The 144,179-nt window shown below is 43.8% G+C and overlaps 3 protein-coding genes across 32 annotated transcripts in view; all 3 read left to right on the top strand.

The window, feature by feature from the left end:
* The window catches only part of cacnb4a (calcium channel, voltage-dependent, beta 4a subunit), a 23,933-nt gene extending 3,794 nt beyond the window's left edge, over positions 1–20,139 (top strand). The window contains exons 3-15 of one of the 13 annotated variants that reach the window (XR_008572521.1): positions 10,202–10,321; positions 10,410–10,532; positions 12,088–12,218; positions 12,290–12,369; positions 12,444–12,463; positions 13,158–13,238; positions 14,700–14,758; positions 14,841–14,950; positions 15,038–15,189; positions 16,411–16,506; positions 16,585–16,761; positions 16,876–18,504; positions 18,602–20,139. Coding sequence is in view for 12 of the 13 variants with exons in the window: in XM_054788136.1 (XP_054644111.1) it covers positions 4,021–4,065; positions 10,202–10,321; positions 10,410–10,532; positions 12,088–12,218; positions 12,290–12,369; positions 12,444–12,463; positions 13,158–13,238; positions 14,700–14,758; positions 14,841–14,950; positions 15,038–15,189; positions 16,411–16,506; positions 16,585–16,761; positions 16,876–17,115 (1,434 nt within the window). In the remaining variant the exon portion in view is untranslated. Of the gene's footprint in view, positions 1–3,283; positions 4,066–10,201; positions 10,322–10,409; positions 10,533–12,087; positions 12,219–12,289; positions 12,370–12,443; positions 12,464–13,157; positions 13,239–14,699; positions 14,759–14,840; positions 14,951–15,037; positions 15,190–16,410; positions 16,507–16,584; positions 16,762–16,875 lie in introns of those variants that run through there. The other 12 variants (XM_054788136.1, XM_054788138.1, XM_054788137.1 and 9 more) reach the window with 12 other exon arrangements.
* A 3,232-nt stretch (positions 20,140–23,371) lies between these two features.
* arl5a (ADP-ribosylation factor-like 5A) lies at positions 23,372–27,245 on the top strand. The gene is made up of 6 exons (XM_054788149.1): positions 23,372–23,740; positions 25,875–25,935; positions 26,038–26,185; positions 26,272–26,355; positions 26,437–26,588; positions 26,664–27,245. Exons 1-6 carry the CDS (start codon positions 23,695–23,697, stop codon positions 26,710–26,712), a joined length of 540 nt encoding a protein of 179 aa, XP_054644124.1. The 5' UTR covers positions 23,372–23,694; the 3' UTR covers positions 26,713–27,245.
* A 4,936-nt stretch (positions 27,246–32,181) lies between these two features.
* neb (nebulin) lies at positions 32,182–138,182 on the top strand. Of its 18 annotated transcripts, XM_054788120.1 has the most exons (143): positions 32,182–33,159; positions 33,248–33,480; positions 33,557–33,682; positions 36,005–36,122; positions 36,939–37,029; positions 37,097–37,228; positions 47,633–47,680; positions 48,102–48,209; positions 48,444–48,551; positions 49,874–49,978; positions 50,053–50,157; positions 50,242–50,346; positions 50,429–50,533; positions 53,418–53,522; positions 53,599–53,706; positions 53,850–53,966; positions 55,496–55,597; positions 55,672–55,779; positions 55,856–55,960; positions 56,037–56,135; positions 61,379–61,483; positions 61,560–61,667; positions 61,759–61,872; positions 62,341–62,538; positions 64,115–64,222; positions 64,302–64,400; positions 64,467–64,571; positions 65,852–65,959; positions 66,050–66,361; positions 66,435–66,641; positions 66,731–66,835; positions 66,899–67,006; positions 67,727–68,038; positions 69,818–70,024; positions 70,097–70,201; positions 70,296–70,403; positions 70,481–70,792; positions 70,867–71,073; positions 71,151–71,255; positions 73,104–73,211; positions 73,295–73,606; positions 73,681–73,887; positions 73,965–74,069; positions 74,144–74,251; positions 74,338–74,649; positions 74,755–74,961; positions 75,035–75,139; positions 75,242–75,349; positions 75,434–75,745; positions 75,819–76,022; positions 76,097–76,201; positions 76,286–76,393; positions 76,484–76,795; positions 76,870–77,073; positions 77,171–77,275; positions 77,352–77,459; positions 77,546–77,857; positions 80,207–80,410; positions 80,507–80,611; positions 80,686–80,793; positions 82,121–82,432; positions 82,509–82,712; positions 82,789–82,893; positions 83,005–83,112; positions 83,205–83,516; positions 83,595–83,798; positions 83,868–83,972; positions 84,089–84,196; positions 84,273–84,584; positions 84,661–84,864; positions 84,940–85,044; positions 85,169–85,276; positions 85,395–85,706; positions 86,502–86,705; positions 86,949–87,053; positions 87,135–87,242; positions 87,319–87,630; positions 87,700–87,804; positions 87,887–87,985; positions 88,086–88,187; positions 88,274–88,381; positions 88,467–88,778; positions 88,851–88,955; positions 89,032–89,136; positions 89,208–89,312; positions 89,398–89,505; positions 89,580–89,690; positions 91,502–91,699; positions 92,349–92,453; positions 92,542–92,646; positions 92,722–92,826; positions 92,898–93,005; positions 93,089–93,202; positions 93,287–93,484; positions 94,545–94,649; positions 94,739–94,843; positions 94,919–95,026; positions 98,705–98,812; positions 98,897–99,004; positions 99,083–99,187; positions 99,262–99,366; positions 99,435–99,533; positions 101,031–101,135; positions 101,226–101,330; positions 101,409–101,513; positions 101,587–101,691; positions 101,763–101,867; positions 101,968–102,072; positions 102,141–102,245; positions 105,243–105,347; positions 105,606–105,707; positions 106,074–106,178; positions 107,954–108,055; positions 108,134–108,241; positions 108,312–108,416; positions 108,501–108,605; positions 108,680–108,784; positions 110,706–110,810; positions 110,885–110,995; positions 111,073–111,183; positions 111,254–111,355; positions 111,551–111,655; positions 117,511–117,624; positions 117,721–117,825; positions 118,213–118,317; positions 118,496–118,600; positions 120,234–120,344; positions 122,606–122,716; positions 124,108–124,221; positions 125,961–126,065; positions 126,145–126,249; positions 126,424–126,528; positions 127,380–127,472; positions 127,863–127,955; positions 128,821–128,913; positions 129,225–129,317; positions 129,919–130,011; positions 131,081–131,188; positions 131,284–131,470; positions 136,163–136,255; positions 136,432–136,572; positions 136,678–136,781; positions 137,513–138,182. In XM_054788120.1, the coding sequence occupies exons 6-143, from the start codon at positions 37,118–37,120 to the stop codon at positions 137,684–137,686; spliced, it is 19,053 nt and encodes a 6,350-aa protein (XP_054644095.1). In that variant the 5' UTR covers positions 32,182–33,159; positions 33,248–33,480; positions 33,557–33,682; positions 36,005–36,122; positions 36,939–37,029; positions 37,097–37,117; the 3' UTR covers positions 137,687–138,182. The 18 variants fall into 18 exon arrangements, with proteins under 18 accessions (XP_054644095.1, XP_054644079.1, XP_054644077.1 ...); XM_054788104.1 differs by lacking the exons at positions 32,182–33,159; positions 33,248–33,480; positions 33,557–33,682; positions 36,005–36,122; positions 105,606–105,707 and adding an exon at positions 36,269–36,371 and having other exon boundaries at positions 47,636–47,680; XM_054788102.1 differs by lacking the exons at positions 32,182–33,159; positions 33,248–33,480; positions 33,557–33,682; positions 36,005–36,122; positions 105,606–105,707 and adding an exon at positions 36,269–36,371.
* The last annotated feature ends 5,997 nt before the right edge of the window (positions 138,183–144,179 follow it).

Genomic DNA, 144,179 nt, shown 5'->3' with positions numbered 1-144,179 from the left:
ATAGAAGATGGATGGATGGAAGTTGTAGAAGGCATAGAATTTTGCGAGTTGCAGTACAGTACAAGAATAAGGTCGTAATTTTCCAAGGGAAAAGTTGACATATACGAGTAATAAAAATGTAATTTTACTATCAAGCAACGTCATTAGAAGGCAATGCATTCATAGATTTGTGAGACTAAAGTTGTACTTTGACTAGAAAAGATAGAATATTGCAACAATAAATTTGTAATTGTACGTGAAAAAAGGCATCATTTTACGACAAAGAGGTTTTGTCAAGAGAATGACGTCATAAATTATGAAGGCAACGTTATCATTTTGTTAGTTGCACTACAGCGCGAATAAAGTCATAATTTTACGAAGAAAAAGTCTAACTGTTACGAGAAATACTGTTTTAATTCAGCGAACGAGCCTTGTTATTTTAGGGGAATGAAACCGTAAATGTTTGTGAGACTAAACTTGTAATTTGACAGGAAAAATTTGCCACATTGCGAGAATAAAGTAGTCATTTTCTGTGAAAAAAGTTGGAATTTTACAATTAAAAAGCTGTGTTGCAAAATTTCAGCTGTAATTTTACGAGAAAAGGTTATAATTTTGCAAGTTGCACTATAGTACAAGAATAAGGTCGTAATTTTACGAGGGAAAAGTTGAAATATTAGGAGTAATAAAAATGAAATTTTACTCTAAGAGTTGTCGTTTGAGGGCAATGCAGTCGTAGATTTGTGAGACTAAAGTCGTACTTTGATGGGAAAAAACATAATATTGCGAGAATAAAGTTGTAATTGTACGTGAAAAAAGGCATAATTTTACAAGAAAAACGTTTTTATCACCAGAATTAAAACAACGTTAGAATTTAGCAAGTTGCAGCACAGTTCAAGAATTAGGTCGTAATTTTCCAAGGGAAAACTTGAAATATACGAGTAATAAAAAATACAATTTTACTTTCAAGCAGCGTCATTTGGGGGCAATGTCTCCGTCGATTTGCAAGACTAAAGTTGAGAGAAAAAATAGAATTTTACGAATAAATTCGTAATTGTACGTGAAAAAAGGCATCATTTTACGAGAAAGAGGTTTTGTCAAGAGAATGGTGTCGTAAATTTAGAAGACAACGTAAAAATTTGTGAGTTGCACTGCATCACAAATAGTCGTAATTTTACGAGGAAAAGGTTGAAAAGGTTATAATTTTGCGAGTTGCAGTACGGCAAGAACAAAGTCATACTTTTTACGAGGCAAAAAGTTGAAATATTACAAGTAATAAAAATGGAATTTTGCTACCAAGTGTTGTCATTTGAGGGCAATGTAGTCATAGAATTGTGATGCTAAAGTTGTCATTTTGACGGGGAAAAAAACGAATATTGCGAGAATAGGGTTGTGGTTGTACGTGAAAAAAGGCATCATTTTATGAGAAAAAGGTTTTGTCACGAGAATTAAGTCGGAAATTTTGGTCGAAAATTACGAATATTTTAATTTTTTTTAACTCATTCGATCCCAGCCACTTTTCAAAATTCATCCCCATCAGTAGCTGCCATTTAAACCATTTTGACTGATCTTTCAAGGCACACAGAATATTGTGTTCTATGGTTATATACACATGGAAGCTACCAAAAGAAACATTCGACCCCCATCTTTCATCTGGGGAAAAAAGTTTGTTTCTACCTTTTTCCGTTCTTTACTAATCAGCAGTAGAACATAGGTAAGTTTCAGGAAAATAGCAGTTCCCAACTAAAAAAGGGAGAAAACCAGCGATACATGTCAAGCATCACTTTCACTTTGACACAATTTCTTTGCTTTTGTGACAGCTCAGATATCTAAACAACTACACCACAACATAAACAAGACCAAAAAGGGGTTGTTTTACCTGAAAATAACCATTTATTTACAAATATAACACCAACTATTCACGATTTTCACATTTGGAGCTCAACTGCATGCGTTCGTGCGTGCGTGCGTGCGTGCGCGTGCGTGTGTGCATGCGTGCGTTAAAATGTCCCTCCAATGCGTAACCTTCTGCACGCTCTCTCACTTCCTCCTTCCTGTCACGTGACACCATCAAAGACGTATAAATACGTTGTTGGGAGCGGGTTTATAAAAAGGCGTAACCGAGTCTTTGAACTTGAATTGAGTTAATTAGCGTGTGGTTGTTGGATGGTTGCTCATCATCATCATCATCATCATAGTCCTCATAGTCATCGTGGTCTGCATCAGGTGAAGCTTTGATGCTGTGGTGTAACCATGACGACCAGCTGAGCCCACAAGGCTGATGAGCAGCAAGCCACATTGAGCTTTTCATGCTCTTTTAAGCTTTATCCTTTGTATTCATAGAAATAGAACAACAAAGAAGTGTAACCCCATCTTTTTCCTGGTACAGACTAACAAAGATGACTTTCACCAAGTGAAGTGTCCACTTGTTTGTCCTTTATTCGTCCTTAAGGCGTCTTAGTTCTTATGTGCTTCTCGTGGCTCCAAGCGGCTCCACCCCTCCAGTCGTAGCCCTGCCCCCTCGGTGCATCGTACAAGGGTGGGGAAAAATTGCAGTTATTGCAGCAGCGGATGAAGCGCTTATCTGTACTGTGGAGGTCATGGAAGCATTAAGAACCTCCACAAGAGGGCGGCAGGTGTAACTGCAGTTGACGTGTACGGCAACAGAGGGCGCCGTTGCTCCACTCGCTCTTGTTTTCTGCTCATCATTTGAAGCAGGACGTCAGACGAGGTCATCAAATTCACGAAATATGAAAAACATGCATAAATATATATTCTTTTTCTTGATGTTTATCTGCATTCCTGCCGATTTTTTTTATGAAAGAATACATGTGTAAATCTATTAGAGTCAAGTTGTAACTTGGCAAAATAAATGTCCATCTCTAATCTTTATTTGTTGAGCAAATACATCGACTGACGTCTCCGGTCACGTCTTCAGCGACGTTCCTGGAATCATTGGGTGTTTCGGGTCTTTCGGCATCATACACCCTCAACCGGGTGACCCAGCCAGGCCGGATCAGACCCTGATATGTTTCTTATGGCATAAAATGGAATTATTATAAGATGGCATTGTGGAATAAAGTTGTAATATTACAAGAATAAATGTTTTAATCTTTTACAATAAAGTGCTAATATTACAAGAATTAATATTTTAATTTATTAGAATCAACTCCTAATAAAACAAGAATTATTGTTGAAATTTATTAGAATAAATTCTTAGTAATGCAAAAATGTCTGAATTTACCAGAATAAAGTTGTAATATTACAAGAATAAAGAATTACAAGAATAAAGTGCTAATATTACAAGAACGAATGTTTAAATATATCAGAATAAAACCTAATAGTACATGATTAAATGTCTGAATTTATTCGAATAAAGTACTAATAAAACTAATGTACACATTTACTTGAATAAAGTCCTTTGTAGTGCAAGATGAAATGTTTAAATCTATTTGAATAAAGTGCTAATATTACAAGAGTTAACGGTTTAATTTATTACAATAAAGTCTCAATACAATAATACAAGAACCATTTTTAAACTATTAGAATAAAATGCTATTTTTGCAAGTTTTTATGTTTAATTTTATTAGAATGTAATGTCCTAAAATGACAAGATCAAATGTCTGAATTGATTAGAATAAAGTCCTAATAATACAAGAATAAATGTTAGGTCCTAATATGACAGGACTAAATGTGTAAATGAATTAAATTTGTACATTTATTCCAATGCTCACCATGAATCCACACCACACACACACACACACACACACACACACACACACACACACACACACACACAAACTGGCTGGCTGCAGTAGCCCCGCCTCCTCCTCCACCTTTTCCTGCTCCCTTCTCTTCCTGACTGTCAGCCAATGATCACGCAGGATGGCGCCCGTGTCACAGTCTGCTCAGGCTGAGCGTGCAGTCAGCCTGTTTGCTGCGACGCTGCTGAGAAGGGAAAAAAAACCCAACACACCCTCGTGTGGCGGTCTTCATGAGCAGGACGCTCCTTGAGCTCCGCAGAAGGCTCCTTCTAGAACCTCCATGTACGACGACTTGTACCTGCATGGCTTTGAAGACTCGGAGGCGGTGAGCGGTCATTGTGGTTGTGTGTGTGTGTGTGTGGGGGGGGGGGGGGGGGGGGGGGGGGACCATAGAGTTGCTCTCCCATCAGGACCACTGACGCCTTCTAGTCGAAGTCTAGATGATTGGTCGCCTCTTGAGATGTTTGTGTAGAAGACAAGAACGTGTCAGATTCATACAAGAAGCAAGAAAATAGGCACAGCGTTGTAGGATTCAAGATTCAAGATTCAAGATTCAAGAGAGTTTTATTGTCATGTGCATGGTAAAACAGCAGTTATACCATGCAATGAAAATCTTATTCTGTTCATTCTCCCAAGGAAAAGAAAGAAAAACACAAGAAAGAATAAGAACATAAGAAACATAAACACATATACATAAATACCAAGAAATTAAGCAACAACAACAGAAGAGACATTAATGCAAGTAAATAATACAAATAAATAAATAAATAAGTGCAATGAGTGTGTGTTGCGTGTGGCGTGTCTGAGTGCTTCATTGAGAAGCCTGATGGCCTGTGGGTAAAAGCTGTTCAGCAAGAATAGCTGTCAGTTTGGGAGGTAAACATGCTAGCAAACTGCAAGAATGAATGAACACCAAAGGTGCGAAGTGGTGAGAATAAAATCAGAAGTTTTCTTGAGAAAAAGGCTGTGAAAATGTCAGCGTAATGTCGCAATATTCGGGGAATTAGATCATAATTTTATGAGAAATAAAGTTTTAAAATTCTCAGAATTAAGTCATACTTTTGCCTAGACAAAAAAGTGATTTTATGAGAAAAAGATTGTAATAAAGTGCCTAAAATCCTGAGAATGAAATCATAATTTTACTTGAAAAAAGTTGTAAAAATGTCACAATAAAGTTGTAAAATTCTAAGAATTAAAGAATAATTTTTCGAGAACAAAAGTTGTCATTTTATGAGAGAAATGTTGTAATAAAGTACTAATATTCTGAGAATTAGTTCATGATTTTGCAGAAAAAAAGTTGTAAAAATGTGAGAATAAAGTCGAATTTTTCCTGAGAGAAAGGCTGTAAAAATGTGAGCATAAGGTGGCAATATTCTGAGAATTGAATCATAATTTGCAGAGAAAAAAAGTTGTAATTTAATGAGAAAAATGTTGTACTAATATTCTGAGAATTAAAGTTATTTTACGGGAAAAATATTGTAATAAAGTCCCTCATATTCTGAGAATTCAATTAGAATTTTGTTACAAAAAAAGTTGTAACAATGTGAGAGTAAAGTCGGAATATTCTGAGACTGAAATCATAACCGAAAAGGTGTAATTTATGAGAAAAAAATTACAAAAAAGTCCTGATATTCTGAGAATTAAATCATAAATTTGCTCTTAAAAAAAAAGTAGTAACTTTGAAAATAAAGTAGTAATATTCTGAGAATTAGATCATAATTTTACTAGAAAAGAAGTTGTCAAAATGTGGGAATAAAGGCGTACATTTCTCAGAATTAAATCATTAATTGCAGAGAAAAAAAAGTTATTTTATGAGAAAAACGTTGTAATAAAATCCCTAATATTCTGGGAATGAGATCACAATTTTACTAGAGAAAAAAGTTATTTTTTGAGAAGAAGGTTCTAATCTTCTTCTTTTCCTTTGGCTCTTCCCTTCAGGGGTCGCCACAGCCAATCAGTTGCCTCCATCTAACCCTGTCTTCTGCATCCTCTTCTCTCCCACCAACTACCTTCATGTCCTCTTTCACTACATCCATAAACCTCCTCTTTGGTCTTCCTCTAGGCCTCCTGCCTGGCAGTTCCAAACTCAGCATCCTTCTACCTATATATTCCCTATCTCTCCTCTGGACATGTCCAAACCATCTCAGTCTGGCCTCTCTGACTTTATCTCCAAAACCTCTAACATGTGCTGTCCCTCTGATGTACTCATTCCTGATCCTATCCTTCCTGGTCACTCCCAGAGAGAACCTCAGCATCTTCATCTCTGCTACCTCCAGCTCTGTCTCCTGTCTTTTCCTCATGGACACTGTCTCGAGACCAAACACCACCACAGTTTTCTACACCTTTCCTTTCATTTTAGCTGAAACTCTTCTATCACACATCACACCTGACACGTTTCTCCACCTGTACCATCCTGCCTGTACACGCTTCTTCACCTCTTTTCCACACTCTCCATCGCTCTGGACTGTTGACCCTAAGTACTTCAAATCCTTCACATTCTGGATCTCTTCTCCCTGTAAGCTCAGTCTTCCACTTGGGTGCCTCTCACTCACACACATGTACTCATATGTACTCATATCATCAGGACCAACAGCCTTTCCACTCTTCATCCTCTTCAATGCCCTCCTCACTTCATCCTGACTAATCTTTGCTACTTCCTGCTCCACAAAAGTCACCTCTTCTAGTCTTTGTTCTCTCTCATTCTCCACGTTCATCAGCTCTTCAAAGTACTCTTTCCATCTTCCCATCACACTACTGGCACTTGTCAATAGACTTCCATCCCTGTCCTTAATCACCCTCACCTGCTGCACGTCCTTCCCATGACTGTGTCTCTGTCTTGCCAACCTGTATAGATCAGTCTCTCCCTCCTTACTATCCAACCTAGCATACAAGTCATCATAAGCGCCTTGTTTGGCCTTTGCTACCTCTACTTTCACCTTACGCTGCATCTCCCTGTACTCCTGTCTACTCTCCTCAGTCCTCTCAGTGTCCCACTTCTTCTTAGCTAACCTCTTTCTCTGTATACACTCCTGTACCTCCTCATTCCACCACCAAGTCTCCTTGTCTACTTTCCTTCCAGATGCCACACCAAGTACTCTCCTGCCTGTCTCCCTGATCACATTAGCTGTAGTTGTCCAGTCATCTGGAAGCACCTCCTGACCACTCAGAGCCTGTCTTAACGCCTTCCTAAAAGTCATGCAACACTCTCCTTTTTCAGCTTCCACCATTTGGTCCTCTGCTCTGTCTTTGTCCTCTTCATCTTCCTCCCCACCAGAGTCATCCTCCCCACCACCATCCTGTGCTGTTTGGCTACACTATGGCCTACCACTACTTTACAGTCACTGATCTCCTTCAGATGACAGCGTCTACACAAGATGTAGTCTAGCTGTGTGCTCCTACCTCCACTCTTATAGGTCACCCTATGTTCCTGCCTCTTCTGGAAGCAAGTATTCACTATAGCCATTTCCATCCTTTTTGCAAAGTCAACCACCATCTGTCCTTCTGCATTCCTCTCCTGGATACCAAACCTGCCCATGGCCTCCTCATCCCCTCTGTTTCCTGCACCAACATGTCCATTGAAGTCTGCACCAATGACAGCTCTCTCTCTTCTAGGTTTGCTCTGCATCACTTCATCCAAGTCCAACCAGCATTTCTCCTTCTCCTCCAGCTCACATCCTACCTGTGGAGCATACCCACTAACAACATTGACCATCACACCTTCAGTTTCTAGCTTCAGACTCATCACTCTATCTGACACTCTTTTTACCTCCAGGACGTTCCTAACAAACTCCTCCTTCAAGATAACTCCTACTCCCTTTCTCTTCCTATCTACACCATGATAGAACAACTTGAACCCTGCTCCTAAACTTCTAGCCTTGCTACCTTTCCACCGTGTCTCCTGGACACACAGTATGTCTACCTTCCTTCTCTGCATCATGTCAACCTACTACTACCTTTTCCTGTCATAGTTCCAACATTAACGTCCCGACTCTCAGTCCTTTACTCTTGGTGTTCCTCTTCTCTCTCTTCCTACGGACACACTTTCCTCCTCTCCTTCCTCAACGAGAAGGTTCTAATGAAGTCTCTAATAATCTGATCATGAAATCATCATTTACCAATGCCTTTTGTTGAACTGAAAGTCAGTAGTGTTCCATTGTTATACAAGTACTACAAGAATAAAGTCTTGGCTTTGTTACAAAAATGCTAAATTTCATGAGGGAAAAAAAAATCACGCTTTTGAGATGCAAATGAACCGCTGACCCTGCGTCTGGAGAAACTGCCCTCCTGCTTGGTCTCTCCAACATAGGGGTCACTACACTACCCTACACTGTATAAGCAGCATTGCTGAATGTGCTTGTCTGGCTTTTGTCTTTCTTCTATAACATTCTCTGATCCATCAAACTGGAATTCATCCATGAGGTCATCAAAAAGTACCCAAGATGGTTTCCAGTCAGAGCTGAGCAAAGAAGCGTAGAAACAAAACACAGGAAGTCTCACGCGGTACTTTGGATGTCATTTGCACACAGACGTGGTGAAACCTAGCGACGTCAGCGAGCAGGAACGCTTTTAACTTTTCGACCCGGGCGTGATGAAAGTCACAAGGGGCAGACGAAGAAGGAGAAGTTTGGCGTGTGAGGAGATAAAAAGTGGAGCGTGAGATGACGCTCGCCACTTAATCGCTATCGTGTGGAGATAGCACAGCCTCATTGGTCGTGTGTGTGTGTGTGTGTGTGTGGGTCAAATGGATTTACCTCATTGTTGCTACACAATATGATGCATTCATGGGCGCCACAGTGCAGCATTGAGCGTCATTTTGCTAGAAATGTTGCTTCATAGTTTGACAACTAAATATAAATTTTACTTGAAAAAGTTGCAACTTTATATGACGGCGTATTAGGGCCACGTTGGAAAAAACCTGAGATTTCGATAATAAAGTCATACATTTACAACACAATGACACAATTAGATGATGGGTGCTGCCAGACCGTAAGGTATACGTGATTTCGGCAGCGGAGAGCGTAGGCAGGGCCGACCCAATCCAAGAAGAGATTTGTACTGTCAATCAACATCATCCAATGATCACCGTAATCAATCCAAGACAGAAAAGTTGTGGAGACGAGATATTTCCCAGCTCTGAGAGAGGAACAGGATTTCTTCCTATAATACAAATACTGCTTCTGTTTGTTTGACGCCTGTCTTGAGACGCCAACCTTGAGCACCGCAACAATTAAAAGTTTGTGATCAAGCGTATCAATTTGTATAATTTGTCTATCAAAGCGTATTTTCTTGGGAGAATGACCAGAATAAGAATGTCATTGCATAGTAGAACTGCTGTTTTACGGTGCACATGGCAATAAAACTCTTCAATCTTCAATCAAATGGCAGCGATAAATCAATAAATAGTGCAACACGGTATTTCTTACCATGGAAAACCTGGAAAAAATCATGTAAAACTTTGAAGGCAGCGGTAACAGCGCTGCGCTGCTTTCTATGAAACCAGATTGAAAATGGGTTCAAATGCTGCTAGCATCTAAGAACACTCTTACTTGCTCGCTGGCAATTTATTCCAGCATTTTAGCCAGGACGCAATGTTTGCAAATTCACCTCGGAAGGATCACCACCCTTCAGAAGCAGAAGCGTTCAGGCCAATTTCCAGACCCTGCAATTAAAAATGGAAGAAAGCGGCTTTGCGATATATTTGGCAGCCAGTTGGATTTCAAAAGATGGGTCCAGATGATCAGAACCAGCTGCCTTGCTTGTGTCAAATTTTCTCAAAGCCCGGAGAATATCAGCAACAGACGGGGGCCAAACTGAAGGGAGTGCGTACTCATATTCTGACAAGAACATCATAAAATGGCAACTCTATGACAAAAATGTGAGAATAAAATGGGAATATTCTGAGAATGAAACAATTTTAGAAGAAAAAAGTTGTAGTTGCGTGACAAATACATATATACATATATTCTGAGAATTAAATTGTTTTATGAGAAAAAAAAATCATAATTTAATCACAATTTTATGAGAAAAAGAAAGTGTTTTTTTTAGAAAAAGGTTGTAATAATGTGAGAATAAAGTTGTAATATTCTAATAATTAAATCATTTTATGAGAACAAAATTCAGAATTAAATCACAATTTTACTCAAAAAAAAAGTGTTTTTTTAGAAAAAGGTTGTAATAATGTGAGAATAAAGTGGTCATATTCTGAGAAGGAAAAGAAGATTTTTGTAATTTGATGAGAAAACGCTTGCAGCAAGGTGAGAATGAAATCCTAGTTCACTAGAAGAATGTTGTCAATTCACGAGGGCAAAGGTCAAATCAAATCAAATAATGCGAGTCAAGTTTCACATTTTCTGGCTTGATTCTTGTTGTTTTGTCTCCCACTGCTGAAGCGTGCATTGATTGTGCGACGTGAAAGTCCCACAGAGCACAACAGATAGCCGTGTGTCGTTCCTGCTCCTCAGGGGTCTGCCGACTCTTACACCAGCCGACCCTCAGACTCAGATGTCTCCCTGGAGGAGGACAAGGAGGGCGGGCGGCAGGAGCGTGAGCAGCAGGCCGCCGTCCAACTGGAGAGAGCAAAGGTCAGCTGGGAAACCCGTTTTGACCACGGCCGCTTGATTGGCTACGCCGTGTCCTTATGCCTAATAAAGCGGCCGTGTCGTCATGCAGACCAAAGCGGTGGCGTTCGCCGTGAGGACCAACGTGAGCTACTGTGGCGCTCTGGACGAGGACGTCCCCGTGGGCGGGACCGCCGTCTCCTTTGATGCCAAGGACTTCCTCCACATCAAAGAGGTGTGTGTTACTGAGCCATCAAGATACCTGTAACCACGACGACAGTCACGAGGTTTACTTGCAGTGTCATCAAGCGCTCACGGACACCCCGATTGACGCGTGTGCAGTACGTGTGGGCTAAATCAGGGGTGTCCAAAGTGTTTTGTTTTTGGCCCACTTTCTAAAAATATTATTTAACAAGAAAACTATTGTGATAGTGAAGTCTAGAAAGAAAGATGTCATTTTAGGAAAAAAAAGAAGTAATAATAAATCATAATTTTACGGGAAAAAAGTTGTCATTTTTAAAACATAAAGTCAAAATATTATGACAAAAAAGTAAACAAGAAAAAATTGTACTTTGATCAGAATAATGTCAAGCAAAAATAATTCCATTTTAGTAGTTTGAGAAACAAACAAAACAGTGAATAAAGGTGCAATTTTTGGAAAATCGGGTTGCGGAAAAAGTTCTAATATTGTTAGAATAAAGTCAAAATATTACGAAAAGAAAAAAAGTTGAAATTACTGGAAAAAAAACAACAGCGGAAATGGAAAAACAGGCGTAATGTTACGAGAATAAAGTCAAAATATTAAGGTAAAAAAAGTTGTAATCTAACGAGAAAAAGAGGTAATTTTATGAGAATAACGTAGAGGAAAAGTAACGTTATTTTAGTAGCATAAAGTTGAAATATTAAACAAAAAGAAGGCTTTTAAGACGTAGTAGTATGAGAAACAAAACAATGAATAAAAGGTGTCATTTTTGGAAAATCGAGATGCGGAAAAAGTTCTAATATTATTAGAATAAAGTCAAATATCATGAGAAGAAAATTAGCAAGAAGAAAGTTGAATTAGTTAGAAAAATGTTAAAAAAAACAAACAAAAAAAACAGTGGAAATGGAAAAAACAACATAAAGTCAAAATATTCAGAGAAAAAAGGTGGAATCAATTTTACGAGAATAACGGAGGAAAAATAGTGTCATTGTAGTAGCATAAAGTTGAGATATTAAAGAAAAAGAAAGTTTTAAAAAGTTGTAACAGTATGAGCAACAAACAAAACAACGAAGAAAGTTGTCATTTTTGGAAAATCAGGTTGCGGAAAAAGTTCTAATATTATGAGAATAAAGTCAAAATATTATGAGAAGAAAATGAACAAGAAGAACTAGTTGGAAAAATAAAAAAAAAAAAACAGCGGCAGCAGAAACGGAAAAAGTCAAAATATTAACGAGAGAAAAAGTTGTAATCTAACGAGAAAAAGTCATCATTTTGAGAGAATAACGTTGAGGAAAACTATTGCCATTTTAGTAGCATAAAGTAAAAATAGTAAAGAAAAACACATCATATTTATTGTGGGAGAAACAAACACAACAATGAATGAAGTTGTCATCTTATGCTGCAGAAAATGTGAGAATATTATGAGATGAAGTCAAAATATTACGGGACTGAAGTCATCATATGACGGGTTGAAAGAGTTGGAAAATAACATTTAAAAAACCCCAGCAAAAATGGAAAAAATAGCTGTCATTTGTTGAGAATATCATGAAAATATGAAGCCCCCGCGTTATCCGTGTGACGTTTACAGAAGTACAACAACGACTGGTGGATCGGGCGTCTGGTCAAAGAAGGATGCGACGTGGGCTTCATTCCCAGTCCTCTCAGGCTGGAGAACATCCGAGTGCAGCAGGAGCACAAGAGAGGACGCTTCCATGGGGGGTGAGGAGGAGGGGGCGGGGCCAATGAACGCGACGTGATGACACACCAGTTGTCTCCTTAACGTTCACCAGCAGCAAGTCCAGCGGGAACTTGTCCTCCAGTCTGGGAGACATGGTCTCAGGGACCTTCAAGCCCAATCCTAACAATGCAGGTGAGTCCGACCCGCGCTTCAGGAGCGTGTTTGTGATGTCACACTTCCTCATCCAGTCTTCCTGTCGTCTGCAGGGAAACACAAACAAAAAGTGGTGAGTGCGCTTTTTGGTTTTGTTTTCAAGTTTGGGATTTGTACTCATGATGAAACATCAACAACACCACATGGACAAAAGTGCTGGGCCACCTGCACGACCTACAAAGAGTCATTTTACCAGAATAAAGTCAAAACGTTAAGAAAAAAAGGTTTGATCCAAGAAGAAAAAGTCATCATTTTACGTCGTTTTACGAGCACAGCGTTGAAGAAATTGAAGACGCTGATATTTTGTGAAGCGGCACACGTGGACATGCTAGGACCTTATTTCTATTTCAAGAAAAAACTGCATCTCATCTTTATTGGCACCAACTTCTGCAAAATGATGACTTTATTCCCATAAAATGTTGACTTTATTCTCCAAACACAGTGGTTTATTTTGCCAAGCACTAAAAGGACGTTATATTTCCTCATAATATTATGACGTATTCTCGTAAAATTACCGCTTTTTCTCGTTAGAGTACAACTTATTTCTCTTCATACTTTGACTTTATTCTTGTAAAATTACTGCTGATTTTTCTGTTGTTTGTTGGGTTTTTTTTTTTTAGTTTTCTTACATATTTTTTTTACATTCTTACATTATTTTTTTTTTTTGCGGGCCAATTGGAAACCACACAAATGTTGCACTTTGGGACACCCCTGGATGAGTGGGTACATCGGTGGATGAAAGACTAAAGTCTCCCTCCTGTGTCCAGGCTGAGCACATCCCCCCGTATGACGTGGTGCCCTCCATGAGGCCCGTGGTCCTGGTGGGGCCGTCCCTGAAGGGTTACGAGGTAGGACGAGTGCTGAAGAGTCCAAACATCCGAAATTCAAAGTGATGATCAGAGGTGCGGACAATGAGGGAGGCGGCGGGGGCGGTGGGAGGTGTGAGCCAAAGTCAGTTGTCATGGAGTCACCAGTCCTCGCCTCCCCCTGCTGTTGTTGCCGTGGAAACAGCCGTCTGGGTGAAGTGCATCCCGGTGGGGAGGGGGAAACAAAAAAAGTCCAGAATGGAAATAGACACGTACATTGGCAAAGATAAAAGTAGGCAACGCAGCAGAACGTGGGGTTAAAAAGTTGGCAGTAAAAAGCAGAGAAATGCCTTGAATGCTCGTGCAGGCATGTTTTTAACAACAAGCACAGCAGACATTTAAAATAGGCAGTAAAAATGATTAAAATGCTGTGTTTGTCAAGGACGGCGTGTAGACGATAATTAGGATCCCAAGATGCAGAGACACACATGTCCGTAAAACAAAAATATTATTTACAAGTCCAGCAAAGGATGACAAGAACAAAAATGCCAACAGGGAAAAAGTACAAGAGAAACTCCAGGCCTCGCTGCGGGAAAAAAGGAAACAAAAGAATAACTAATAACACTGCATCCACGGAAACAGCAGGAGAAAACACTGCTGAAAACACTAGCAGCGAAAAAAATGAGAAAAAACGAAACCCAAGCAGACTCCCAAAATGCAAAGTGCAAACGAAATACCACTGCTGCAATCCAGCAAGCAGGGAATACAAGTACTTACAGGGGCAAGGAAGGCTAGACCAGAAAGCAGGAGAGCAGGAATCAGGCGTGCATGGGAAGACAATCTGGCAACAGCTTGGTGACAGAGCGGGGTATGACCATCAAGATGTTTTCCGGCAAAACTGAGAGCAGCCTTAATGTTGTTTTTGTTCAGCAGTGGTTTTGGTCTTGGAACTCTGCCACGCAGGCCGTTTTTGCCCAGTGTCTTTCTTATGGTGGAGTCATGAACACTGACCTGAACTGAGGCAAGTGAGGCCTGCAGTTCTTTGGATGTTGTTGTGGGGTCTTTTGTGACCTCTCAGATGAGTCTTCGCTGCCCTCTTGGGGTCATTTTGGTTGGCTGGCCTCTCTTGGGAAGGTTCACCACTGTTCCATGTTTTGGCCATTTGTGGATAAAGGCTCTCACTGTGGTTGGCTGGAGTCCCAAGGCTTTAGAAATGACTTTATAACATTTTCCAGACTGATAGATCTCAAGTCATCTCAGTTAAGTTGTGTTAACGGGGGGGTCATCACGTTTTCACACAGGGCCATGTAGTGTTGGATTTTTTTCTCCCTTAAAACTAAAAAGTTTCATTTGAAAACTGCATGTTGTGTTGTCATTGACTAATATTTACATTTGTTTGATGAGCACAAACATGAGGTGATGCATGATGATGACTAAACATTGCCATTTTTGTCACATGGTGGCCTCTCCTCCAACATGGCGTCTCCTGCTTGCTCCCACCAGGTGACGGACATGATGCAGAAGGCACTGTTTGACTTCCTCAAGCACCGGTTTGATGGCAGGTGAGCACCACATGGCCGCAAAGGTCACACGGTGCCTGGCTGGCTGTGAGCTGTCATGTGACGCGTCCTCTGGTGCTTGCAGGATCTCCATCACCAGGGTAACGGCAGACATATCGTTGGCCAAGAGGTCAGTACTGAACAACCCCAGTAAGCGGGCCATCATTGAGAGGTCCAACGCCCGTTCCAGCCTTGGTAACAGTCGCTCAATGATGCGCATGTGGTCACCTTGCACGCATGCAGGTCTTTTGTACGTACGTATGTGTGTGTGTGTTCTTATAGCGGAGGTGCAGAGTGAAATAGAGCGCATCTTTGAGCTGGCCCGCTCCTTACAGCTGGTGGTTCTGGACGCCGACACCATCAACCACCCGGCGCAGCTCCTGAAGACGTCCTTAGCGCCCATCATCATCCACGTCAAAGTGTCCTCGCCCAAGGTAAGTGTAAGGGTGACTATAGGGGTGCTAGTTCATGTCTGGAGGGCTCTAATAATGTTAAAAAGTGTATTTGCAAGGTCTTGAACACGTTTTCTATGCTCTAACTACAAAAATATTCCATTTCTATAGAAGGAATCCAACTTTGTGGAAATCCCATTCAGATGTAATGATGCTGTCCTTTCTTCCCTTCCTCAAAGATTCAATCATTTAGCCTCTAGCAAATGAACGAGGCGCAGCCACCTTGGTTTCAGGTGGCTCCATGACCATCATTACATGGGAATGGGATGCCACCGAAGGTGATACCACCCAAATGACCACTCCATTGTATCCTAAGCAACCTGGTGCAGCTGTGTGACAGCCCTACGAGTAGCGCTGAACATCGATAGTTGACAGCTTTTTAACTCCATGGCTAGCGCTCTCGACTCTAATTCGGTGGACCCGGGTTTGAGCCGGGTTACGTACTGTATGTGGTTGCTGCGTTTTTGTGTTGCTTGTGTTTTATGGAGTGTGTGTGTTTTTGGTTTTGGATCACTTCTGCGTTTGGAGTTTTGGGTTCCACTGTACATGAAAACATGAAAGAGCCTGTGCTGTAAGGCGCACTGGTGTTTTGCTTGTACGGTGGAACCCTGGTTGGCGTCGTTAATTTGTTCCAGAAGGTCCGACTCTAACCGGAACGGATGCTAACCAAATCAATTTTTCCCATAAGTAAGGATGTAAATCCAATTAATCCGTTCTAGAAAACCCAAAATACGTTCGTGTAGTTTGACAATATCGTCTGACATGCGGAAAACAATTGTAAATGCTTATAAAAACATTTAAATGATGTATGAAAGGGATAAATGAACATTTTAGGTTACTTTTACCTTCATTGGTGGCATGATTCTTGACGTGACTGTTCCCAAAGACACGCTGTGGCAGCAAGATCAACACCTTCCTGTTTTGCCATGAATGATTTCTTACTATTGAATAGAAAATAACTCATGGCAAAACAGGAAGCTGCTGTTGAAGCTGCTTGGTAATGCCCATCGGGCCAGCCAGCTGTGGACATAGTCTGCGTCTTTCTTTGAGATGTAACCCATCAGTAAGTTCTGACTAAAACAGCAACGCATGCGGGCATTGAACCCACAACCTTGGCATTATTAGCACCACGATCTAACCAGCTGAGCTAACTGGCCTGCAAGTGTCGCACATGCTGTTCTTGTCCTGTGGAAATCTGTGCAGGTCCTCCAGCGTCTAATCAAGTCTCGAGGCAAATCTCAAAGCAAACATCTGAACGTTCAGCTCGTGGCGGCCGAGAAGCTTTCCCAGTGTGCGTCTGTGAGTAGCCTTCCCGTGTCAGTCATTTTCCTGCGACAAGCAGCTGCTGTGACGCTGCTCTCGCTCCCGCCTCCACAGGAGATGTTTGACATCATCCTGGACGAGAACCAGCTGGAGGACGCCTGCGAGCACCTGGCCGAGTACTTGGAGGCGTACTGGCGGGCCACGCACGCCTCGCTGGGGGCGCCGGTCAACCCCCTGCTGGGACGCAATCTGGGCTCCACCGCGCTCTCGCCGTATCCCGCTGCCATTCAGGTGATGATGTCCAAGCAAGCTTCGCCATGATCTGATGGAGAACTGGGATGATACAGCTGACAGAGACTCTTTGTCCTCAGACATCTTCAGAGTAAACGTGTCCCTTGTCTCCAGCAGGGTCAAAGGAACCGGAACAGCAACCACTCCACTCTAGAACTTTCCCCCATGGAGCGTCGCAGCCTGATGCCAGCGGACGAGAACTTCCACAACGAGCGGACGAGAAAGAATCTCAACCGCCTGTCATCCGGCTCGCAGCACAGCCGGGACCGGGACCACTCGCCTCTGATGGAGGAAGACCCCTACCAGGACTCTTACAAGCCTCACCGGAAGCGAGACTCTAGACGCAGACTCTGATTGGCGGTCTGGTTCTCCCTGCTGCTACGCTGACTTGGATTTGATCAACTACGATCAATAAGGCTCTTGTCCATGTGCAGCGGGCTCATGTTCCCTCCAGGACCGTAAAAGAGGAGACTGGACTGAACATGACCTGCACACACTCCAAAAAACCCCCATAGTGTGTGTGAAAAGGCAGGACATGGCAGCACCGTGTTGGTGTTGTTGGGAGCCAGCACGTTGGAGGAGATCTGCATGTTGCCATCCGGTGGCGGGAATGAGACCAGAACCAGATTGCATTTTAAAGTACGTGCAGAACAGGAACTAAAAAAAGGAACCAGGAACTCCCCCAATGCTAAGATGTGTGAGTTGATACACTCCTGATCCAAATCTTAAGACCAGTTGCTAGAATGATCATGTTGCACATTTGGATCTTAATGAGGTTCTAAGTAGAGCTACAATATGAAAAACAAGAAGGGGGGTGAGACAACAAGTATTTTGAAAAAGTCATTGATTGAAAACAACAAATAAACTGAAATAGGCTGTTTATCAGCTGATCAAAAGTTTAAGACCATCGCTCAAAAAAGAACCAAAAACTCTCCAAACCAGAACAACAAATGTTGTCAGTAGGACTCAGTAATGAGGAGCTCCACCGTTCTTGTTCATCACTTCCAAAATGGCTTTGGGCATGCTTGATGCCAGTGTTTCCAGGAGGCTAGTGGGAACATTGCTCCAAGTGGTGAAGATGGCTTCACCAAGGGCATCAACTGTCTGGAACTGATGGCCATTTTTATAAACTTCCCTTGCCATCCATCCCCAAATGTTCTCTATGGGATTTAACATGCAGGATGGTCCAAAAGAGTGATGCTATTCTCCCTGAAGAAGTCCTTGGTCAAGCCAGCATTGTGACCTGCAGCGTTGTCCTGTTGAAGAACCCAGCTGGTACCACACAGACGAGGGCCCTCGGTCATGAGGGATGCCCGCTGCACCATCTGCACGTAAGTCCCCGCCGTTTGACGACCCCGCACCACCTGAAGCTCCTTTGTTCCACTGAATGAACCCAGACCATGATGGACCCCCCTCCACTGTGCAGGTAGAAAACATCTCAGGTGGGATCTCCTTGTCATGCCAGTAACGCTGGAAGCCATCTGGACCGTCAAGGTTCCATTTTATCTCATCAGAGAATAAAACTTTGTTCCACCTTTCAATGTCCCGTGTTTGATGCTCCCTGGCAAAGTCTAAAAAGGAGACGAGGTCTTTGAATTTGTCTTTTGTTTTTTAAAGCCTTTTCCCACAGATGGCGTCTGATGGTTATTGCGCTGCAGTCGGCACCAGTGAGGACCTTCATGTGGGTGGAAGACCGCCCTGTGTCTTGATGGACAACCAATCGGATCCTCCGGCTCAGCGCAGGTGTGATGTTTTTGGGTCTACCACTTGATTTTTTTGTTCCATGAGCTCAGGATCCTTCAAAAATGTAGAATGACTGATTTCCTGCTCCCAACCTCAGCAGCCATGGCACGCTGCGAGAGGCCTTGCTTATGCAGCTCCACAATCCCACCACGTTGGAAAAGAGAAAGCTTCTTAGCTTCAGCATCAGGAGGGCATGACAGTGGGGACATTTGGAGCACATTTGGCCTTTTATAGCCTGTGGTCTTAAACTTTTGATCAGCTGATAAACAGCCTATTTCAGTTTATTTGTTGTTTTCAATAAATGACTTTTTCAAAGTGCTTGTTGTCTCACCCCCCCTTCTTGTTTTTGCATATTGTAGCTCTACTTCAAACCTCATTAAGATCCAAATGAGCAAAATGATCATTCTAGCCATTTTTCACTGATCTTGATCAGGAGTGTATTTATGTCTTAAATGTCATATTTTCTCTTATTACGTCTACTATATTGGGTAATAGGAGTGTAAATAGGCGTGTTATCCCATGCCTAGAGAGCTCAAATAACGTTAAAAACTGTATTTAGAAGGTGATAAACAGGTTTTCTATTCTCTGACTATGAAAGTGTTCCATTTATAAAGAAGGAATCCTCCTTTGCGGAAATTCACTTATCATGGTCAGGCCTGGAGCCAATCAACTAGGACAAACAAGGGATTACGGTATTGCCTGTTGGGCCAGCCGGCTGCAAACATAGCCTGTGTCTTTCTTTGGGTTAAGTTACGACTAAGTAGGTGGCCCGTATGGGGATCAAACCCACCACCTTGGCATTTTTAGCACCACACGCTAACCAACTGAGCTAAGTGGCCTCCTGGTGCTTTAGAAGACACTCCTGAATGCGTGTGAAAAGGTCGGACATGGCGACACCGTGTCAGTGTTCTTGGAACCCAGCACGTCGTCGGAACACACCCTATTCTGTTTTTGTCCAACGTTCCAACATTCATCCTCTCCGGACTCCACTTTTGTCTGCATCATGAACACCAGCAGGACCAGCAGAACCTCATCCAGATGTTTGAGCTGCGTGGAACTAACACTGCACCCTAAAACCTAAGAATGCTCATGTAAGCACGTTTTAATAGCAAGCGCAGCAGCAGTTCACATTCACATATTATTCACTCACATATCAACAAATATTAGCGTACCCTATTTTACTAGGATTACCAATATTTTGAGAAAAAGGTTGAAATATCAGAAATATGGATTTTTATGAGAATACGTTTTTAATATGATCAGGATGACGTAAAAGAACATACGGTAGTTGTACTGTTAAGGGACTGGAGTTGGCATTTTACCCTCGACCATACAGTCCTAATTTCAGTCATAAAAGTTGTAATCCTATCAGAATAAACTTTAAAACGTTGTCATTTTGTGAGAATAAAATGGTAATTTACGTGAATAAAGTTGTAGTAATATGACCAAAAAAAATGCAACAACTTGTCATTTTTCTGAGAAACAAATACATCATTTTAGGAAACTAAAGTTGGAATATTTATATATTCCTTATACTGTACATATATTCCAAGAATAAAGTGGGAGTACTCTATGAGGGGGAACATGCATTCATGTTGTCAACTTGTTGAGAAAACAATCCAGGAGAATAAAGTTGTGATGTTACAAGAGTAAAAGCTTCATTTTGATGATGACAACACATTCAAGATTGAAGAGTTTTATTGTCATGTGCACAGTAAAACAGCAGTTCTACTATGCAATGAAATTCTTATTCTGTTCATTCTCCCAAGAAAAGAAAGAAAACACAAGAAAGAATAAGAACATAAGAAACATAAATACCAATAAATTAAGCAACAACAACAGAAGAGACATTAATACAGATAAATAATACAAATAAATAAATAAATAAAGTGCTATGAGTGTGTGTGTGTGTTGCGTGCGGCGTGTGTGAGTGCTTCGTTGAGAAGCCTGATGGCCTGTGGGTAAAAGCTGTTTGCCAGCCTTGTGGTCCTGGACTTCAAACTCCTGTAGCGTCTGCCTGACGGTAGGAGTGTGAATAATGAGTGTTGTGGATGTGTGCTGTCCTTGATGAGGTTGTGTGTTCTTCGTAGGACTCTAGTTTTATAAATGTCTTGCAGTGAGGGGAGGGCTGCCCCAACAATGTTCTGTGAGGTCTTGATCACCCGCTGGAGTGCCTTCCTATCACGTGTTGTACAGTTACCGTACCAAACAGTGATGGAGGCGGTAAGGACACTTTCCATAGTGCATCTGTAGAAGCAACTCAGGATTGTGGTGGACATGCCAAATTTCCTCAGTCTTCTCAGGAAGTACAGTCTCCTTTGGGACTTCTTCAGAATTTGTTGGGTGTTGTGAGACCAGGTGAGGTCCTCGCTGATGTGTGTGCCAAGGAACTTGAAGGTTTTCACCCTCTCCACCTCAGTCTCATCAATAAACAGGGGTCTATGCGGCTCCTTTTCCCTTGTTCTTGGGTCGATGATCATCTCTTTAGTCTTATCTGTATTGAGAAGGCCTTTCCAAAGTGGGGTCTTGGAACAGCCTTCAAAGCACCTTTCATGTTGCAGTAGACTTGGTCCAGGATGTTATTTTCCCTTGTGGGAAAGCTCACATGCTGGTAATATTTGGGGAGGACAGTCCTGAGGTTACAGTGGTTGAAATCGCCAGATATAATGAATACAGCGTCTGGGTGTTTGGTCTCGTGTTTATCAATGATGTCATGCAGGAGGCCTAGTGCGTTAGCAGTGTTAGCTCGTGGTGGGATGTAAACAGCAGTTAAATACACAGCGCTAAACTCACGAGGCAAATAAAAAGGTCTGCATTTCACCATCAGCAGCTCAATGTCCTGCGAGCAGTGCTTTTCCATCGTCTGTACGTCTGTGCACCACCGTTTGTTTACGTAAACACAGACGCCGCCACCTCTGTGTTTACCAGACGCTAAAGTCCGATCTCCCCGGTAAGCAGCAAATGTTTCCAACTGGATCGCCGAGTCCGGTATATCCTCCGTCAGCCAGGTTTCTGTGAAGGTGAGGACACAGCATTCCCTGATCTCACGTTGAGCTGTAATCCTTGCTCGTAGTTCATCCATCTTGTTTTCAAGAGAGCGGACGTTGGCTAGCAGCAGGCTTGGTAGCGGTGGCCTCGTCGCTCGAGCTTTTAGCCTAGCATGCAGGCCGGCCCGCTTGCCTCGTTTACGCCTCGGATGCTTTGCTCGCCGGGTATTCAGCTCACCAGGTCCGCAGGCTGCTGCGTTCTCCCGGCGCAGAAGAAAGGCAAAGTCTGAGAGGCTAAATGAAAGTTCATGGTGAACCCTGCCGATGTTCAAAAGTGTCTCTCTGTTGTAATGTAGTGTGTGAGTGTGTTGAATGTCCAAAATGAACAATAAAATAGCAAAAAATAGAAAAAAACGGGAGAGTGAGACAGAGACGTCTGCCACGGAGGGCGCCATCTTGCATCAAAACAATTTTAGCACATTTAGCTGTACAAGAATTTAATTGGACTTTTTTTTTTATCAGAAAAAACTTCTTTTGGGCTAATTAAGCTGTAACATTACAAGAGAATGAAGTTGTAGTCAATGTTTTGACAGCAATTAGGTTGTAATTTTGCACCATTTCATAGGTGAATCAAGCTTGAATATTCCAAGAAAGGAGTCATAATATACTGGGGGGGGATGGTCAACTGTATTGTATTGTACTGTATTGTATTGTATTGTATTGTATTTGTATTTGTATTTGTACTTTATTTATCCCACAGCAGGGAAATTCACTTGTTACAGCAGCAACAAGATACGCAAGTAAAGAATACATAGTGACTACAACATGGTTCAGGTGGTGCAGGTGTTGTAGAGCCTGACAGCGGTCGGTATGAAGGACCTGCGGAACCTCTCCTTCTTACACCGTGGGTGTAACAGTCTGCTGCTGAAGGAGCTGCTAAGGGAACCCACAGTGTCATGTAGCGGGTGAGAGGTGTTGTCCATGATGGATGTCAGCTTAGCCAACATCCTTCTCTCCCCCACTTCCTCCACGGAGTCCAGAGGACCGTCCAGGACAGAGCTGGCTCTCCTGATCAGCCTATTGATCCTGCTCCTGTCCCTGTCCGTGCTGCCCCCTCTCCAGCAGCCCACAGCATAGAAGATGGCTGAGGCCACCACAGAGTCATAGAAGGTCCGTAAAAGAGTCCTGCACACACCAAAGGACCTCAGTCTCCTCAGCAGGTGGAGGCGACTCTGGCCCTTCTTGTAGAGGGCGTGGGTGTTGACGGACCAGTCCAGTTTGTTGTTAAGGTGAACACCCAGGAATTTGTAGCTGTCTACCAACTCTATGTCCGCTCCCTGGATGTTCACCGGTGTGAAGTGTAATGTAAGCATTAATTTGTTAAAATGATGCCTTTTCACAGCTTTATTTTTGTAACATTTAAAATAAACGTTCCTTGGATTTGTCAGCTTTGCGCGGTTTGAGGAGTTTGGTCGACACGAATGCTGCCCGTGAGGGAATGATGCGTTGATTTCAAAGCCGAACCTCATTTGCTTGTACGGACGACCCATCCAGACTTCCGTTATGTGCACCGCTTGCCCTTATTCGGGTCACAGGTGAAGTGGAGCCGATCTCAGCTGACACACAAAAATGCTCAAACAGAGATTGAAACTTGGAGCTCCTGACCGTGAGGCGCTATTCACCACATTGCTGCTCCTTAGTTAAAATAGAAATGGCAAATAACAAATGTCTAATTAACTCGGGTTATTATCTACTTTACCGTATTGTGTCAGATAAACATGCCTCAACGTTCTGTAAAGGACATTTACAGCATCACGAGTGAACGTAACACAATACACAATGCAGGCTGGAATGTGCGACGAGCGCATGCGCAGAGAGTGACAGCTAAAGCGTTCTAGCGCAGTGCTGCTCAGCTGACACCTGCTAACGTTAGCCACACGGTGCTAGCATCACAGCGACAGTCTCTAACCGATTAAAACACACCGCCGTACTTAATTTGGTCTCCAACATCACGGGCGCAGCCGGTGGCGGTTTGTAAATACACACATAGCCGGGCATGGCGGGTACGTTTACCAGTGTTGGCAGCTCCTCGCTTTTTGTAGCTAGCTAGCCAGCTAGCTAGCTAGCTGGCTAGCTACAGCTGGTTAGCCCCCAGGCTCGCCCAGGGACGTTCCACCGGCTCCTCAACGCCTCACATCCAGCCATGGGAATACTTTTCACCAAGCTATGGAGGCTTTTCAATCACCAAGGTGAGAATAATGTGGTGTTAATCTCCATTGAAAGAACGTAGTGAACGTGTGAGAGGCGAGCTAACGGGCTCGTGCTAGCTCCCCAGTCACAACACACGCTTTTACACATAATGTTAGCACACATGTTCATATTATTCGGTCATGTTTGTCACTGTGGTCAGATACGACCCCTGAATATGTGAGTTATTCACGCACTCACCGGTCACATCATTAGGTACTCCGACTCCAAAACTCGGCCTTTAGAATGAAAACAACACTGCCAGTGTGGTATTCTTTTAACAATATCTTTACTATTGTGCTACTCTTTCTAATATTCTGTCTTTCCTGCTGCGAAATAAGCTAACCGAAGTAATCGCTCTTGTATTGGGTGTGATTAGACAGTCTACCTAATGTTGGGACGGTGAGTGTAGATAACAGTGGAGCTGATTGATTATTCATGAGTCCAGTGATCCTGAATCATGTAACAGGTCGCAAGTAAACCTCTGCAAGAGTCAACGCGTCAAGATAACATCCAGTTTTGTCATGCAAGGAACCTCTTTCATCCATTCTGGGATTCTCACAACTGTCGTTTAAGTGTAAAAAGAAGTGGTGCTGTCTGAATAGTATGGTATGGGCCACATGGCCCAAAGTCTTTATTGCAATACAGTAATCCCTCATTTAGCGCAGTTAATTGGGTCGTTTCCGGTTTTTGGACTAGTCCTTGTCCTCTTTTAGTGATGATGATATTTGCGAGAAATGCGGCTTATTTGCCGCCATGGAGGAAAGGATTGGTAATGTAGCAGAATGGCTCCGCACGTGCTTTAGCCGCGCTTGCTACAGCGCTACATTACGTTGAGTCGTTGCAGCTTGTCACTCCATTTTGCAGGACACGGCTAGGTTGCATCATCAACACGCATGGTCGCGATCGTAGGCCAAATTTATAAACGGTTTCAACCTTTTATTGTTTGTATCGTCCATTCCTAATGCTAGGAAGTCAGTCTTTCAGACTATCTAGTAAGTGGAGGGGGTGACGTCATCATCTAAGCGGCCATGAAGCCAAACTCCAGCCAGAGTGATGATTTTCAAAAACTGATGATTTACACTGTGTGTGTTTGTGTGTGTGTGTGTGTGTGTGTGTGTGTGTGTGCGGACAGTTAAAACGGAGCTTTTTGGTTTGTGTGCTAAGAAATATGTGCTATTATTAGAGCTGCAACAGTTAATAATGGATTATCCAATTAATAGACAAAGATTTTGGTATTTGATAATCGTTTTTGATTTTAAAACGTAAATATCCTCTTACTTCAGCCTCTCAAATGTGAATGTGTTTTCATTTGCTGAGTCATCCGTGAGAAGAGACCTGTTATCTTTGTGTTTTAGGCAAAACGAGACATTCTCGCGCATCAGCTTTGACTTTGGAAAACGCTGATCGCTATTTTTGCCTCTTTTCTGATACGCTGCAGACCAAACCACGAACTGTTTGCGTTTGGTTTGCATTGATTAGGTCCGTCCCCCGCCTGAGCGATTACTCGATTGATTGGAACAACAAGCTTCAGATGAATCCACTAAGAAAATAATAGTTAGTTGCAGCCCAAGACATTATCTCATGTTTTGAAACAACAGAACATGAAGTTATTGACTTTTGACATTTCGTGCAAAGAGGTGCCTGATGACCAGTGTCACCCCCCGCCCCCTCAAAAAAACCCCATCATAATGTTTCATGAGCTGGAGGTAAGTGTGCACTGATTTGAAACATTCTGCACACGCCATTGTCCATCTAATATGGTACCATATTGACGAACAGATGCGTTATAATGCACAACCAAGCCAGTTGTGGTACTGTATGTGCGTATGAGGCACGATGCCATCTACTCTAGCGCATTGTAACAACAAGCTAGACAGAGCCTCATTAGAACGTGTTTGTACGCCAGGGGGAACAAGTAGTGCCAGATCTTTCAAAAATAAAATAAAGTCTATGCTGAATCTATCTGTGGCGGTCCAGATGTATTCGTGGCGGGTCGCCATATATAAGTCATTGCGTGGGCAACGCTGGCACTTGGTTGATGGTGTCGTGCACAAGAAGGACGCAAGATGAAAGACTCACTTGGCTTTCACTGTGAGGTCTGGGTAATGGTCTTCCTTCTTTCTTGCCTTCCAGAGCACAAAGTCATCATTGTGGGTCTGGACAATGCAGGCAAGACCACAATTCTTTACCAGTTGTGAGTATTGTCACTTTGTGTGTTTTATTTTTTAACACACTCGCAGTCCCCAAAAACTGCCTGTAGGACGTCTGTTCTTCTCTGTGTCCCCGTGACGTGTAGTTCAATGAACGAGGTGGTCCACACCTCGCCCACCATCGGGAGCAACGTGGAGGAGATTGTGGTCAACAACACGCACTTCCTGATGTGGGACATCGGGGGCCAGGAGTCGCTGCGGTCCTCATGGAACACGTACTACACCAACACAGAGGTGCTAGAATGTTGCCGCTGTCGCATTTTAGTCGGTCAATTCGAAGTCCACACGCTAAGATGTCTTCTCTTGTTCCTGTCATGTAGTTTGTCATCGTGGTGGTGGACAGCACAGACAGAGAGAGAATCTCCGTCACCAAAGAGGAGCTCTACAGGATGCTGGCACATGAAGTGAGAACATCTCCCACCAGGTTCATGGGTGACACGCTGTTTGACATGACATGTGCTGTAACCAACGTTTGGGCCATGCAGGACCTGAGGAAGGCGGGCCTTCTCATTTTCGCCAACAAGCAGGACGTGAAAGGCTGTATGTCGGTGGCCGAGATCTCCCAGAGCCTGCAGCTGACCTCCGTCAAAGACCACCAGTGGCACATCCAGGCCTGCTGCGCCCTCACCGGCGAGGGGTGAGCGCCGTTACACTCTAACAACACGCCAACAACACAAGCCCTAAAGCCGACCCTTCATGTCCCTTCCCTCAGTTTGTGTCAGGGTCTGGAGTGGATGATGTCACGGCTGCGTGTCAGATGATGACCTGCGTGGTCCTTGCTCCCGGTGCCCCTTCAGAGACATGATGATGATGATGATGATGATGAGGAGGACTTGCAGTTAGGTGGTGGTGGTTGTTGTTGTTTTTTTTTTAAAAGGACGACCCCTCTATCCTGTGAGGCCAGGACCCCAGGACCCTTCTTTGTCTCCTGTGATAATTTATTGGACAAAGAACTTGAACCACAACTGTGACCTTCATGACGATGTCACATTATTTAACAAGAACATTTTGCACGCTTTTCCTTTCAACAAGAAGACGTAGGTCCTGATGTGCCCTTCAACCCCCTCCCCCCCGTGGCCTTGCAGTATTACCGCAGCGGCTGCAGATGATGATGATGATGATGATGTGCGTGCGGTCCAGTATTGTTTGAACTTGGTGCCTGCAGCAGCGTGGCGTCAAGACGCTTGGTGGAGGCTGAAACCTAAGACAGGGGGCTGTGGTGTTTGGGTGGAATCACTGTGTGCCCCCTTTGTTTCAGCCCCTGTACATAACCAATTAAACACTTTTTATCTGACCATCAAGTTTGTGTTTACTCTCCACATCACTTAGCATGTCCACAATCGCTTCCTCTTCAAAAGTGTTCAGGTCTTGGCTCCGTAGTGGTCAATTTGTGAAATCCAAGTCCTCTTACCAGCTGGAGTGACCGAAAGAGCAAGATCACGGATACAAGCAAATGGGTGTCTGCCTTGTGGAGTGGCTGGACTCATCCCAAGAGATAAGTTCAGTGCTGCTCCTTCACATTCAGAGGAGCTGGTTGGATGCCCCCTGAACGCCCCACCAGGTGGTGCCCAAGATGGGGGGATTATGCCTCAAAGCTGGCCTGGGAACGCCACAGGTGTCCCCGGTGGAGTTGGACGAGGTGGCCGGAGACCGGATAAGATGAAAATGTCTACTGCTCATTGGAGCGCATTTTGGCCAAAAAAATGCGATTCATGTGTGTAATGTCACTATGATGCGTCCGGGAAACGACGCGCATGCGGAAAAACGATCGTTTGATTGAAAAAGGTAAACATGGCCGCTCGGAATAGTCCTGTCGCATTTCTGGCAATTTCAAGGACTTTGTGCAACCGGAATCAACATTTTCTTCACCAAATTAATATGAGGAAGGAAGACGGCAACAATTTTGGCTGTGGCGTCTGTTTCGAGGAGTGTGTGGGTGAGGCTTATTTGGTTAATTGGTTCTCCGCGAAGTAGGATTCCTTATTTAAACATGGAATATTTTCGTAGCGAGGGCGTAGAAAACCTATTCACGATCTTGCTAGTACTGTTTTTAATACCATTAGAGCCCTCCACGCATGTAAGAACCCCCCCTACAGTCACCTTTAAACTTGTATGTATCACCCAGTATAGACATAATAGCTCACATTGGGAGAGTTGGCTAATGTAGCGTTCTTATAGAGTCACACAGTCGGCGGTCTTTTCAAGTTTTATGGCCAAGCTTAACGCCAATTGCTCAACACAGAACACAGATCAGCTCTCTCTCCCACATTTCCTCGTTATTCGCCATTAACGTTCACAGCGAGGTGCGTTCACTAAATCAGATTTTACAATATCAACATTACAACCCAACAGGTCGTTTTTGTAACGTTACAGACACCTAGTGGCCAGTGTAGAATACTACATATCATTGTGTCTTTCAGTGCGTTTTCTGGATGTCATATTTGCATTTCACTTAATCATTTTATGCTTGAAAATGCTTAATAAAAAATGTCAAACAAATGTAACATTTGCTTAACAAATCATTTTTTAAAACTAATAACAGGCCGCAGTCAACCACGATGCAGCAATAATTTCTTAATATATATATTTTGGAAAACCGTGATAGAGGGAAGCTGACAAATTTGAAGCACGATGTGGCGAGGAACGACTGCAATCAGTCTTTTCGCCACGGACTGTTTTCGGCTCTTTCGGCCGCCATTTATAGGTACAGTTGTCCCTCGCTACATGACTATATTGCCGGTTAAAAATAAATAAATAAATAAGTGATGGGTGTTTCGTGGTTGACTGACCTATTATGAGTCAAATAATATTGCAAGACAAGTTCTATGTAGTATTGTGGTCGCTAGGCATCAGTAATGTTACGAGACAGGACGTTAGATTACCTTACCTTTCACGCTGCATGGAGACTGGCTACTGAGCCAGCAGAGCCGAGCCGACATGCCATGGTTGAGATCGAGTGGAAAAAAAGGTTCTCCTTTCACTCTGTGTGGAAGTGGTACGTTTTTGGCTTCTTTGTCCTCCTTCCCCACTCTGTTTGAAACACTTAAGTTTAGAGTAAGTAAATTGGAGAGGCTAACTGGTTAGCTCAATAGCTTGCTATGGTAGGGGCAGCCATCTTTTGTCCCCCAGTGATCCCATAGCCTGTGCAATGTGATGTACACAAAGAATAAAGATGGCGATAGGGTGTTATTTCATGCCTAGAGGGCTCTGATAATGTTAAAACCCGTATTTAGAAAGCCACAAACAGGTTTTCTATGCTATAAGTACGAAAATATTCTGTTTATTAATATTGAATCCTACTCTGCAGAAATTCACTTATCACCGTTGGGTGTGGAACCAATTAACTGTGGTAAATGAGGGATTAGATTCAAGATTCAAGAGTTTTATTGTCATATGCACAGTAAAACAGGCAGTTCTAGTATGCAATGAAATTCTTATTCTGTTCATTCTCCCAAGAAAAGAAAGAAAACACAAGGAAGAATAAGAACATAAGAAACATAAATACCAATAAATTAAGCAACAACAACAGAAGAGACATTAATACAGATAAATAATACAAATAAATAAATAAATAAATGAATAAATAAAGTGCTATGAGTGTGTGCGTGTTGCGTGTGGCGTGTGTGAGTGCTTCGTTGAGAAGCCTGATGGCCTGTGGGTAAAAGCTGTTTGCCAGCCTTGTGGTCCTGGACTTCAAACTCCTGTAGCGTCTGCCTGACGGTAGGAGTGTGAATAATGAGTGTTGTGGATGTGTGCTGTCCTTGATGAGGTTGTGTGTTCTTCGTAGGACTCTAGTTTTATAAATGTCTTGCAGTGAGGGGAGGGCTGCCCCAACAATGTTCTGTGAGGTCTTGATCACCCGCTGGAGTGCCTTCCTATCACGTGTTGTACAGTTACCGTACCAAACAGTGATGGAGGCGGTAAGGACACTTTCCATAGTGCATCTGTAGAAGCAACTCAGGATTGTGGTGGACATGCCAAATTTCCTCAGTCTTCTCAGGAAGTACAGTCTCCTTTGGGACTTCTTCATAATTTGTTGGGTGTTGTGAGACCAGGTGAGGTCCTCGCTGATGTGTGTGCCAAGGAACTTGAAGGTTTTCACCCTCTCCACCTCAGTCTCATCAATAAACAGGGGTCTATGCGGCTCCTTTTCCCTTGTTCTTGGGTCGATGATCATCTCTTTAGTCTTATCTGTATTGAGAAGGAGATTGTTATCACGACACCAAGCTATGAGGTCCGCCACCTCTCTTCTGTATGATGTTTCAACACCACCAGTGATCAGGCCGATGACTGTAGTGTCATCCGCAAATTTAATGATGCTGGTGTTGTTCTGGGAGGCCACGCAATCGTAGGTGAAGAGCGTGTAGAGGAGCGGACTCAGCACACACCCCTGTGGGGTCCCAGTGCTCACAATTCTTGAGCTGGATGTGCGATTGTGGACTCTGACTGACTGGGGCCTGCCTGTTAGAAAGTTAAACACCCAGTTACAGAGGGAGGGAGACAGGCCAAGTGGGAGGAGCTTATTTGTGCACTTCATAACAATAGGAGTGAGTGCTATAGGGCGATAGTCATTCAAGCAGGTCACGTTGCTCTTCTTGGGTACGGGCACTATGGTGGTGGACTTAAAGCAGGTCGGTACAGATGCTTGTGTAAGCGACAGGTTAAATATGTCAGCAAGCACATCAGCTAGCTCTGATGAGCAAACCCAAAGTGCACGTCTTGAGATGTTGTCTGGGCCTGCTGCTTTTCGTGGGTTTGTTTTGTTCAGAACCCTGCGCACATCAGCTGATGTCACCATGAGAGGTGAGTCCTGTGTGTTCCCCAAGTCCAGCCACCCTCTCTGCTCATCAGGAGTTTGGGTGTCAAAGCGGGCGTAGAACTCGTTCAGGGGGGGCGGGGGCGGGAATTGGCGCTTCCGGCGCGGGCGGGCTTCTTTCCGGTTGTGGAGGCGTCTCTGGGCCTGCCGGTTTGTGGCCCCCGGTACCCGTCTGCCTTTGTGGGGTGTGATCTCTCGCTGGTCTCAGGGGTTGGCAGTCCGCCGGCCCGCTGGCGCCCTGTCCTTGGCTGGGATTACCTCTCTTCGGCCCCTTGCTGGTCTTCCCGGGGGGGGGGGCTCTGGGCTGGCTCTTGGGGCACTGATCTTTGTGCTGCCTGCCCCTATGGGCCTGGTGACCTTCTGGCGGCCGGGGCCCGGCCTGGCTATTTGGAGCGGGGCTCTCTGGGAGGTGAAGGCGGCCCCTTTCCTTTCATGCATTCTCAGTGACAATTACACGCCCACACATTCCTGCACCTTTACATATATATGAAGTCTTCCCCACATACAGAGATACCTGTACATATGCACACTCACAGTACATACGTACTTCCCCACATTACTCACTGAGTTAACCAGGGTGTTATTATGTTGTTGGTTTTATTACAGCGACGGTGATATCAGCAGTATGACAATATATATATATACAGTATATATATTTGTTTTTTTTTTACAATGATGTGCATTACAGTACTTTTCATTCTGTTCACTATCATGGATAATCATTTCATTACTACAATTATGTGTAACCGTTTCAATGCAGTATTATCATTGTGATCACTATCATAGTTCATCATTTCATTACTACTATTATGTGTGACTGTTTCAATGCAGTATTATCATTGTGATCACTATCATAGTTCATCATTTCATTACTACTATTATGTGTGACTGTTTCAATGCAGTATTATCATTGTGATCACTATCATAGTTCATCATTTCATTACTACTATTATGTGTGACTGTTTCAATGCAGTATTATCATTGTGATCACTATCATAGTTCATCATTTCATTACTACTATTATGTGTGACTGTTTCAATGCAGTATTATCATTGTGATCACTATCATAGTTCATCATTTCATTACTACAATTATGTGTGACTGCTTCAATGCAGTATTGTCATTGTGATCACTATCATAGTTCATCATTTCATGACTGCTATTATGTGTGATTGTCATTGACAGCTTTGTCATTGTGGTTGTTGATATTGTTTTGTCCTTATGTCCTTGTTCGTCTTTATAGTTGTCACAGACATTTATTTGCTGATGTCGTTCTGCATGTTTCTGTTGTTCTGTCACTATTGTTGTTGCTGCTGCTGTTGTCCTTGTCTCTTGTCTCTATTTTTTTGTTTTTGTCCCCCTCTCGCCCCCCCCCCCCCGTTTCCTTTTCTCTTCTTCTCTGTCCCCTCCTGCTCCGGTCCGGTCGCTCCAAATGTGCTTTATAACAAGCATCAAGGTCGAATAAATTTTGTATGACAGGGGACGTGTATATCACACTTCTCCCTGGCAGAGTAAATCTGTTGAGCACTTGACGGCATTTAGATCTACAATTCTATCTGCTTTAAAGGCTGGACAGGACAGGGGTAAAAAAAAAAAAAAAAAAAAAAAAAGAACTCGTTCAGCTCGTCTGGAAGTGTGGTTTGGCTGGACGTGGCTACGCTACTCCGCTGTCGATACTCTGTGATGTGCTGGAGCCCCGCCCACATGCGCCGAGGGTCTGAGGTGGAATAGTAGCCCTCCAGCTTCTGTCTGTACTGTCTTTTGGCCTCTCGTATGGACCTCCTCAGGTCATATCTGGCCTTTTTGTAGTCCTCAGCGGTGCCCATGACAAATGCAGTCGAACGAGCACGTAGCTTAGCCCTTACATCACAGTTCATCCACTGTTTTTGGTTAGGGTATTTTCTGTAATACTTGATGGTGGTAATCTCTATACATGTGCTAATGTAGCCAGTAACAGCAGAAGCATATTCATCCAAATCAACAGTACAATCTTCCCTCCCCGCTGCAGTTTTAAACACGTCCCAGTTTGTTTCCGATTACTGTATAGGTTGGCTCTACGAGACAGGAACATTCAGACTGCAGGAGCATGAGATACATATTGGATTCATATCTACGTATAACAGAGGCCTGAGGGTGGGAATTGAACCGTAGCCATGTGAAGCAAGTGCAGATGCAACAGCGCCCCTCACAGGCCTGTATGCTAGATGCAAGACATACTGTATCATCCTTTTCTTCTTCTCCATCATTTTGGAACTGTGTCAGTATGGATTCATCCCACCAGGCTTTACCAGTTGCTCCCAATTCCAACCTCGACGCTCTCCTGCTCAGATCGGGACATTTGAAGAGAGCCACAACAAGTCATCGAAGCCCTAAGCAGGTCATTTTAGTTCATGTGAGTTAAAAGGTCACTTATGTGCCACACGCTGCTTGGTATGTCGCTCTTAGTTTCCCACCCAGGAAGATGTCACTTTCTCCTCCAGGAGGATGATTGTGTTGCTATGGAAACACACCTGATGTAACACAACAGCCATCCCTCCTGTCGTCACCCTCCTAATCCTCGACTGGCACATCTGCTTCATTCTGGTTCTCTGACATCACCTACGAAGAAAAGAGGATGAACACTCGGCTCTGTTTTTGTTTTTGTCCATCAGCTGCTGTCTTTTCTCCTCACAGTTTCCACTGACGCCCACCAAAGACACTCCCACTAACTTTAGTAAGTAACATCAACATATTGAGCAGTGAACAGTGTGGCTACCTGCCTACAGGATGAATCTTCATCTCGGTTTTAGCTGACCTCTCATGTGGCAGCGAGCTGGAAAAGGTGCTGAGGAGCAAGTAGAGGCTTAGACCTTCCTTCTAGGACCCCCTGTGAAGCACACACAACCCTGAAGGAAGACACAGCGGCCCCCAAACAGGTTGAGCATCCATCCATTCCATCACTTTAGCTCAGGCGTGTCCAATGTGCGGCCCGTGGGCCATCTGTGGCACATTGTAAAAATAAAATTTAACAAGAAAACTGAAAAACAGCAGCAAAAATTGAAAAATCAGCAGTAAATTTACAAGCATTAAGTCAGAATATTAAGGGAAAATAGTTGTCATCTAAGGAGAAAAAGTCTTAATTTTGTGAGAATAACATCGTAATATGAGGGAAAAGAATACTCCTCATTTTAGTGGTGCTGAACTACATTAACAATTAAATTAATTTTTTTTTTTTTTTTTTGTAACATGAAAAACTAAACTAAACAATGAATCAAGCTGTAATTTTTGAAATATTAGGTTGCGGGAAAAAGTTCTTATGTTACCAGAATAAAGTCGCAATTTTCTGGGAATAAACTCATAATATCATAATAGCTGAAGACAATGTCATTTTAGTAGCACAGAATTTACATTTTAAAGGAAAAAATGCTTTTAATAGTATGAGAAACACACAAAACAAAATAAAGTTGTAATTTTTTGGAAAATTAGCTTTGGGGGAGTAATAATATGGGAAAGAAGTACAAATATTATGGGAATAGTCGTAATATTACAAAAAGGAAATTTACAAAGATTATTTAAGAAGAAATTTGAAATATTTGGAAAATTAAAAAAAAAAGGGAAGAGTGAAGTTGATACTAATAATAGGCTTTATCACCTACACCACAAAGCTGACATGCAGTTTAGCTTCTTAGCATATCTTCTCAAAATATCAAAGTTTCATTTTCCAGTATGTGGCCCTCGGTGGAAACACTTTGGACTCCTCTGCTTTAGCTGGTGGAATGAGTTGACTCCTTGTGGGTGTAATGCTTCCAAAAATAAGGTAATAAACACTTTTAATAGTAAATGGAGCACATTTACTCTCCCCAAAGAGGATAAATAAAGTACGGTATAGATATTACTACTTCTACCATGGAGGATATGTTCATCAACCGCATGCTACAGTTTTTCATACAGTAAGTAAACACAACATCAAACATTCCAGTCTGGCAAATGTCATCAGATCAGCTTGACATGTGTTGGGTTCACACGTTGCTTTTATCTTACAATATGCATTCCATAATTGTTCATTTTTGATTTACTTACTGCGTGAAAAAGGTTCTCTTGGATGCAGAAGTTGACCTCCTTTTATAAATTCAAATCAACGGTAGCAAATGTTGAGTGGAGCCTTGGTGGAGGTTTTATTCCAGGGGTGTCCAAACGTCTTCCAGCAAGCGCCACATCACGAAAAATGAAGGGATGCAAGGGCCACTTTGATATTTAGTAAGATGCTAAGAAGTGAAATATATTTCAAGAAAAAACAGCATCTCAGCTTTGAAAAAGCCCATTATTAGAATCAACTTCGCTCTTTGCTCTTTTTTGCTGCTGTTGTTTTTATTTTCCAAATATTTCAACTTTCTTCTTTTTTATTCCCATAATAATATCTTTGTATGTTTTCTTCTCGTAATATTATGACTTTGTTCCCATCATATTTTGACTTTATTCCCATAATATTATAACTTTCCCCCGACCTAACTTTGCAAAAATTAGCTTTATTTTTTTGGTTTGTTCCTCATAATATTACAACTTAAAAAAAACATGCATTTTTCATTTAATATTTGAACTCTATGCTACTAAAATTAATTTTTTTCTCTTCAAATTGCAACTTTTCATTGAATATGACTTTTTTCTCTTGATATTTTGACTTTATTCTTCTAAAATTAGCACTGTTTTTTTTTCTCATTTCTTCAGTTTGTAAAACATTTTTTGGTTAATTTTCTTCACGTAATTATGACTATCCCTGTAATAGTTTGACCCCCCCACAGAAATGTTCAAAAAAAGTGACAACTTTATTTAGTTTTATTTGTTTTTCATAATATTATGACTTGCCAAAGCAAACATTTTTCTTTAATATTTCTACTCTATGCCACTAAAATGACATTATTTTTACTGTTATTATTCTTGAAAATTGACAACTTTTTTTTGAATATTTCGACATTCGTGATTTTTGCTGTTGTGTATGTGTGTTTTTTAATAGTTTCTTCTAAATAATCTTTTCTGGTATTGACTGGCGACCAGTCCAGGGTGTACCCCACCTCTGACTGCTAGGATAGGCTCCAGCTCACCCGTGACTCTAACAAGGACAGTATAGAAAATGGATGGATGGGTAAATTCTATTTTTAGAATGTGCCGTGGGCCAATAAAAAAAAAAACAGCCATGGCCACACTTTGGACACCCCCGTTTTATTCCGATGAGTGACATACTTTGGACCGTGCTTCCTCAGTCTGACCTATTTCCCAACCGAGGGGTAACGTCAATGGCTAACATCTCCACCCGGAGACCTTCTCAGCAAGCCTCTAAACCCCAGAAGCCAACATCCCACCCAGAACTGCAGGAATACAGTACGTCTTCTGTCCTCCTTCATTACTGAGCTGCTGATGCACTCGCCCCAACAGGTGCTCATTTCCAAAGGGGATCGCTTAGGTATATTTAGAGTTTGAAACCCGAGAACGCCGGCCTGTGATTGGCTGTCGGGACCACATGATAACCCGGGTAGAACCTGCAGCTGTGTGCTGTCGCCCAGCGTTTCTCTGGAGGGAAGCTGGGGAGGCTTTGGCGGCTTGGGAGACCATTAAACTCTTAAACGACCGGTAAGCACAAAACTGGGGAGGAAAGCTGCTCTTCCACCTTTTCTCCTGTTTGCATGGCTTTCCGTCACGCCCACCCACGCCATTTGGACCTTGTCGGGCAGACATAGGGGCTTCCAAAGGAGTGACAGTGAAGAACCGCAAGCCTCAAGCAGGACCCGATCAGGCCTACGTTTGGATGTTTACTCTGAGCATCTTGTTGTCTAATCGAGCACTGTTTTCCTTCTTTCATCCGCTTTTCTCTCTGAAAACACACTTTTGTTTCAAAGAGAGGGCAATAGGGCGCTAAAAAAGGCAGTTAGTGTGCCATCCTATATTTAACCTGCAGCCTCAGAAGGCATTGCATCGCCGTTAGCAAAAGCCAGTCAACCAATCAGGTGGTGGCATTGGTTTACATGTGAAATAGCTGAGGCCTTGCAAGGCAGCTGTCACCGACCGTCAACCCGGGAGGCCCCACTTGCTTTCGCACTGTTGTGACAGGCAGGCGGGGGTGGGGAGGGCTTGAGGTAAGCAACTCATTGATGCGCTCACCTTCTTCCTCGCTCATTTTGTTCTCGCCGCTTTGCTTAGGGCAAAAAGTGGGACTACAGAACTTGAGCCCCTAGTGGATGGCCAGGGAGGTGCGCTCGCTGTCAGAACACGCCGCAGGAATCTTTCTCTGGTATGCCATGCTTCCCCCGCCTGCATCAACCATCACCATCTTTAACCTTCCTCTCTGCTTTGTGTAGAGCCTCTGAAACCGTCCCAAGATGGCCACCATTGTGACGGAGTATGAGGAGTACGAGGAGGTAGTGGAAGAGGAATACGAAGACGAAATGGAGGAGGAGGAGGAGGAGGAGGAAGAGGAGATCGTGGACGAGGTAAGCGGACGTCGTGGACTGCTTCGTTTGGGCTCTGATGTCGTCTGGCGCGGCCCTGTGAACAGTGACCACAGCGCTGGGGGTCAGCACCAGAGGAGGCGTCACTAGGTTTTAAGAACAGGGGAGGCTTGACCCCCCCCAGGAGATGCACAGGTTTTTTTTAATGCCGTACAACAACAAACAGATTTGCAGTAGTTAACATGAAAAAGAAAAAAAATACAACAACAAAGTAAGAGAAATACACTGTTTTTAAATAACACGACTACAGTTACCAGTTTAGAGTTTAAGAAAAGAGAAACGCTCTTACATCCATTCTTGCATAAACACACACACACACACACACACACACACACACGCTGCAGGTAGCGAGTGCAAGCAGGGTCGCACGGAAGCCGTGGACTGTGAGTGTTCTCTGTAAGAACACGTGGACTGGATTAGAGAACAAGGCGTGATTATTATTATGTGATTGTTATCATGTGATTATTCTCATATTCTGTCCGCCTTATGTTGACTTTTTTTTGGAAAACAAAAATTTTAAAAAATCTTTTTTTTTAACACCAAATTATTTCGTTAGAATATTTTAGGGAAGCGTCCCCCCTCCTCCAAAAATAGGCCTAATGACGCCAGAACCCTGTCCGCTGAAGGATTCGGTTTCAGAGAGAGGCCAAAGGGTGCACTTTGAGGTCCTGGACTGCATGCACTTCACGGCTAACTTTGAGGACCTGATGATGTCCTACAACGATAAAAGTTGACATCCTGTATCTTGTGTGCTACAACTGCAACAGCATGAACGACACTGAGACACGTTTACTGCGAGTAGTACTTCTCAGTAGATGCCGCAAAATGCTGAAGAGATTTAGCCGTGGCGAGTAGGCATGGGTCGGGATGAGATTCTGATGGTAACCTTCACGGTATTAAAATGTGTTATTTTGAAATGTTTTTTTTTTAAAGGGAGGAAAAAGTCCAGTCATTTTGAAACCATAAGATGTAACACGATGAAAGTGGAACATATGTGTTTAAAATAAATAACAAAAAATAAGGGAATCCTTTCAAAATAAATAAATAAAATGGCTACTGTGGCTAATCCTGTAATTGAAATCATTTTTTTAGTAAAAAAAATAACCTAAATGCAATGAAGTGGCTCAAGAAGGTCACATGTTGAATGTGCAGGCCACACTTTTCCACAAACGTCCGTTTCCGGGTCACGTGATTGTTGTGAGCAACTGAGATGTTCAGTGGTTGTAAACTCGTCATACATCTCAACCTCCACTCCTGTCTCGTATCTCCACATTTGGGGACCCTCGACGTAAGTAAAATGTCGACAGACGCCGGCAACAACAGCGCAGCAGCACCGGCGCTGCTCAGTGCTAAAAAGGCAGCTAACGCAGGAGCTACTTTATCTACGCCCGATTTTTGGCAACACAGCAGCACGGCTGTGGTTTCGACACATCGAAGCCCAGGTCCGACTGCGAGAAAGAACGCAGGACGTGACAAAGTATGTCCATGTAGTGGCCGGGCTGGACCTTAATTTTCTCTCACACCGCCGGAAAGGTATGACGGACAATTTGAGTGTTTTTGAAACCGTGACTCTGTCATGCTGTAGTAAACCTTGAAACCGGTAGCCGGCCGGTTTCGCCTAGCGGCGAGTCGTGATGTGCAATACCACTGATTTCCTTTCCCATCCGATACAGAGTGAAATTCAGGCCGGTATTGGCGATACATAAAAAGTAGTGAATTTCAAATCATAGCATAAAGAATACAAGACATCAGAGTCTTTGATTGATTGATTGATTGATTGATTGATTGGAAACTCTGAAGTATGCTGAGGTATTGGCGCCATTTACAATATACCCCAGCTTAAGTACAACAACAGGAGGAATTCATATAAAATAGTCAAACCTGTCTTAGCGGCCACCTTTATAGAACGGCCACCTGTCTATAGCAGCCACTGAAAAATCCCCCGCAGCAAATTTACATGTTATAGACCCTGTGTATAGCAGTCACCTGTCCAACACGGCCAGCGGCCACCCATTTTGTCTCCCTTGGTCAATATCTGACCGCATATAGCGGCCAAATTACCAACTCAAGTAGAAGCTTCATGCACGAAAAAGTTTAGTTTTTCAATCAATGAAGCCGTCTTGTGTAGACTTTAATTACTGAGTCCTAGCTCAGTCACAATCATTCACAAGATCCGCACAAACTGTCAGTTGTTCCACATAAAAAAGCCATCTTCTTTTGAGCTTGCTATTTCCTGGTCAAACATGTAACTTTAAGAGCATTTGCACCAAAACATTACCGCAAAGTATGCTGGGAACAGGACGTGCTCCCAGCGACGCTACAATACAACACAATACTGCCTGCATGCTAAAACCATGCTAGCATGCATGCTATCGTATGTTGAACTGAGTTGGGTTGTACTTAATTGAAGTATTTTAGAATGTACTCACGTTATTTTTCATCAATCCTCATCCACAAATCCATCAAAGTCCTCATCTTCTGTATTCGACACAAACAAAGCCGTCTTCTTTTCCGTTCGCTACTAGTCTGTTAACTTGTCAGTGTTATTCAGCTCCGAAGCAAAGAAGGAAACTTCTCCTGTTGCTTCTGCCAACTTTATTTATTGAACGCGGCCACCAGACAGCAGCTCAGAACACACACACATCTCTCAGCATCGTCTCTCCTTCCTGCTTGCCCACAAGGCAAAGGTTAAACAAGCCCCACTACATAGCTGTCCAGCCAATGCCTGTAAGAAATGACACCGTTTATTTCCTGGTGTGCACTGGTCAATACTGTAATGCCGCTTGTTGTGGGGAAGGAGAGACTCACGTCGCCGATGCCCTTTAATGGCTTTATTAACAGCGGAGAACACTGCAGGACTTTACATCCACGCCAACATAAACACACTTCCCAACTCTCTCCAAACTCACAGCTAGCACTGAGCCTAGCTCTCCTGCTCGGGACGCCCACCGTCACTTCCCGTCACTTCCTGATGAACTAAAGCTGTAATGACACTCTGCCGTATAAAAAGTAAAATATTAAAAACAAGCGTAAGACATTACTAGCACAGCTTTGTTCTGTGGGTCGTGGATAATAACAAGCCTAGTAGTGCTGTACAACTTTTATCCGCAGTCCCACAGTGCTCTCTACTGGTCAACATTAATTTTTTCCCCCTTTTTTTTCCCTCTACTGGTCAACATTCAAACTGGACGCCAACCTGTCTATAGAGGCCACCTGTCTATAGCAGACACTTTTGCAGACTCCCTCTAGTGGCCGCTATAGACAAGTTTGACTGTATGTGAACATTGTGTTTTTAAACAACGAAAGAGAAAATAAATGAAATAATTAAACCATTAAAATAAATGATGAATTATTAAGAACTACTATAAGAATGAAAACTAATTCACAACTCTCACATGGCGTCGTTTACGATCGGCCATCGTTTCAACAGACTGAGACTGACTGACTGACTGACTGACTGTGTAGTGTGCCGTTACGCGTGCGCCCAGGCGGAAGAAAAAGTAGTTCCCACCAACCATTTATTGTTCACGCATAAATTCCAGACCCGAATATAAGCCGCACCCACCTAATTTAAAGAGAAAACAGTTTTTTGTAAATTCAGTATTGAGGCCGCACTTGTCTATAAGTCGCAGGTGTCCACGTTGTAACACGGGATACCGTAGTTCCACAGAATGCCACACCATAAACCTTGCAATCCTACCTGCACTCGATGTTCACAGCGTCACTCGTCAGCTCTGGTGGGACGTGAGATGCTTTTTTTCATCGGAGTTCAACAGCTGCCGTGGTCCAAGTAGTCCCAGCAGAAGCTGTAGTAATTCTAAACTTGATCAAGCTTACTTAAGATTTGTCAGATCAAAACACAATCAGACTTCAAAACATGATGTTAGCTCCTGTTGCGGAAATGCACTACAGTCATCCCTCGTTTATCGCAGTTAACTGGTTTCCAGACTTGACCGTGATCAGCGAATTTTTGCGAAGTAGGATTCTATATTATTAAATGGAATATTTTTGTAATTATGCCATGGAAGACCTGCTTGTGATCTTCTAAATGCAGTTTTTAACATGATTATTGCCCTCTAGACTTGAAATACACACTCCTTTACGCTCTTATTACTCAATATAGTAGATATGATCAGAGAAAATAAGACATGTACAGTACATATGTACAGTATGAGACATAAATAAGATAACATAGACTCACACTTTAGCAGGTTGTTGTTGTGTTTTTTTTCTGGACAGAGTACTTCCTGCTGTGGCTGTTGTCTCATCAATGTGTTGTATTGGCGGCTTTAAATGGCTTTACATCCGTATTACCCAATGCAGTAGACATAATAAGAGTCATTAAGACATTTAAGACGTAAATGAAACTCCTGCTCGTGTGTGTCGCAGTAAATGTGTTCCCTAGCGGACAGATGTGTGACGTTGGGGGTTCCGAGTTGAGTTTTTGCTTGGGGAGGGTTATGTATGTATGTATGTATGTATGTACTTTATTTATCCCACAGCGGGGAAATTTACTTGTTACAGCAGCAAGACAAGTAAAGAGAACAGTGTAAAGAAAGCATAGTGTCTACAACATGGTTCAGGTGGTGCAGGTGTTGTAGAGCCTGACAGCGGTCGGTATGAAGGACCTGCGGAACCTCTCCTTCTTACACCGTGGGTGTAACAGTCTGGTGCTGAAGGAGCTGCTCAGGGAAACAACAGTGTCATGTAGCGGGTGAGAGGTGTTGTTCATGATGGATGTCAGCTTAGCCAACATCCTTCTCTCCCCCACTTCCTCCACGGAGTCCAGAGGACCGTCCAGGACAGAGCTAGCTCGCCTGATCAGTCTATTTATCCTGCTCCAGTCTCTGTCCGTGCTGCCCCCTCTCCAGCAGCCCACAGCATAGAAGATGGCTGAGGCCACCACAGAGTCATAAAAGGTCCGTAAAAGAGTCCTGCACACACCAAAGGACCTCAGTCTCCTCAGCAGGTGAAGGCGACTCTGGCCCTTCTTGTAGAGGGCGTGGGTGTTGACGGACCAGTCCAGCTTGTTGTTAAGGTGAACACCCAGGAATTTGTAGCTGTCTACCAACTCTATGTCCGCTCCCTGGATGTTCACCGGTGTAAAGTGAGATGTTTTCCTCTGGAAGTTAATGATCATCTCCTTTGTCTTGCTGGTGTTGAGCTGCAGCTGGTTAAGCTCACTCCAGCTGACAAAGTCCCTGATGACCGTCCTGTATTCCAGATCATTCCCCTCTGAAACACAACCAACGATGGCTGTGTCGTCGGAGAACTTCTGGATGTGACACTGTGTGGAGTTGTGTGTGAAGTCCGAGGTGTAGAGGGTGAAGAGGAAAGGGGAGAGCACCGTACCCTGAGGGGCACCTGTGCTGCAGAGTACCATGTCAGACACACAGTGACGGAGCCTCACATACTGTGGTCTGTTGGTGAGGTAGTCTATAACCCATGCAGTCAGGTGTTGGTCTACTCCCACACTCTCCATCTTCACTCTGAGTAGTGCCGGCTGGATGGTGTTGAAGGCACTGGAGAAGTAAAAAAACATGACCCTCACAGCGCTCCCGCTGTCCTCCAGGTGTAGCAGTGATCTGTGCAGCAGGTAGATCACTGCGTCGTCCACTCCGATCCGAGTCCGGTAAGCAAACTGCAGGGGGTCCAGCTGAGTGCCCACCAGGGGTCGCAGGTGCTGCAGGATAATCCTCTCCATGGTCTTCATCAGGTGAGAGGTCAAGGCAACAGGCCTAAAGTGGTTAGGCTCCTTGGGACGTGGTGTCTTTGGGATCGGGACCACACAGGAGGTCTTCCACAGGGCCGGGACTTTCTCCAGGCTCAGGCTGAGGTTGAACAAGTGCCTGAGAACTCCACAGAGCTGGTCAGCACAGTCCTTGAGGATTCTGGGGCTGATGCCGTCCGGTCCCGGGGCCTTCCTTGCCTTGATCTTCCTCAACTGACTTCTCACCTGATCATCAGTTATGGAGAGGGGAGTAGAGGATGGCTGGGATGGGGATGTGGGGGTGAAGAGTGGTGAGTTGGTAGGGGAGGGAGGGAGGGCAGACTCAAATCTGTTAAAAAACAGATTGAGTTCATCTGCCCAGATCTTGTCCCCACTGGCTTGGTCTCTCCCCACTCCTTTACCATGGCCTGTGATGGTCTGCAGGCCTCTCCAGACTTCCCTGGCATTATTCTCCTCCAGCCGCTTCTCCAGTTTCCTCCTGTAGCAGTCCTTCCCCTTCCTGATCTTGTGCCGGAGTTCCCTCTGGACTCTGCACAGCTCCTCCTTGTCCCCCGAGTTGAAGACCCTCTTCTTCTTGTTCAGCAGGGCCTTAATCTCGGAGGTCACCCAGGGTTTGTTGTTGGGAAAACACCGCACCAACTTGGAGGGCACAGTGTTCTCCACACAGAAGTTTATATAGTCTGTGATGCAGTGCGTCATGCTGTCAACGTCACTGCCATGGGGACTACAGAGCGCTTCCCAGTCTGTTGTCTGGAAGCAGTCTCTTAGCCTAGCACTGCTCTCCTCAGACCACTGCTTCACAGGCCTCTTCACAGGGGGTTGTCTATTCACTACTGCAGTGTAGTCTGTGACGAGATGGACGAGGTTGTGATCAGAATGACCCAGCGGGGGGAGGGGGGATGAGGTGTATGCATCCTTGATGTTTGCATACAGGAGGTCCAAAGTTTTATTGTCTCTAGTGTGGCATCTGACATACTGGGTGAAGGTGGGAAGAGCAGAGGACAGGGAAGCATGATTGAAGTCACCGGAGATGAGGAGGAGGGATTGGGGGTGCTGGTTCTGAAGTTGAGAGACGATGGTGTGGATTTGCTCTATAGCTGCAGCAGCGACCGCTGAGGGGGGGATGTACACAGTCATAGCAATAACATGTGAAAACTCCCTCGGAAGGTAGTATGGCCGCATGCTAACCGCTAACAGTTCCACGTCTCTGGTGCACAGTTGCTCCTTCACACAGATGTGTCCCGGGTGGCACCATCTATCATTCACAAACACAGCGATTCCCCCTCCCTTCTTCTTACCGCTCTCCGTTGCATTCCTGTCCGCTCGTACCAGCTGGAATCCGTCCAGTGTGACGTGTGAATCCGGAGAAAGTTCACTCAGCCACGTCTCTGTGAAGCACATGAGGCTGCATTCCCGGTACTCCCTCTGCAGTCGGCCATTATGGCCCCAACAGTTAGCCTGTGGTATTATTATGATTGTTATGTTGTTATTATTATTGTGCCTGTTGTGAGATCATTTAAACTTGCAACAAATGTTTGTCCTGGTGATCACGTCTGGCCCTTTTCTCACCAAACACTGACACCTAGTGGCCAATGTGCAACACCACAGTCACAATTACAATGTTTCTTCTGCCTTGCGTTTGTATTTTCGTTCATTTAGATATTTTTATGCTTGAATATGCTTAATTTAGGCCAAGAATTAGTACAATTTGTTTAAATAAGTATGTTTTTTTCAACTAAAAATAGGCTGTATTCAACCACGAAACAGCGACCTTTTATACTTGTACTTTGTGAAAAACCCCGATAGAGTGAGGGCGGGATGTTGGGACTGCAATTTAGCGAGGGACGACTGTACTTTCCATTTTGGCACTCTAAGCGTCATAGGAGCTGTAGTTCTTTTAGCCATGAACTAGCCTCATCATTTCAAAGCGTGTGAAAAAAGCAGCGGTGCTTACTTTCCATTGTGTTCTGTTAATGATATACATGACCTTAATTCACTGAAGTGTTCAAGTAGCAATGATTGTCGGTTTTAGAGCAGAAAGATCTGGTATCTGGTATTTGGTATACAACACTAGTGGCGGGTTTTGGACATCCTGCCGCAGATACATGGAGCGGTTATTGAATAATTTCAGTTATGATGACCTGTTTGCTCGAGTCTCTGCTCCGGTGTCCAATGGAAGAGTGAAAACAGAAGGGCCACAATTTAATCTGTTATTTCCTGGTGAAATAGGATTAAAGTCACCCTGGTATCTGATGTGTTGATAGCTTCTAAAGGAGAGCGGACGGCAACTCGTGTTCATCTCCTGTAGAACCGATCATCACATCCGGCGGTCCATTTAGCATCTTTGCAGCAAAGATGTAAATGTTTTTTGGGAGGCGGGGACCATCAATACCCTCTGCTTTCACGAGCACTTTCATCGACACTGTGGGGAACAATGTTTTGTTGTGGAAGACGGCCTCTTTGTCAATCTAAAGAATGGGGAGAAACATTGTGGTGCCCACAACCCTTTCACTTAGCATTCCAACCTCGGTTCATCTCAGTGTTCCATTTATTAAAAAGAAAATGGACTCCTGGACAGGGGAGAGGGGTGGAGTTCTGTGTGGAATTCTGACAAATTTTGAAGTAGACCTCTAAGCAGCTCTCAACATAGTGTAGCTCGAAGGGCGCTAGATGAGCCTCAGTGCTGCAAATCGCCCCTGATCACCTGCAGCCTGTCAACCTTGTGGACATATGCTTTGGATTGTTTTTTTTTGGTCATCTATGACTCACCAGAATCCCCGTGGTTCTCCCCTGTCTGTTCGATTCCGATATTGAGGCCCGATACAATTGTTAATCAAAGAAAACAGTGATGGAGACGTTTTTTCCCTCAGTTCTGGTGTCATTGAGACCGGTCCAGTCGTCAGTGGTGTACTTTATATAGAGCAGGGGTGTCCAAAGTGCGGCCCAGGGGCCACTTGCAGCCCGTGGCTGTGATTTTATCGGCCCACAGCACAGTCTAAAAATGTAATTTAACGAGGAAACTTAAAAAAAACAACTGCATCAAAATTGGGAAAACCAAATAAAAGTCAAAATGTTAAGAAAAGAGTTGTAATCTAGCAAGGAAAAAAAGCAATCATTTCACAAGAATAACAGCATGAAGTTGAAATATTAAAGAATGTATTTATTTTTTTTCTTAAGTCCAAAACAATGAATAAAGTTGGAATTTTCTAAACTTAGTTTGGGGGAAAATGTATAACATGGGAATAAAGTCAAAATACTAGGAGAAGAAAATATACAAGAAGAAAGTTGAAATATTTGGAAAATTATACAAAAAAAACAACAACAGCAGAAATTTTACCAGAGTAAAGTCAAAATATTTAGAGAAAAAAAAAACATTTCTAATGAGAAACAAGTTGCAATTTTATGAGAATAAACTGAAAATATCATTTTAGTAACAATGTTGAAATCAAGAAAAAACACATTACATATTTGTCTTAAAAGATATAAAGTTATAATTATGAGGAGAAAATTTAAAAGTGGAAAGCTGAAATGAAATAGCTGGAAAATAAAAAAAAAAAAAAAGGAAATGGGAAAAAACTATAAATAAAGTCAAAACATTAAGAAAAAGAACAAAAGTCCCAATTTTACAAGAATTATTATGGAAAACATGTCATTTTTAGTAGCATTTCACCCATAGTACAAAGGTGAAATGCAGTTGTTTCATAAGCTACATACAGTATATGTGTTGCTTTACTAAACATCAAAGTGGTCCTTGCATCCTTTCATTTTCCAGTATGTGGACACCCCTGATATAGAGAGTCACGACGACAGGAAGAAATAGCATCCCCGAGTCAAATCCGCGTACAGGAATTCAGCCTTAAAACGAGGAATGCTGTTGTTTTTAATGTAAAACATCAATGCGATGCAGCGGAAACATGTTGCGTTACGTTGCTGTGTATCGTTAAAGGCCAAGAGAAACATCACATACTCGTGTCTCTATGTAAAATATCAAATCATGAAAGTACATGTAAAACTATAGGTTTTCTTGCTCCTAAAATATCGGTAAATTGGCCATTTTATTGAACATTATAAGTGTAGTTTTTCATTCACTTTTCGAATATCTTGAATCATCGCCAATGATACATTTGGACCGCCACTGACCTCTTTTTCTTAGTTTGCGCCACCTGTTCACCCTGTTCCCTGTATATCAAAGTGGCCCTTGCATCCTTTCATGTTTCACTATGTGTCTTTCACTGGAAAACGTTTGGACACTCCTGCCCTGCTGCTCTGAGGAAAGTCTAATCTGGCGTCAAGCACTGGAGCAGACAGTAGACAGGAAGTCAGCAACAAGCCCTTTAAAACGTGAACCACGTGTGAGCGGTCCGAGGGGGATTATTGTTGTGTTTGTGTGTGTTCAGCAGCTGATGACATCGATAGTCGGCTGTGAAACGACAATCCAAAATAGAATAAAAGCGATCACAGTCAAAGTCAGGGGATTTGACCCGTTTTGTGTTAATTAACCGCACACACGATGAAAAAGTTACACCCGTGACTCTAGCAAGTAGCGAATTCAGGACACCAGAGCTGAGGAGAACTCAGCCTCCATTCCATCACACTTTCTCCCATGGCGTGTTTGGAAAGCCCAGAGTGTCTTTTATTGTGTGTAATGTGTGTAGCAGATGACGACGACGACCGCCACTCATCATCACTCTCACAGCCACCAGGTAATTTACGCACCGCCACTGACGGACCGCTGCTCAAACTGTGCAAAAGACGCTCCCTCCTTACCCGTGTGCACGCTGAAATGCGATGTTTTCGAGTAATTGGCGGACTGCTTCGCTTCAGCTTGAGGTGCATCGTCTGTTGTCTCGGCACCTTTCCACGGTTGGGGGAATTGGATGAAGTTCGGCGTCAAACCTTTACATGGAATATGAGTTGCTTAGCGAGTTTGTGGCTTCTTGTACACGTTGCATAACCTGGCATTGCATGAAGTGTTTTTGTCTTTTTTTAACATTCTTGCTGATTGGGATTATTTGGAGCAGTTGGACCCTGCTGAAGGTACTTAACATCTTTCAGTGTGATGGATGGTCACAGGTTATTTGCTCATTGGATGATTCGCTCCTTGTCCTTCTGTTCCCTCTCCAGTCTGGCTTGCCCACCAGGAAAGTGGTGAAAAAGGTCAAGGTGGACACTTCCAAGTTCATGACTCCGTACCTGGCTCATAGCCAGAAGATGATGGAGCAGTTCAGCCACGTAAGACACTAAAGTTTTTCTTCTCTCTGGCTCTTTGGACTTGTGGAAGTCCTCTGTCACAGACTTGATTTTATTTTTACCTCACAGTTAAATGATATGTTTACAGAGATGAAACAACTAAAAGTGTCTGCAAGTGACTAGTTTGGATAGTCTTACGCTCATTTCCATGTTTGGCAGCTTGTTCAATACATCTGATGCACCCCTATACGGTGCTACGCTTTGTCTCCTCGACAGAACAAGTATCGTCAGGCGTATGACAAGTCCAGAGGGAATCCTCCTGCCATCAGCACGGAGACGCCCGAAATGATTCGCATCCGCAAGGCCCAAGAGCAGCTCAGCGAGGTAACGCAGAAAGCTTAAACATACATTCATTTATTCAATAAAAATACGCCATTTATTCAAATTCATTTCATTTAGCGACAGAGAGCCGATAGCTACTCCCCCACGCTACTCCCTTCCCTGCCTGCATCCCACCACCACAAATAGATTGCAGTCCTTTAAACACTATAAACCATTGGTGTCCGGGGTGAGGCAGCTGTTTTTTTTTCTAAAAATATAATTTAACAAGGAAACAAACAAAAAAACAGCAGAAATTGAGAAAATATGCAGTAATTTTACAATAATAATAGAAAAATAAAATAAAATAAAATGAAATGGAATAGAACAGAATAAAAAGAACATTAAAAGTTCTACTCTAATGAGAAAAAGTCATAATTTTATGAGAATAACGTTGGAATATTATGAGAAAAAAATGTAGTCATTATTTTATAGGCATATAGTTGAAATATTAAAGAAAAAATGCATAATATTATGAGAAACAAACAAAACAACAAATAAAGTTTTAATTTTGGGGGAAAATTAGGTTGCAGCAAAAGTTTTAATGTTAGGAGAATAAAGTTGAAATATTCATGGGGGAAAAAGTCATACTTACAAAAATAAAATTTAGAAGAAGAAAGTTGAAATAGGTGGAAAATCTAAAAGAAAGCAGAAATGATAAAAACAGCTGTAATTTTGTGAGAATAATGTTGAAATATTAAGAGAAAATTGTAACGGGGAAAAAAGTCACAACTTTACGAGAATGAACTCGTAATATTCGGAAGATTAAGGTCATTTTAGTAGCAAAAAGTTGAAATGTTGAAGAAAAAAAAGACATTATTTTTTAAAGTCCTACTATGAGAAACAAACAAAATAAAGTGGTAATTTTTGCAAAATGTGGTTAGGGAAAAAGTAATAATATTATGAGAATAAAGTCCTAATATTATGAAAAGAAAATGTACGGAAACTATTTCAGAAGAAAGTTGAAGTAGGTGGAAAATCAAAAGAAAACAGCAGAAATGGAAAAAAGAAGAAGAAAGTTTAAATATTTGAAATGGATGAAAAAAACTGAATAAATGGAAACAAAGAGCAAAGACCAAAGTTGATATTAGTAACAGGCTTTTTCAGCTACGTCACAAAGCTGAGATGCACTTTTTTTCTTGAACTCTATGTAACTTCTTCACGTCTACATGTGTTGCTTGCATGAGACCCAAGCGGCCCCAAGTGGCCCTTGTATCCATTCATCTGTCCCTGTGTGGCCTTCAGTGGAAAACGTTTGGCCTTGGCCACCCCTGCTGTCAATGAATATTAAAACCAGTTGAGATTGAAGTTGCACCTATTATCCTCAGATTAAATACCGCATGGAGGGCAATAAGTCAAAGACATCCAGCATGTACGACGGGGAGGCGCGGGAAATCGCCCACGTCAAGCAAGTGTCTGAACTCATCAGCAAGGTGAGCAAACTAGTTACAGCGTTGCAAAGATATGAAAAGCGATAGTGTTTAACTTGAATTGTCCTCACTGTTAGGTCCTGTACAGGCAAAAGTGGGACGAGACCAAGGACAAGTACCTGCTTCCCCCGGATGCTCCTGAGCTGGTCTTAGCGGTGAAGAATGCCGCTAACTGCAGCAAAGTCAGCGCCCCTCCGTGCTATTAAAACAAAGGAAAATGTTCACTTTGATGTGTGATGAAATGACGTGGGATCCTTGTTGCGCAGAAACTCTACACGGAGGACTGGGACGAGGAGAAGACCATGTTCTGTCCGTACAGCGACAGCCCTGAGTTACGTCGAGTGGTGAAGGCTCAGGAGGTGCTCAGTGATGTAAGTCCACCTCAGCAACAGTCAGGATGTTCTAGCGGGCTCTGATGTTCACGTATCCACGTCGACTGCGTGTCCCCTTCAGGTTCAATACAAGAAAGGTCACGATGAGCGCAAGGCCAAGTACACCTCTCTGCCCGACCCTCCTGAGGTGGAGCTGGCCAAGAGAGTCAACGATCAGCGCAGCGACGTAAGGACATCTTTAAGTACATTGTGATTTAACATTTACTAAATCTTATGATCGTGATAGCACAAGTCCACTTTTAAGAAGGCGCCACTAGGGTTGGCTACAGTGGCGGCTGCTGGTCATTCAAGGAGGGGAAGCTCTTTTTTTTTGTGGCCTACATCATAAATGTGTTTATTTATTTATATGTAAATTCTAGAATCTGCCATGATGTGCAGCTTGCTAGCAGCTGGAGCTGCTGTGTGAGTGATCGTGACGAGGGGAGAAGCTCCGCAGCTGCCGCTGCTCGTTTGGGAGAGAAACCGCAGAGTGACAGAAGAGAGTCGCCAAACACAACGCTAGTCGTTTTTAACAAAGACAAAGTCGCTGGGGATCGGCAAAGTCTCCAGATCATTTCAGAACAATGGAATGAGAAACTTGGAAGGTTTACACTTTAAAGATCGCTGATTCGCTCATTTCGCTGTCAATCAAAAAGGGATCCTGCCTCAGACAGATCATCCAATCATCATGCGGAAGCCGAGCGTCCGGGCCAGCCCACTGCCCCATAGACCGCCAGAGACGCTGAGCGTCCGACGGGCGGGACAAAGCCCAGTATTTATCCAAAGACCGTCCAGTGGAACAACCCACTCTTCACTTCCGCATTGAAGTCAGTAGACGCTCACCGTCACTGGCGCTGCAGTGCTGAAAGAGAAGGAAGTTACCTGTGATAAGTAGCTGGTTCTGAACAAAAGATGAAGGAATTCAAGGGCATGTTTAGGCAATGAAATGTTTTTGGGACATTTTAGGGGAAGCTGAGCTTCCCCCGCAGTCTTGGAGCAGTCGCCACTGGTTGGGTATCAACACACAGTACCATAGTGACACCGGTCCCGACGGGAACAATAGAAATCAGACTGAAAAAGTAAGCAAATATCTGTGCCACCAAATGTAATAGTAACTACAAAAATGAGGCAAAAAAATAATAAAAGTTAATGTATGACGGTAACAGGCAAGGAGGATTCGGGAGATGGAGGCGGCCCCACAACAACAGAAGCGCGGTTGTAGCGCCAGCCTGACGACCAGGCTAAAGGCGAGACGGTGACTCCGATTCATCTGTCATGGTCATTCGTTAGTACCAGTACGTGTTATCATTTTAAATGCGTTTAATAAGTGTGTAAGGCATATTTAAGGAGAGGGTTGTGAAGCTGGATTGAATCCATTGCTTACAAAAGTGACTTTTGTTACAAATGTTGTTGAATGTCACCGTCAAACTAGCAAGAAGATTTTGTCGTCCTCAGTTATCAATTTTTACTCCAACTGTGGAGAATGTATAAACTTAAAGTTGTGTAAAATCTAGCAATTTTTTTTGCACATTCCCTATTATGACAATTTGTTATGAATTTGATTTCACATTGATGAATTTATGACTTTATTAATATTACTGAAGTGTTTAAATGATCATTCTGTTGAACTTGCATGATTCCGTAAAAACAAAACGGCATTGTTTATGGACATCATTTCTGTTGTCCTTTTTTTTTAAGCACCTGCACCGTATCAATTTGGCACTGGTATCAGATTAAATCTAAAGGATACCCAACCCTTGGTGCCATGGCAAAAAGGTGCCGCTAAAAACCCTTAACTATGAGGTTGTTTCATCCAATCAGAAGCAGTTGCCAATAAGACACAATCACAATGGCGAATCAACAAATACTTTATATATGCAGTGGAACCTTGGTTAGTGTCATTAATCTGTTCCAGAAGGTCAGACTCAAACCAAAACGTACGCTAACTGAATCTATTTTTTCCATAACAAATAATGTAAATCCAATTAATTCGTTCCGGACACCCAAAAATGTTGATACAAAACCCTTATCGTTTTTTGGAATTGTAGTTTTACATGCAGAAAACAATTTCAAATGTGTTCAGACTTTGATTCTTTTGTTCTACCAGCTGTGAAATAATGCTAAGAGTCTCAAATAAGGTTTACAGTTTAATATCAAAAGGAGTCGATACAAGTAATGCCAGCGCTGGAGCGAGATAGATAGATTGGTAGGTAGGTAGGTAGGTAGGTAGGTAGGTACTTTGTTTATCGCCAAGAGAAATTTCCGTTTCCAGCAGCTCGGCAAAAGTGTCCGAATAAATGTAATCACTGAAAAATAAAACAAACAAAGCAAAATAGGAGAGTTAAGAAAAATAAGAAAATAGAATAAGAATAAATAAATAAATATGTAACAGATCCCTTCAATTTCAATAATACATAATAAATAATAGTTGTAGATAATAATCATACGTAATAAGTTAAAAAGTCCAGTCCTGTGTGTGTTTTTATCGCTCCCCCTCTGTTGTGTTGAAAAGTGGCGTGGTGTGGGGGAGGACTGATCTGCTCATTCTATCAGTGGAGCAGGGGAGTGATAGTAATCTGCCACTGAAACGTAACGCAACCAAACGCGTGTCGTATTGGACGCTAACGGGTGAAATGTACATTACATGAAGTGAACGTTTTGAAACCGGGGCGTACGCTAACCGGGCTTCCAGTCTACATAATATATGTTTGTGATCAAACGGGTGACAGAAAACCCTCAGTCCATAACTGAAATGAATGATTCCGCATCATTTCCTCCAACACTAATCCAACTCAGCAGAAAGTCTTTTTTTGTCTTAGTCCTCTGAGACCAAGTGACTCGCACCGGGAATAACCAGCCAGCTGTTCCCTGCTGCCAGTGATCATGATGAGCCCAGAGGCCAACAATAGAAACGCCGGCGCGCCAGACATTCCCAGATTGATTCAACAAACACATCATCGTCGTTAAATAACACCCATCTGTCATCTGCATTTCTCAGAGACCGACACTTTAATTTAGGTCACCAAATGTACTAAGATGTCCCTACTATGTTTTCATGTGCTTCCCCTCAGCTCAAGTACAAGGAGGAGTACAATAAGAATGTGAAGGGTCAGTGGTGCGAGACGCCCTACTTCGACGTGGCCATAGCCAGGGTGGCGATGGAGAACCTGAGCAATGTGAGGCAGGCTGCGAGCGCACACGAGACGCCACTGTTGTTTTGTCCCTTCAACTGCAAACGTTTTTCCCTTTCAGAGAAAATACACGCAAGACTACGAGGACAGCAAAGACCACATTTATTTCATGCAAACAGACACGCCCGTTTACGACACCCACAGGAAGACTCAGTCCACTGCCAGTGAGGTACGTGTCAATAATGGAGGACATCTGCTTTTATTACAAGAAGACAACGAGCTTTGTTTTTGTCTTCTTCTCACTCTGGAAGTGACCCTTCGCTGTCCACCAATCAACCCTACTCACACCAGTCTCCATGTTTGTGCCTCCAGGTGAAGTATAAGAAGGAGTACGAGAAGACAAAAGCCCAGTCGGACTATAACACGCTCCCGGCCACGGAGAATCCTCTGCTCAGGCAGCTCCGATATGCCGGCACCATCCTCAGTGACGTAGGTGTCAACAAAGAACGCAGTACAGTACATTCTTTTCTGCACTTATTTGTTTGAATGTGAAACAGCGGTCATCCGCGCACCACGCCACCACACATCCCCACTGATAGAGCTGGCATCAATGGCACCAGTGTCTGCGTGGTCATCCGCACGGTCCAGTCCTGCACACGCCGGGGCTCGAACTCGTGACCACAGATCCCCACTGATTGAGCGTTAAGTCGAGCAGCGCTAGCCAACGAGCCAACTCACTGTCCGGCGTGTTTACACACGTAGTAGCTGGCATCCGTTACAAATTTACAGCTTAGCAGTTGAGTAATCCCTCGTTTATCGTGGTTAACTGATTGCAGACTTGGCCATGATAAGTGAATTTCCGCGAAGAAAGGGTTCCTTATTTATAAACCAAGTATTTTCATCGTAGGAGCATAGAAAACCTCTTTATCCATCCATCTATCCATTTCCTTCTGCTTATCCGGGTCCGGGTCGTGGGGGCAGCAGTCTCAGTAGGGACTTCCTAGTCCCCGACAACCTCTTCCAGTTTCACCAGGAGGACACCGAGGCGTTCCCAGGCCAGCTGTGAGACATGATCCCTCCAGCGTGTCCGAGGTCTGCCCCAGGGCCTCCTTCCAGCTGGGCATGCTCGGAACACCTCAATGGGTAAAGGCCCAACCACCAGGAGCCCCTCCCCTGGGCCTGGCTGCAGGGTGAGGCCCCGGTTTCCCACGTCCAGGCGAGGTACGGTCTCTCCTTTTGTCTTTTCTGAGAGAAAAGATATGACCGTCGAAGACTAGGTCCCCACCTTCGACCGTCACCAATACGCAACGCACCGGATCCTTATGCTTGCCCCAGGAGGTGGTGGGACTAAGGGGGGAGACTGTGGCTTCTGAACATGCACTGTCCCTTTTTAAATAAATAAATAAATATTGTCTCTATCATTATTAGAGCCCGCTAGACATGAAATAACACCCCTATAGTCACCTTTACTTTAGTGGACATAATAAGAGAAAATAAGCCGTTTCTGACAAAATAAATAAATGTGCTCCAGGGGTTCCGGGTGTTCAGAGTTGAGTTCTACAACAATAGCATTTGTTATGATTATTATTATGATTATTATGTTGTTATTATTCTGCCTGTTATGAGATCATTCAATCCTGCAATAAAAGTCTGTTGTCGCGGCGATCAAGTCTGGTGCTTGTCTCACTGAACATTACAGGAACATTACTGATATCTACCGACCAGCATAGAATACTACATAGCATCAAGTCTTTCAACATGTCTTCTGAATGCCTTATATTTGTATTTTAGTTCATTTAGCCATTCTTATGCTTGAAATGTGCTATATTTGACTACTAATAGGCCGTATTCAACTACGAAACAGTATGATTTATGAATACATTTTTGAAAAACCGCGATGGGCTGAAGCCGCGAAATTTGAACCTCAATGTGCCGAGGGACGACTGTACATTTACTGGAGTGATGATCGATAACCTGAAGGGAAAATGTTAATGTCGGCCTTTTTGTCGTCTCTGCAGAAAGTCTACAAGGACAACTACGAGAAGTCCCGAGGATTCAGCATCAACTACTGTGACACGCCCAAGTTCCAGATGGACTCCGTGCTCAAACAGTTCACTGACGTAAGAAAGGAAAACTGATGTGCTGACACGTTTTTTTTGTGTCTGGAACAAATCCACACGCTGTGTTTGTCTAGGCGCGCTACAAAGAGAAGTACGACAACGAGGTGAAGGGTCACTACATCGGCAGCTATGAGGATGTCTACATGCTTCACTGCCAACAAGTGGAGGAAATGAAGAAAGAGGTCATTCATAGTGGACACCCCCATCCACCACTGACTCATCCCAAGTATCTCACACGGCATCCTTTTTCTCTCGCAGCAACTGTACAAAGCCGACTACGAAGACCTGAAAACCAGATGCTTTTTCCCTCAAACCATCACGCCCGAGTACGAAGCCACCAAGAAGCTGCAGCAGTGCAACGACGTGAGCGTCTTTGCCGCGGAAACAGGGGCGCTCCTTCTCTCGGGAGACTTGACACGAATGTTCCCTGTGTTTGCAGAAAGTTTACCGGCAACATCCAGACAAAGTGAAATTCACTCAAGTGACGGACTCGCCAGTGCTGGTTCAAGCGGCCGTCAACGCCAAACAGCTGAGTGATGTACGTCATGGTTCTCAACCTTCCCCTGTCAGGGATATGTTGAGTAGACCTAGCAAATATCCAAACTGAAGAGCCACATCTACATTCCTCAGATGTGCAGATCTTTTAAATGTGCCAGATCATGCAGGAAGCCCAGCTGTCTCCTTGTGGCCATGGAAACTGGAGAGCCGTCGCTCTGTAGTAAATATAGCAATGGGTGTTTAGCAGGCCCAGAATAGACCCGGTGATTTGAGAGAGGCAGGGGCTGGGTGTGAGCGCCCCAACCCCAAACCACCACCACCATCAAACCGACCCCCAGTTAGAGACTTTTTACACACTGCTACCATCCTGTGGCAGGAAATGAGCTCTACCTCAATTAATATTACTAGTTCTGATAGAACAAAATTGATTTTATTTTATGATAGATTGAAATTCTTCTGTGGACATTTTCAATTATTTTTATGAGGAAAACATCTCGCCCGAAATCATGTGGGATAGACTCATACTGCACTGTTAGGATTATTTATTTATAAATGAAATATTTTCGTAGTTGGAGCACAGAAAAACTGATAACAATGTTCTAAATATGATCTTTAACATTATAAGAGCCTTCTAGACATGAAATAACACCCCTATAGTCACCTTTACACTGGTATTAACCAAAAGATTTGACTTAGAGAAACTAAGACACTGTAACATTACTGACACCTAGTGACCAGTGTAGCATACTACATATCACACACACACCCCCAGCCTACACTTAAGACGCATATAGAGTAATAATACTTTTGAACATAGAATGCGGTCACAAAAATATGCATATTGAAGCAAATTTCAGAGATGGTATGAATGATTTGTAGTATTGTACACTGGCCACTAGGTGTCAGGAATGTTACTGTAATGTTGGCTGAGACACACGAGACTCACCAGACTTGATTGCCGCAACAATAGGCTTTTATTGCGGGTTCGAATGATCTCACAACAGGCACAATAATCCCCAATTAAAACCCTTAATAATAATACGGGCTACTGTTGCGGCCAAAACCAACTTATAAGGCACCTCTGAACACCTGACGGCACGTCCTGTCCCCGTGTCACTCTGCTCTCCTAGCGCCAGAACACATGTATACTAACACACACAAGCATGAGTCTTATTTATAGCTTATTATGTCTACTATATTGGGTAATAGTAGTGTAACGGTGACTATAGGGGTGTTATCCCATGTCCAGAAAGTTCTAACCATGTTAAAAGCTGTATTGAGACAATTGTAAACAGGTTATCTACGCTCTAACCACAAAAACTTTTCATTTCTAAATCAGGAATCCTACAATTTCCTTCCTAAAATCCTAGAATTTTTTAAACATTTTTATGATATGAAATATTTTTTAAATATAGAAAACGTCTGCATAGCTACAGTACATGGGTTGGTTGGAAAAAAATGTAAAAGTGGCCCCGCATCCTTTGATGTTTCAGTATGTGGCCCTCGGTGGGAAAAAGTTTGGACACCCCGTCTTACATGATATTGATCACTGAGAAAGATAGTCGAGTTATTTATCTTTTTACCAATGACTATATTGAGTAATAGGAGTGTAAATGTGACTATAGGGGTGCTATTTCTTGTTGAGAGGACTCTAATCATGTCAAATATTTTATTTAGAAGGTTGTAAACAGGTTTTCGATGCTCTAACTACAAAAATATTTCATTCATGAATAAGGAATCCTGCTTTGCAGAAATTCACTTATCACTGGAACCAATTAACCACGATAAACAAGAGATTACTCTATTTGTATTTTAGTTTATTTACCCATTTTTATGCTTGAAAATGATTAATTTAGTATGTCAAAAATACCCACAGTTTGTGTAGATATGCATATTTTTTGAAATAATAATTCAAGATTCAAGAGTTTTATTGTCATATGTACAGTAAAACAGGTATTTCTGCTATGCAATGAAATTCTTATTCTGTTCATTCTCCCAAGAAAAGAAAGACAACACAAGAAAAAGAATAAGAACATAAGAAACATAAATACCAATAAATTAAGCAACAACAACAGAAGAGACATTAATACAAATAAATAATACAAATAAATAAGTAAGTAAATAAAAAGAAGTGCTATGAGTGTGTGCGTGTGTTGCGTGCGGCGTGTGCGAGTGCTTCGTTGAGAAGCCTGATGGCCTGTGGGTAAAAGCTGTTTGCCAGCCTTGTGGTCCTGGACTTCAAACTCCTGTAGCGTCTGCCTGACGGTAGGAGTGTGAATAATGAGTGTTGTGGATGTGTGCTGTCCTTGATGAGGTTGTGTGTTCTTCGTAGGACTCTAGTTTTATAAATGTCTTGCAGTGAGGGGAGGGCTGCCCCAACAATGTTCTGTGAGGTCTTGATCACCCGCTGGAGTGCCTTCCTATCACGTGTTGTACAGTTACCGTACCAAACAGTGATGGAGGCGGTAAGGACACTTTCCATAGTGCATCTGTAGAAGCAACTCAGGATTGTGGTGGACATGCCAAATTTCCTCAGTCTTCTCAGGAAGTACAGTCTCCTTTGGGACTTCTTCATAATTTGTTGGGTGTTGTGAGACCAGGTGAGGTCCTCGCTGATGTGTGTGCCAAGGAACTTGAAGGTTTTCACCCTCTCCACCTCAGTCTCATCAATAAACAGGGGTCTATGCGGCTCCTTTTCCCTTGTTCTTGGGTCGATGATCATCTCTTTAGTCTTATCTGTATTGAGAAGGAGATTGTTATCACGACACCAAGCTATGAGGTCCGCCACCTCTCTTCTGTATGATGTTTCAACACCACCAGTGATCAGGCCGATGACTGTAGTGTCATCCGCAAATTTAATGATGCTGGTGTTGTTCTGGGAGGCCACGCAATCGTAGGTGAAGAGCGTGTAGAGGAGCGGACTCAGCACACACCCCTGTGGGGTCCCAGTGCTCACAATTCTTGAGCTGGATGTGCGATTGTGGACTCTGACTGACTGGGGCCTGCCTGTTAGAAAGTTAAACACCCAGTTACAGAGGGAGGGTGACAGGCCAAGTGTGAGGAGCTTATTTGTGAGTTTGTGGGGGCAGACTGTATTAAAAGCAGAGCTATAATCTATAAATAGCATTCTGACATATGTGTCCTGGCCCTTTAGGTGAGAAAGGGCTGTGTGGATGGCAGTGTTGACTGCATCATCCGTGGACCGGTTCTGGCGATATGCAAACTGTAGAGGGTCCACAGTTGCCGCCGGGATGCTCTTTTTGATGTGGGTCATGACTATTCTTTCAAAGCACTTCATTACAATAGGAGTGAGTGCTATAGGCCGATAGTCATTCAAGCAGGTCATCTTGCTCTTCTTGGGTACGGGCACTATGGTGGTGGACTTAAAGCAGGTCGGTACAGATGCTTGTGCAAGCGACAGGTTAAATATGTCAGCAAGCACATCAGCTAGCTCTGATGAGCAAACCCGAAGTGCACGTCCTGAGATGTTGTCTGGGCCTGCTGCTTTTCGTGGGTTTGTTTTGTTCAGAACCCTGCGCACATCAGCTGATGTCACCATGAGAGGTGAGTCCTGTGTGCTCCCCAAGTCCAGCCACCCTCTCTGCTCATCAGGAGTTTGGGTGTCAAAGCGGGCATAGAACTCGTTCAGCTCATCTGGAAGTGTGGTTTGGCTGGACGTGGCTACGCTACTCCGCTGTCGATACTCTGTGATGTGCTGGAGCCCTGCCCACATGCGCCGAGGGTCTGAGGTGGAATAGTAGCCCTCCAGCTTCTGTCTGTACTGTCTTTTGGCCTCTCGTATGGACCTCCTCAGGTCATATCTGGCCTTTTTGTAGTCATCAGCGGTGCCCATGACAAATGCAGTCGAACGAGCACATAGCTTAGCCCTTACATCACAGTTCATCCACTGTTTTTGGTTAGGGTATTTTCTGTAATACTTGGTGGTGGTAACAGTCTCTATGCATGTGCTAATGTAGCCAGTAACAGCAGAAGCATATTCATCCAAATCAACAGTACAATCTTCCCTCCCCGCTGCAGTTTTAAACACATCCCAGTTTGTGCAGCCAAAGCAGTCCTGAAGTACTTGATCAGTTTCTTCATTCCACACTTTAACTGCTGTACTTACAGGGGGAGCTTGTTTAAGAAGTTGTCTGTATGTTGGATAAAGGAATATGGAGATGTGGTCGGCCTTTCCAAAGTGGGGTCTTGGAACAGCCTTCAAAGCACCTTTCATGTTGCTGTAGACTTGGTCCAGGATGTTATTTTCCCTTGTGGGAAAGCTCACATGCTGGTAATATTTGGGGAGGACAGTCCTGAGGTTACAGTGGTTGAAATCGCCAGATATAATGAATACAGCGTCCGGGTGTTTGGTCTCGTGTTTATCAATGATGTCATGCAGGAGGCCTAGTGTGTTAGCAGTGTTAGCTCGTGGTGGGATGTAAACAGCAGTTAAATACACAGCGCTAAACTCACGAGGCAAATAAAAAGGTCTGCATTTCACCATCAGCAGCTCAACGTCCGGTGAGTAGTGCTTTTCCATCGTCTGTACGTCTGTGCACCACCGTTTGTTTATGTAAACTCTTAATAAACACATAAAAGGCCCTAGTCAACCACCAAGTTGGAAGTTTGTCTGCGCTGTCTTTTGCACATGGTTTATCTTAGATCAGTGGTGTCCAAACTGCAGCCTGGGGTCCCTTTGGGGCCCGTGACGGCTTTTTTATTGGCCTTCGGCACGTTCTAAAAATGCAATTAAACGAGAAAATGAAAAAAAAAACCAACAAAAAGGAAAAAAGAGCAGTAATCTTCCAAAAATAAAGACAAAATATTGAGAGTAAAGTCATAATATTACACAAAAAACAGCATCAAGCTGAAATATTACAGGAAAAAATGTTGCAATATGAGAAACAAAGAATGAAGTTGCAATTTTAGAAAATTTAGGTTGGGTAAATGTTATAATGTTATGATCATAAAGCCAAAATATGAGAATGAAGTCATACTAGTACAGAATTGTTGAAAAGTTGAAATATTTGTAAAAATAAAAAAAACCCAGAAAAAAAGAGAAACTGTTAATAATTGTTTTTTATTTCTATTGTGTTTTTATAATTGTTTTATTTTTATAATATTAAATATTTTTTTGCATAGCTACATTGGTTGGGTTGGTTGGGGGAAAAATGTAAAAGTGGCCCCCGAATCCTTTGATTTTTCAGTATGCGGCCCTCGGTGGGAGAACGTTTGGTATTGCTCACAGTGAGAAAGACACTCAGGAGTTCTTTGCCTTTGCAGCTCAACTACAAGGCACAATACGAGGAAACCAAATTCAAGAACAGTCTGCCTCCAGACTATCCCTTCTTTGTCCAGTCCAGAGTGAACGCCTTCAACCTCAGTGACGTAAGTTACCGCATGCACGTGTAAATAAATATGACTTTTAAGGGCAGTACATCGATGGTCCCGCCTCCCCTTGCAGAGCTGCTACAGGTATGACTGGGAGCGAGCTAAAGCCAAGAAGTTTGAGGTCAAAGGTGACGCCATCTCGATCCTCGCCGCCCGTGCTCACACCAACATCGCTAGTGACGTACGTATGCCGCACGTTTCCAGCACATGCAGCGGGTGTGATGATGTTCATCAGGATACGGATCATGAGGCCTCTTCTCTTTGCTTCCAAGGTGAAATACAAGAAAGAGTATGAGAAGAACAAGGGTCAGATGGTCGGAGCGCTCAGCATCAACGACGATCCCAAAATCTTGCACTCAGTTCATGTGGCCAAAATCCAGAGTGATGTAAATAAATACTAAATAGCAGCCTATACGGGTGGTCCTCAGAAGGGGTTACTACGTTCCTTGACTGGGATGTAAGTCCAGTTTTAGCATAAGTCAGAAAATGAACTTTTACACCTCCTTCAAATATTGCCCGAGGCGAGTCTGGAAGGATGAGCTCCCCTCCCTCTCCCACATCTCCTAGTAACAGCACATGGACGCCATGACCCCTCTAGCATCATCGTGCGGTCGGGGCCAATATTTGTGGGCGTGTCTCCCGTCTTGGGAGACATAATGTTCGTCTGCCGCGTACGCTGTAACTACTTCACAAGCGAGTCTCGTGGTTACGGACTCAAATTACGTTTTGAATTCATTTATGGGTGGGAGTTCGTAACCACGGAACGTCGAAACCAAGGACCACCCGTGCTTTCATTCGTTCTTTCACAGCCAGGATTCATGTACTATATCTGAGTGTTATGCATGTCCTCTCAGCGTGAATACAAAAAGGAATATGAGAAGATCAAGACCAAGTACCACACGCCACTGGATATGATGTCAGTCACGCAGGCTAAGAAGTCGCAGGCCATTGCCAGCATGGCCGGCTACAGGAGCATCAACACCAACTTCTTCCTTCCGCACGACACTGTGCTGCTGGATCTGGCCAAGAAAGCCAACATCATCCAGAGTGACGTGAGTCCAGACCCACTTTGTCGCTATTCATCTGTTTGTTTGCTTTTTTATAGCAGGGGTGCCCAAACTGCGGCCGCAGCTGTTTTTTTTAATTGGCCCCACAGCACAAGAAAACTAAAAAAAACAAAAAAAACAGCAAAACTTGCTGATTTTTCAGCAGTAATTTTACAAGAAAAACATTAAGAGAAAAAGTTGTGATCTAACAATAAAAGTCATAATTTGACAAGAATAAAGTCATAATACTATGAGAATACATAAAGTTGTAATTTTTGGAAAATTAGGTTGCGGAAAAAGTGTATAATTTTATGTACTTTTATAATAACGCAATAACAGCAGTAACTCATCCTGGGAATGACACTTCCTCATTCTCATTACAAGAATGCGAGATGCATTGAGGTCAGGGACACTCCGGACATCACACGAGCGGCTTTACAATGCATGTATGTAAATAAACAGGAAGATCAAGAAAAGCGTGAAGTGGATATTCTTATCACTAACTTTGTAACTCTTAATTCACATGTACAATTTGCTACGTTCAAGTATGCTGGAAAATACACTGACAACAAGTACATTTACCTTCAATGACGTGATGTCTTTGAACGCAACCCCTCATTGCTCACAATAACACGTTTAAAGTGCGGTTCAAATGTGCTGCTATTAAAGAGACTCGTGTTAGACAAATAGATTTTTAGGCTGGTGTGCTGTCTTTTGGCTTGATTGACATATTCAGTTCATTCGGAGCTGTTAATACACACAAATATATATCATCCTGTCCTGTCTTTTAGCTTTCTGTTCATTAACACAGTAAGTAACAACTGGCATGTTTCACATGTGGCTGCTAATGGTGATTAATTCATTTAAAAACGATGATTAATCTGATAAAATACAGCAAAAATGGGCATATTTCAGACATAGTTGCAAATGGTGATTAATCATGATTAACTCATTTCAAAACTGTTATCAATCTGATTAAAATTTTAGTCATTTGACAGCCCTGTGTTATGATGATAACATCAAAATGTTATGGTAGTAAAGTCATAATGACGAGAAGAAAAAATGTTCAAATAGTTGGAAAAAAAACTTCAGAAATGGAAAAACCAGCTGTAATTTTCTGAGAATAAAGGCGTAGTCCAACAAGAAAAAAAAATCCCAATTTTACGAGAATAAACTTGTAATATTATGAGGAAAAAATAATGTCATTTCAATTCCATAGAGTTGAAATATGAAAGAAACATTCTTTTTTAAGTCATAATATAACAAAACCAAGTTGTAATTTTTGGAAAATAATTAGATTGGGGAAAAAAGTTCTAATATTATGGGCATAATGTCAAAACATTATTAATAAAGTCATAATATTACTACAAGAACATGTACAAAGATTAATTAAGAAGAAAGTTGAAATATTTGGAAAATTAAAAACATATATATATCACAAAGCTAAGGTGATGCTTTTTCTTGAAAAATAAATCAAAGTGGACGCTTCATCTTTTCGTTTTTCAGTCTGTAGAAAAAGTTTGGACACCCCTGTTGTATAGTAAAGAGTCAAAGGTTATGTGTGTGTTTCTCTGCAATGCAGAACGAGTACAAGTCGGACTACAACACCTACACCAAGGGAAGCCCGTGGGTCACTTTTGGCTCCTTAGATGTTGAAAAGGCCAAAACCGCCGGAGAAATCCTGAATGAGGTTCCTTCAACAGTCATTTGGTTAAAAAGTGTCATCCAAGAGTGAAACCTTTTTTCACATACGTATTTATGGTGTGCAGAAAAAATACAGAACACATCCTGACACCATCCCCTTCACATCGATCGATGACCACCCCGTTATGATGCAGGCCAAAGTCAGCCAGCTCCAGAGGAGTGATGTGAGTCATTGGCGCTCTTCAGCTCTTTTCGTGCCATTGCCCTGATTGGTCTCTGTGTCTTTACAGCTGTTCTACAAGCAAGGTCTGGAGGAGATCCATCAGAAGTACTCTCTACCCGCTGACATCCCAGAGTTCCTGCAGGCCAAGTGCAATGCCTACAACATCAGCAATGTAATTATCTTGACAGCAAAGCATATTTACTGTGCTGTGAAAAAGTCTTTGCCTCCTTCCTGATTTTTTTGTCACACTTAAATGTTTCAGATCATCAAACAATTTTGAATATTAGTCAATGACAACACAACTGAAAAAACAATTTTTGAATGAGACTTTATATTATAAAGGGAGAAAAAAATCCAAACCTACATGGCCCTGTGTGACAAAGTGATTAACCCCCCCACCCCTGTCAAAGCATAACTTAACAGATTAATTGAGATCTATCAGTCTGGAAAAGCCATTTCTAAAGCTTTGGGACTCCAGTGAACCACAGAGAGCCATTATCAACAAATGGTGAACACATGAAACAGTGGTGAACCTTCCCAGGAGTGGCCGGCCAACCAAAATGACCCCAAGAGCGCAGCCACGACTCATCCGAGAGGTCACAAAAGACCCCACAACAACAATCAAAGAAGTGCAGGCCTCACTTGCCTCAGTTAAGGTCAGTGTTCATGACTCCACCATAAGAAAGACGCTGGGCAAAAACGGCCTGCATGGCAGAGTTCCAAGACCAAAAACACTGCTGAACAAAAACAACTCATCTGATTTTTGCCAGAAATCATCTTGATGATCCCAAAGACCTTTGGGAAAATACTCCGTGGTCTGATGAGACAAAAATTGAACTTTTTGGAAGGTGTGTGTCCCATTACATCTGGCATTTCAGAAAAAGAACATCATAGCAACAGTAAAATATGGTGGTGGTAGTGTGATGGTGTGATGGAATGTTGGTGACCTCAAGCTGAAAGCAACTTGGGTTCTGCAGCTGGACAATGATCCAAAACACACCAGCAAGTCCACCTCTGAATGGATGAAGACTTTGGAGTGGTCTAGTCCAAGTCCTGACCTGAATCCTATTGAGATGCTGTGGCATGACCTTCAAAAGGAAAAGCCTCCAATGTGGCTGAATGACAACAATTCTGCTAAATTCCTCCCCAGCGCTGGAAGAGACTCATTGCAGGTTGATTGTAGTTGTTGCTAAGGGGGGCCCAGCCAGTTAAGAGGTTTAGGGGGCTTTTTCACACAGGGCCATGAAGGTTTTTCTCCCTTAATAATAAAAGGTTTCATTTTAAAACTGCATTTTGTGTTGAGTTGTGTTGTCATTGACTAATATTTACATTTGTTTGATGATCTCAAACATTTAAGTGTGACAAACATGCAAAAAAATAAAAAATCAGAAACTTTTCACACCACTGTATTTGTGACAATCCCTTACAAACCAATGGTGTCTGCTATTTCAGAACTACTACAAGTACGCCTGGCAGGACATTATTGCCAAAGGTTACGACCTGCAGCCTGACGCTATCCCCATTGTCGCTGCCAAAGCTGCCAGACACGCTGCCAGCGATGTAAGCTTTGAGTGCCCTGTTAGGCGCACATGAACCCATCATCTTCATGTGAGTAATTATCAGAACACTACATGGTGATGCTGCCTTTAGGTCCAATACAAGAAGGCGTACGAGAAGGCGAAAGGGCACCACGTGGGCTTCCGCAGCCTGCAGGACGACCCTCTGCTGGTGCACTACATGGAGGTGGCCAAGCTGCAGAGCGACAAGAACTACAAGGCGGACTACCACAAGGTCAAGCTGAAGTATCACTCTCCGGTGGACATGATGAGTGTGGCCCACGCCAAGCACGCATCCAAGGTGCAGACCTTTACCGGCTACAAGCAGCACCACCACAATTACTGCCTCCTACCGGACGCCATGAACCTGGATCTGGCTCGCACTATGAACTACAACGCCAGCGACGTGAGTTCAAACCTTGCAGGGGTCATGAGGAGCGAGACAAAGGTTTCAACATCATATTTGCTTGCGTTCCTAGTACCAATATAAACAAGATTATGAGAGCTCAGTCAAAGGAATCGGCTGGGTTCCGATCGGCTCCCTGGAGGTGGAGAAGGCGAAGACTGCAGCAGCGGCCCTGGACGAGAAGAAGTACAGACAACACCCTGGCACCCTCAAATTCACCAGCGTCACCGACTCCATGAACATGGAGCTCGCCAAGGCCAACACCAAGATTCTTAATGTGGTGAGAAGCTCCTTCAAAACCCCTCCGACGAATCCTTTCTTTGGAGAACCTTTTAGACTTAAAGAGCTCTCCTAATTGTGATTCTGCAGAAGGACTACAAGGCCAGTGGCGAGAAGGTCATGCACACCTATCACCTTCCTGCTGATGCTCCTGAACTGATGCAAGCCAGATACAACGCAGCAAACATCAGCCAGGTTAGCTACGGGTTCTTCCAGCATGTCCTTTATTGTGTATACAATGTATCTGTTTTTCCTCAGAATTACTACACATACGCTCACCGCCGAGATCTGCTCAAAGGGCATCACATGAAGGAGGATGCTATTCCCATCGTGGCCGCAAAGACATCCAGAGACATTGCCAGCAATGTGAGTTGTGGAAGGTGTTTCTATAGACAGCCTAGAAGGGGGTGTCCAAACGTTCTTCCAACGAGGGCCCCGTACTGAACAATGGAAAGATGCAGGGGGCCACTTTGATATTTTGTCAACCAAAACATGCGGATATGCTAAGAAGTTATATTTCAAGACAAAGCAGCTTTTCAGCTTTGTGATATGGATGAAAAATCGTATGGTTTCTGCTGGGGTTTCAACTTTCTTCTTAAATAATCTTTGTACATTTTCATTTTTCATGATATTATGACTTGGCAATATTTCTATCATATTTGGACTTTATTTCCATAATATTAGAACTTTTTCCCCAGACTAATTTTCCCAAATTTGTTTCTCGTGATATTACGACTGCAAAAAAGCTAACATTTTTTTCTCGACTACTTCAATTCTATGCTATTAAAATGACAATAATGTTTCTCATTAGAATACGTCTTTTTTTCCTTTAATATTTGGACTTTATTCTAGTAAAATTAGCAGCTGTTTTTCCCATTTCTGCTATGGTTTATTTTTACATTTTCCACCTTTTTCAACTTTTGTCTTGTAAATTTTCTTCTCGTAATGATGACTTTAATCCCGTAATATTTCCACTTTATTCTCGTAACATTGTAACTTCTCCACAAATGGTCCCCAGGCTGCATTTTGGACACCCCTGGCCTAAATGCTGCCAACTTTTGCTACCGAGGTTTCTTCCCTTTGCAGTACAAGTACAAACTGGCACACGAGAAGGCAAAGGGGCACCACGTGGGCTTCCGCAGCCTGCAGGACGACCCTCTGCTGGTGCACTACATGGAGGTGGCCAAGCTGCAGAGCGACAAGAACTACAAGGCGGACTACCACAAAGTCAAGCTGAAGTATCACTCGCCGGTGGACATGATGAGCGTGGTCCACGCCAAGCACGCCTCAGCTGCTCAGACGATGACCGGCTACAGGAAGATCCCTCACAACTACATGCTTCTTCCTGACAACTTGCAGCTGCAGCTCTGTAGGGGCATGATGGAGATTCAGAGTGACGTATGTGCTCTCGCTTTTGACCTGTGTATCATTGCAGTCATGCTAGTGTAACTACAGTACACGGCCTTGTAGTCCCTGAATACACTCTACTGCCAAAAGTACTCGCTCAGCTACCCTTACATGCGTGTTAGCTTAAGTGGCATTCCATTCCTGAACCGCAGGATTTTTTATGGCTTAATATGAGCCACACTTGCAGCTATAACAGCTCTAGCTCTTCTCGGACCTTGACTGGACCCCAGCGAGTCCTGACCTCCACCTGATAGAATACTTTGGGATGAATTAGAGCGGAGACTGCAAGCCAGCAGTGGCTGGACTCACAAATGTCCCATAAACTAGGCTGACCAAGATATGTTCCGTTCTCATGTTCGGTCTTGGCCGTCCTGTTTTTTTGTTGTTGTTTTTTTAGATCGTGATGAAAATGACTTGGTTTTCATTGTTTTCATTAAATTGAGCAGCATTCTGCTGCATTAAAGTTAATCACTGAAAATCTGCCATTTGGGGGGCTTTTTGAATTACTTTTGCCAAAAAGCCAAAGAAATAGCAAAACATGCACAGAGTTCATCCCCTGACGCTTGACGTCTCGTAAAATCGGGGACGTCGTGCACAAAGGCACTTTGAATTCCCAGGTTCCTGCAACTTAAGAGGGCACATTTTTCATGTCAATATTGGTTACATTTCCAAATGTAACAAGCATGTGACCTCAGGCTCCTGTCTTCTCTTTTTGGAATCATTTCCGTGTTGGGTTTTGAGCGTTCTTCCTTGGAAATTTTCTGTCCATACAGAGGAGGCATACTTTATTTGTAGCATTTCCTGGTTTTCAGTAATCAACATATGGTCACCCTACCATAAACACACTCCTAAATCTTGTGGAAAAGCTTCCCAGAAGAATTGGAGCTATGATAGCTGCCAAGGGTGGGGCAACGTTATATTAAACTCAATGGTTTACGACTGGGGTGTCACTGAAGTCGCTATGCGTGGAAAGTAGATGATACTGTATAGCAGGGGCGCCAAACTCGTTTTCACCGTGGGCCACATCGCAGTTCTGGTTATCCTCAGAGGGCCACTTTTTATCATTCTATTTTAGAAATGTGTTCATAATTAAGTATTACAGAAATTGTTCATGAATATCTAATACAAAATTGTCATTTTAAATTGGATTTGACAACAAAAAAATATAAGGTTTTCTGTCAAGATTGACAACAAATACATTTAGCAAGAAAGATTGTCTTTTAGATTTAAAAAATATATATTTTTAAGTTGCTTTTGTTTTTGTATGAATTTTCTTTTTACTTTAATATAGTATTTTATTATTTACTGTAAGTGTAACAGTAAATGTTTCTTCAATTATTGTAAGAATGTGTTTTAAATATTAAAATTTTTACTTATTTAAATATATTTATATTAAGTAAAAATATTAAATTACAGCATAGAGCGTACATATAAAAATACAATAATATAAATATAATTTCACAATAGCATAAAGGTAAAATAATGAAAAATAAAGCTTAAAAAAGTAAAGACAAAATTAATATTAATAACGGTATTACAATATATATACAAATATTTTTAAAACTAATATTAAAATAAGTGTCCTTTTCACATGCATTATTTCAAGGCTTTCGCGGACCACATAAAATGACATGGCAGGCCAAATCCGGCCCCCGGGCCTTGAGTTTGACACCTGTGCTGTGTAGTGTATTTTAAACACAGTAAAGAACCTTAAATATTACTTTAAAAGCCAAAAGAGCTTCGACCGTGAATTCTCCTGTTTCTCCACAGAACGTGTACAAATCTGATTACACCAACATCTACAGAGGAGCAGGGTGGGTTCCTATTGGTTCTCTGGATGTTGAGAAAGCCAAAGCTGCCAAAGCCGCCCTGGATGAAAGGGGCTACCGTCAGCATCCCAGCACTCTGAAGTTCACCAGCACCACAGACGGCATGAACATGACTCTGGCTCTGGCCAACTCCAAGCAGCTAGACAATGTACCGAGCCTGCGCTTGACTTGCGGTACATTTGCATCCATTCAACTTTAATGCTTGCTCTTCTCTCTGCAGGCTGCATATAAAGCTTCTGGTGAGAAGTTCATGCACACCTACCACCTGCCAGCGGACAGTCCGGAGTTCATCCAGGCTAAGTTTAATGCTCAGACGCTCAGTGAGGTTAGACTATAAAACCTGTTGACTCGGTTTTATGGTTTTGATTGGGCTCAAATGTCGGCTGCACAAAATTGACATGCACATGTTTTTGCGACAGAGTCAATACAGGCAGAAGTGGCTGGAAGATATTGCCAAAGGATACGACCTGAGGCCTGATGCCATTCCCATCCAGCATGCCAAGCAAGGCAGACATATAGCCAGCAATGTGCGTAGGACACTGGAAACCTAAGAACCACCACAGTACTCTTTGTGCTGAGGCAGTCACACTCACCTTTTTTGCAGGTGCAATACAAGAAAGAATTTGAGAAGGAAAGGGGGCACCACGTGGGCTTCCGCAGCCTTCAGGACGACCCTCTGCTGGTGCACTACATGGAGGTGGCCAAGCTGCAGAGCGACAAGAACTACAAGGCGGACTACCACAAGGCCAAGCTGAAGTATCACTCGCCGGTGGACATGTTGAGCGTGGTCCACGCCAAGCAGGCCTCTGCCGCTCAGACGATGGCGGGCTACAGGAAGATGCATCACACCAACGCTCTCCTCCCCGACGCCATGAACTTTGTGCTGGCTCGCACCATGAACACCCAGGCTAGTGATGTAAGTTTGTTCTCCTCTTCAAAATACACATCATGCTGGTGCCGTCCAATCACTGTCGAGGTCTTTTTCGTCAGTGCGATTACAAGTCAGAATGGAACAACTACATCAGAGGTATCGGCTGGGTCCCGATTGGCTCGCTTGCAGTAGAAACCGCAAAGGTCGGCGGCGAGATTCTCAACGAGAACAAGTACCGCACTCATCCGTCCACCTTCAAGTACAGCAAGCTGATGGACTCCATGGACATGGCTCTGGCGACTGCCAACAACCAGATCATGAATAAGGTGCAGCACCATCAAACGCTGTCAACAAGTACACGCAGCAACAGTGCTCATCTGGTTTCTGTGGTCTTCATTCACAGAAAGCTTACACTGCAGCTTGGGAGAAGGACAAACTGACAGTCCACGTCATGCCAGATGCTCCTGAGATTGTCCTGGCCAAGGCCAACGCCATCACCATGAGCAATGTAAATAAACTCCAGAAGTTGTTAAGAATGTCAGGAATTGGTGATGTACTATGTGGCAGTGGTTCTCACAGTCGTGTACCCCTACAGACATTTGACCTCAAGCCATGTCCCCCTACTCCTTTTTTTATCTCAATTCACTTGAAATATTGAACGTGATTAATTTGTTCAACAATTTGATAAGTAATTGTGGGTCAGACGAATGTATTTTGCATGGCGACATTTGGATGGAGTTTCACATGAGCACTGGTGACCAGATAAGTCATTGTGCTACATCTCTTTATTCCAGCCTGACGTTGGGCTGCTTCCGCTTGAATGGCTTGAATGTTAGCTTCACCCTTTTGTCCACTCGCGATCGCTATGATTTAAGTCTGCATCTTAATTTGATATCACACTGAAAAGGGAAGTTTAGCAAATGTGATAAACCTGTATCATAAAAAAATAAAATGCATCCAGCCAGCGATAAAGCCTCATTTTGGGGGAGACACCACACACAGACACACAGTTTCAGGTTTTCGCTGCTGTGCAGGGATTTGGAACACCGATATAAATGAAGTCTTCTCAGTTTAACACTCTTAATTACAGTGCAAAACACATGAACAAAAAGCAAACCAAATTACAATTCCAACAGCCGGGAAGGGAACGTACAAAATCCCAGAGTTCTAGGAAGTGATAAAGTTTGGACCAATCAGCTCCGGGTAGTTGTTATTTTCCTTATTTGCATGCACGTCGAGATCTGCATGCACGTTGCAGGATGGTGCACGCGCCGCTAAAACCTAAACTATGAGACGTCATACCACTCTATTTTCTAAGGCACAGTACTTCAAGATAATGAAGTGACAAGAAGAGTAGCTATTGGCTGTCCTAGAAGCCGGTAGATGATGTCATCAGATGATTTGCATATGAACTGCATATGATGTTGGAACAGATGCTGTAGGAAAAAAGCATAACCTTGTCGGAGAGACAAACAAAATCCCCTTAACTACGTTTAGAACCACAAATAAACTTGATTGTTGTTTGTTTTTTTATTTAAAATTGGCCATCGCTTCATCAAAATAAAATAATTGTAATATTTTATCACAGCCAGTGCCTTTCAAAGTCTAGCCAGCATAATAGTTACGTCCAGACTCCCCTCCACCCTCCACCTTTTATCTTGCAGTCAGGACGACAGTACTTGTTGAATTTATCACACATCGTTCTTGCATCACACCTTCTGACACACTGATGGGTAAGTGACCGAGTCTGAATGACTGTAATGAGCGGTAATTTCACGAAGATTAAGAAACTTGAACGTTTTAGATCCCGCTCTGTAAAACAGGGCGAGATCCACCAGGCCGCATCGCGTCTCAAGCGTGCGTGATTCATGGATGCGTAGCGCTCCACTATGCTCTCAGTGTGCCGCGGGAGCTGACTGTGCACTGACCGCTTGCGATCGCCTTGGGGTGGGGTGGACATCTCAGCAGCTGCTCAGTGAGAATACAAACTGCAGAACAATACGTGCTTTCACTTTTATGTCCCCAAATACCAGAAAACTCTCAGACGATGCCAGAAAAAGTTGCTAGATTTGTCGCTAGTCGCTTTTGAGAAAATATGTCGCCAAGAGGGTTTGGAAACACTCCAGATTTAGCGCAAAAATCACCAAGTTGGCAACACTGGTTCAGGCATGCTCGTGCTTGTGAGAGTTAGTTGCTAATTGTTCTGAATTTGTATTTACATACCCCCCATGACAATTCCTACGCCACTTTGGGAACTTAGGCTGTATGGCAAACGCATCGCTATTTTCCTCCTGTGCATTTTCCATGAAATGTCTTTAAAATATTTTTCTAATGACAATAAAATATTTTCTTTCAGAAACTCTACAAGTCCGGTGTGATGGAGATGGCAAACAAGGGCTACAACCTGAAAGCAGACGCTATTCCAATTGTAGCTGCCAAGTCAGGCACCACTATCGCTAGTAATGTGAGTCAGAAAACGGCATGGAGATTTTTTTTCGCTGCGAGACATCACTTACTATGAACTTGCTTGTTCTCTTGATATGGCAGTACAAGTACAAACTGGCACATGAGAAGGAAAGGGGGCACCACGTGGGCTTCCGCAGCCTGCAGGACGACCCTCTGCTGGTGCACTACATGGAGGTGGCCAAGCTGCAGAGCGACAAGAACTACAAGGCGGACTACCACAAGGCCAAGCTGAAGTATCACTCGCCGGTGGACATGTTGAGCGTGGTCCACGCCAAGCAGGCCTCTGCCGCTCAGACGATGGCGGGCTACAGGAAGATGCATCACACCAACGCTCTCCTCCCCGACGCCATGAACTTTGTGCTGGCTCGCACCATGAACACCCAGGCTAGTGATGTAAGTTTGTTCTCCTCTTCAAAATACACATCATGCTGGTGCCGTCCAATCACCGTCGAGGTCTTTTTCGTCAGTGCGATTACAAGTCAGAATGGAACAACTACATCAGAGGTATCGGCTGGGTCCCGATTGGCTCGCTTGCAGTAGAAACCGCAAAGGTCGGCGGTGAGATTCTCAGCGAGAACAAGTACCGCACTCATCCGTCCACCTTCAAGTACAGCAAGCTGATGGACTCCATGGACATGGCTCTGGCGACTGCCAACAACCAGATCATGAATAAGGTGCAGCACCATCAAACGCTGTCAACAAGTACACGCAGCAACAGTGCTCATCTGGTTTCTGTGGTCTTCATTCACAGAAAGCTTACACTGCAGCTTGGGAGAAGGACAAACTGACAGTCCACGTCATGCCAGATGCTCCTGAGATTGTCCTGGCCAAGGCCAACGCCATCACCATGAGCAATGTAAGATGACTGATCTATCATTGCAAGATAATTCTCCTGTCTTAAACGTACGATGGTGTTGCTGTATTTCACAGAAACTATACAAATCAGGCATCGTGGAAATGGCCAACAAGGGCTATGATCTCAGAGCCGATGCCATCCCCATCGTGGCCGCCAAGTCCGGTACCAATATTGCCAGCAACGTGAGTGGCAATAAGCACACGGAATGAAATCAGTACAGACGTTACTGCTCGGTGCTCTGGATTCATAAAAATCCTTTACATTCCAGTACAAGTACAAACTGGCTTATGAGAAGGCCCGGGGGCACCACGTGGGCTTCCGCAGCCTGCAGGACGACCCTCTGCTGGTGCACTACATGGAGGTGGCCAAGCTGCAGAGCGACAAGAACTACAAGAAGGACTACCACAAGGCCAAGCTGAAGTATCACTCGCCGGTGGACATGATGAGCGTGGTCCACGCCAAGCACGCCTCGGCTGTTCAGACGATGGCGGGCTACAGGAAGCTTATTCCTCACTACACTGTGCTGCCTGATGCTATGAACCTGGAACTGGCCCGTAACATGCAGTTCATTGCTAGTGACGTAAGACCCCGTTACTTCCCGAGTTATCTGAGTGCAAATGAAGAGTATTGCTTGAATACCGTATGACACTGTGAAGGAATGGAATATGTCCACTTTGTCCTACAGAACCAATACAAGAGTGAGTATCAAAGCTTCGTGAGAGGAATAGGATGGGTTCCCATTGGCTCACTGGATGTTGAGAAAGCAAAAATAGCCGGAAATATCTTCAGTGAGAAACAATACCGTCAACATCCCAGTAAATACAAATTCACCAAGGACATGCATTCCATGGACCTGGCCCTGGCTACTGCTAACAACCAGGTCATGGATAAGGTAGCGTACACAGCTGGACCACAGTGATCTGCACTGCTTGTGTCTGACAACTAAAATCCACCCCTGCTTCCAGCAATCTTACACCAAAGCCTGGGACAACGACAAGAGAACAATCCACATCATGCCTGACGCAATGGACATTGTTCTGGCCCGTGACAATAAGAAAAACTACAGCGAGGTAAGCTAGACTTGCTGATGCAGCTGCTGCATGGTAATTCTTTTATTACTACAATTCTTACTCATTTTTGTACTGAGACTAATACAATCCTGTGTTCATCAGAAACTGTACAGGCTGGAAAATGAGCTGGCCAAGAAGAAGGGTCATAATCTTCGTGCTGATGCTATTCCTCTCCAGGCTGCTAAAGCCTCGACTCTTATTGCAAGTGACGTAAGTATATTTGCCAGTCGTCATTCTTTCCTTTTCACTGGTCACTGGTTTATCACAAAACCTTTGGTGTTTTTCTTCCCCCAGTACAAGTACAAGGCAGGATACCGCAAGCAGGTGGGCCACCACATCGGGGCCCTTAGCATCCAGGACGACCCTCTCCTCATGCTGGCACTGAACTCAGCCAAGATCGCCAGTGACGCCCTCTACAAGAAGGACTTCAACAAGTCCAAGACCAGATTCCATCTGCCAGTGGACATGATGGCCTTTGAATTGGCCAAGAAGAACCAGATCCAGGTCAACCACGCCAACTACATCACCCGCCTGCACAACTGGACCTGCCTGCCCGACTCCAACGACGTCGTCCAGGCCAGACACGCGTACGACCTGCAGAGCGACGTGAGTGGAGATTGTGGAATTTGCACTGTGGAAAGTTTTCTTCTTTTTAGTTTCACCTTCCTGTCTTGTTCAGGCCGTTTACAAAGAAGACCTGAAGATGATTCAGGGTATCGGCTGGGTGCCGATTGGGTCGCTGGATGTTGAGAAGGTGAAGAAATCTGGAGAGATCTTGAGCGAGAAGAAGTACCGTCAGCACCCAAGCAACTACAGGTTTGTCAGCAGCACGGAAGACATGCCCATGGTGCTGGCCAAGGCCAATGCCCAAGTCATGAACAAGGTATGAGTTTCCTGACTCAGTATCAGTGGAAAAACAATTTAAATATTTTTTGACATTAACAACCACATTTGCAGCAAGCCTACACTCAAGCCTGGGAGGCAGATAAGACTATCATCCACGTCATGCCTGATGCGATGGATGTTGTGCTGGCCAAAGCAAACAAAGTCAACTACAGTCTGGTGAGTCCTTCAAACAAACAACAGCTGTGCTGTAACTTTTCCCAAAATGATTGAAGGGTTTCCCTTGTTTGGTCTGTCTTCCAGAAACAATACAAGCAGGCGAACGAAGACGCAAAAAAGAAGGGTTACGACCTGCGCAATGATGCCATTTCCATCATTGCAGCAAGGGCTTCCAGGGACATCGCCAGTGATGTAAGGCCATGAGTCATGTGATCAGATTAACAGGCACATGGTTGCTGTTTACCCTTAAGTCAGTACTGGTATTATTCAATCATTTTTTAGTACAAGTACAAGGCAGGATACCGCAAGCAGGTGGGCCACCACATCGGGGCCCTCAGCGTCCAGGACGACCCTCTCCTCATGCTGGCACTGAACTCAGCCAAGATCGCCAGTGACGCCCTCTACAAGAAGGACTTCAACAAGTCCAAGACCAGATTCCACCTGCCAGTGGACATGATGGCCTTTGAACTGGCCAAGAAGAACCAGATCCAGGTCAACCACGCCAACTACATCACCCGCCTGCACCAGTGGACTTGCCTGCCCGACTCCAACGACGTCGTCCAGGCCAGACACGCGTACGACCTGCAGAGCGACGTATGAACCCTCAAATGCGCATTATTTTTTCATTTGAGGACAGTTATTTGACTGAACTTTTGTGTCTTGTTCAGGTTGTTTACAAAGAGGAGCTGAAGTTGCTGCAGGGCATCGGCTGGGTGCCTATTGGCTCTCTGGATGTTGAAAAGGTGAAGAAAGCAGGTGAGATTCTGAGTGAGAAAAAGTACCGTCAGCACCCGAGCAACTACAAGTTCATGAGCACAACGGAGGACATGCCCATGGTGCTGGCCAAGGCCAACGCTCAGGTCATGAACAAGGTATCCGAACGTCAACACCCAAAGAGCATGGATATTTTTATCATAAACGTGCAGATCGGCGAGGTTCACAAACAAGCATGACTGGTGTTCATTGCAGAAAGCGTACTCTGACGCCTGGGAAAATGAGAAGACTAATATCCACGTCATGCCTGATGCCATGGATGTTGTTCTCGCAAAAGCCAACAATGTCAACTATAGCTTGGTAAGTAAACAGTATGCCTGTTGTTACGAGTGCCGCAGAAGTATGCATATCTTCATGTCTGTTTTTCTGTTAACAGAAACTGTACAAGCAGGCAAATGAAGAAGCAAAGAAGAAGGGTTACGACCTGCGCAACGATGCCATTTCCATCATTGCTGCTCGGGCTTCCAGGGACATAGCTAGTGATGTAAATACTTTGATTTTTACGAGGAATCAGGAACAATATTTACTTCCCTTTCCAAATTGTCAGGGAAATATTCCTTTTCCCCCCAGTACAAGTACAAGGCAGGATACCGCAAGCAGGTGGGCCACCACATCGGGGCTCTCAGCGTCCAGGATGACCCTCTCCTCATGCTGGCCCTGAACTCAGCCAAGATCGCCAGTGACGCCCTCTACAAGAAGGACTTCAACAAGTCCAAGACCAGATTCCACCTGCCAGTGGACATGATGGCCTTTGAACTGGCCAAGAAGAACCAGATCCAGGTCAACCACGCCAACTACATCACCCGCCTCCACAACTGGACCTGCCTGCCCGACTCCAACGACGTCGTCCAGGCCAGACATGCGTACGACCTGCAGAGCGACGTGAGTCGAGATATTCTGCATGTTATGTTATATTTTTAATATTCTGAAGCTCTTACACGACATCAGTGTTTTCCATCATTAATTTAATTGTCAGCCCGCCACAACACAATCGGGATCAGCACAGATAGATTTGGCACTACCTTTTTTTGTTGTTTTGTTTTTAGATTTGACACCACCTGTTCACCTTTGCTCATTTATTTTTAATTATAACATCTAATTGTAAACTAAGTGTGTATTATAATTTGTTCAATTTTCAAAATGTATTCGAATCTACAAACATCATTTTATTGTTTTGTCACCGCCTGTTCTCAAATTGACGTGTGTTCTGGTCCAGACACTGCTGACAGCGCGAAGCAATGGAATGGCACACATCACCAAACAATTCCCTTGGTGTTTGCATGCATCCCATTTGCATGCCATCATTCATTTCCATTTCAGTATCTCCACGGCTGACTTGGTCACTCTTTATAAGACGTCTTTGTTTTGAAAAAAAGTCAAGTTAATGTAATTTTTCATCTCTAACTTTACTCTTTCTGTATGCGAGTTGCCTTTTTATAAAATCAGTTTTTATGCGTTGGGCTTCTTGTGCTTGAGTTGTTGAAGGTGGAGAATGACGGTCAGTCACACCCTGAAGTGGACATTGATTGGCTGTCATTGTGTTTGGGCTTGTTTAGCATCAGCTGTTGTTGGGAGGGAAAGGTGAGTAGCGGCGAGGAGACATGATAGTTGTCGGTCCAGTGAATGGGAAATGTACATTTCAAAGACGCTGTGACAGCACCATCGATAAAGGTAGAGTGATATGCCTTCTTTGAAAGAAGGAGTTTGTTTACCACTGCAGCAGCTAGAGTTTAGCCGACCACATCAACGCAAAGCAACCAGTCGTGAGTGCACCCACAGGTAACATTAGGAGCGAAGATGTGAGCAATGTAGCCAGCCAAAGTAGAGCATAACTCGGGGAGAACACCCAGCGTGTAAGCAAGTCTGCAACCGACAGGCTGACAAACGTTCTTGCCAAGTGGATAGCGATGAACCTGCAGGCTGATAAACACAGTGGTAGACGAGGGGTTAACAGAGGTGTTACAAACTGCGTCCTTTGACTCATCATGAAAGTCACCGTGCAGGATGACAGTCACGACCAAAATCAGCAAGATGCACAACGGCGACAAGAAAGACAAACTTAAGACTTTGGTGGAGGATTCATCCAACTGTGCTGCTATAACCGAGGAATACCGGACCTCAGCTGGTTCAGTTTTCAGTCCTTGTGTTGCACAGAAAAGTGTTCTTACTGTTTTTAAATGTGTTAACTTCCAACACTTTACATGCACCTGATGCTTTTTATTTTCTAATGATTTGGAGATTGACAAAAGAACGCAGCGATATTCCCCACTGTTGTTCAAAACTAAAGGTTTGAGGCAGCAGCTGGGACTACTCCCAGATACAGCCGAATGTGAATGGCTAGGACTGCTAAAGACACTTTTTTTGTTATATATCAATATTTTCATCTGCAATAATAATGTCATGAATTAAAATGAAAATACCACTAGGTGTGGGCTTTTGTCAGCAATTTTTAGGTGAGATTAAAAAAGATGAATTAGATCAGTTAATTACAGACCATAATTAATTAATCGCTCAGTTTTTTTTAACCTCCTGACAGCACTAATATTAGATGAACATCCGTCCATCCATTTTCTATATCGCTTCTCCTCATTAGGGTTGCGGGGGCATGCTGGAGCCTATCCCAGCTGACTTTGGGCGACAGGCGGGGTACACCAAGGACTGGTGGCCAGCCAATGGCAGGGCACATATAGACAAACAACCATTCACACTCACATTCATACCTATGGACAATTTAGGGTCCCAATGAAGCTAACATGCATGTTTTTGGAATGTGGGAGGAAACCGGAGTACCCGGAGAAAAACCCCCCACGCATGGGGAGAACATGCAAACTCCACACAGAAATGCCCAAGGGAGAATCGAACCCATCTCCAGGCTGTTACTGTGTTGGCCAACGTGCTAACCACTAGACCACCGTGCTATTAGATGTACATTATATTTAAAATCAGCACACACTTACATGGAGCCCAGGAAACATCAGGAGTGTTTTTTTGCTTGTTATAAATTTTGCACTGCCAAACAGTGCAAATGTAAGTCAATAACTTCAGGTTCTGTTGTTAAATAAGGTTTAAAAACATGAGATAATGTCACGAAAATTTCCACTCTTGAGCTTTGCATCATGGCCAATTATGCAAATTTGACAATTACATTAGCTAGCCAACATTCTGCTACCTGACGCCACAAAGAGATTGCAGTCCCATGGGAAACTTGACAGTCATCATTTCATTTTTTAGGTTGTTTACAAAGAGGAGCTGAAGACGCTTCAGGGTATTGGCTGGGTGCCGATTGGCTCACTCGATGTGGAGAAGGTGAAGAAAGCAGGTGAGATCCTGAGTGAGATAAAGTACCGTCAACACCCCAGCAACTACAGGTTCAAGAGCACGACAGAGGACATGCCCATGGCGCTGGCCAAGGCCAACGCTCAAGTCATGAATCAGGTATTCAGTAGGTCATTCTAGTAGAATCGGTTGATTGTGTTTGTCCATATTTTAACGTCTTGGCATTCAGACTGTGACAAACTGCTTTTATTGCAGAAAGCCTATGTTGAAGCCTGGGAAAATGAGAAGACCAGAATCCACGTCATGCCTGACGCCATGGATGTGCTTCTTGCAAAAGCCAACAACGTCAACTACAGTTTGGTAAGAGAAGCCAGCTTTCAGGTGACACTCATGCAGGCATTGGATATTCTTAACGCTTGTGGATTTGTTTCCAGAAACAATACAAGCAGGCAAATGAAGATGCCAAGAAGAAGGGTTACGACTTGCGCAATGATGCCATTTCAATCATTGCAGCAAAGGCTTCCAGGGACATTGCCAGTGATGTAAGCAGTTTGATTTCTTTTTTTTGTTTTATTTTATTTTTATAAATACGTTTTAATCTTACATTTTAGATTGATTTACAGCAATCCCTCATTTATTGCAGTTAATTGGGTCTGGACCAAATCTTGATAAGTGAATTTCTGCGAAGTCGGATTTATAATGGAATATTTTCATAGTTGGAGCATAGAAAACCTGTTTCCGACCTTCTGAATAAATGTTTTAACGTTATTAAAACACCCGTATTGTCGCTTTTACACTCGAATTACCCAATATAGTAGACATAATAAGGGAAAATAAGACATATAAGACATAAATAGACTCACACATGTTTTCATTGGGAGAGTTGTTGTTGTACTTCCAGTTCTACACAGTACTTTCTATAGTGGCTAATGTATCATCAATGTGACATTCCTGACAACTAGTGACGAGTGTAGAATACTACACGTACCATCACCACGTCTTTAAATTCGTCTTCTGAAGGCTTTATATGTGTATACTACTGGTCAAAGGTTTAGAACACCCCAATTTCTCTGCAGGAAAAACCTACATTTTTAAGTGCTATGTTGGTCTGTCTCTCATCCATCGTTGATTGCCTTCTTCTTGCCACACATGACCTTCTGCAGGTCATGTGTGCAGTGCAACTGTCAAGGCGTGATCAACCTCCATTTCTGCAGAACAGCTTTGAATTGTTGACCCATTTTGTGGTCCCTGAAAAGGGGCTTTTTGTATCATTCTGAAATACGGTATACATTATTTTTCAGTTTTGGGTAAATGTACCTTTTTTGGGGGTCAAGGATTCAGTGAAAAATGGAGAAAACAGAAATTTGTGCAGTGATAAAGTACCTGCGTTTGAAAGACATGCCTCAGAAATTCATGATGACATGTTGAGAACATTAGCAGAGAGTTTTGTTCAGCCCTTGAGAGGGACTATGTTGAAAAATAAATCATCAAAAATCCCTTATCCCTTTTAGTTTCCTGATGCTTAAAACTTTTCATACACCCCTCATATTTCAACATGACTTGAATAGACTTGAATGACTTGAATTGCAATAAATACGTAACTGAAAAAATGGGGGTGTTGTACAACTTTTGACCGGTAGTTCATTTTTATGCTTGAAAATGCTTATTTAGCAAAAAATTTTGTAAAATCTGATGAAATGTGCATTTTTTTTACATTTTAATAATAAGCCACAGGCCTGAAAAACCGTGATAGAGTGAATCCGCGAAAGTTGAAGCGTGAAGTGGCGAGGGATGACTGTATTCAAAGAGCGTTAGCATATTTGTCTACTCTGCCATGTGACCAGTGAAATTGATATCTACCCCCACAAGTACAAGTACAAGGCAGGATACCGCAAGCAGGTGGGCCACCACATCGGGGCTCTCAGCGTCCAGGACGACCCTCTCCTCATGCTGGCCCTGAACTCAGCCAAGATCGCCAGTGACGCCCTTTACAAGAAGGACTTCAACAAGTCCAAGACCAAGTTCAACCTTCCAGTGGACATGATGGCCTTTGAACTGGCCAAGAAGAACCAGATCCAGGTCAACCACGCCAACTACATCACCCGCCTGCACCAGTGGACTTGCCTGCCTGACTCCAACGACGTCGTCCAGGCCAGACAAGCATATGACCTGCAGAGCGACGTGAGTATAGAATTAGCTGTGGCAATACTTCAATTCCCAACTCTCATACTGAATTGGCCATCCCTGCTTTTCATAGGCTGTCTACAAGGCCGACTTGAAGTGGCTCCAGGGTCTCGGCTGGGTCCCCATTGGCTCACTTGAGGTAGAGAAGGCCAAGAAGGCTGCAGAGATCTTGAGTGAAAGGAAGTACCGTCAGCCTCCCAGCTCTGTTCCCTTCACCAGCACCACCGATGCAATGAACATGGAACTGGCAAAGAATAACGCTTTGACAATGAATAAGGTATACGTCTTGGAAATAAACAAGAGATGTTCTCCTGCAAATCTCCCACTCGGTGAAACTTTGTGGTTTGTTCCAGCGTCTCTACATTGAAGCATGGGAGAGGGATAAGACCAAGCTGCACATCAAGCCTGACACCCCGGAGATTGTCCTTTCTCAGCAAAATGCTATCAACATGAGCAGGGTTAGCATCACATCTGTACAACAAGATGATGAAACGCAACCATTGGGCCAAAAGAATGGACTTTTTGTCACGATTTCTTAAAGGGAAATGACATATGTGATGCTTTTGCAGAAACTCTACAGGCAAGGCTTTGAGGCCACCATCAAGAAGGGCTACCTTCTCCCAGCAGACGCAGTGGCTGTGAAGAATGCCAAGGCCTCCAGGGATATTATCAGTGATGTAAGTGACATATATTTAACATAAATGGTCTACAGTAATGGGACAAAAGGCAGGAGATTGATTGATTGATTTTTTTTTGCTGATTCTATCAGTACAAATACAAGACGGGATACCGGCAACAAGTCGGCCACCACATCGGTGCTCGCAGCATCCATGACGACCCTCTGATCATGCTGGCTCTGAACTCAGCCAAGATCGCCAGTGACGCCCTCTACAAGAAGGACTTCAACAAGTCCAAGACCAAGTTCAATCTCCCAGTGGACATGCTGAGCCTTGAACTAGCCAAGAAATGCCAGATCCAGGTCAACCACGCCAACTACATCACCCGCCTGCACCAGTGGACCTGCCTGCCCGACTCCAACGATGTGGTCCAGGCCAGGAAAGCCTACGATCTTCAGAGTGATGTAAGACGACAACTTTGACTCCGTTATTCAGAATGTTCAGAAGAGTTCTTACGCCTGCCTGTGCACCTTACCCATCAGGCTGTGTACAAAGCTGACCTGGAAGAGATTGTGGGCGTAGGATGGGTCCCTATTGGCTCGCTGGACGTGCTGAAAGCCAAGAATGCTGCAACGATTCTCAGCGACATTCTTTACAAGCAGAAGCCAGACACTCTGAAATACACAACAGACATGACTTCCATGCCCATGCTCCTAGCCAAAGCAAACGCTGATAACATGAACAAGGTCAGTCATTTAGACGCTTTTGTTGCTCGCGTTCGGTGCTTTTTCCTGATGTGTTTCTTGTCATTGCAGAAAAACTACATCGCTTCATGGGAGGCTGAGAAAGTTAAGAATCATGTAAATGCTGACCTGCCAGAGCTGCTCCTCTCCAAAGCAAACGCCTACAACATCAGCAAGGTAAGTTTGGGTTTATCTGGTTCATCAGTGCTGTAGACTCAATTACTTTCACAGGCTAACCAGTACAACAGTTCAACCTTTAAAATACGTGCTGTGTTTCCCCCCACTCCCCCCAGAAACTGTACAAGCAAGCCGTGGAGGACATGTTCAGACAGGGCTACGACATGAAACCTGATGCAGTGTCTGTCGTGGCTGCCAAACACGGACGAGAGATCATTAGTGATGTATGTGATATGAAATTGAATAATTTGGTGTCAGTTTGAGCCCCATTTGGATTTGCACTCTTACCTTCCTACACAGTACAAGTACAAGACTGGATACCGTAAGCAGGTCGGCCACCACATCGGCGCTCTGAGCATCAATGACGATCCTCTCATCATGCTGGCCCTGAACTCCGGGAAGATCGCCAGCGACGTTCTGTACAAGAAAGACTTCAACAAGTCCAAGACCAGGTTCAACCTGCCGGTGGACATGCTGAACCTTGAACTGGCCAAGAAATGCCAGATCCAGGTCAACGACTTCAACTACAGAACTCATCTCCACAACTGGACCTGTCTGCCGGACTCAAACGACGTGGTCCAGGCCAGAAAGGTGTACGACCTTCAGAGTGATGTGAGTAGTAAGTCCTTCGCTGTAAGTGTTCCTCTGAGTGATGGTGTCACCGGAAAGTGTATGCTCCTCCATGCAGGCTGTATACAAAGCAGACATGGAATGGATCAAGGGATCAGGTTGGGTCCCCATTGGCTCTCTGGATGTGGAGAAAGCTAAGAAAGCGGCAGAGATCTTGAGTGAGAGGAAGTATCGTCAGCATCCCAGCAACTTCAAATTCACGGCCAAGACGTCCGACATGCCGTTTGCCCTCGCTCTGGCCAACGCCCACACCATGGACAGAGTACAGATACACACTGTCTTCTATCGTATTTCAATGTTTTGCCTGTTCAGCAACCGGTCCGTCTGATGTTTGCAGAAGGCGTATGTGTCGGCGTGGGAAAACGACAAAACAAACCTTCACATCATGCCTGATACGCTCGAGATCCTCCTGGCCAAGCAGAATAAACTCAACACCAGTCTGGTAAAGCAGCGATAAATGCTCCATAAATAAATCACACTCCGATGTACACTACCAGTGAAAGGTTTGAACACACTTCCTCATTGTATTTAATGTTTTTAATCCCTTGACATTTTTCTTTCTGTAGAAATATTACCACGAAGGCTACGTGGACATGATCAAAAATGGTTACTTCCTCCCCAAAGACGCAATTTCTGTTCTGGCCGCCAAAGCCTCTCGAGACATCATCAGTGATGTGAGTCTGCACCTCTGTCAGTTACAAAACGCGTTATGCGTCGTCTTCGGTCCTGTCGTCGAATCAGGACGATCAGGATAAGACGCGGGACCGTAACATCTCTGCTTTGAAATTCCAGTACAAGTACAAGGCTGGCTTCCGCAGTCAGTGTGGTCACCACATCGGCGCCCGCAGCGTGAACGACGACCCGCTGATTTTGCTGGCGGCACATGCCGCCAGGATCTCAAGCGACAACATCTACAAGAAGGACTTCAACAAATCCAAGACCAAGTTCAATCTCCCAGTGGACATGCTGAGCCTTGAACTGGCTAAGAAATGCCAGATCCAGGTCAACGACTTCAACTACAGGACCCACCTGCACCAGTGGACTTGCCTGCCCGACTCCAACGATGTTGTGCAGGCCCGAAAAGTCTACGACCTCCAGAGTGATGTAAGCAGACATATCAAGACCTTTGCTATTACTTTTCCTTGACCCTGAAAAGGGTAGCCAGTACATATACAGTACTCCCTTGTTTATCGCAGTTAATTGGTTCCACAACCGACCGTGATAAGTTCATTTCCACAAAGTAGAATTCCTTATTTATAAATTTATGAATATCAAATATTTTTGTAGTTATAACATAGAGGACTTGTTTACAACCTTCTAAATACACGTTTTAATATTATTAGAGCCCTCTAGACATGGAATAACACCCCTATAGTCACCTTTACACTAGTATTACCCAATGTAGTAGACATTATAAGACAAAATAAGACATAAACAGAACATACACAACATGTTCTTTTTGTACTTCCTGTTCTACAAAGTACTTCATGCGGTGACTATTGTCTCATCAATGTAACATTACTGACGCCTTGCAATCAGCGTAGAATACCACATATAATCACAACGTCTTTGAATGCATCTTCTGAATGCCTTATATTTGTATTTTAGTTCATTTGGACATTTGTATGCTTGGAAATGCTTGATTTAGGCCAGAAATGGGTAAAGTTAGCTTAAATATGTATCTTTTTTTTTTTTTTTAACTAATAATAGGCCTTGTAATCACACACTGAGTTTATCAGCCTTCAACCACAAAACAGATGATTTATTTATGAATCTATTTTTGGAAAACCGTGATAGAGTGAAGCCACGAAATTCGAAGCGCAAAGTGGCGAGGGATGACAGTAATGTTGATCGAAATGTCCTCGGTGCTGCTGCTGAGGGGGAATATGTGTTTTGCAGGCTGTATACAAAGCCGACTTGGAGTGGCTGAAGGGATGCGGCTGGTCACCTCAGGATTCCGTGGACGTTGTCAAAGCCAGAAAGGCACAGGACATTCTCAACGACAGACTCTACCGCCAACCGCCGAGCACGGTCAAGTTCACCAGCGTGGTTGACCTGCCGGCCATTGTCCTGTCCAAGCAAAATGCAGACAACCTCAGTGATGTGAGTCTTATTACGTGGAAAGACTTTCTTTTACATTTTAGTTTGCGTTATTATTACTGCCTCTAAGAGGTTACACTAAATAGGCAGAGATAATCATTCATTTCCATTTGTGTGTCTAAAAGCCAGATGTCGCCACTTTAGTAGCACCTTCAATTTTTATGTTTGGACATTTAAATCTAGCATTATGCTTGGATGTCTTTAAGAGAGGGCAAAATAAAAGCTGTTTTTTTTTCATTTCAACAGAGGAAATACAGAGAAGTCTGGGAGAATGAAAAGACATCCTTTATGCTTCCAGCTGACACTCCTGGCCTTGAGCTGTCCAAGGCAAATTCTGTCAACATCAGCAACGTAAGTTCATGCTATTTATCATTTCTTTGAACAATTTGCATAGATGGGACTCTTTTTGACCATTCCTGCTTGTTCTTGCAGAAACTATACACGAAGGCTTGGGATGATCAGAAGGCCAAAGGCTACCATATCAAGGAGGATGCCATCTCTGTGCTCAAGGCCAGAGCTTCCAGAGATATTATTAGCGACGTAAGGAAAAGATGAGGGATGACGGCTAAAATAATATGTCCTGCGTGACATTTCACTTATTTTTCATCACTTTTAGTACAAGTACAAGGAAGGATATCGCAAGCAGGTCGGCCACCACATCGGCGCCCGCAGCGTGCAGGACGACCCTCTGATCATGCTGGCTCTGAACTCAGCCAAGATCGCCAGCGACGCCCTCTACAAGAAGGACTTCAACAAGTCCAAGACCAAGTTCAACCTGCCAGTAGACATGCTGAACCTCGAATTGGCCAAGAAATGCCAGATTCAAGTCAACGACTTCAACTACAGAACACATTTGCACAACTGGACTTGCCTGCCGGACTCCAATGACGTGGTCCAGGCTAGAAAGGCATATGACCTGCAGAGCGATGTAGGTTTGTGGTCATGTTCTAGTTTATTATTGTCGATGCCTTGATGTGAACACGTTGTGCATCTGCAGGCTGTGTACAAAGCTGACATGGAGTGGATACGTGGATGTGGTTGGATACCACACGAGTCTGTGGAGGTTTTGAAGGTGAAGAATGCACAGAAGATCCTGGCCGATGTAAGTCTGTCTGTTCACGAAGCACACTTGGAAATAACTTGCAGAACCGACACATTCAGCTGTGATTGTCTCTATGTTCCAGCGAGGCTACCGCGTCAAGTTGGACGAACAGAAATTTGCTGTTCCAACTGACAGAGTCGACTTGATGTGTGCCAAGAATGCTGCTGATGTCCTCAACGAGGTGAGTCCCCTCTTTAGGTAGAATTTATTAAAAAAAAACCAAAAACAAAAACCGTCAACGATATTTTTCAGCTCTTTACTTGGTTTGAACTTCTTTTCAGGCCAAATATCGTGAGGCTTGGCATCAGGAAAAGACCAACTACACGCTGGTGGACACTCCGACAATGGCCACGGCCAGAGAGGCGGCTAAGAACGTTCACCCGGTAAGAGGAAACTGAATTATTCTGTATAAGCTAGTTTTGTCAAGAATTTGTCAACAAAATTGTTCTTGCAAATCAATTTCTTGCAGCAACTTTACTCCAAAGACTGGGACAAGGTGAAGGCCACTGGCTACTTCATGCCTGAAGATGCAGTGTCGATAAAGCAGTGCATCAACACGTCTAAAGTGCAAAGCCATGTGAGTGCATGTCCAAATGTCCTACCACAAAAGTCCTTTGATAGTTACTGGATTGAAAAGGAGATGATTCTCATCTGTCTTGCAGCATAAATACCTCGAGGGATACCGCAAGCAGGTGGGCCACCACATCGGCGCTCTCAGCGTCCAGGACGACCCCCTCCTCATGCTGGCTCTGAACTCAGCCAAGATCGCCAGTGACGCCCTCTACAAGAAGGACTTCAACAAGTCCAAGACCAAGTTCAATCTGCCAGTGGACATGCTGCAGTTTGAGCTGGCCAAGAAATGCCAGATGCAAGTCAACGATGACAACTACAGGACCCGCCTGCACCAGTGGACTTGCCTGCCAGACCAGAATGACGTCATCCAGGCCAGGAAAGCCTACGATCTTCAGAGTGATGTGAGAAAACCTACGATTGTGCTCTGATGCAAAAAAAGAATCAAGTCTTTCTAAATGTGTTCCTGTTCTTAGTTTGTGTACAAGGCAGATATGGAATGGATTCGAGGCTGCGGATGGGTTGCAGCCCACTCTGTTGACCACGTCAAGGTCAAGAAAGCGCAAGAAATTCTCAACGATGTAAGCTCATCTATTGTTCACCCAACTCACTGTAAGTAGGCTGTCTCCCATCCCGATGATCTGATGTTTCTTGCAGAGGCTCTACAAGAAGAACGCCATCGAGGGCTTTGGAAATTTCACCCTGGTCGTCGACCGCCCTGAAATTGTCTTGGCAAAGATAAACGCCGCCAACCTCAGTGATGTATGTAGAAACACTAACGGAGCAATTGAAGGGCAAGATGGATATTCACACATCATGACATCCTTCCACAGCTGAAGTACAAAGAGACCTTCAATGCTGAGAAGGGTCAGTACATTGGTTCAGAGGATACCCCTCAACTGGCCCATAGCAGGGAGGTGAACAAGAATATCAGTGAGGTAGGGGATGTGAAATCATGATGAGGTTTCCTTCATTCATACGTCATATAACCCTGCATGGTGTGCACACGTCATATGGTTTCAGAAACTCTACAAACTGCAATGGGACAAGTCCAAGGCTTTAGACTACCACCTGGACCATGAGTACATCCCACTTGTCAGCGGCAAGCGGGGCAGGGAGATTGCCAGCGATGTGAGTACTTGAATGCTGTTTTCTTGAAGAAGTCACAGACCACATCCTGCATTGGGATTTTTGTCATCTTGTAGGTCAAGTACAAGGATGCCCACGAGAAGGGCAAAGGTCATTACATGGCTGGAACTCTGGTGGACTTCCCGGAGGTGATGCGATGTGGCGATCAGGAGAAAAACAAGGGACTGGTGAGATCATTTTTTACATTGATTTACATTTATTTAAAGTATATCTTAGGGATGCATGTTTTTTTTTCTCCGAGCCAATACCGATACCAATAAGATAAAGTCCTGCTTCTCAAAACCGACACTGATACCCGGGTAACTTTTTATATCCATTATTTGTTAAATTTAGATTTAATTGTAGCATACCTGGAGGTAAGAACAACTAGAAACAAAGTTGAATTTGCCAAACTCTACCTGTAGATTTGTCATAACCAAATATCATGGCATTACTGCTATTAATAAAACAAAGCAGCGGTCCAGAGGTTACAAACCGTGGCTCCAAGGTTTTTACTAGCCAACAAAAGCCGATATCTTCAACGATGGTAAAGGGCTGTTCATCCAGTGCCATTATTTCCATATGATAAAATCACACATCGCGTTAGTCCTCAGGTTGCCTCTGGCAAACCTATTTTTACTTTTCAAAAGCTGCAGCTGTAGGAACAAGCCCCGGGCGTCGTAGCCATGCTGGCATTTCTGGTGGCTTGACGTGTTGAAGCACGATATTTTTGGCGAAATGTCTTCCTCTGAAACAGTGAGAAGTCCCACATGATTAACGCCATCTTTGTTTACAAGCAAGTTCAGGGGAAGTTACGACAGGCCATTTGCGGCATGTCACAGAAAAGGAGCACTTGACTTGCTCACGCTAACCCACCTACGGCACGGTACGGGTAATCTCGCCTTAGTGGAGCTTTTTTTTTTTAAATTTGTTATGACAGCTATTTTTTAATGTTATCGGATTTACTGGTACGACGTCATAATTCCTCATATGGACCCCCCAATAATTATTGTGCACCCCATAGTATATATTTAAGGGTTGGTACCCAATAGAGAGACTTCAGGTAAATAATGGGATCATCATAAGACTCATTTAATGAATAACATGACGTTATTGCCTCCTTGGCGCATTGAAGTGAACAAGCAGTCGCTTTATTCTTTCTTTTTCTTGTCTATTTTTGTCTATTTAAGCCATATGTGAGTGGTGAAAATGTGAGGTGCCTTGTGCGTGGACACTAAGCAGAACCGGGAGGGAGGGGTTACACCAGTGCTTCTCAAATGGTGGGGCAGGCCCCCCCGGGGGAGGCAGGGTGAACTGTCATGGGGGGACGTGAAAGGCAAGGAGGACTTTCAATATTAGTGCAGACCTGCCAGCGTGTGTGAATTTGTCGTACTCAACATGAAGTTTGACTCTTGAATATGCTTGTATCGGCGGTGGGGTGAAAACATTTCCGTCCCCCTGTGGGGCATGACAGAAAATAATTGGGAACAACTGATTTACACACACTCACACACACGCACGCAAGCTGGAAAAGCAGGAAGCAGAGCAGCAGGAAACAAAAGCCGAGCCAGTTTGTGTTGTTCAATGCCAATCTTCACTAAAGACTAGCTTTTGTGTAGTGTTTTGTTGATGTTGTGTTGTTTCACTGTAAGTAGTTGGAAATGTGCAAATAATACACACGATCAGATTGGACCCTTTTGTCTAATTCAGAGGGGTCTTTGTTTCTTTTTATTGTTGCAGTCTGTTGCATGTCAAGCATAGAAAGGAAGCCATGTGAACAATAAACATGGCATATAACATGGCACATTTTTACCTTAGAAATGGATTTTACACATAAGAATTCAAGTTAAGCAACAACAAAATTTGAGGAGCTGAACAAGCTGGCTCTTTTTAGGGAACCGAGCCAAAAGAACCGGCTCCCTTAAAAGAGTCAAAATTCCTCTGACTGTTAATAACATGACATTGTCAGTAACCTCAGACACTCTGGGTTTTGTTACAGAGGCTTTACCAGAAGGACTACCACACGACCAAGACCAAGACCCACATCCCATCTGACGTCATTGCCAACCAGGTGGCCAAGCGTTGCCAGGACATGCTGAGCGACGTTCTCTACCGCACCTACCTGCACCAGTGGACCTGCCATCCCGATCAGGAGGACGCCATCCGCGCCCGCAAGACCAACGAGATTCTCAGCGATGTAAGTCCTGAATGGGACCCTGTCCCACTTTTGCAATCTTTGGGACTTATGTATACGATTTAAAATCAATCGTTCTCTTGTTCTACGTGATGTGGAAGTGCCATATCATCAGCTTGCTTTCATTTTTATGCCACTCTTACACCTCTGGAACGGTTGGGTACGAGAACTTAGCGAGAATGTTTTTTTGTTTGTCAGTAATAAGTGTTGATCTAAACTGGAATAAGGCAGCTGTTTTCAGGGAGCTAAAGACCCACCTCACAGTCACTGCCTTTCTGCTCTTGCCACTTCACATATACATGTACTGTACTGTAGCTGTTCCACCAACAAATCACAGTCCAATTCTTCTTTACTGTTTGCTGATAACCATTAGCACGTAACCGCTTGATGGGGGTGTGCATTTATGCAGCTCTTAGCAGTGGCGGGCCATTGAGACCCGTGACCAATCACAACAGAGTCGCTGTGGTTGGGAGAGCGGGCTACTAAACCTAAAGTGTTTCAGAGATTTATGTAGTATTTGTTATTTTTTCATGACTATAGTGCCCCACTGGAATTCAGTATCATTTTCTCCCATGCAAGAAAACTGAACTAATTCAGCAGTGTTCTTATCAAAGGCTCATGTTCATTTGCCCTTGGCATTCTACTACTGTAGGTGTTTTACAAGGAAGATCTGACGTGGATGAAGGGTATCGGTTGCTACGTTTGGGACACACCAGAGATCATTCGTGCCAAGAAGTCCTACGAGCTGCAGAGTGACGTAAGTTACATCATGGCCCACCATCACAAACATGGTTCATTGTGCAGAACATACACAAATGAAATGTGTTTCCTTTTTTGCCTTTTAGCTGAAATACAGAGATGAGGCCAAGAAGGAATTCAACAATTACTCTATTGTGACAGACACACCGGTATACGTGACGGCCGTCCTGGGCCACACATGGGCGAGTGATGTAAGCCAGCTGCACTTTCCAACAGTGTTCTCATGCCAAGATGTTACTACGAACTGTGAATGTTGTGGTTAACAGCTGAACTACAGGGAGGCTTATCATAAGGAGAAGCATCTGTACACCACAGTGCTGGACACCTACGACTATGCCAGATGCCACAACTTCAAACAATTCTTCAGTAACGTAAGTGAGATCATCTATCGCTGTTACGTAACCTCATTCAACTAACATTACGTAACATTCTGGATTTTCAGAAAAACTACACCGGCGCCTGGGATAAAATCAAAGCCAAGAGCTACCAGATTCCACACGACTCGCATGCCCTGCAACACGCCAAAAGCCAGAAGATCATTCTCAGCGGCGTGAGTTCCTCGCTGGGCATCATGCAGATGTTTTCTCCCCTAATGAACTTGGTGGGACAGGACTTTTTTTGTCTGCTCTTCAGGTGAAGTACAAGGAGGATTATGAGAAGTTCAAGTCGCTCTACAGTCTGCCCAAGTCACTCGAGGACGACCCCGCCACCGCTCGCTGCGTGAAGGCGGGAAAACTGGTCCTGGACGTAAGACGAATGCGTTCACAGCTAAGCATCAGGCTGCAGAAATGTGGATAGCACAGAAGAACCATCTGTCATCTGTCTTTTCAGCGCCTGTACAAAGAAAGCTATGAGAAGTCCAAGGCCAAGAACCACATCCCTCCAGACATGCTGGAGATCCTGTCGGCTCGCAACACGCAGACCACCATTAGTGGAATCCACTACCGCAAGTATCTGCACCAGTGGATGTGTCTTCCCGACATGCAGATGTACGTGCAAGCACGCAAAGTCAACGAGCAGCTCAGTGATGTGAGTAGCGTTCTCCGTATTTCAGGAAGTATTCATTTTCAAAGCTAGCGTGGGAGCCGGAAATGTGTAACGAATTTATTTAATTCATTACGTTAACAGTTTTTTGCACAATTGACGCATGCACATCACGGCAAGCCACACTTGTCTTTTATGACGGCAGAAGGAGGCAAGTGTTGTTCTGACCTGAACACATCAGCAGCTGTGCCGTTCCAGCACCACTCACAAACATCTATCTTTCTCCACCACGCTACATAGAGGGACACGACGAACATCACAACAACATCTTTATTTCTACATGGCAAACTATAAGTGGAAATTCTTATTATAATTTAGTGTACTTGTAAATCCCTGACATCCCTTTTTGTTTTGTTTTTTTTTTGCCGATATTGGCCCAATATCCATTATCAATATCGGATCGGGGCACACCTAGTCTTTCTATTTTTTTGGACCACACATACACGCATAATAAAGATGTTGTTGTGATGTTCGGCGTGTCCGTGAATGCACGTTGAGAATGAGGAAGTGTTGTTGCCAGGACGGATGGACTGGAGACATTGTTTGGGAGTTGGAGATACATACACAGTGTTGGAATTGCACTGCTGTTGATGTCTTCAGGTCAGAGTGAAGCGAGGGTGCTACACTGTGTCACCGTGCGCCGTCATAACACGGAGGTGTGGCTTGCCATGATGCGCATGCTTTAATGATGCTAAAAGAATGCATTTTAATTAATACAAATAATCACTTACCTCCGTTAATGTGTTCTTTTTGACAGCTCTAGCAAATAGATTTCCAGACATGTGTGCTAACTTTTAGTCCTGACTGTATTTTTCTGTTCATTTGGAGCTGTTAATAAGTACAAATATATATAAAATCCTGTCCTGTCCTTTATCTTTCTGTTTTTAAATTACAGTAAAAGTAGACATATTTCAGAGAGTCACAAATGATGATTAATCATCATTAATTAATTTAAAAACTGTGATTAATCTGATTAAAAATTGCAAAAATTTGACAGCCATAATATTTATTTATGATTATTTTTTTTAATTGATGTTTTCTGCAGATCTTCTACAAAGACGACCTGAACTGGCTGAAGGGTATTGGCTGCTATGCCTGGGACACCCCAGAGATCCTGCGTGTCAAGAATGCTGGCGATCTTCAGAGCGAAGTTTGTCTGAGGAATTTACTTATCCGTAGCTTCCACCTACTCTGACATGATCTTAATATCCCTGCTGCGTCGTGTTGTTTTCATTCCAGAACAAGTACAGAGCCAAAGGTGTCGAGGCTTTCAAGGACTACTCGGTGGTGACGGACACGCCAGTGTATGAGACTGCCAAGCAGAACGCAATAAACCTGAGCGATGTAAACAACTGTCATGTCGCTGTTGCACGCACACGATGGATACCTTTGCTTACACGTCCTCTGGTCTTTTCCCAGCTGCACTATCGGTCTGATTACAACACGAACGTGAAAGGCACCAACACTGCTCCTGCGGTCACTGTGGATATAGAGAGGGCCCGCCTGGCCAACCACATTCAAAGCGATGTAAGACAACATTCTTGTGTTCTAATCTAGACTAACGGACAGGCGAGGATATGAGTGACTTGGACTCGTGAAGGCAGGAACCCTATTCACGAAGGGAGGCGTGCAGGACCGATGTAGACCTGTAAGATGTAGGAGGAAGAACACCTGAGAAGGTACCTGGGATGGCAGAAACCCAGTTCCTGACAGGCTCCTCCGTACAGGTGGTCTTCAGGTTATGAGCAAGTTGTGTTCTTAGAACACATTGCGAGTTGAATTTTACTGTAAGTCGGAAGTCATACATCAATGAACGCATCAGCCACTCACGCTGTACATAGAACACATGAAGGACATAAATACACTCCTGATCAAGATCAGTGAAAAATGGCTAGAATGATCATTTTGCTCATTTGGATCTTAATGAGGTTTGAAGTAGAGCTACAATATGCAAAAACAAGAAGGGGGGGTGAGACAACAAGCACTTTGAAAAAGTCATTTATTGAAAACAACAAATAAACTGAAATAGGCTGTTTATCAGCTGATCAAAAGTTTAAGACCACAGGCTATGAAAGGCCAAATGTGCTCCAAATGTCCCCACTGTCATGCCCTCCTGATGCTGAAGCTAAGAAGCTTTCTCTTTTCCAACGTGGTGGGATTGTGGAGCTGCATAAGCAAGGCCTCTCGCAGCGTGCCATGGCTGCTGAGGTTGGGAGCAGGAAATCAGTCATTCTACATTTTTGAAGGATCCTGAGCTCATGGAACAAAAAAATCAAGTGGTAGACCCAAAAACATCACACCTGCGCTGAGCCGGAGGATCCGATTGGTTGTCCATCAAGACACAGGGCGGTCTTCCACCCACATGAAGGTCCTCACTGGTGCCGACTGGAGCGCAATAACCATCAGACGCCATCTGTGGGAAAAGGCTTTAAAAAACAAAAGACAAATTCAAAGACCTCGTCTCCTTTTTAGACTTTGCCAGGGAGCATCAAACACGGGACATTGAAAGGTGGAACAAAGTTTTATTCTCTGATGAGATAAAATGGAACCTTGACGGTCCAGATGGCTTCCAGCGTTACTGGCATGACAAGGAGATCCCACCTGAGATGTTTTCTACCTGCACAGTGGAGGGGGGTCCATCATGGTCTGGGTTCATTCAGTGGAACAAAGGAGCTTCAGGTGGTGCAGGGTCGTCAAACGGCGGTGACTTACGTGCAGATGTTGGGGCGGGCATCCCTCATGACCGAGGGCCCTCGTCTGTGTGGTACCAGCTGGGTTCTTCAACAGGACAACGCTGCAGGTCACAATGCTGGCTTGACCAAGGACTTCTTCAGGGAGAATAGCATCACTCTTTTGGACCATCCTGCATGTTAAATCCCATAGAGAACATTTGGGGATGGATGGCAAGGGAAGTTTATAAAAATGGCCATCAGTTCCAGGCAGTTGATGCCCTTGGTGAAGCCATCTTCAGCACTTGGAGCAATGTTCCCACTAGCCTCCTGGAAACACTGGCATCAAGCATGCCCAAAGCCATTTTGGAAGTGATGAACAAGAACGGTGGAGCTCCTCATTACTGAGTCCTACTGACAACATTTGTTGTTCTGGTTTGGAGAGTTTTTGGTTCTTTTTTGAGCGATGGTCTTAAACTTCGCCCGAAGTCAGCTGGGATAGGCTCCAGCATGCCCCCGCGACCCTAATGAGGATGAAGCGGTATAGAAAATGAATGGATGGATGGATGAGTCTTAAACTTTTGATCAGCTGATAAACAGCCTATTTCAGTTGAATTGTTGTTTTCAATAAATGACTTTTTCAAAATACTTGTTGTCTCACCCCCCCTTTTTGTTTTTGCATATTGTAGCTCTACTTAAAACCTCATTAAGATCCAAATGTGCAACATGATCATTCTAGCCATTTTTCAACTGGTCTTAAGATTTGGATCAGGAGTGTACAATAATAAAAACAACAAAAGAAATAAAAGAGAGAACAAAAAACACTAGGCTGCTTAGTTATTACTGTCGCTTTCATTGGAAATTCATTTACGGGGGCGTGCACATAACCACAAAACGTTGTAACACGGAACGCCATAAACCGAGGACCACCTGTACTTGTACAATGGAACCTCGGTTAGCATACGCATGTTTTTCATTTAATGCAAACAATTGACACCAAAATTTTGCCTTGGTTTGCGTACTGATTTTTCAGTTAGCGTACAATGGCGTGCGTGTCTTATACTGTGTGAGTCCATCTGTGTTCTATATGTATTTTTATCACAAAATGTCCATGTTAGCAGCTTGCCAATACATGCAAAACAGGAACTGGAGACAGCTGCATTGCCCGTCTATGATGTCATCAGCGGTTGATGCTGTAGCTCTTTGCTAACTAACAAAGTTATGCCACAAGTCTCAACAATTGTAACACGAAACACATTATAGTTTTACATGCATAAAACAATTCTAAATGCACACAAATGACGAATGAAAGGGATAATTTAACATTTAAGGTTACTTTTAGCGTAACTGAAGACATGATTGTTGACAAAGACACAATGTGGCAGCGAGTTCAACACGGACACCACCTTAATGTTTTGCTATGAATTATTTCTTGAATTCAGTTGTGTTTCTCACCGTCTTTATCAAAATGCTGGCACTTGCAACTTGCATTTGGGGTTATTTTACGCCTGTTGATCATAAGAAAAGCAGAGACTTGAGGTGAGCAATACTATGAATTCAAGACATAACTCATGGCAAAACACAAAGGTGGTGTACGTGTCAATCTCGCTTGTGTCTTAGGCAACCTTCAGTGAAGGTAAAAGTAACCTTAAATGTTGAGTTATACCTTTTATTTGTCATATATATATATATATATATATATTGTCATATATATATATATATATATATATATATATATATATAGCTAAAACTGAACTCTAAACTGGGGGGAAAATGATGTTGAATATCTTTCCTGATAATAAGTGGGTGATGGGAGGAGAGGAGATCCCCCAGGACACCATCCGTAGTCTCATTAGGAGCATGCCCCCACGTTGTCAGGCATGCGTACAAGCACGTGGGGGCCACGCAAACTACTGAGAATCATTTTGAGTTGCTACAATGACATTTTAGCTAAATGGACCAGTGTGCTGCATCATTTTTCACTTTCATTTTTGGGGTGTCTTTGATTTCCCCCCTCTATAGGGTGATCATTTTCATTTCTATCAAATGATGTGGCATCATTTTGTTACTCATGTTGGCCACACAGTCAGGAGATCGGGAAGACCTGGGTCCAAATCTCCGTTGGGCATTTCTGTGTGGAGTTTGCATGTTCTCCCCGTGTGTGTGTGGGTTTTCTCCGGGTACTCCGGTTTCCTCCCACATTCCAAAAACATGCATGTTAGGTTGAATGGCGACTCTAAATTGTGTCCAGGGTGTACCCCGCCTCTCGCCCATAAGTCAGCCAGCCTAATGAGGATAAGCGGCATAGAAAATGCATGGATGGATAAAAAAACATGTTTTGTGTTAACATGTATGGCTTTCAGGAAGGGATAAAATTGGATTTACGTGATTTCTTAGGGGAAACAGTGATTCAGGACCTCCTGGAACGGAATTATGATGGTCACCAAGGCCCCACTGTACTTCAATTTGTGATCAGCAAGTTTTTACCTCTTTTAATGCAGAATATTAACGCCCTGTTCCTCCTGGCTTCTTCCAGAACTGGTACAAGGAGGCCAACCAAAATGCAATGGCCACTGGATACACCTTGCCCCATGACACGCCTCTCATCAAGCAGGTTAAGCACAACACCTTTGTGAGCAGCAACGTAAGCGTCACACCGCACAGTGGACCACCAAATATGCAGCGATCATGCCTCTCTGATGCCACCATCTTCCTTTGCTTGGTGCAGGTGAAGTACAAGGAGGCCTATGAGATGATGAAGGCCAAGTGTTACACCCTTCACCCAGAGGGCGTCAACTTTGTCAACTACAGGAAGGCGAACAAAATCTCAAACGAGGTGAGATGAGACGCCGCTGCTGTCGTTGCCGTTATCATTTTGACATCATCTCACATGTTCCCCGCTTCCTCTGCCTAGCGCCTGTACCGCGAGGACTATCACAGGCAAAAGGACAAGATCCACACAACCTACGACACTCCTGACATTAAACAAGTCAAGATGAACCAGGAGCATCTCAGCGACGTACGCCAACTTCATGCACCATCTGTGTCACCATTTTTCCTGTACATCTTTTTGTTGCTCAAATCTTTCTGCAGTTGTGGTACAAAGAGAAATACAACAACAGCAAAGGCCAGCTGATCTCCATGCCCATGACGCCGCAGCTGTTGCACTGCTACCACGTCAATGACATCACCAGCGAGGTAGGCTGCAGAACTTCATGAAAAACACTTTGTCAGAGATGCTCTTTCATGTGACCCTGTGTTTGCAGCTGAAATACAAAGAAGATCTGATGTGGCTGAGAGGCATCGGCTGTTTCCTGTATGACACCCCAGAGATGGTCCGCATCCGCAACGTCACGAAATTCAGAGTATGTGTCCTTCTGCGGCAACCTTCGCACCTTCCTCTCACCGCGCCAGTGTCACCATCGAGGTTTTCCATACGTTCATTTCTTTCCAAATTTGGTGGCCGTTGCTCACAAACACATGAAAATAGGGCTGTCCGTGCAGGACAGGGGTGTCCAAAGTGCGGCCCAGGGGCCATTTGTGGCCTGTGGCATTTTCCCAAAAATTTTGCAAGAAAACAACAAAAAAAAAGACAAAAATTGAAAAATCTGCAGTAACTTTACAAGAATAAAGTCAAAATATTAAGATAAAAAGTTATGTAACGAGAAAAAGCTATCATTTTACAAGAATAACATCGTATTATTATGAGGAAAATTGACATTTTAGTAACATAAAGTTGGAATATTAAATAAAAGCGTTATTTTTCTATCAGTCGTAATATTATGACAAACAACGAATAAAGTTGTAGTGTTTGGAAAAAGCGGAAAAAGTTATAATGTGATGAGAACAAAGTCAAAGAATTGTGGGAATAAAGTCATAATTAAGAGACGAAGATTTACAAGAAGAAAGCTGAAATAGTTTGAAAATTAAAAGAATAAAAACAACAGCAGAAATGGAAAAAAATACAGCTGTAATTGTACAAGAATAAAGTCAAAATATGAACAGAACGAGGAAAAAAGTCTCAATTGTACGAGCATAAACTTTATGGTGGAAAAATAATGTCATTTTAATACCAACGAATTGAAATATTCAAGGAAAAAAAGATGGAATATTGTGAGAAGCAAACAAAACAAAATTAAGTTGTTATATTTGGAATATATATAATATTTTATATATAATATATATCATATATAATATTTTGAATAACTACAATATTATAGGAATAAAGCCATAATATTACAAGAAAAAATGAGTAAGATTATTTAAGAAGAAAGTGTAAATATTTATAAAAATGGGAAAGACCGAAGTTGATGCTAATAAAACACTTTTTCACCTACATCCCATTTTGAGATGCAGTTTTTTTCTTTAAATATATATACAGTAAGTTCTTAGCATATCTACACGCTTACAAAATATCCAAGTGGCCCATGCATCCTTTCATTTTCCACTAAGCAGCCCTTGCTGAAAACAAATGTGGACACCTCTGGTTTAGCATGTTGTTCCAATTCCGTCCAGTAGATGGCATCATAATTGTGCATCGTCAGAGGCACTTCAGCTTGCTTAAGGAAGGCTGCTCCTCAATTTGCAAGCTAACAACTAGCTTGACAACACAGTGCAAACAATCCAAATGTCTTACACGGTAACACAACAACAACGAACTAGCATTCTGAGTGGGTAACAACGTGTAAGCGCTAACGACAAACACTGCCCGCAAGATCCTGGGTACTCCAGCGACAACTCCTGGGATATTACATGTGTAATGACGTGCACATTGTCCTTAAACTCACACAGAGATACAGTTCTTTGCAGCCTCGCGTGAAGCACTGACAGTCATTTGTGCGGTCTGCCTTGGATTGTCACAGGTAGACTACCCAGTGGAAGCCAAGAAGAACCTCCCCAACTTCTCCGTGGTCCTGGACACTCCCGAGTACAAACGTGTTAGCGAGCTCAAGAGCCACTTGAGCACTGTGAGTCTCCCTCGATGATGCTTTTAAAAGCCTTGAGGCATATTTGATTGCATTTTGATTCTGGACTTTTTCATGGTTTTCTGCTTTCAGCTGATCTACAAAGCACAGAGCAAAGAGGAGATGGCAAAGGTCACCACGACCGCCGACTCCGTGGACATCAAGAGAGCCAAATGGGCCCAGCAGCTGACTAACAATGCAAGTTTTGGTTCCTCATCCTAAAGTTGAGTGTTTCCTCCGTTCCCCTTCTGACAGCGATGATGTCTTTCTCTGCAGTATCTGTACACTGACCTCGCCGCTAAAGAACGACCCCACTTCACCCTTGAAGTCGAAACGCCAAACATGGGCCACGCGAGGAAGATGAAAGTGATGTACAGTGATGTGAGTCACAGCCACCTTTGCTTGTGAGCACCTTAGTTTCCAAATAATGACCAGGAATGGTCTCCTCCTGTAGAACAAGTACAAAGAGCAATATGAGAAGATGAAGCACAGGTACACCGCCATCGCTGACACACCCCTCCTGATCCGCTCCAAGAAGTCCTACCTCCAGTCCAGTGACGTGAGTTTCCACGGCAAAGCTCAGCTAAAATGCTGTGAAGCATATTCGGTAACCGTCTGTCGCTTCCTCAGCTGCGATACAAAGAGACCTTTGAGCTTTCGAAAGGACACTACCGCACCGTCAAGGACGCCCTGGACATCACCTACCATCGCAGAGTTACCGACGACATCAGCAATGTCAGCTCAAACATCACATCTCTTTCTACTTTGACAAGAAAGACGACAACAACTCTTTCATTTGTTTTCCTGAAGTTCAACCCCTCCGTTTCCGTCACAGGTTAAGTACAGGGAAAAGTACATTAGCTCTCGGGGAACATGGAAGTCCATCCCAGACCGCCCTGAGTTCTTCTTCAGCAGAATAGTCAATGACAACGTCAGCACTGTGAGTGCCACCTGACATTTTCTGCAGTCCCCATCCTGGCATTGCAGCACTGACGTGTGTGTTTTTAGGTGAAGTACAAGGAGGACCTGGACTGGCTGAAAGGAATTGGCTGCTACGTGTGGGACACGCCCGAGCTGTTGCGGGCTGAGAAGAATAAGGCCCTGTACAGTGAGGTCAGCTGCTTCTCATTAGTTCTTATTCTATTTTATAGAATAATAATGACCATTATTATGTAGTTATTCCATTCTTTAGGAATATTTTTTAATAAATAGATTGAATGCATTTACTTAATTGATACATTTATAATATAAATGCATATTATATAAATATAAATATGAATTATATATACAATATTTAATATATATACAGTATAGGATTTAATAAATATAAATATTATATAATATATAATAATTAGAAATCAAAATATTTCATTGTGATTAATCACATTTTGTCCATGGTTAACCCATAATTAATCACAGTTATAGATAGAAGGAAGTTTGCATCTATAAGTGTACCTTTGAAAGATCATTTTAACTAACTAGCAGCTCGTCGCCTAAATTTCAGCTCGCAGCTGGGAGACGGCTTGTAGAAAAATTAAAATGAAAATCATTATTTGGGACACTCACTGTGGACACTGTGCTGTATAAATGGAAATAAAAATACTTGCAAAATACGTTTGGTCTCCTCGAGAGAGAGACCAAACGTATCATTCAAAATACCCTTTTCTTTGTCCATTTCTGCTCAATATTAGCTGCAACACCCCTGCGTTTTAAAAAACTATGGTGTGGGCTGAGGGTCAAAACAAAGTCGCATGTCCAAAACAAAATAGTGGTATTAAAGGGAATTTCTGTTATTAACTTTGACAGCCCTAATAATAATATTTTATAATAATATATAATATTATTATACTATAATATATACATAGGAATATACACCGTACAGTATATTATACACATGAAATATATATAATATGATCTATAAAATAAATATAATTCTATTTAAAAAATCGTATAAAAAAGAGATCTATGTATGCACAAACACACACACAAACACACACACATATATAGCAATTTAATGACACCTGGGGAAGCCTGTGCAGGTGATTTAAGTTAAGTAGATGATTAGTGTGTGACACATTCATGCCCTGCAAAATTTGGGCTGATTTCTTCACAGTATTCTAATTTTTTCAATTCCTGTTTTCGTGGGTTTAATGAGCTGGAAGCCCAAATTATGTAAAAATAAACAAATAAATACTTGAAATTGTTTAAATTGTGGGCCCTGAATATATAATCTATGAAAGTTTAACTTTTTGAATAGAATTATGGAAATTAAACAACTTTTCCATGGCATTCTAATTTTTTGGAAAGGGTCTGTCTATAAATACAGTCAAACCTGTCTTAGCGGCCACCTTTATAGAACGGCCACCTGCCTATAGCAGCCACTGAAAAATCCCCCCCAGCAAATTTACATGTTATAGACCCTGTGTATAGCAGTCACCTGTCCAACGCGGCCAGCGGCCACCCATTTTGTCTCCCTTGGTCAATATCTGACCGCATATAGCGGCCAAATTACCAACTCAAGTAGAAGCTTCATGCACGAAAAAGTTTCGTTTTTCAATCAATGAAGCCGTCGTGTGTAGACTTTAATTACTGAGTCCTAGCTCAGTCACAATCATTCACAAGATCCACACAAACTGTCAGTTGTTCCACATAAAAAAGCCGTCTTCTTTTGAGCTTGCTATTTCCTGGTCAAACATGTAACTTTAAGAGCATTTGCACCAAAACATTACCGCAAAGTATGCTGGGAACAGGACGTGCTCCCAGCGACGCTACAATAAAAAAAACATACGCTAGCATGCATGCGGCAGCGGGAGCAAAACTGAGTTGGGTTGTACTTAATTGAAGTATTTTAGAATGTACTCACGTTATTTTTCATCAATCCTCATCCACAAATCCATCAAAGTCCTCATCTTCTGTATTCAACACAAACAAAGCCGTCTTCTTTTCCGTTCGCTACTAGTCTGTTAACTTGTCAGTGTTATTCAGCTCCGAAGCAAAGAAGGAAACTTCTCCTGTTGCTTCTGCCAACTTTATTTATTGAACGCGGCCACCAGACAGCAGCTCAGAACACACACACATCTCTCAGCATCGTCTCTCCTTCCTGCTTGCCCACAAGGCAAAGGTTAAACAAGCCCCACTACATAGCTGTCCAGCCAATGCCTGTAAGAAATGACACCGTTTATTTCCTGGTGTGCACTGGTCAATACTGTAATGCTGCTTGTTGTGGGGAAGGAGAGACTCACGTCGCCGATGCACTTTAATGGCTTTATTAACAGCGGAGAACACTGCAGGACTTTACATCCACGCCAACATAAACACACTTCCCAACTCTCTCCAAACTCACAGCTAGCACTGAGCCTAGCTCTCCTGCTCGGGACGCCCACCGTCACTTCCCGTCACTTCCTGATGAACTAAAGCTGTAATGACACTCTGCCGTATAAAAAGTAAAATATTAAAAACAAGCGTAAGACATTACTAGCACAGCTTTGTTCTGTGGGTGGTGGATATATTCTATCAGTTATTATTAAGCCTCTAGCTTCCTTTTAGTAAGTAAAAGCCTTGGCTATGATTGCACTACATTGTCATGTAGACCTACAAAGTACACTTGGAAGAACAAGAGGTGAATAAATGTATTGCAACTGATGTGAAACTGATGAGGGGTAGGATTAAATAATCTTTGCTTCTTCCTACTCCTTTTTGGACATGCAAAATTGTGAATTGTATTATGTGATGTGCTACTGTTTGACTCATATGCATGTTCAGGATTAAAACCATGAACCATGATAATAACAAGCCTAGTAGTGCTGTACAACTTTTATCTGCAGTCCGCAGTGCCCTCTACTGGTCAACATTATTATAAAAAAAAATCCCCTTTTTTTTCTTTTTTTTCCCCTACTGGTCAACATTCAAACTGGATGCCAACCTGTCCATAGAGGCCACCTGTCTATAGCGGCCACTTTTGCAGACTCCCTCTAGTGGCCGCTATAGACAAGTTTGACTGTATATTTATATATATATACACACACACACATGTATATATGTATGTATGTATTTTTCCGGGGCAGCAAATAACACATTGTACCTTGTTTGCATTTTCCTCTTTATCTCCAGATTCTTTACAAAACCTCGTTTGAGAAAAACAGAGGAAACTTCAAGTACACATGTGACTCTCCATTCTTCCACGCCGCCAAGAACGCCTCCAGCCTCATCAATGAGGTAGGTCTTTTGTTTCGGTAAGCCGGTGTGGCCATAATGACACAATGAGTTGGCTGTCTGTCTCTCTGCACCGTAACTGGATGCTCAGCTCCAAGGTAAAGGATAAATGAATCACGTCTCACCTTCCTGTTGGTTCAAGTGTTAAGTGTCTTTCAAGCATTCTCTGTCAAATGGTCTGATTGACAACTGTGGTGACAACGCGTCATCGCCAGTGTTTTTGGGCTTCTGTCTTTAACAACCTTCTGACGTTCTGAGCAGCGGGCCTACAGAGCTAGTTATGAGAAGAACAAGGATCAGTTCACCATAACCACAGATGATCCTAGATACCAACTGGCCAGGGAAAACAAGAAGATGAGCCAGGTAAAAGTCCTGGTCGCATCGTACGACCAGCCTGCCCGGTCCGCTGCATGAGGTCCTCCACAGACCTGCTGGTGGTTGTTGTCCGCATGGATTCTGATGATGTCTTTGTTAGTGTCTTTGACCATAACAGGTCAGCCATGGCACTCAAGTAATCACTGCAAAGTTATCTTGAGTGAGAAGAAAGTGTCACCAGAGAACCGAATCGAACAAACCATTTTTTTTAAAGCTTGCCTAAGGGCGCACATCAGGTTCAAGCTCTATCATCACACTCACATCCTGAGAATATTCCTCCGGTTTTCCCAGTGTCACTACTGTCTCAATGTGTTTGTAACTGGCATGCTGTGTGTGTGTGTGTGTGTGTGACAGAAAAGGTATAAATCAAAGGCAAAGGATCTGCTCAAGAGTGGCTGCAACGAGCTACACCGGCCCGACATCCTCACAGCGCTTTTCCAGACCATTATGGGTAGTCAGGTAAACAGCTATGGAGTAGTGCAACCATAACGCTCATCTCTGTCCAAGACCAGCGGAGTCACTAGCTTACTCTCATCCCTCCTGCTGTTTCTGGACAGGACCTCATTCCATCTGCGCCGATCCATGCAGCCAAAATAAAGCTCATAGCACACCACACATACCATAATGTGCTAATCCCTCCATCTGCCATTCATCATCTCATTCAACGCTTCTTTCATAGTTGATAGAGCGCATTGGGGCAGCTTCCCGGGAGTCTTGTCCTCTGGCACGGAAGACATTGCATGTGTCAAAATGCGGCTCGCCGTGTGGGAGCCCCTGCAGTTGGTAACTCGCCATCACGTTTCACCTGCAAAGCAACCTTCATTGTTTTCATGCATGTTTTCTAACGCATGTTCATGACCCTGCACACACTGTCTAGTTTGATCAGATACCTTTATGCTATTATTATCACCTGATACATGATTTCTTGTATCGAAGAAAACATAATCTAGCTGGTATTTTTGTAGTGTTGACTGACCGTATTTTGATTATTGAAATCCAGCAATGAGATACTCAAATGTATTTGAGGATTACTCAGTGACGCCTTGTCATTTCATTTCACTGCATTTAAAGTGTGCCTCTGCTGTATCGATAGAAAATGCTATCGATAACCGAAGCAGAAATTCAAATTCAAAGTGTTTGACTATGCCTAAATAATATCTCACTGATAGGTTTCATTAAAAAGAACTTTAAAGTGACAGTGTACCCTATAGTGGTGATTCCCAAGCACTGTGCATGCAGCACATTAGTGTACCCTTATTTACTACAAATAATGTATGTTTTTGCTCATTTATTTATGACAGCGACATAGAGTGAAAGGCAGTATTAATTCAATTAAAATGATTTAAATTAATAAATATAATAATATAATTATATATACAAATAACAGAATAAAAATATTTAAATGTAAATGGAGGTACATGGAGGTACATGATTAGCCTGTACCGTACACAGCATAAACATTTTTTGCGACATGTTTGTTTAGCAGTATGCCGTGAGATTTTTCGAATGTAAAATATGTACCTTGGCTCAAAGATTGAGAAAAACTGCCGCACGGTGCCGGTCAATTTAATGTCTCAATGAAATACAATGAAAACCGTCACTTTATAAAGAAAAAAAACAGGATTGTCTGGAAAACAGGGCGCCTAGATATCATTTGATTCCGATGCCAAATTGGTCATTTTGAAACGGTGCTGGTGCTTAAATGGTGCGTGGCCCAGTACTTCAAAAAACCTTTTTACTGAATTTTGTGACATGCAATTTGAACAGAATAGTAATTGTCTGCCAGCAGCAATACAGAGCGCAGGGAATGTGGGAACTTCACACTGCTTAGAGTGCATACATTCCGCACAATTGGAGCAGAAATTGACAACTGATGGACGATTGCGGCAGTGTTAGCGTTGCGTGTTTGCTACTTGTTGCAGACGGCTGCGTGTGAATCTTTTGAGGTGAAGCGTTGAGCATTTTAGCCAGGTGCTCGCCGTCGTCTGAACATCAAAGGTAACGCCTCCACGACAGTTGACTGGGGAATTCGTTTTTGGTCTGGTTACTACCGTTGACGTCGGCAACAGTGCCCTTACGAGTATTGATACTCAGCACAATTTGGTAGAGCATAGTAAGCCCAGAAAACTTTTCTTGTACAGCACGTCTTTACTGTGAGCACGGCACGCTGTTAGTGGCTGTAAGCCACGGCTAATCGGTAATGTCGTACTGACTTTGTGCATGTGATACTCCAGTGGCGTTACAGGGAGCAGTATGAGCGTGCCAAGGACAAGTTCACCTCCGTCCTGGAGACTCCTGTGTATGAAACTCAGAAACGCAGCAAGAAGATTGGTGATGTACGTTTTCTCTAACGACGCAGTATCGGTTTTGCTGTTTTTAACGTCCCTGACAAAGCGATGGCGGTTACGCCGCAGATTGTTTACAAGATGGAGTACAACAAGACCAAGGCGAAGGGATACACCCTGCCTTATGACACCCCGGACCAACAGCACAAGAAGAAGGTCAAGGAGATCACCAGCAATGTAGGTGGCTTACTTCAAAGACACCGGGAATCAGAACAGTGCTTTGACAAGTTCAATCATATCCCTGCAGCTGAAGTACAGAGAGGTGTATGAGAGGAGCAAGGCCCAGATCAACCTGGACCCTGAGGCTCACTCCATCCGCGCCGCCAAGGAAGCTTACAAGAACATCAGCAATGTAAGTGATATTTTTCCCCCGCAAACACAATGTCTAGGAAAGCAGGAACAAATGCTTAAGGACGGGTGTTTTGCTCGACTCTAGCTCGATTACAAGAAGAAATATGAAGCCACAAAGAACAAGTGGATGTGGACGGCTGACAGGCCGGACTTTGTCAACGCTGCCAGAAGCTCCCTGCAGCAGAGTGACGTGAGTTGGTGCTTTCATCCATCTGTTCGTTGTGACGACATGCACGAGGTTCTGCTCTAACGTCCCTCGTACAGGTTGAGTACAAGTACGACAAGGAGATCTTGAAGGGCTGTGTGATACCGGTCGTTGACGACAAGCTTACTGTCCTTGCACTGAAGAACGCCGTAATGGCCAGCGAGGTGAGTTTTACCTTAACACCAGTGACCATCTCAGGCCATGTCTACACCAACATGGATTGGATATTTTCAAAAATGCACATTTCCCCCACTCTACGAGTGTCTGTCCACATGAAAACGCATGCACCAGGTAAACGGTCGCACATTACAACACCCTTGTTCATATACTGTAGTGTCACGTCACCGGGTAAGTAGGATCCCAAAAATGCTGCCAAGCAGGGTGCTGTAGATCAGGGGTGTCCAAACGATCTCCACTGAGGGCCGCATACTGAAATATCAAAAGATGCATTTTTTTTTTCAAACCAACCCAAACAAAATATTTAATACTGTATAAAGTATATAAATATTTACACTTATAAAATATATTTATTCATTTTATCAGTGACAAAGCGTATTATTATTATTATTATTATGAACGGTGTCTCCTCATATTACTTTTTGGCTGGTTTTTTTTTTATGTTTACAAATATTTCAATGTTCTCCTCATACTAATATAACTTATTCTCATCATATTTTGACTTTATTGTCAAAACATTATCGCACCCAACCTCAATTTCCTAAAATTTCAACTTAATTTTTGTTTGGTTTGTTTCTTATATTACAACTTTTTTCCTGTAATATTTCAACTTTATGCTATTTTTTTCTGTTAATATAATGACTTTACTCCCTTAATATTTTGTCTTTATTCTTGTAAAAGTACTGTTTTTTTTTTCATTTTTGCTGCTGTTTTTTTTTTTTTACATTTTATTGTTTATTGTGTATTATTATATTATATATATATTATATTATTATTATTATTATATTATTTATCGTGTTTTTAGAATGTGCAGAGTGCCAATAAAAAAGCAGTCGCGGGCCGCAAATGGCCCCTGGGCCGCACTTTGTACACCCCTGGTGTAGATAAAACAAACCTCATTGGCTTGGTCCAAAGACTACAGAGGACAAAAATAGGGGAAACAATACTACGACAAAAATCTATGTTGCAGGATAAAAACGAGCAACCCAAAAGCACCACAGAAAATGTAGAATAGAAATAAATACCAAAGAAACCTAAACAGCTACCGAAGCTGCCGAACTGGCAGGAAGGCAAAAACTGAAGCCAAAATATCTACCACAAAAGTATATCAATGAGCAGGCGGGCACCAGTCTTGGAAGACGAACGTGTGGTGAGGTGCAATGAAACGACACCAAAAAGGACTACCAAAAAGGGGTAGCACCGATACGAAACACGTGCGGCTTGTCAGGTAGGTCCGTCCATCACATTGGCCAAGGGTCTGAAATGAGAAAAATACACAATAAACACGGGAGGAGAAACCAAACCAAAACAAACAGAGAAAAACCAATGAGGTGCTCGCCTGCAGCAACTAAGCAGTGTCACTGCAGAACGTGACATATGTAATACTAGATGTGCACTACAATGACGTGTACCTTGTATTTAAAATCAGCGCACACTTACAACATTATTCGTGTTCTCTTTTAATCGCCCGCGTGTCTACCGCTGCACAAAATGAAGCCCGACGCCTGTAAGTCAATAACTTCTTGTTCTGTTGTTCAGTAAGTTTTAAAAACGTGAGATAATGTTGCGCATTTCTCCTGACACAAACCTGAAAACTCGTTTTACCCGTCCACACACAAACACTGAAGCCAGGCTTACGGAACTTTCAGATATGGCCGGAGTTTTACAAAAGATCTGTTTTTAAGGGCAAAAACCTGCGTTTGCATATGGATGAGAACTTTAAAATATTTCTAAAAATATGTTAAAATAGTGCATTATATAAAATGTAATATACAAAATATATCATTAAAAAGTACAAATATTTTAAATATAAAAAAAATATATTTTAACATATGTCACGGTGATTATTTAATGCTACTATTAGGTTGAAGTATAGAATATAGCATATGATGCTGCTTTGTCCTTCAGGTGAAATACAAGGAGAAGTATGAGAAGGCAAAGGGCCACTACTTGCCCGTTGCAGACACGCCTCAAATCCTCCACTCCAAGGCTGTGCGCACCCTTGCATCCGAGGTAAGGTCCTCTTTGAAGAAAGTCAGTGTTTCTACAAATGCTCGCCCTTTAATGCCTGTCGTCTTCCTACACAGACCAAATACAAAGAGGCCAGCAAGAAGCAAATGCAGTCTGGCTCGTTCACCACCCTGCCGGAGACCCGCGACACCGTCCACAGCAAGGAAATCAACAAGCTCGTCAGCAAGGTGCCTTTTCTCCCTCAGCTGTCTTGCCAAGCGTCGGCTGCTCTTTGTGATCCTGACGGTCCAGTCTGCTGTTCCAGAACGTGTACAAAGCCAAGTTTGAGAAGGAGAAGGGCAAGTCGGTGTATAACAACATGAGCGTCCCGCCTGACGTTGAGCATGCCATGGAAGTAGCCAAAAAACAGAGCAATGTGAGTCCATCCAGCATGTTTTTTTCAAAAGATGTCCATGATGATGTGTGGCAACATCATCTTCTTTCAGCTGGCCTACAAGAAGAACGCCAAAGCCAATCTGCACTACACAACCGTGGTGGATCGACCTGATATCAAGAAGGCCACGCACACTGCCAAACTCGTCAGTGAGGTAATCAACATGCAGATCTAAGCAGGTTCAAGATGAGGAGCGGAGGCCTTGATCCTCTTGACTTCAAACCATGTAAACAGCAAGTTCCACAGCTGGATCCTCTCCCGTCTTGTGTGCAAGTGTGCACACAAGCATGTGTGACATTCTGGAACACTGAAGCAACCGTCGCACCGATTGTGGTTTGTTCTCCCTCAGATCGGCTACCGTGACAAGGCCCGTGAAGAGGCCAGCCGTGGAGGTTCTCTGGTCCATCGACCGGACATTAAGCTGGCCACGGAGGTGTGCAAGCTGAACAGCCAGGTAGGCCAAATCTTTTGCCCTCAGCCAGATGGTGATCATGTCCTTCTTAATGCTTTTTCCTGATGGAGGATCAGCCCAGCGAGTTGAAGCTCTGTGCGCCACCTCTCTCTACCACGTGTGTCGATGGAGGGCCGAGATGCTGCAGGTTTTCTCTCCAACCAGTTTCTCCAGCAGGTGATTTAATTGATGAGCTCCTTCTCTCAAATTGAAGGAGGTGTTGATCATTAAAATCACCTGCTTTAGTGACCGGCTGGAAAGAAAACCCGCAGTGTCTCGGCCCTCCATGGCACGAGTTGACGCCCCTGCTTTCTTTAGACTGTCCAGAAGCTAGCAATGCTTGGTGGCAGCTACTGCAAGCGCTTCCTTCACCATCCTGCATTATATCCATGTTACACCCATGCTTCACTGTCATTGGGTTGATGAGGGGACATTTACGTGTGTATTAACCGCTCATATTGCCTGACAATGTTCTCATTCATCCAGGTCAATGTGTTCTCACGGTGTTGAATCCATCTCTATAAGCCATCGTTATAGTTAGTTACTTTCCGGAAAAAACTAACTGAATTCGTAACAGAACCATGAAAACTTGTTGTGTTTCTTGTTTGCAAGAGCTTCAAATATGTCAAAGAATTAGCTTCGTAGTGCCAGTCGTATCTCGCCACTTTGTGGTTCAAATTTTGCGGTTCGAATTTTGCGTCTTCACTCTATCATGGTTTTTCAAAAATATATGAATAAATCATGCTGTTTAGTGGTTAAATACGGCCTATTAAGAGTCAAGCATGTGTATATTTCAAGCATACTAATGGCTAAATGAATTAAAATGCAAATACAGTAGACGCCCCTACAATGTAAATAATCCGTTCCGAGAACCTTTATGTTATAGGGATTTTATGTTATACGAAGCGTAAAATACATGTAAATAGCCTAATCCGTTCCAAGATCTTCCCAAACTCACACCTTTGGTACTTCAAAATATTCAAAGTCCACCAAATATGGTGGGAAAATATAAGAAAACGTTAGCATAAACATAGTAGACTAACATTCCAATATAAAATAAGGTAATAAATAAGATTACTGTAAATGAATAAAACTGAAAAACAAAAACAATCCTACCGTTCACGAGATGTCTTGATCAGGAGCGCAAGTGGAGGCAGGAAGGAGGAGGAGGACTAGCCTGAGTCGAAACGCGACTCAAAGAGTCTAAGAGTCAGCTGGTCTCACAGACAAACGCACACGCGCTACACGATAATGTTGTGTGCAAAATTTTCATTTGTAACTTAACTTAGTTGTTTAAGTTAGTTTCAGGGGGACTACGAAGAGGAAGGAGGTTGAAAGGAGAAGCCCGTCTCTCACACAAACTCACGTACGTGCTGGATAAGTCAGCCAATGAGATGAGAGCGGAGGCGGTGCCCCGATAATCAGCCAATGAGATGAGGGCGTAGGCGGTGCCCCGAAAATCAGCCAATGAGAGCGTGATGCGTCAGAAGGCGTCACCAAGTGTTAGTCTGAACTTGCACAGACTTGAGGCATTAATAAAGTTGATTGAAAAAAAAAAAGACTTGCACTGACTTGACGCTTTATGTTATATGGAATTTCTTCTGTAATATGAAGCAAAAACTTAAGTACATAAATTCTTTATGCTCAGTGGAATTTATGTAAAAGGAGGTTTATGTTATGCAAGGTACTACTGTACAGTATAAGGCATTCAGAAGATGCATTCAAAGACGCTGTGGATATGTAGTATTCTACACTGGTCACTAGGTGTCAGTAATGTTACTGCAATGTTAGGTGAGACACACAAACACCAGACTTGGTCGCCGGAACAACAGGCTTTGAATGATCTCACAACAGGCAAAATAATCCCTAATAAAAACACGGGCTACTGTTGCCGCCGTAACTCGTGAGATAAAACTCAGCTCAACGCTGACATCACTTCCTGTAAACCCCCCCTCCCCAACTCAGCTAGCACCTCTTATTATGTCTGCTATATTGGGTAACAGGAGTGTAAAGGTGACTATAGGGGTGTTACATCATGTCTAGAGGGCTCTAATAATGTAAAAAAAAAAAACTTGTTTTTGTCATGCTATTGAACTAAATATTGATTCTAAACTGCTCCAGATGGTGTTGTAGTGTTGTAGTGTACCATGTATTGGAAGATACAGGGTTGATAAAGGATTGATGCTGTGTATAAATAGAACAGAATAGAATAGAACTTTATTGTTGCTGTCACTGAGTACAATGAAATGTGATAGTGGCAGCTTTAAGTGGTGGACTGGGTCCCTACTGAAGGCCCAGGTACCAAATGCACAGCTCACCACTGTGTTGTGTGGCACAGAGATGTGACGATTGCCAACGAGTCAAGTGTTTTGAACGTCTCTTTTAAGTGAACAATGAAAACTAGTAGTTGTCACAAGATGTCGTGAGATTAAAATGTGACGTGATTTCTTGTTCTCGTAGGCACTAGGCCTGGGACGATAATAAATACATTAATTAATCACACAATAAATGAAAATGAATTTGACCATTTTGCCGGCCTCAATACATTGCCATGTGCATGTGTGTCTGTTTTCCTTGTCTCCTGCCTCCAAACAGGCAGGAAGAATGTTCACTCTGTGCGTTGGTACCTTGGTGTGTTTGTTCCATAGAACAACGGCATGAACAGAGTGAGCCCTTTTGTCAGTCACACAGTCTCTTTGTGTCGGTGAGTGGGGGCGGGGCAGCTAGCATACACACTGACTTCAAAAAGTGTGTAACGTAGAAATTATATTAGCAGGTTGCAAAATATTTTTTGGATTGTTTTCATTGTACTTTTCTTAAAAGTAAGGTTAAAATCTCGTCCCATTGTCGTAGACCCAACCTGGTATGTTGTTTCGTCTCATGAACCGATTCCCAGATGCGTATAACGTCTCGCTCTTATATCTCACACTCATGTCTTTGGATCGGTTATCTTAAAAGAGACTACTCGTTCACGATTGTCGCGCCCCTACGAGCGAGCCGAGGAGCGAATAAGAGCTGTTAGATATCGGTACATAACAATGCACCGCATTTCACGCCAGCCTCAGTAACAGCATGGTAACCTTTGAAATAGTCATGAATTAGATCACCCGTTACTGGAACACAATAATGGCGTCGGTAACGCCGTACCTCCCAGCACTGCTCTTAGAAGACATCTCGCCTGTCATCCATTCATGCTCAAAGACTCAATCGGACGAGAGCTGTCCTATCGAAAAAAGACAACGTGAAGAGTCCAGTTGGCGAATGATTCAACGCCCTGAGAACTTCCCATGTTGTTCCACCTGTCTTCAAATGCGTGTCTGCTGTCTTCCTGCGCTGCGGCTCCCTTCTCTCCTTGCCTTCATTGTCTGTCTTCTCATGCCATCATCTCATAGAAGGAGGCTATTCCCTCCCCCCACGGACTCGCCTCCTATGATACCCCGCAGATGCGCCACATTAAGAAAATGAGTGCAATGAATAGTGATGTAAGGAGGCTAGCACTTGTCTGTTTCTCTGTGTTCACTGCTGAGCTTGACGAGCATCTGTCGCCTTCATGTATTAACGCATCCCACTCACTGCTATGCTCTCCTCGATCTGTCTATCTTTGAATATAAAAGACATGTGAACAGGTGACATCTGAGTGTGCATTTCCCGTTGTGGTTCCACCCTGTTTCATCCTGCTAGCACAGAGCAGTCTGTGAATGATGTTGACGTCCGTTCATATCGTACCACTGCATGCTCACTGATCCACTGACTTAGTGACCATAGTCACTGGATGAAAGGGATCTGAAACATATATACGTTATTATTAGGGGTGCAGCAACGATACAGAAACTTCACCGTTTGGTTTGTTTTGATAATTGAGTGTTAAAAAGAAAAAGAGAAATTTTTGTGGCATTTGCTGCTGGTCAGCTGTGATTGTACTCTTAGTGAGAAGCAAGAACAGTTTGTCTTCTCTTTGTATCTTGTATGCTGATCTTTTTGGTATGTCAACAAAATTCAATAAAAAGGTGTAAAAAAAAAAAAAAAAGAAAAGAAATAACCAACATTTGATTCAACTCAAAAGTACAGTTTTTAAATGAAATTACCATAACTTCCGGTGTGTAAGCCGCATATGTCCACGTCACAAAAGAACTACCACTAATGGTTAAAATACTGTCCTACAAAGAACACTAAACTCATCACACAGCAAACTTAACACTCCAAAGGTAGCTAAGAAATATGCAAACATATACCAATACCAGGCCAACATGAAAAAAACAACTATTTTAAGTTTGCCCTTAAGGCATTACATCTGAGCAAAGCATTTAATGGGAGGACAAGCGGCATAGAAAATTAATGGATGGTTGGACGGTGCTGCAATGCTGCCTTTGTACACCAGAGGGAGCCAGAGGAGCCCAGAGGAAGGCCGAAATCATTGCAGCGCCCCGGCAGGCACCAATGAATGCGTTGCTCAGACGCAGTGCATTACGGGACAACTTTAAAATAGCTGTGCTTTTTCATTTTGAACACGTATTGGTGCTTGTTTGTATATTTCTTGGGTACATCTTTTGAGTGTTAAGTTGCTGTGTGATGAGTTTAGTGTTCTTTGTAAGTTGAGACCATGAGTCTGACCGTTTTATTGAGTGGCACAGTATTTAAACGATTAGTAGCAGTTTTGAAGTAAAGGAGATGTCACATGATTAGAAGGTTATCAATATAGCCAATTAACCACCCCAGAGGGTTCAAAGTTTAAGAAAAAAGCAGCGGCTTAGACACTGGAAATGCTGGTAAATGTACAGTATCTGCTGCCTCATTTTCTGCTGTGCATACTTAGAAGTTGGAACCATATAAAACAAAAACAGCACCTTGTAAAAATGATAAAATAACAAATAATTCACAATTAAAATAACTGTCAATTCAATTAAACATGACAGTAAAAGCAACTCCACATAAGACATCGTTATTTCTGTTCATAGCGCCAATAGTGTTAGGCTTTCGGCGAATGCCAGAACTGGGACCCCAAGATGAGTCGTGGAGGTGTAACAGCAACAAAAAAATACAAGGCTCAAAGGAAGGTAAAAAGTCCAACACAAAACCCCCCGGAATGCTCACAGGGAAAAAGGCACTAACAAAAAGAGCTACCAAAAATACGGCAGAGAAGTAGCAATAGCAAAAGACAAAACTCAACAGCACTGCTGAGAACCAAGCAGGCGAGGTCAACAAAGGGAGATCCGCACACTGCTGAAGCGAACACCTAGCAGGGGTACAGAGTACAGCACAAGGCAGAGACAAAACTAAGAGAGCAACAAGCATGGAATAATGCTGGAGTGTGCCTGGAATGACGCAAGTCTGGCAACAATCTGGCGACGAGTGGAGGTGAGCTTGCTGCTCAAGAGGAGTCGCCAGATGGGTTGCAGGTGCGTCAATTAGCTCACGGGTGGCACGAGCGGTGCGCTGCAACACAGGGCAGAGAGAGGGCAGCAACACAGCGCACAGAACGTGACAAATAGTAGTTCAATCAAACTACGTAGCGTTCATTATTTCCACAGTTCTTCTAGTAAACATTACAATTGAAAAATAATTCTTGAAATGACAATACAGCCGAAGTCAAGGCAACACATCACAAAAACGTAAGCAATTCCATTCATAGTGCGTATTGAGCGGCCTTGTTGCACCCCTGATTGTTATATATGAGATCGTTAGTGTTGGTGTGGATTCCGAGAACACTTGGGAATGCTCGGCACTTAAGGAGGATGCACACGTTTTCTATTCTACAAAGTTGTGTTGTTGCAAAGAATGCGAGTGACTCATCGCCTTCACAGGAACAAATGTTGGACATTTCCGCACGTCCTGATTATTCTCTGCTTTGGCCCCGCTAGCTGAAGTACAAAGAGAAGTTTGACAAGGAAATGAAGGGAAAGAGGCCGCAGTATGACCTGAAGGAGAGTAAGATTTACAAAACCTATAAGGATGCCAACACGCTGGCTAGCGAGGTAGGTGCCCGTTTCAAGTCTTTCCTGTTTGCTTGCCGATGGAGAAGCAAGGCACTGGGATTGTGAGTCTTTATGTCCCGCCTTGTTGTGGCACAGGTGAAGTACAAAGGTGACCTGAAGAAGATCCACAAGCCTGTGACCGACATGGCCGAGTCTCTGTCCATGCAGCACAGCCTGAGCACCAGCAGGCTGTCCAGCGACGTAAGACATCACTTTAAAATGTCACCCTCACAGGAAGCCATACATCCGCAGCTCCCCGGTAACACACTGTAGCACCTCCATCCATCTCTCCAACTCTGTGACCTCATCTGGTAGTGATCCATACTCCACTCACCCTTCACCTCCGACCTCCTGTACTATCAATTCCTTTCACCACTTCCTTTTTTTAGCTCATTTTTAATCATGTCACTCAAAACATCTGATTTTGAGAATTTTTCACCCATTTTTAACCAGCATTTTTCATTTGACACCACTAAGAACTGCTCACATAGGAAGAATTCCTTTTTGATGCTTTTGGAGAAAACTCCAGACGCTCTTTTTTTCATTTTTTGTGCGTGTGGTCTTTCTCAACTGGGAATTCCGCCGTAGTACTGCTACAAGAGGAAGTTTGAGGCGAGTAGGGGTCACTACCACATGATTCCCGACACACCAGAGCAGCTCCATCATAAGGAGGCTTCTGAACTGCAGAGCCACGTAAGTGCAACAAACGTGAACGAGTGTCCATGAAAAACCTACGACGGGTCTATTTCCACCTGAACACATCACGGTGGGCTTTGTGTAATATTTTGATGACCTACACGAGGGGGTGAGCGTATTTGCAACAGCTTCCAATGCAGTTGTTGTGACATGTGAGGTGTTTGGGCTGCGACAGGTGAAGTACAAGGAAAAGTACGAGAAGGAGAAGGGCAAGGCCATGCTGGACTTTGAGACTCCCACGTACGTGACGGCCAAGGAGGCGCAGCACATGCAGAGCCAGGTAACGAGGCCGCTCGTCACGCTGTGTGTTAACGCCTAACATGTGACCTTAACACGTGGGGGATGGCAACCGCGCTGAAGGATACGTCCTACATCTGACTCGTGACTTGTGCGGTGGAACCTCGGTTTTCGGCATCAATCCGCTCCAAAAGGTTCTGACGAAAACCGAAACATATGAAACCGAATCGGCTTTTCCTCTAAGAAATGCAGTAATCTCTTGTTTATTGCAGTTACGGAAATTCATGGGTGTCCAAGGTGCCATTCTAACAATATCATTTAACAAGAAAAGCAACAGCAGCAACCAAAATGGACAAATCTTCCAAAAGTTGTAATTTTTATGAGAATAACGTTGTAATATTATGAGGAAAAATGTCATTTTAGTTGCATAAAGTTGAATTATTAAAGAAAAAAATTGGGTTTTTTTGTTGTAATGTGAGAAAAAAACAAAACAATGAATAAAGTTGTAATTTTTGGAAATTTAGGTTGCAGAAAAATGTATAATGTTACGAGAATAAAGTCAAAATAATGGGAAAAAAGACATAATTACGGGAAGAAAATTTGCAAGAAGAAAGTTGAAATAGTTGGAAAATTTAAAAAAAACCCCAGCAGAAATGGAAAAAAAGCAGCTGTAATTTTACAAGAATAAATTCAAAATCTGAAAAAAAAGTTGTATTCTAACGACAAAAAAAGTCACAACTTTATGGGAATAATGATGTAATATGATGAAATATAATGTAATTTTAGTTCATTTTAGTAGCATAGAGTTGACTTTTTTATTACTTTTTTGAAGTTGTAATATTATGGGAAACAAAATAAAGTTGTAATTTTTGGAAAATTAGGTTGCGTAAAAAGTTATAATATTATGTGAATAAAGTCATAATTAGGAGAAGTAAATTTACAAGAAGAAAGTTAAAATAGTTGGAAAATAAAAATAAAAAAACAGCAGAAATGGAAAAAAAACAGCTGTAATTTTACGAGAATCAAATTTAAAATATTACGAGAAAAAAAGTTGTATTCTAACAAGAAAAAGTCACAATTTTACGAGACTAAATTTGTAATACTATGAGGAAAAATAATGTCATTTTAGTAGCATGGCGTTGAAATATTAAAGAAAAAGTAAACTGTGTTTTTTTAAGTTGTAATATTTTGGGAAACAAACAAATCAAAATCAAATGGTAATTTTTGGAAAATGAGGTTGGGTAAAAAGTTGTAGCATTATGGGAATCAAGTGAAAATATGACAAAGAAAATTGACAAAGATTATTTAACAAGAACATTTTAATATTTGGAACATTTCAAAAAAACAAAAATGGGGAAAAAAAGAGCACTCAACTAGTTTTTAGGCACGCCGTTTGGCTGTACAAAAACCGTGGACATATTTTTGGCAATTTTTGAATGACATGAAAACGGAGGTTCCACTGTGTTACCGTGACACGACGTGAAGGTAGAGCCCCTGAACTAAGAACTAAGAACATTTCCTTTTTCATCTAAATGTAATTGTAGGATTGTAACAGGATATACGGTATTTGAATTCATGGTTTGAGGTGTGTTATTATTCTTTGTCACACTCCCAGCACACACACTCAGTGCAGCATGCTCACGTGTGTGTTCCTGTCTTATTTCTGCGGCTACCAGAAAGACTATAAGAAGGACTTTGAGGAGTCCATGAGGGGCAAGAACCTCTCAGGCTTGGAGGTCACGCCTGCCATGATACATGTCAGACACGCCACCAAAATAGCCAGTGAGGTAACGAAAGGAGTATCTGTCCCCAAACCACCCTGTGAAGTACTACCCCCCACCATCCCACCAACCCACCAACCCTACCCTGATCTCATCCGTCCCTGTAATCTTACTAGCTCACAACCACGGTCCCTTTTTTCACTCATAGCCTTTTTTGTTTTGTACAAGTCTTTTTGGGAATGAAGCCACACTAAATAGCACTAAAGGTGTTTCTTTGCTTTGGAGTTAAGGGTGCACCTCACACGTTTTACTTGGGATGACTGGATTTAAAGCTGCAGTGCAAAACATTGACACTCAATCCTAACAAAACATGGATTTCACTGTGACTTGAACTGACACACTGTCGTTTTGGCCTGAGTTGTTTTGGAGCCTGAAAACACAGAGATATGAGTTCCCCTCATGTTCCGTACTGACACGTGCAAGTACACAACCGAGGTCATGATGACGGACCACAGTGCTGTCGGTTGTGTTTCGAAAAGGTCCATACCTGTCACCATCAAGGAGACAAACTAAAGCTGCAGAAGCCGAAAGAAGTCATTTTTGTCAGCATATGGATACAATAAAAACGTCCCTGTTTGATAAATGCCACAACCTTCTGGAGAAGACCCTTTGAATGTGTGGCATGACACCTAGATGCATTCCGGTGTGTACAAACGTATCAAACTGCCACATTGTAACACCAAATGTTGATTTTTTTATTCCCAAATGAATAAAATAGACTGAATACATACAGTATACGTACAGGGGTTGCTTGCGGCGCTCTTTAAAAATGTATTAAAATATATTTATATATTTTACATTATTTATTTTGTATTATTTGTATTTATTATTATTAAATATTTGATTGCATTTGCAAGAAGAAAGTTGAAATCGTCGGGCTGCACGGTGGTCTAGTGGTTAGCATGGTGGCCACACAGTAACAGCCTGGAGATGGGAAGATGAGGGTTTGAATCTCCGTTGGGCATTTCTGTGTGGAGTTTGCGTGTTCTCCCCGTGTGTGGGGGGGTTTTCTGGGTACTCCGGTTTCCTCCCACATTCCAAAAACATGCATGTTAGCTTCATTGGGACCCTAAATGGTCCATAGGTATGAATGGGAGTGTTTGTCTATATGTGCCCTGCCATTGGCTGGACACCAGTCCAGGGTGTACCCTGACGCCCGAAGTCAGCTGGGATAGGCTCCAGCATGCTCCGCGACCCTAAAGAGGAGAAGCGCCATAGAAAATGGATGGATGGATGAAATCGTTGAAACAACAGCAAAAATGGAAAAACAGCTGTCATTTTACGAGAATTAAGTCAAAATATTAAGACAAAGAAGTCGTATTCTAATGAGAAACAAAGTTGCAATTTTACGAGAATAAACTCGTACGTAATCTTATGTGGTAAAACAGTAGCTACACTTGAAATAAAGAAGTCATAATATGAAAAACAAACTAAACAAAAAAATATGTAATTTTTGTAAAATTAGCTTGGGGAAAGGTTATTATATTATGGGAATAAAGACATAATATTACTAAATGAACATTTTACAAAGATTATTTAAGAAGAAAGCTGCAATATTTGGAAGATTTGGGGGAAGAAAGAAAAAAAAAAGCAAAGACTGAAGTTCATACTAATAATAGGCTGTTCCACCTATATCACAAGGCCGAAATGCAGTTCATTTACTGGCATATGCTTTCATTTTTCACTGTGTGGCTCTCGGTGGGAAAATTTGGGCCACCCCTGATTTAGTCAGCAGCTCCATTCTCCAAGCCAGTCATAATTAGCGAACGCCAACTTTGTCAATGCAAACAGGCATCATATGATTATAATGGCACATTACTTACAGACACCGAGTCTCCAAGGCAGAAGCGTATTAGAAGGTATTCAGTAACAGAAAGCATCCGGTGTGTTAAGTCTCATTTGCATGCCTCCCGACATGACAGTACAGTCTCCATGTCTATTTGCATCCTCCTGCAACTTTCACATTCCTGCTCCTTTGCAGCCGCATGCCGTGTGTTTTTGTGTATTTGTGCGTACCTGTGTATTTGCTCGTTTCCATGCTGTCTGACCAAATGTGGTTCACCGTATCTGTCATCAGGATTCTTGCCAAAGTCACCAGTGTCTCCTTACCAAAGATGCAATGCTTTTTTTTCCAATCGTTTTTTTGTAAAAAGCTGACCGTGACTTTGTTCTCGGAGGCCGGGTGACTTTGAGCTTGCCACTCCACATTTGCCTGGCCTGCCCTGTGCGCCTCTCCGCATTCTCTCTGTTCTTCTTCCGTCCTGTAGAAAGAGTACAGGAAGGATCTAGAGGAGGGAGTGAAGGGTAAAGGGCTAACTGTGCTGGAGGAAACTCCCGAGCTTTTGAGAGCAAGGAATGCCACTCAAATCCTGTGTGAGGTATGACGACGACTGGCTGGGTGACCGAGGCGGCTACTACCCACTACCCCGCTCTCGGTGCTCCGCCACCTGCTGAAATCTCTTAACTACGCTTCACCACCGCACTAAAAAAAGGGCCGACTCTTGTGTCCCCGCTTGATGACATCACTAACGTTTGAGCCGTCTTCTTTCATAGAGAATGTAACAATGAGTGTTTCCCCTCCTGAATGGACTTGAACTTCACAGTAGACCTCCTGCTCTGATTTTACATTCACTATCAAGCTTATGGTTTTTTAAAAATGAGCACAAGTCATATTCAGTTTTACTTGTATATAATGGACCCTTGGGGTAGACAGTAATCCTTCACTACATCACGCTTCCAATTTAGCAGCTTCACTCTATCATGATTTTTCAAAAATATATTCATAAATCATCGCTGTAAATTTGATTTATTTATTTGCCCAAGTTAAGCATTTTCAAGTATCAAAATGGATAAAATACAAATGTCACGCATTCAGAAGACGCATTCACAAACATTGTGATGTGTAGTGTTCAGCAGTGGTCACTAGGTGTCAGTCATGTCACATTGATGGGACAATAGCCCCTGCAGGAAGTACTGTAAAAAAAAAGGAATAACAACAAGGAACTGAGTCTTTATCATGACTGATTTATGTGTTAAATGTAATGGGTAGTACAAGTGCAAAGGTGACAATAGGGGTGTTATTTCATGTCTAGAGGGCTCTAATGTCAAAAACCGCATTTAGAAGGTTGTAAACAGGTTTTCTATGCTCTAACTATGAAAACATGTCATTTATAAATAAGGAATCCTACGTCACAGAAATTCACTTACCGCCGTCTGGTCTGAAACCAATTAGCCGCGGAAAATGAGGGATTACTGCACTCCTAGTTTGAAATCCAAACAAATACAAGGTGGGACAACCTCTTGGAACGGGAACTTGTGATGGTCCCCTAATTGTATTTTGTTAATTCACATGGCAGCAGATAAAACGGCACAGGCAGTACAAGACAAAATGTACCACATAATGTACCAAAAGCCATGCGGAGAGTACTTTTGACATTTGTTTTGGATTGACATTTGTAGTACAGTACAAGTTCACTGCCAGCTAGTTATGTGTCCCAATCACTAATTCTGCCTTAACACACTTTCCCCGATAACCACTGCAAAATCTCCTTTCTTTCCAGCTTTAACAGAAGATTTACAACTGCTGTCTGATTACCACTTTTACTATTTGAGTGTAATTCTGCTAACCAAAGTTCCCGACAAGACGTCTGGTTTTGCAGCCCTCCTCAGTGTGAATGAGTAGAAAGTCCCTCGCTCCTGCGGGCCTACGACGCTTCTCAACCAAGTGCTTCTCGTGCATGACTCTTTGTGTGATGTTTGACCTTTGCAGAGAGAGTACAAGAAGGCGCTGGAGCAGGAGATTAAGGGCAAGGGAATGTTGGCTTTGGCGACGGACACCCCGGACTTCATGAGGGCAAGGAACGCCACTGACATCCTCAGTCAGGTCAGAATGCAACACGGTGTTTCCCATGCAGTCGTTTGCCCAACTGCTACAAATAGATTTGGCGTTTCCTGTTCGGGAATGTTCTCGACTGTTAGGTGGCGGTACGCATCGAAACTCACAAAATAATCATCAAATGTACTTATTTGGTCATGTGATGCACACAGAGCAATGCTCCATTGTCGTTGCGCTGTGAGGCGTTCAGGTGCACTTGTAATTATGACTGTTAGGCACTAATTGTGTTCAATTTGTATTCACGTACCCGCTATTACAATTGGTGTACCCCTGGGGGTACGCGTACCCAACTCTATGCTAGTATTTGAGAAAACAAGAGGAAAACATCAAAATTGTCCCAATGTTGTATATATCAGGGGTCACCAACCACCCGTCTGTGGGCGGGGCCCAACCGGGCTGCGGGAAACTCTCGGTTGCAATGATAAAAAGAACAAAAAACTATATAAATAAGTACATCAAATTGTATGTCAATGGATATCACTTTTGGAAATACGGGCCATTATTGTATTCAAAAAACAGCATACAATTAGAAATCCCACAGTTGCATGTTTGCATGTTGTTCGTTGTGAGCGGCAAGCCGTCCCACTTTGTTCGACGGTCCTTCAACGCACCGTCTTGCTGCACAGATAGACTACTATACTGTATTTTTACCCATTTTCTTTCACCTCATATTTGCTGATACTCTGCAGGAATGCATAAAGGTAAGATCTGATGACGTTATTGAGTGCTACTGTAAATATTTGTCCGGTCCGGTTAATTCATGCTAGCACATGCTAGCCTGTTGTGTCACACATCAAACAGCGACGTTATAATCTTCTCTCTGAAAAACAAACTCCAGGCTCGTATTGATGAATGGTGGCTCTGTATTCTTTCTGTGCTTTTAATTTGATGTTCTTCGTTCCCGTTTTATTTTTACACACCACATAATAACTAACTGGCTTTTTACCGCTATAATGTACGACGGTGTTGCGGATTCACTCTATCACAGTTTTTCAAAACTATATCAGTTAGTAAACTATGCTGTTTTGTGGTTGAATACTGCCTATTGTTAGTCAAAACATATTCATATTTAGGCCAAAAGTAATTATTTGTTGCCTAGTTAAACATTTTCAAGCATAAAAATGGCTAAATGAAGTAAAATACAAAAAAATAAGCATTCAAAAGACACATTCAAAGATGATATGTAGTATTCTATGCCGGTCACTAGGTGTCAGTAATGTTACTGTAATGTTCGGTGAAACAAGTGCCAGGCTTTTATTGCAGGTTTGAGTTATCTCACAACAATCCCTAATAAAAATCCCTAATAAAAACACAGGCTACTGTCCCGGCCGTAACCCACGCCAAGCTGAAACCCAACTCTAAACCCCCTTTACTTCCTGACCGCCACTGACTCTCCTTCCCTAGACAACATATTTAAAGCAACACACACTTATTTATGTCTTAATTGGATTATTTACCCTTATTATGCCTGCTATATTGGGTAATAGGAGGGTAAAAGTGATTATAGGGGTGTTATTTCATGTCCGGAGGGCTCTAAAACCGTATTTAGAAGGGGTCATGAACAAGTTTCCTATGCTCTCACTACCAAATATATTCCATTTACAGATAAGGAATCCTACATTGTGGAAAGTGATAAATGAGGGACTAGTGTATATTGATTTGAACAACCATCCCTCAGTATCACCAAAATTGTCCAACTGCACCGACCCTGACTTTGTGTCCATCAGTCCAAGTACAAGCAGATTGCGGAGATGGACCGAGCCAGCTACACCACCGTCATTGACACTCCGGACATCATCCACGCTCAGCAGATGAAGAACATCGTCAGCCAGGTGGAGGATCGATCCCGGCCAATCCAGGAAAGAGGCTGAAGTTTGAAAACCCGAGTTGACGTGTGCCCTTTTCCAACAGAAAAAGTACAAAGAAGAGGCAGAGAAGACCATGTCTCACTACGTCCCTGTTCTGGACACTCCTGAGATGCAGAGGGTCCGTGAGAACCAGAAGAACTTCAGCACTGTAAGTAAACAGGATGAACGATGGCGAGGGATGTGCCTGCCGGTCAAAGGCTGCACTTGTATTCATGAATAGAAATAGTTTTCATTTATATGGCGTGGAAGACGATGGACGTTTAAAGTGACTCTTGATCATTTTGCAAAGCTTGTAACTGCACTTGTGTTTTTCTCCCTGTAGCTTCAGTACCAGACTGACCTTAAATACATAAAGGGCAAAGGGTCTGCTGTAATCAACACCCCTGAAATGCTTCGTGTTAAAGAAAATACAAAGAATTTCAGCTTGGTATCTACTCTGTGATATATATATTTACATATATTTATACATATATTATTTTTTAACACTGACTTTTAACACGTTTTCTTCTTCAGTTTTGCCTCATCTTTAACAGGCCCTAATACGCCATCCTTGTGTTTTGAAGCAAACAAATCCATTTTAATCTTCTTGGACATGCTATTGCATTCACGCTGCTAACCCTTGGCTATTTTCGCCTCGGTTTGTTGTTGTGTGTCGTGGGCAGTGTTGTTCATTTTTGTGTTGGAGTGATGTGAAACATAATCAGGTCCTGTTTATGTGTATAAACATTGGCCTGTAGGTTTGCTAAGGCAGTGATTCTCAACTGGTTTCTGGTAGGTTGCTGGTCTTTGCACGGGGAAAAATGTAAGAATCGTACAAAAAGTTTCCGGTATGGATCAACTGGTAAGTGCGTTAGGGGGGGGAATTCGCCCTCATTTAAGATTCTCAGGTAAGACAGGACAGCAGACTGTGAAGCATTTCATGCCCGACTTTGAACTGTTGGCCCAGGTGGTGGTGGTGGTGAGTTTGGGTGTACAAACGTGTTGTTCCTGAAATGATCATTCATCTTGTTTTGTGTGATTTTACGCTACCTCAGATTCATTGTCTTTTCATTCAATATAAATATTTGAGAAATTTCATTTGAAAAGTTTCTGCAATTTGGGTCGCTGCTTGTCATGAAGGTGTGATGGTGGGCACCGCAGCCCAACTAGTTGAGAATCGCCGTGCTAAGGGAAGGTTAAAGAAAAGTTACACGTGTGCATTCAGTTGATTTTGGGACGACAAACATGCTTGAGTTTTCTGCTCAACTGGTTTTGCTTTCCCTCCTCGTCCACATCAAGATTCAGTACAAAGAGGATTTGGGAGGAGGGACCGCAGTGCCCGAAACCCCCGAGATGGAGAGGGTTAAACGAAACCAGCGCAACATTAGCACGGTAGTCCACAGAGTCACCTTGCCTTCCTTCATCATCAAGCCCTCCTTCCATCTTCCCAACCTTGGCGCTGTCTGACAATACCGCCCGACTCCCATCATTACTATTCCCTTGACAGTCATGTTAATCCACCACTTCTTCAATTTAACCGGATTTTTGAATAACCACGTTTCTATTTTAGTTTCTGCAGTTATCCAAAGTGAACAAATCATTTTTCATGCTCACGATTTTAATGATTCCTCACTTCTAAACCGAAAATAATCCACTAAAAGGAGAATCCCCCATCCTGGGAAGAAAGTGCGTCTACGTTCACCCTGCTGTTGTTGAGTGAGTGGATGGACGGGTTGTGTTTGTTGTCTTACTTTGCACTTTTGTGACATTTGCAATGGGCAGATACGGTACAAGGATTCTCTGAGTCAAGGCACAGCCATACCAGATCTCCCCGAGGTGAAGCGGGTCCGGGAAACCCAGAAGAATATCAGCTCGGTAGAGGACAGAACACCAGTGATAAACATGCCCCCACCCCCCGGCACACCTCCTTACAGTCATTACCCCTGAGATCCTCTGACATTTTCCAAATGCCTTCTGACCTCCCCAACTAGGAAGGCCTAGCCATCTTCCGTCCTAACTAAGATCCCTAAATCCCTCCTGTTGTCCAGTGTGGGCTGATGACTTTGTTTGGGACTGACATCTCTTTTTATCCCTTCCACATTTCTTCAAATAATCCACCTGCTTGAAGTTTTTATTTCAGTATTTCTGCAAGATCCCAACCGATACTGTTGATACAATTGAGTTGTTATCAGTATCAGTTTATCGCAACACTATGCTATGACAGTTTGTCTATTGACAGAGGACTGTCTAGACTTTTTTATGCGCTGAAAAAGCAGTTTAAAATCTTTGATAGTTGGATGGTGAGCCCAGCACAAAAAGAAAAGACTAGTAATTAAGGGACATGTCGAAGCCAGACTACTACTACCATCTGCTGGGATGGAGCGGTAGTTGTAGAGCAGGGGTGTCCAAAGTGCAACCCGTGGCTGTTTTTTATTGGCTCTCCGCACATTCTGTAAATATAATTGAACAAAAATTTTAAAAAACAGCAAAAATGGACAAATCCGCAGGTATCGCTTTGCAAAATGTGAAAGCGGCCCTTGCATCCTTTCATTTTTCAACCTGTGGCTGTCACTGGGACACGTGTGGGCACCCCTGTTGTAGAGCAAATGGCTGCCGTGGCTGATGGCTTCCCAGGCCTGCTTTGCATCCCCAAATTCCAGTGTCGGTTGGGCTCTGCTCTTGGAAGGTAAAAAGCACTTTGAGTGTCACCAACATTTTTAACTTTTTGTCTCATTCCAAGCTGCAATACAAAGAAGAATTGGGACGAGGCACGTCAGTATCAGAGACGCCAGAGATGGAGCGAGTTAGGCGCAATCAGCAGAATATTAGCACGGTACTCTGTAGAGTGACCCTGAATCTTTCTGTGCGCCACCTTTGCCTCCATCAATCCCTTAGCTCACCCTCATTCGCCCTGAAAAGCCACTGTAACAAATTGTTTTGTGTGTCACCTGTCAGTGATAACACCAGCGGGTGCAGGTAAAACCCACTGTTTGGCTAACACGCTTCTTCATTTCTCAGGACAAACAAAAGCTTAAAGCTGTGCCCTGTTGTGGTCTTTGGTGCTGTGCTGTGCCGTCTTTTACAATCGATGCTGTATTTGTCTCTGACTGATGCGCGGTCTCGTCTCCTCCTGCCATTGGGCAGATCAAATACAGGGACTCTCTGGATCGCGGAACAGCTATACCAGACCTGCCAGAGGTGAAGCGGGTCAAACAAACCCAGAGGCACATCAGCTCGGTAGTGCAACACGACCGACCCACGTGTGCTCCTAACAAGAGTGGACATTAGCAACGGCCACCATAGGACCATTTGCTTCTCCCCGCTCCCACCATCTAATCACGCCCCGATCACCTCTTGCTCACTCAGCTCATCTTCATCCAAGGCGCAGACTTCCTGAGCTGCCATCTTTCACCTCTTTGACCCTCATGCAGCCTTCCATTCCCCCCTTAATCTTCAAACGCCAACCCCTCAAGCTGAAGCTGACACACGCTTCCCTCTACGTATGGTACTAGCTAACCCGCCGCCGGCTTTCCTCCCACAAAGCCGCCGTGCGTTGCTCTGTTCCTTCCCACTCCACAGCTAATGTCTGGCTAAGTAGCCTGCTGACGTGTGATGAGGATTGTGCTTGACTGTTGGGTTCATCAATCACTCTATAGGACCAGTTTCTCAGACGCTGCTTGACTAGGTTACTCCAACAAAAATCAAGCTACGCCTTCTCTGAAACTCTCTGGAAGCTTCTCTGTTGAAAGCAGTCCTATAGGTGTGTGACAGTGTGTGTGTGTGTTTGGTACCCAGTGTCTGACCCGGCCCCTTGGGGTGCTGTGCTTCTGTCCTTTAGGTGTTGTATAAGGACAGTTCTGCCAAAGGAACCCCCGTGGTGTTCACTCCAGAGATGGAGCGAGTCAAAAGGAACCAAGAGAACATTAGCTCGGTACCTGCAGAACCTCTGCAAGAACATCTGCTGGAGAAATGTTCTGCTACTCTGCGTTAACCCTTGTCTAACAGACTTGTCGTCTTGGTCAAGCAAAGGTCCAGTGTGAAGGATTTAGGGCCCCTTCGTGTCTTTGTTTAGGAAAAACAGCAAACATGACTTGTCCTTCGTTTTCGCAGACAACAGATACCATCGAAAGAATGGTGCCCCAAAGATCCACCACAGAAAACGAGTTGTTCAGCAGAACATGATACAGGTGCCCTCGTTTTAAGAATACCTTCCCATAAATGAATGAAAAACATCATTTGTTCCGTCAATACCTGTTGGAGAACCAGTTAGAGCGAAAGACTAGACTATGTGCAGCTACATCATTATGGATAAAGATACGTAGTGTCTACCCGGATGTTGCAATGATGACCAGGAGGTGGTCGAGCAACAACCTCTTTATTGCCAAAACGAGTGCCAATGTGAGTGACTTAAGTGTTCATTGAAGTATGAGTTCCGACTTACATTCAAATTCCACCTACAACATCTCTTAGGAACGGAAACGCGTAGGTAACCGGAGGACCATCTGATATCTACGAAGCAGAGGATGACGTTAAAAGGTTTAGCTAAGTGCACAGTGGTTAGTACATTCATCGAGAAGTTGCTGCTGTTTGCACGTGATCGCATTTCAGAGTCTCCAACCACCAGATCTTGCAAAATCCTCCACACTGGTCCTTATAATCCTATTAATTTCCCCCAAGTGCGCTCTCTTTTTAACCGTTTAATCCCACAGCTGAGCCTTATCTGTGCACACCCACGGCGCTAACCTCTTGTGTCGTCCAAACTACTCCACGCCATCCTGTCCCCCTTCCGTCCTCCTGCTGAACTTTGGGATGCGTAATCTTGTTTCGCTGTGATAGTTTCCTCCCTGCTAATTCATTCATCCGGTTTCCCAATTCTCTTGTATCGCTCTGTCAAGTCTCGTTGCCCTCCATGATGCTATGAATGCTAACGACGATGCTAAGATGCCTTCGGTTTTGCAAAGGTTCCAAACTCCTCACTATGTGTCCCCATTCCCCGCCAGGTGTTGTATTCCGACAGCTTCCGCAAGCAAGTCCAGGGCAAGGCTGCCTTTGTTCTGGACACACCTGAGATGAGGCGTGTCAGGGAAACCCAGCGCATCATCTCTGGGGTAAGACAAGTCTTTATCTTTAGTCTGCCAACAGCAGGACGGGTGGCGGTCGGTTAAAATGCCAGTGTGATGGAAGCATCGGGTGCGTCCCGCAGGTGCGATACCATGAGGACTTTGAGAAGAACAAGGGCAGCTTCACTCCCACCACCTCGGACCTTGTGACGGAGCGTGTGAAGAAGAACACGCAGGACTTTAGCGACATCAGCTACCGCGGCATCCAGAGGCGCGTGGTCGAGATGGAGAGGAGACGCGCCATTGAGCACGACCAGGAAACCATCACTGGTAGGACCGCACACAAGCTCAGACATGTCGTATTGCAGTATGATTTACTCCGCACCCACAGGCTACATTCACTTATTTGTGGCGGGCTGCCGAAAATCCCATTTGGGCTGCCACAAATGGATTTAGAATTAGATTAGATTCAATTTAAAATAGGACTCAGCATGATTGACACTCCAGTGTTTTGCATAGGCTACATTCATTTATTTGTGGCGGGCCACCGAAAATACATTTGGGCTGCCACAAATGGATTTAGGATTAAATTAGATTTGATTTAAAATAGGACTCAGCATGGATTCATGCTGCAGTGTTTCGCACAGGCTCTTATTCATCTATTTGTGGCGGGCTGCCAAAAATAAATTGGGACCGCCACAGATAAACTTAGTATTAGTTTGGATTCGATTTAAAATAGGACTCAGCCTGGATTTACACTACAGTGTTTCACCGTGAATCACCACCTTACCGTGGTGGAGGGGTTTGTGTGCCCGAGTGATCCTAGGAGCTATGTTGTCTGGGGCTATATGCCCCTGGTAGGGTCTCCCAAGGCAAACAGGTCCTGGGTGACGGGCCAGACCAAGAGTGATTCAGAAGACCCCTATGAATAAACACACGAGGAGAGACCGCACCTCGCCCGGAAGTGGGATACCGGGGCCTCACCCTGGAGCCAGGCCTGGCGGAGGGGCTCGCAGGCGAGCGTCTGGTGGTCGGGCTTTCACCCGTGGGACCCGGCCGGGCTCAGCCCGAAGAAGCCACACGGGATCTCCCCCCCGTAGACCCACCACCTGCGGGGGCAAGCATAAGGGTCCGGTGAATTGCGTTTTGGGTGGCGGTCGAGGGCGGGCACCTAGGCGACCTGGTCTTCGGCGGCCAAATCTGGTTCTTGGGACATGGAACGTCACTTCTCTGGCGGGGAAGGAGCCCGAACTTGTGAGAGAGGTTGAGACATTCCGACTAGATATAGTCGGACTCACCTCGACCCACAGTTTGGGTTCTGGATCCAAACTCCTCGAGAGGGGCTGGACCTTGTTCTACTCTGGAGTTGCTGCAGGGGAGAGGCGGCGAGCTGGTGTGGGCTTATTAATAGCCCCCCGGCTCGGTGCCTCTGTGTTGGAGTCATCCCCGGTAAACAAGAGGGTCATTTCCCTACGCCTTCGGGTTGGGGAAAGGGTCCTGACTGTCGTTTGTGCGTACGCGCCAAACGGCAGTTCAGAGTACCCAGCCTTCCTGGAGTCCATCAGAGGGGTGCTGGAGAGCACCCCAACTGGTGACTCTGTCGTTTTGCTGGGAGACTTCAACGCCCATGTGGGCAATGACAGTGTGACCTGGAGGGGCGTGATTGGGAGGAACAGCCTCCCCGATCTGAACCCGTGCGGTGTGATGTTGTTGGACTTCTGTGCGAACCACAGTTTGTCCATCACAAACACCATGTTCCAGCATAAGGATGTCCATAAGTGCACATGGCACCAGGACACCCTAGGCCGCAGGTCTATGATCGACTTTGTAGTCGTATCATCAGACCTTCGTCCGCATGTTTTGGACACACGGGTAAAGAGAGGGGCTGAGCTGTCAACTGATCAACACCTGGTGATGAGTTGGATTAGATGGCGGGGGAGGATGCCGGACAGACCCGGGAGACCCAAACGTGTAGTGAGGGTGTGCTGGGAACGTTTGGCAGAGTCTCCTGTTCGTCGAGTCTTCAGCTCTCACCTCCGGCAGAGCTTCTCCTGCATCCCGGGGGAGGACGAGGATATAGAGTCCGAATGGGCTCTATTCCGTGCCTCCATTGCTGAGGCAGCCGATCGGAGCTGCGGCCGCAAGGTGGTCGGTGCCAGTCGTGGCGGCAAGCCCCGAACCCGATGGTGGACACCAGAGGTCAGGGCTGCCGTCAAGCTGAAGAAGGAGTCCTATCGAGCATGGATGGCTTGTGGGACTCCTGAAGCAGCTGACGGGTACCGGCAGGCCAAGCGGCACGCGGCTTCGGCGGTGGTCGAGGCAAAAACTCGGGTGTGGGAGGAGTTCGGTGAGGCCATGGAACACGACTTTCGGTCGGCCTCGAAGAGGTTCTGGCAAACCGTCCGGCGCCTCAGAAAGGGGAAGCAGTGCCCGGTCCACACTGTTTACAGTGGGGACGGGAGCCTGCTGACCTCGACTGAGGATATAGTTGGGCGGTGGAAGGAATACTTTGAGGCCCTTCTCAATCCCACTGACATACCTTCCCTAGAGGAAGCAGAGACTGAGGATACGAACGCGGACAGTTCCATCACCGTGGCTGAGGTATCTGGGGTAGTCAAAATGCTCCCCAGTGGCAAAGCTCCGGGGGTGGACGAGTTTCGCCCTGAATTCCTCAAGGCTTTGGATGTTGCGGGACTGTCTTGGCTGACACGTCTCTTCAACATTGCGTGGAAGTCGGGAACAGTACCTCTGGATTGGCAGACTGGGGTGGTGGTCCCCCTTTTCAAGAAGGGTGACCGGAGGGTGTGTTCCAACTATAGGGGGATCACACTCCTCAGCCTCCCTGGGAAAGTCTATTCCAGGGTGCTGGAGAGAAGGGTACGACCGTTAATCGAACCTCGGCTACAGGAGGTGCAATGTGGTTTTCGTCCTGGTCGCGGAACACTGGACCAGCTCTACACCCTTGCAAGGGTCCTGGAGGGTACTTGGGAGTTTGCCCAACCGGTCTACATGTGCTTTGTGGACCTGGAAAAGGCATTCGACCGTGTCCCTCGCGGTGTCCTGTGGGGGGTGCTCCGGGAGTATGGGATTGGTGGCGCGCTACTACGTGCCATTCAGTCCTTGTACAACCGGAGCAGGAGCCTGGTTCGCATTGCCAGTAGTAAGTCAAGCCTGTTTCCGGTGAACGTTGGCCTCCGCCAAGGCTGCCCTTTGTCCCCGATTCTGTTCATAATTTTCATGGACAGAATTTCTAGGCACAGCCAAGGTGTCGAGGGAGTCCAGTTCGGGGGCACTAGGATCTCATCTCTGCTATTTGCAGACGATGTGGTCCTGATGGCCTCATCGAGCTGTGACCTGCAGCGTTTACTGGGACGGTTTGCATCTGAGTGTGAAGCTTCTGGGATGAGACTCAGCACCTCCAAATCCGAGGCCATGGTTCTCAGTCGGAAAAGGGTGGATTGCTCCCTCCGGGTTGGGAATGAGGTCCTGCCCCAGGTGGAGGAGTTCAAGTATCTCGGGGTCTTGTTCACGAGTGAGGGAAGGTTGGAGCGTGAGGTCGATAGGCGGATCGGCGCAGCGTCTGCAGTAATGCGGTCGCTGTACCGGACCGTCGTGGTGAAGAGAGAGCTGAGCCGGAAGGCAAAGCTCTCAATTTACCGATCGATCTATGTTCCCACCCTCACCTATGGTCATGAGCTTTGGGTCATGAACGAAAGAACGAGATCGCGGATACAAGCGGCTGAAATGAGTTTTCTTCGTAGGGTAGCGGGACTCACCCTAAGAGACAGGGTGAGGAGCTCGGTTATCCGAGAGGAGCTCAGAGTAGAGCCGCTGCTCCTTCACATCGAGAGGAGCCAGCTGAGGTGGCTCGGGCATCTAGTCCGGATGCCTCCCGGACGCCTCCCTGGTGAGGTGTTTCGGGCATGCCCAGCCGGGAGAAGGCCCCGGGGAAGACCTAGGACACGCTGGAGGGATTATGTCTCACAGCTGGCCTAGGGAACGCCTCGGTGTCCTCCCGGTGGAGCTGGAGGAGGTGGTCGGGGACCGGGAAGTCTGGGCTTCCCTACTGAGACTGCTGCCCCCGCGACCCGGACCCGGATAAGCGGAGGAAAATGGAATGGAATGGAATGTTTCACATAGGCTTCATTCTTTTATTGGTGGCGGCATGCTGAAAATGAATTAGATTAGATTACCACAAATAGATTTCAGATGAAATTACGTTAGAGTGGATTTAAAATAGGACTCAGCATGGATTTACACAACAGTGTTTCACATAGGCTACATTCATTTCAGGCTAAATGTAGTTTCGGTGGCCCACCACAAATAGATTTAGGATTAAATGAGATTTGATTCCATTTGAAGTAGGATTTAGCATGATTTACACTACAGTGTTTCACAATCATTTATTTATGGCGGGCCACCGAAAATACAATTGGGCTGCCACAAATAGATTTAGGATTAAATGAGATTCTATTCAATTGAAAATAGGTGCCATCATGGCGCCACTCCTAACAACTCCATCACCAACATCAACACCAAAGCTTCATCTGTATGTGTTTATTTATTTCTTTGCAAATGAATTGGAGTAGATTGAGGATCATGTGTGTCCCAATGAAACAACACTGCTGTCTAAAATACCACCTTTCTCAGTGCACACAGGTATCACATCAGTATAGTTGCACATTACTTACAGACATGAGAAAAGCGTATTAGAAGCAATTCCGTAATAAAAAAGCGTCCGGTATGTTTTCTGTCATTCAGTTTATGTCATTAACTGTGTCACCAAGTCAACTCAATAACTTATTGCGGCCACTAGGTGTCGCCAAATAAACCAACCACTGCCCCACATGAGCTTAATGCAAGCTGCAGGACTAGCCAAATGATGAGAAAACGTGTGCCTTATACGACATATCATATTCATAACTGCTGTGTCAAGCTTGGCCAGAGGGCTTGGAGGGGGAGGAGCTAGTGACGCTGTAGCGCAGTGAAGCCTTAAATCCCTGAGTGGCTTTGTGTCCTCAGATCTTAGAGTGTGGCGTACAAACCCTGGTTCTGTGTTTGACTACGACCCCGCTGAGGACAACATCCAGTCCAGGAGTCTGCACATGATGTCAGGTGAGTAAGTCCTATCGGGTACGATGATGAGTCGTCACTGAAGCACTGAAGCTGGTCGCAGGTCAGCACACCGCTAGCAGCACAGAGTCAGCTCAAAGGAATCTCACTCTTGTTTGTACCAAATGTGAAAACTGGAGGCTTTGTCATTTCTGTTTTCCCTGACGTGGTGGTGACAGTGCAAGCTCAGCGCCGCAGCAAGGAGCACTCGCGCTCCACCAGCGCGCTGAGCGGCATGGCGGACGAGAAATCCGAGCTGTCCCAGGATGCGGACCACCACATGTCCCTCTACAGCAACGGATTCATAACTTCCTCCATGGGTAAGGCCCCCCCCCCACATACACACACCCACCCACCCACACCCACACATCTCCCAGACACATTTAGGACGCCTCGTTTGACGGCACGTCTCCCTCTGTGTGCAGGCTACCAGCATGCTAAGACTGTGGAGGTGCAGCAGAGGTCCTCATCAGTGGCCACGCAGCAGACCACCGTGTCCTCCATCCCCTCGCACCCCTCTACCACCGGGGTTAGTCACACACACCGTTTCAGTTACATCAGGGGTGCCCAAAGTGTGGCCCGAGGGCCATTTGCAGCCGGCAGCTGTCTTTTTACCGGCCCGCGGCACGTTGTAAATATAGAATTTAATAAGAAACCTACATAACTGGTTTTCATCACAGTTATGGCTGCCATACGAGGCTGGCTTATAACAGTTTGCCAATGCATTGGTTATTTATTCATGTTTATTTTGAGATGTTTTCAAAAACTGATCGATAACTTGCTTTGATTTCCTAAGTCAAGCTGACAAGCTGATATTTTTGAGTATTTTTGTGCATGATCAGAAAATATTAGAGTTTAGAAGATACGCACTTGGGTTCAGGACTTTTTTTTATGTCAAAATGAAAAGAACAAATGCATTTAGCAGGAAATATGAAGTTATTAGTGACACTTTATTTCCAGGCTTTCTCGAGGTACATCAAATAATGGGGCCCGTGGGCCTTGAGTGCCACTGACGCTTTAGTTTGTAGGACCCAAAGAGCCAAAGTAGGACTCAGATTGACCAAAATCCATCATGCATTGCCACAGTATTCATGTTTGTGGTCCTGACCCGTAGTATGGGACACCTGGAGGGACCAAAACTCAGCACAGATGACTTTTCACCTTCTTTTTGGGACTGATAAAAAGCAGGAAAGCCCAAAATCTGCTCGCCCTATCCAAAGTCTCCCAACTTACTCCTCCCTCCTTTCATTCCATCGTCAGAAAACGGTGAGAGCCATGTACGACTACCTGGCGGCCGACAGCGACGAGGTGTCCTTCAAGGACGGCGACGTGATCGTGAACGTGCAGTCCATCGACGAGGGCTGGATGTACGGCACCGTGCAGCGCACCGGCAAGACTGGGATGCTGCCGGCCAACTACGTTGAAGCTATTTAACTTATGGACACAAACGCGCCCACAGGGATCGGTGCAATGTTTGCAATGTGTGTGTGTGTGTGTGTGTGTGTGTGTGTGTGTGTGCGTGTAAAATGTCTATTGATTGTGTTGTCTGCTAGTAAACCTGTGGATGTTTGTCCAAAGTCTGATTCTCCATTCTAGTCCTCAAACACGAACAAGAACTCTTTGAAGCTGATCCGAGACCTTCCTTCTCTCTCTGGAGCAAACATCCTGACTCATGTAAATCTTAAAAAGAGCTAATAGAGATATATACCATCAGTGCTGGAGCAAGAGAGCGATGCAACTGGCAAAGACGACCCGAGATCTACGACAGAACAGCTAGAGAGTGTAACCTCCATCTCCCAAGACGGTTTCTCCTCCGTGAATGACGGCTGACCACTGTAGCCCACTAGCACAGCGTGTGTTTTGGTGTTTGATGGCGAGGGGATGTCCTGTACCTTCAGCCTGTAGCTAATAAAGCCAAGCTCCTGCAGCACTCTGCCTCCATCTTGTGTGTTCTTTGAAGGCCGCTTTGCTCCTGGTTAGCAAAACCGACCTCCGTTCCACTCTGCAAGTGTCGTTGCACAAAAATGCGTAAGCAAAATGTGTGCGTTTAAAAATGCAGTTTGTTCAAAAGCGGTGTTTGCAGTGTAAAGAAAAATGTCAGTGCCGATCATTTTGATGTTTCAAAACTCACACGGAGACTTCGGGGTTTTGTAAGACCCGTGTCACGTGGTGGCTTACAGCCGTGTGATTGGATTCCAAAATGCAGAGACACCGGTGGCAAGTTAAATGAGTTTAATACTCTTAGTCGTGTAATAAACAATACAGTGCAAGAAGAAAAGGCTTCTTGAGATGTCATCTGTACTTCTGTGAAGAAGGTGTCGGACGTTTCGCTCCTCATCCGAAGAGCTTCGTCAGCGAACTAGTAAGTGCTGGTAGCTTAGGCATAAGGCATAAGGGAAATTCCAGAAACATCTATTGGAAAATCGACCACAGCTTGTCGTAAACACTAAGGATGGGGGGAATCAGACCAATACTAAAGAAAATTGGATCAAAAATCTGTCAGACAGAAGCCTCTCGGAGACGGAGAAGGCAGTATTAACCAAGGGTCTCAACTTCTCAGTGACTCCTAAAACGATACCCACAGTAGACTATATCACAGCAGCTGAATCGGCCATCAGGAACAATAACCTTTCTAGAACAGAGGCAGGGGACCTTCGTCTGAGAATATCGGCCCTTCTCAGTAGTGCTAAACCACCACCGTCCAATATCACGGTAGGTGAGAGGAAAGCATTAGCGGCTCTGCAGAAAGATGAGAGCATCACCATCTTACCAGCTGATAAGGGCAGATGCACAGTGGTTCTCAACACATTGGACTATGAAGAAAAAATAACAAGTCTAAATAGTGATGCCAACACATATGAGCAACTTAAAAGGGACCCATCCAGTAGGTATAAGAAAGAAATCATACACTGTCTCCAAAAGTTACAGAAGGAAGAACTAATTGACAGACAGATGTATCATAGGTTATACCCTGGGGAGGCTACACCATGTATCTATGGCCTTCCAAAAATCCACAAGGAAGGGTTTCCCCTCAGACCCATTGTCTGTAGCATTGACTCTACCACGTACAATTTAGCTAAATATGTAAAAACAGTCTTATCCCCATTGGTAGGCAACACTGATCATCATATAGAGAACACAAAAGGGTTTGTGGCGAGCATCAAAGACCTCAGATTGGAGCCAGAGGAAACTTTGGTGTCTTATGATGTGACTTCACTTTTCACATCTGCCCCCACCTCAGCAGCAGTCTCGGTGGTGAGGAAGAGACTGCTTGAGGACTCAACTCTGCATAGGAGAACAAAACTTAGTGCTGACCACATCTGCCAATTATTGGAAATTTGCCTTAACACCACATATTTTCAGTTTAGAGGGAAATTCTACAGACAAATTCATGGTTGTGCTATGGGCTCACCAGTCTAACCCATAGTGGTGAATCTGTACATGGAAGAGATGGAGAAACAGGCTCTCACATCCTTCTCAGGGACAAAACCAAGGCACTGGTTTAGATACGTGGATGACAGCTTTGTCATAATCAAAAAACAAGAAATTCAGTCTTTCACAGATCACATCAATGCGGTGGACACCAATATCAAATTTACTCGCGAGGACACTAAAGAGAACCAACTAGCCTTCTTAGACTGCAAGGTAAGTATAGGAGAGGACAGACAGCTACTTACAGAGGTCTTTAGAAAGGCCACGCACACTGACCAATACCTGCTTTTTGAATCAAACCATCCACTACAACGTAAACTAGGGGTTATTAGGACCCTCCAACATAGAGCGGAACAAATACCAACTAGTGCTGAGGGAAGGAAAAAGGAGACACAACATGTCCAGAGAGCGCTCTCAACCTGTGGGTACCCGCGGTGGGCTTTTAACAAATGTCAAAAGAAGAGAGTAGGGAAAGAAACCCAAAAGCCCACAGAAGCAAAAAGGAGAGGAGTGGTAGTCCCTTATGTAGCTGGGGTCTCCGAAAAACTCCAGAGGATCTTATGGCAACACAAAATTCCTACCTATTTCAAACCAGTAAATACCCTGAGACAAAAACTAGTACATCCTAAAGACAAGGCTCCAAACCAGAAACAGAGCAATGTGGTCTATTCCATTCACTGTAAAGATGAGGAATGCAAAGAGCACTACATTGGGGAAACTAAGCAAATGCTCCAAAAAAGGCTTTATCAACATCGCAGGGACAATTCTAGTGGTCCTCAATCAGCAGTACATCTACACCTTAAAGCTACCAATCACTCTTTTCAGGACAGCGAGGTAAAGATTTTGGCCAAAGAAAACAGATGGTTTGAAAGAGGAGTAAAGGAAGCTATTTTTGTCAAACAACAGAACCCATCATTGAATCGGAATGGTGGTTTGAGGTTTAATTTGGACCCTGTGTTCAGCAGGTTACTGAGACCAAAACCCACAGCTCTTAGTCTTGCAAATGAGGTGGAGCCAGGGCCGAGCCAGAACAATAGATGCTAACGAGCCAGTATCAGAGTCGTTCATACCCAACTCAGGGAGCGACACTTCCCTTTGATCGGAGGTGCTAATGGCAGGAGAGGATTATACCACTACTCCGCCCAGGCTTAGTGTAAGGAACCAATAGGAGGAGGGTGTTGGCACACCAATTCCGCCCACTCTTACTGTATTTTAGGCCTAAGCTACCAGCACTTATTAGTTCGTTGACGAAGCTCTTCGGATGAGGAGCGAAACGTCCGACACCTTCTTCACAGAAGTACAGATGACGTCTCAAGAAGCCTTTCCCTTGATGGACAACTCCTGTACGACTGAGAGCCTACACAGATACAGTGCAAGAACATAACCCGGGCGCAGCCACGGGAAACAAAAACACAAGACGCTGCACAAAACTCCAAGGCGGGGAAAAAAACTAAATAGCAAAAACTAGAACTGAGGTTGCTGCACAAAAACTGAGGCAGGAAAAACAAATACAAAATACCAAACATGGTAGATAAACTAACGAGAACCAAAAACTAAATCTACGAAACTAGGAACACTTGGCAAAGAGCGTGTAGCAAAAATGATGACAAAAACTAGATAAGGCAAAAATGAAGAATGTAGCAAAAAGGTCTGGAGCTTAAAGTACTTAGGAGAACTAAGCATGGCCAGGATACTGGTAGCACCGTAGCAAGAGCATGAGGATCAGAACATGATACCGAACATGAAGAGACAATCTGGAAAATGACTAAGACACAAGCAAGAGCTAAATAGTCCAACGCTGACTGAACACAGGTGTGACAGGAACTCCTCCCCTAGGCAGGCAGGTGTGCTGCAACGAGAAACCATTAGATGGCAGCACCGCAAACACTAAGACTATGACAGTACTCCCCCTCTTTTAAGTTGACCCCTGGCGGCTTACCGGGATGGCACGAGTGGAAGTCACTAATGAGCGTAGGATCAAGGATACAGGAGCAGGCGACCCAAGAACGTTCCTCTGGCCCATACCCCTCCCAATCGACAAGATACTGCCACCGTCTACCCCTTCTTCTAACGTCTAAGATTGCCTTCACCGTATATGCAGGCAAGCCATCGATCATGCGCGGCAGAGGCGGAGCCTCGGCAGGAGGCTCTGAGACACGGTGATTGATTCAGTTTATTAATTATTAGTTAATTAATTAACGTGAATTGGTGGTTCTTTTACAGATCGGACAGTACATGTGTGGGGAACCATTGTGCTTGGCGGAGGTCTGCGCTCTCCGAGTGCTTCTCTGGTTAGCTATTTTTGTTCAAATGCAAACATTTCAGTAATATCAATTCAGCGTCTAAAAAAACAATAAATAAACAATGAATGTTTCTGTAGAGCAACTAAGGTTTCTCATGTTATCACAACTTTTTAAAATATTTCAACTCGATGCAACTAAAATGACATTTCCCTCATATTGCACGTGTTTTCTCGTTAGAATATGACTTATTTCGCTTCATATTTTGGCTTTATTCTCTGAAAATTACAGCTGTTTTTTTCCATTTCTGCTATTTTTTTTTATTTTCCAACTATTTCAAGTTCCATCTGGAAAATGTTCTTCTAGTAATTATGACTTTATTGCCATAATATTTTGATTAAATTCTCACGGCATTTAAACCTTTTCCTCAACCTAATTTTCCAAAAATTACAACTTTATTGTTTTGCTTCTTTCTCATAATAGAAGATTTTAAAAATGACATCTTTTTTCTTAAATATATAAACTTTATGCTACTAAATGCTACATGCTACCTTTTGTCATGTTCTGTGTTCTGCTCTGCTGCCCTCTGTCGTTTATTTGTTGCAGCACATCCCTGAACATGACCCAGACCTAATTACACACACCTGCAGCTCATTACCACCGGCCTACTTAAGCTCCAGCCAAACTCCAGACCGGTGCCAGATTGTACTCCTTGACTACCTGCTCCCTGTACCGCTTTGCCCGGCTCCCTGCTCCTTACCCTGCTCTCTGGCTCCCCGCTTACCTGTACCTACCTGCTAGCCCTTTTTGTGATCTTCTCCTGTAAGGTTTGCCTGCAGTGTATTTTTGTTATTCCTAGTTTTGTCCTAACAGCCTTTTGCTGTTAGTGTTTTTTGTTATTGACTCTTACCTTGTTGGATTTTCCTTAGTTGTACTTTGTATTTTTGTTTTTGGACTCTTTTTGCACATAAAATTATTATTTTGCACTTTCTGCCTCTCTTGTCTGCATTTGGGATCCTAAGCTACTCGCCGTGTTCCACGGCCTCGCATGACAGAACAATCTGGCCAGAACATGGATCCCGCAGACATGGAACAATTCCGAAAAGCCCTGACACACCAAGGACACATGGTTGGAAGCCATGAGCAGTCGCTCCAAGGGATCCTGAAAGCCATTTCTGTTCTCTCCGCTAACATGGAAGCATTAAATCAACGACTGGGATGTTCCGCTCCGATTTCGCCACCAGAGGTCGGTACAACCACTACCATGAGTGATTCCGCTGCTGCCACAGTTGCAAGCACACCTGCTGCTCATCAAGCTCGTGAGCCCAGTATCCCTCACCCTCCTCGCTTCTCTGGTGACTCTGAATCCTGTAACCAGTTTCTACATCAATGCTCGTTAGTTTTTGATCAACAACCTACATCTTACTCCTCTGATCAAGCTAAAATAGCCTTCATAATGAGCTTGCTTGCGGGTAGAGCTGCCACTTGGGCCCTGGCCATAAGTACTTCTATGCCCGCCATCCGTACCTCCTTACCATTATTTTTAGAGGAGATAAGAAGGGTGTTTCATCACCCTATCCGGGGTTTAGAAGCCACCAATCGCCTGTTGGACTTAAAACAAAGAGGGCAGTCTGTAGCTGATTTTTCCCTTGACTTCCGTGTGCTCGCAGCAGCAAGCGGATATCCCGATACCGTGCTCCGTGGTATCTTCCGGAGGGCTCTTAGTGCCCGCATTAAGGATGAGCTAATAGCCAAGGATAATACTACATCGCTTGATGACTTGATAAACTTAGCGATTTGTTTGGACAACCGAGTAAAGGAGAGAATCAGGGACTATGCAGAGGAGGGATACCAGGTTCATACACCGATACCACATCCGCCCACGGAGCAGAGGAGTACTCACCCCATCAAAGTTGATGATGATACGGAGGTTCCAATGCAGCTGGGAGGACGACGACTAGCCGCCGAGGAAAGAGCCCGTCGCCGTCGCCTGAACCTGTGCCTGTATTGCGGTAACCCAGGTCATCGGCTTCTTCAATGCCCCATCCGTCCAGTTCGTCGCCAAGGGTCGACTCCAGGAGCACCATCGGCACAACTATCGCTATCCAGTATCGATCCTCCCGTCACCAGCAGCCAGTCCTCAGCTGGGATTTGTGAGTACCCCCAGGAAGCGATCGACACAAGCAATGAGTCCCTGAGACGTCTCCAGGTCAAGGGGATTATTACAGGAGGGGGCAGAAATGTGACTGTAACCG

Source organism: Dunckerocampus dactyliophorus, chromosome 9 (assembly GCF_027744805.1).
Source record: "Dunckerocampus dactyliophorus isolate RoL2022-P2 chromosome 9, RoL_Ddac_1.1, whole genome shotgun sequence".
Lineage (NCBI taxonomy): Eukaryota > Metazoa > Chordata > Actinopteri > Syngnathiformes > Syngnathidae > Dunckerocampus > Dunckerocampus dactyliophorus.
The sequence above is the reverse complement of the archived record's forward strand: the minus strand, read 5'-3'. Positions and strand labels throughout refer to the sequence as shown.

Excerpts from the sequence above, each read along its gene's own strand:
- arl5a (XM_054788149.1), top strand. The coding sequence starts at position 23,695 with ATGGGAATACTTTTCACCAAGCTATGGAGGCTTTTCAATCACCAAG. Across the intron at positions 26,356-26,436 it reads ACAGGATGCTGGCACATGAA|GACCTGAGGAAGGCGGGCCT; the intron begins GTGAGAACATCT and ends TGGGCCATGCAG. Across the intron at positions 26,589-26,663 it reads TGCGCCCTCACCGGCGAGGG|TTTGTGTCAGGGTCTGGAGT; the intron begins GTGAGCGCCGTT and ends CCCTTCCCTCAG.
- neb (XM_054788120.1), top strand. The coding sequence starts at position 37,118 with ATGGCCACCATTGTGACGGAGTATGAGGAGTACGAGGAGGTAGTGGAA. Across the intron at positions 76,796-76,869 it reads CGTACGACCTGCAGAGCGAC|GTTGTTTACAAAGAGGAGCT; the intron begins GTATGAACCCTC and ends TGTCTTGTTCAG. Across the intron at positions 91,700-92,348 it reads CCAACGAGATTCTCAGCGAT|GTGTTTTACAAGGAAGATCT; the intron begins GTAAGTCCTGAA and ends CTACTACTGTAG.